Below are 144,179 nucleotides of genomic sequence, written 5' to 3' on the forward strand. Positions count from 1 at the left end.
CAATATTTGATGCAGAAAAACAATAAAAATCACAATAGAGGTCAGGGTAATGTTTGCCGCAATCCTATTAATTATGCTCAGGTTCGTAATATAAGTGTACAGAATGGAAATAGTTCTCACACACAAGGAAATGGCAATCGTCGTTTTAATGAACGAGCGTGTAATCTAAATAATATCGGTAACTCAACTCAACCTAATGGAAGAAATAATAATAGGAATTTCAGAAATAGTCACCGAAATTATAATCGAAGTAACAACAATTATCGTAATTATGCACAAAATCGATTCATAGGTGGTAGCAATTATAATAACAGAAATCCAAATTCTGTGTATACATACAATCGATCCCATTCTACTCAAGAATGCGGAATACAATGTTCCTTAATTGCGCCCTTTGAACGAATAACTTTAACCATTAAAAAGGCGTCCGACAGATTTGTGTTAGATCGACTTTGCTTACGTCTTTGGTTAATGTGTTCTTTATTCAATTTATTACTAAAATGTATGTTAAAAATATATGTAATTTGTGAAATATTACGAAATGTCGATGAAATAAAATTATGGCAGCCTACCGAAAATACTAGAAAGAAATGGATGGACTTAGTCAAAAATGTAGTCCCTCCTGAGATCATAAGTAAAATTAATATAAATAATGTATAATAGAGGGAACTCAATCTCAAAACGAGATAAACACAGTATTTTATAGTTGTATAATTTAGTTAGTGTATTTCTCCTCATGTTATTTTATTTTCAACTATTTTTCTAGTGTAACAATTATTTTCTTCAATGTTAATGTATGCTATATTGTTTTATTGTGTTCACGTAGAATGTTTATTCCGTGTTTACATTTGGATCAATTCTATTAAAGAACAAATTTATATCTAATTCAGTGCAATTATGCTTAATTTCATGAATTAAATTATATACATTATATTAAATATATCCCAATGAATGTACAAATAATTGTGGACCGTATTATTATAGTTATTTTTCTGTTGATGCACCTTGTTATTTATATTATAATGTGAGGCCAAATAATATGCTTAATTATACGATTAATGTATGATACTGATATAAAATGTAATCCTATGTATATACAAGGGCTGATCAAAATGTGTATTCTTGTACGGTCCAGGATTCTTTTCATTTATTGTTAGTAAATAAATGAAATTCATGTTCGTGGCGCCAGATACAACGGTATGTTGTATAGTGTTGTACTGTTGTACTATTATTTACCTGTACCGGTATTAGAAAGACGATCAGAGGTGCGACAACGGAGCATATTTTGTAAAGAAGAAGAGAAAGGAAATTGTAAAGATTATCATTGCTCCTTAGTTACTGTAATTGAAATATAAATAAGAGAGGTTGTTAAGTGAAAGATTAGGAAGTTCTCAGAAGAATTGAGATACAAGAAATTAACGGTTTGTAAACGAAGGTATAAATAAATGATATTTACGATTCAATGTTCTGTTATAGGTATTGTGGCTCAAAAGATATTTATTAAGAACCAGTGTCCGTTACACATGTTACATGAAACCCTACACATACAACAATCTTAAATTATATTTAACCAGAGGCAAAAATGCACCAGCAATACAAGTTATACATACAGTTGATATCGTAAAATAATAATAATAATAATAATAATAATAATAATAATAATAATAATAATAATAATAATAATAATAAAATGAACACATATTTTTATAAAAGATTACATATGACATGTAAATAAAGACTTGTAGTTAAGATAAAAAAGAATGAGTGCAATATCTGAAGAAAAAAAGCTTAAACCTAGGAGAAAAGATAAGATGATAGAAAAATAAAAGATAGATTACCAAATTACGAACTAAAAACACTTCAGGAAAATGGCGCCTCGCTAAATTAAATAAGTTAACATTATAGGTCCATTAGAAACTTAATAGGTTTTGAACAAACTTTGACAATGTTAGTGTGTCACACCTCTAATACAGAGTAATATTTGTTTGCAGTAACTTGAGTTTTATAAATAGATTTTAGAGTAGAAACATTCAAAATAAAGGAACAAAATTTCTAATGTTATAGTAAGGAGTTCTCATGGAAAAAAGTCATTAATAAAGAAACTTCCATGAAATAAATTATGACAAAGTTTCAGATGGAAAATATAACTCTATCGGTTCAAGATAATAGGTGGAGTTGTTTAGATATACAAGGCAAGCTCATATCATTGAAAGTTTGAACTTCCATCATAACCAGGTTCGGAAGTTATTCTGAATGGACTCTATGCTATTTACCAAGTACTTGGCTTCATTGTTTCAAATTACCATGCCATACTCCAAATGAGAAAACACGTTACACATGTAGAGAAGTTTACAAGTATTATTATTTGAAAAATTACGCCAAAGCCATTTTAGCATTGCTAAGTTTTTTCTGGTTTTACATGTGATCACCTTTAAATGTTTTTGGAATAATAATTTGTTGTCTACTATTATCCCAAAATCTTTAACGTGAATTCCAAATTCAATTCCCTGATTACCAATTGTATGTTTATAAAACAAAGATTGGTTTTCCCTTAAAAAGTTATACCTTGTATCTTGGCAATATTCAAAGGCAGAAAACTATTCTCTGACCGTTTAACTAATGTTTCAATATTTTCTTGTAACGTAACTTGATAATGAACAGTGTTGATTTCATTAAAGATTTTTATGTCATCAGAGTACATCAAATATTTATAGATTAACTTTTCAGGTAGGTCATTTATATACAGTAAAAACGGCAAGGAACTAAGATTAGAATCCTGGGGTACCCCAGATGTTATGTTATAAATGGAAGAAGCACAGGCATTATACCTAACTCTGAATTTCCCTTTTGCATAAATATGAATCTAGCCATTTTATTATATGATTTGACAATTTGTACTTGTGCAGCCTACTTATTAAAGAAATGATGAGGCAATTTGTCAAACGTTTCTGCAAAATCAAAGTAAATAACATCAGTATGACCTCCAGATCGAATAACAGAAAATAGGATATGAACAAAGCTTGCCAAACTTGTAATTGTTTATCATTTTTAAATTCATGTTGATTTGCGTCTAACTAATCACAGACAGTGCTATACAAGTAGTTGTACATTATTTTTTTTTAAAATTTTAGGAATGACATTCTTTATAGAAGTTGGTCTATAATCATTGATTTTGTCACCTTTAGTGTTGGGTATAGGTGTTATGGCTACAACTTCCCAACTTTAGGATAAATATTTTCATTTAAACTCCAATTAATGCTAACACTGGTGCTAACACTGGACGCTAACACAAGTGAAATTACATCAACCACTTCTTTCATAATGCAGATGCAGATTTGGTCTTTAAGGATTTAATAACATCTCTTACATTTTAGTTCTAATAAGAAGCGGTTTCCTCTCACAGAAGGTTTCAGGCAATGTCAAATAAGTACTTGTATTGCTAGTAGTTAGAAATGTCTGATAAAGTGATGTAAAGTATTCTAAAAATACATTTGCCAACTACCCTCAGTCAGTAATCAAATAAATATTTATAACAATTCCAGATACAACTTCGCTGTTACCCTTAGATATATGTCTCCAAAATTTCTCATGGTTGCTATTTCATCGATTTTCCATTTTAATGTAGTAAATACTTATGTCTTCTTTTAGTATAGTTTTAAAGGCTTTACGGTAATGGACAAATAATAAATAGTCCTCATAATTTGATGTAATTTTATACCTACTATGTCTTAAATTCTTAGCTTTTAATAATGAGACAGATTTTTCTGGAATACCAAAAAAGGACATTTAGAAATTCAAGAAGTAGATTTTTGAACTTTTCTTCATAGCTGATACAATTGTTTTTTCAAGACACAAAACTCCTTCACTTAAATCTGGTTTTAGTAAAATACTATATCAATCATTATTGATATAATGCACAATAATCACCTTTAGCAAATAGAAAACGTTCAGAGGACCTATTCACTTTACAATCTTTAGACAAACGCAAAGGTTTCAATTGCCTGATGAAAAAATCAGGATGCATCATGGACTGATTAGTTTTTTTTGACATTGAGGTAGCTTTGGTAATAACAAAATGAAGAGCGGAGGCAGAAGGTTAAATACACAGGTTACTGTTTACCAAAAAAGCAGATAATAACTGAAACTTCAATTTAGAGTAGTAATGTATTCCTGGAAGGTGTTACTACTACTACTACTACTACTACTACTACTACAACTAATAATAATAATAATAATATAGTCATCTGATACCACACAATATAATGTATTTTTAAGTATAAGACCAACTTTCTTTCTTACCATTTTCACAAAGCCGAACGACTGTGGTGTGTGTTTAGTAAGTCTGGAATAGCATGGATACTTTCTAGAGCTTCTGCTTCCACAATGACTCTAAGGAGCGCATCTGGGTAAGATGTTAATCTTTGACAACAGGTTTCAATTCCCAATTATTTCTTAATTTGGCAAACCAGCTGCAGATGGTGAACGTAAATATTCTGCTATTTTTTTCTTGCGAATTGATGTACAGAATTTTCCGTTCTCAACTAATGAAAGAAATCACTCAGAGTTGCATGTTCTCCACGGATCAATTCCATGAGACCCTGTTCAATAACGCGCTGTCTCCCGACTGTCTGGGTACCTCAGACTCTTTTTTCTTTTTTCTTTGTGTGTATTCAGTTTGTAGTGTTATACTTGTGGTCTTAATCCGTCACTGTGCTGTGTTAGTGACGCGAGTTTAAAACCTGGTATCAAAGTGGAAATTTTAACGCACCAACCTAATAGCTCTGAGGAAATACTATTTCAAAAACGAATTCTTTTACACTGAAAGTTTGATAATTTCATTTGTCACTCATTCCACGGTGAAGTCTCACATATAGAAACTAACATTTTGAAATTCATAAGCAGCAAATGTGCTCTTAAAGCAAGCATTAGCTCCAATATTTCGCAAATTAGAGACTAATCTGTAAATTGCCTGTGTTTACTAGCTTGAAGATGTTTTTTTTTAAAAAAAAACATCTGGTAATAACAAAACGAATTCCTAAAGCACTATTAAAATCAGCTGACTTTTTATTAACGTGAATGTAAAATAATCCTTAAAAATAGTTTGACATAATAAATCTCTCAAATTTATAATAAAATTCTTTATTTTATGCTCCATTATAAAATATAAAAGAGGTAATTTAAGTTTAATTCAGGTACAGACCAGTTACATTTATTATCCACCTTCTGAAATAGTCAATGTTTGAGTAGACACTGGTTTGTAAAGGATGAATTCCACAGCCAGGAAGAGAATATGAAGCCACACCTGCTAAACGTTGATCACCATCTCTTCCTGGGCAGACTAAAGGACCTCCTGGATCTCCCTATAAATGCGCCATTAAATTATGAGGTTAGTTGTTTAGGAGGCAAAAATTATTTTTTGAGAAGTCTTGTATAGAAAAATACTATACATATTATAATTACTGTTTCTATATTTCTAATAGTTGACATGAATCATACTTTCTTAATTTTATGTCATCCCTTATTTAGCGACTCATAAATCTTGAGACAATTGTAATGGTAACATGGTCTTGAGACAAATTCTGATAGATATATATTTTACTTTTATTCTTCAAAATATTCCATTTTAGTCGATGCGTTTGTTTGCATTTTTAAAAAAACTTTCTTCATGGCATGTAGAAAAGTAGTTTAAGGGATGTAATGAAGCTTCTTTGACACGAGGACCCAAAAGCATTGGGACGACTGGTTTTAAAATGTCACTATGCCTGACATCTAGCAGCCGATATAAGAGCTACCCACCATATCTCTTCTTGTATTACTGACTATGATTCAATTGTGTTTATTTATTAGCCTATGAATACGGACGACGTTTGCAAATGAAATATTTTTGCCTTGTCATCAAGGTCACGAATGAACATTGAATAGCAATCAAATTTTGGTTAAAGTAGGGAAAAGTGCAGTGAAACCCACCCTACTCACCAGATCATGTTCCTATCGATTACTTTCTCTTCCGAAATCTGTCTAAAAAAAGGGTGCCATTTTTAACCAGTAGAAGATGACATTCAGAACACCGTGACAGAGAAGCTTCGAACCATTCCAAAGCCGTTTATTCACAGACCATAAAGAGGTTAGGAAACGTACGAGGAAGTGTATCAAGAAGGAATTATTTTGAATAATAAAAAGAAATTATATTCATTCAGAAATTTTGTGTATGTTATTGTAGTTGTCTCAAGAATTCTCGGTCACTCTTTGTTCATTAACGGTAAAGAAAATATAATTTACCTATTATATATACTTTGTTTCATTTTCTTCTATTTACTTTTTAAGCTGATATTATTAACTTATGCTATTTTCCGTTTAGACATTTTCCCAAACGAGATTCCAAAATGCACAAAAATGAAAGAATAAAAAACGGTTAAAATATAACTTCGGAAATATTTCGAAATGCTGGCAAATGAAATTCAAAGTATCATCCAAGTAGGAAGAATATTAAAACACTTTTTATTAACAGCGAATTAACCACTTTTAAGTTTTAACCGAACACATTAAAACAAAATAACTCAGAAATAAAAGTTATTAAATCATAAAGTGAGATATTGATGAAATTTAATGTTGTAATAATATTAAACATACAACGTTAATCGTAATGTTGTAATAGTCCGTATGTAATGCTTAGATACAAAGGATTATGTTACAGTTCATCCCTTCAACGAATCTAGTTGAGACAGACAATAGATAAAATTTTCGAACATGTCCATTCTCTAAAATCCATATACACAATAGTATATTTGCATCACGTATTATGCATTAACATCTAAGTGACTTGGAAAGTGGTGCTAGGAAGATGTGGTAGCTGTACACTGCTATTCCAAAAATAAAAAAATGTATTTTCAACCACAACCATAATTTATGTTTTCTCTTCGATAACAATTATAGTTATCTGCACTTAATATTATCTCTTTACCACTATTATCAAACTGTATTGAATATTCTCAATAGGAACTAGTAATCAACGTATTTTACGATTGCATAAAAATCGCTACATCAAGTACTAATACAATTGTAGATATAATACTCAGTTGATTTATATAACATAACATTAGCACAATGAAAAATGTGGTTATCGAAATAATCCGTAAAAAATAATTTTCTGTGTTAATACAAGACAAAGGCTTTATATTACCCTAATTTTGTTACATTTTAGTAAAAGCTAAGATTGAAGTGTTTTAATCAACTACGTGACATGATCAGTTGTAGTATTAATTTGCTTTTGGTTTTGTTTGGATTGACTTAGTTTAACGTCCCACGACTATACCTGCTAGACTAAAGGAGACATGGACCTACTGATTGTACTGACACTTGGTCGTTCAACTGTACCCTCACCAGGAATCGAACCCGGGACCACGCGAACCGAAGTCAAGCGTGCTAGCCATTAGACTAAGTGGGGTTCTAGTATGGATTCGTTTCATGAATGAAAAAAAAGAATCGTGTAATCAAACAAATGTTCTTAGCTTACCCTCCTTTTGATGAGTTCTTATGAGTTAAAATGTACCGACAGCAAGTCTACGAAAATCTTAAACAGATGGCAGTGTATGTGTCAATATAAATTTTATCAGAAAATATTCTTACGCACACAAAACTGTTTTCGTAAAAGATTACAAAAAATGTAATATGTTGGTCTCTATTTGTTCTGAATGTCAAATATACCTCATAAAGTTTTGATCATAGCAATAACAATAAACCTTAATCATTTTTTTTTAAATAGTTATTTATATATCTAGGACCTATAATATTCCTGGAAAGAAATGTGCACTTAACCTTAATCACAAATCGATCGTAAATTTCACAAAACAGCATGGCCAACATTAGCGTATCTACCGAAATATCTATGCGCGGGCTCCCCTGTTCCCGGTACCTTCCTAACTCTTTTTGCAGAGAGCAGTTCTGGTTTGAGAGTCTGTCTGTCAATTCTGTTACACTTGTGCTGAACATCTATTCGTAATTTTTACGAAGTGTTGTAACTACGTTATTTTTTCAGTGACTCTTTAGGACTTTCCTTTAGCTATTTTTTATAATTTATAACCTCAGTTAGCGGTTTTAGATTGGTTGGTAGACTATCATATTGCAAATAATAGTTTTATAATACTATAATACTATAATCATTTGATTGCCCCTATTGTTGGAGAAAATATGGGTAATAGAAAGGTAGAATGTCAAAATGAACAAATAAGACGATTATTGGATAACGTAACTTCTGATTATGACGATAGTGATGCTGACGATAAAACATTATTTGAAGTAAGGAAATGACAAGGCAGATGATTTACTAGAAGAATATTATGTAGAAGATATGGACGATAAGGGTGCGGACACAGATTATGAAATAGAAAGATCAAGTAGTGAAACACAAATAGATGGATGACACTTTTCAATGATCCACCTAATGCCTTCGTTTTAAGTTTATATGTACACTATTAGGACTGTTAGTTGCTATGTTGTTACTCTTTTTACTTATATAGTTGTAATATCAATACAACAATTTGCCCACATATGTATTTTTCCTTATAATGTAATATTTGCAATTCAGGTATACTGTTAGGAAATTATACAAGTAGATTTCTGTCTGTATTTTTAAGTAAAGTATTGCAAAGACATATAATCTTATTGTCTATAAAATTCTATAAACAAACTTATTTTCAGATAAAAAATAATAATAAAGGGTCTAATACCAAAAGAAATAAACTTGAGTAGTAAAATTTACAAATGTTTAGCAACCACGTTGAAACAAAAAAGGGTTTAGCAATCCACACTTAAGATACAGTATAGCCTAAAAATACAAAGTGTTTAATTTTATACATAGGATTTTGTAGTGACTCTGATACCTTTGATAAGTTATTTTTTTATTAACAGATGAAAGATTTAGCTGCCCACTGACGAACAATGCAGTTAGCAACATTAATACCTCAATAGCTTCTGTGAAGTATGCCACCTAGAGTGTTACTAATGACATAAGATACACATTAAAGAACACAGTGCTTTCGTTCATTCACCTAACTTTTTAACACTGTCGTCACGTTATTTTCACACCACGTCTGTGTCAAACCACTCCATCAGAGCTGTGTTAGGGGCAGCACTAGGCACTTGGTTTTGAAATAGCAGGTTAAAGTGGTTGAAATGTTGGTACCAGTAGTCTGTGTTAAAATTGAGTTTAATTAACATATTTTTGTGTTGTGTAGTACTTATATATAAGCAACCACTAAGTTGATATTATTCAAATACTAACTAACTAACTGACTATGGAAACCGAAGGTTCAATTCCCCATTCACAAAAACTCTCCATGGACTTCTGTCCTTAGCCAACTGGATCCAGTTTCTACTTTGTATTCCTATTTTAGCGAGATCGATCTTAACATTGTTCTCCCATTTTCCTTTTGATCTTAATGGACGTTTTTTGATTTGGATTGGATCCAAATACTATGTAACAATATTATTCACATATATACCAATAACATGGTTTACACCAGGCGTCTTCGTCGGTGATTACTTAATTAATATTAATGAGCTTGATTTCATTTTTTTTAAGTACGAAATATCTTAAACAAATTCTGATGTTGAATTCCACTGTCTTGCTTCAGGATTATTATTATTATTATTATTATTATTATTATTATTATTATTATTATTATTATTATTATTATTATTATGTCTCGATACATCAAGATTTCTTTTTTCTTACATTTTGAATAGAGTTTAATGAATAATCTATTGCACGTTTGTGTTGTGCATAATAAGACTAATTCATTTTCGGAATTTTATGCATCAAAATACCGCCTAGTAGTCATACTTTCATTAACACTGACAATACGTATTAACAAGAAAATAATTAAAACAGTATGTAAGGGAATTATGTTTTAAAATTTAGAATTCCTCTTACAAAGGCATTCAGGGCTTATCCCAGAAGTTCCTGGAATGATGTTTTGTAGTTGACAACGCTGGCTGATGACGCGGAGTTTCGGACGGAGGAGTTGGTGGGGAACCTAGGCTTGGAAACGAGACCGCTACCAGTCGCCTGCAAGCAGTTGTTGGGGCAGGGTTACGCTACGAGGTATCTACTGCACCCTCGTCGAGCAAAAAATGACCAGTCTTTGGAGCAGCTTTATGCAATAAAATTTTGTGTGAAACTGGGTAAGAACGGGGTGGAGACGCTCGAAATGCTTCGGAAAACTTACAGTGACGGGGCGATGACAAAAAGTCAAATTTTCATTGGCACAAGCAGTTTCGGTAAGGTCGGGAGTCTATCAACGACGACGACCGCTCGGGACACCCGTCGACATCACAAACCGACAACTCGGTGCAAAAAGCGCGTCACGTTGACGTCGTCGTTGACGGATTCCTGACCTTCCCGACACAGCTTGTACTACATGAAAGTTTCGCTTTTTTATCGCCCTGTCCCCGTAGGCCTTCCGAAGCATTTCGAGCGTCTCCGCTCCGTTTTTACCCAGTTTTTCACACAACTTGATCGCATAACGCTGCTCCAAAAACTGGTCAATTTTTTGCTTGGCGAGAATGAAGTAGATACCTCTGCGCGTAGCGTGACCCTGCCTCAACAACTGCGGTAGGCGACTGATACCCAAGGTATATAAAATAACAGGTAGCCCCAGTTCGCGATTAGCGTTCAGATTGGCTCCTTGTCCGTGACGTCATGTGGAGGTATCGGTGAAGGTTTTTTTTCGCTTGCCTGCTTGTTACACTTCGCGCTTTATTCGTAAAACTGGATTCAAAACATAATTATGATATTCCTTGTCTCTCCAAATACAAATAATGAGTTATTTCTACTCACAGATGAGACAATATAATGTAATAAATATATAAATACCGTCAATAATGATTAATTATCTATACAAATAAAAATGAATATAATGTTTACTCGCTAATTGATTCTAGAGCTTTGGATCAATTTTTATAATTTTTAGTACCGTACATGACTTGACCTGGCCCTTATTACTTTGATTAAAGGGCGAATTCTAAGGGGTAGAAGGGGTTCAAAATTTGTACCTAAAATACAGTATCTCACGAACCTATTAAGTTAGAAAGATGAAACTCGGTATATAAACTCCTCATTAAGCTTAAATAAAAACATGTCCCATTGTTTTTGAAAATTCCCGTTTTAAAGGGAAGAGGGGGCATTTTCTATTCATTGTAACAATATTCGATTGCTAACTTCTCCTCGACCAACTTTAACGATTTTTGATACTTTAATGCAGCCAGGCCTAGGATCTTATCATTTTTTCGCTCGGGATAAGAGGAGATAGGAAGGAGGTGACAAATAATCAAAAACAGCCGAAATTTGTGTCCAGTCCATAATTTGCAAAGTCACTGAAATTAATAGTGACCTACCCGATACCGTTTAAAACCAAAATCATCCTCTTTGGGCGTGGGGAAGGGGTGCCATTATGGATTTTTGTCGTTGCACTTTCATTGAAACGTGAATTCTAAGGATGGAAGGAGTTCAAATACTTTCCATAAACCAATCCTCTCAATAAGAACCTTTCAGGTAGTAAAATACAGGGTTTTCATAAAGTCTGGACGGATTTAATTTGCTTATAATTTTCATAAAAATGCTCATAATGAAATCAAATAAAGTGCAAACTGTAGCGGAAGGATTAAATTTTTAGTTGGCAACACAACCCAAAGGAATTTGAGACACATGAGAGAGATAGCCCTAAAGTGAACGTTTGGTGCGCTGTGTCCTATGATCATCTGATTGGACCGTTCTTTTTTGAAGATGAGACCGTGAATGGAGATTCGTACATGGATATGTTGCAGAAATACTTCATTGCGGAACTGGAGGCACGTGGAATCCAGAACGACATCGTGTTCCAACAGGACGGGGCACCCCTCACTATGCAATCAAGGTGAGACAGTTCCTTGACGAGAAATTCCCTAACCGATGGATTGGCCGCGGTGGCCCGACCGCTTGGCCGCCAAGATCACCCGACCTTACCCCCTGCGACTTCTGGCTTTGGGGTCATGTGAAAATGAAAGTTTATGCAAAGAAGCCAAGTGGTTTGGAGAACTTAAAGGACAAAATCAGGGCGTCTGTGGCTGGCATTTCGGATCAAACACAGCGGAACGCTGTGAGTGTATTCCAGCGCCGCCTACGCGAATGTGTGGACGTAAATGGCGCCCAGTTGGAGGTGTGGCGGTGAATGAACTGAGCTGGTGCAGATTACAGGTAAAAATTTAATCCTTCCGCTACCGTTTGCACTTTATTTGATTTCAATATGAGCATTTTTATGTAAATTATAAGCGAATTAAATCCGTCCAGACTTTATGAAAACCCTGTACATAAAGCAAACATTATTCATAATTTCAGAGATTCCGGGTATGTAATAAAAAAATTGGGTTAGGTTGTGTTAGGATAGGTTATGTTATGTTAGAAATCTAATCTACCCTAACCTAATAGAACCGAATTTAACCTAACCTAATTTCGATTTATCGGAATTTAGTTTTTGTGGCTTTGTCCCCTCTTTCGGCCAGCCCTTCAATTATAAGAATATGGTAAGAGTGCACTTTGATCAGAACCGATGATTTTGTCACACGATGTGGCATTCGAGAAGGAATAAAGTCAATGTGATTTGTAAGTAACAGGTACGGTTCGGTTAAACAAGATTAGATTAGATAAAGTCAGGTTAGGTTCGGTTCGTAATAGGTTCCTATGAATGTTCTGCTCAAAGTGCACTTTGAACGTTGTGCTAGAATAGTGTTTCAGATACTTAACAAAACGTAACGAAAATCATTTTAACTAAAGAATATATGAGAGTATACATTTATATTTTCGTCGGTACCCCCTCCCACTTCGCTTTACGTACATTAACTCCTTCCGCTTCAGGCCCTCAGAAACAAATGTCAAGAAAGTAAAATTAATTATTGTTGTTACACACCTGTTTCTCAACTTGACTAGTATTTTCCCCATGCTAGTTTGGTATCAATAATGAAGAAACAGCGTCAGATCTTAAACACTACTTTTGCAGGAAACTTAGAAGCTCGTATTTTCAAACTCTTTGATAATCCTTTGATGAAAAGTGAGCAGAACATATTCGTGCCTTTTCCACATTAAAAGTGTTCTTTCGCTTACTGCGGGAAATCAATCTTCTTCGAAGTTCATCATTTTTAGGGAATCGATGGAACATTATTTCATTTGTATTGCTACCTACGTTATTAGAATGAGCTACTGCACAAATAAGATAACTTTTCCCCATTTTGAAACAGTAGTGTTATTGTTTATGCAGAGTTTCACTTGCTTGAAAAATACCGCGATACCTCCACGTGACGTCACTGACCGCAAAGTATCCTGGGAAAAATGAGAGCAGAAAAGCTATTCCGAGAGTCCCCTGACTGATACCGGTCTCGTTTCCAAGCTTAGATCCCCCACAAACTTCTACGCTCGAAGCTCCGCCCATCAGCCAGCGTTGCCAACTACAAAACATCATTCCGGGAACTTCTGAGGAAAACCCTGTATTTCATTTATCGAGTGTGAGGTTGAAAACATTTGTTACAATTTACCATATATTACAATGGTTATGGCTTTGTGTGGTAGGATTTATATGAGTCAAATACAAACCTGCTTTATACACGATAATTGACTGAGTGTAACGTAGTTTCTCAACACAGAGGTTATATAAGATTATATATTGTCTTTAAACTTAGACTGCACACGTTAAATGTGTTTGTGCGAGAAGGAATGAGATATTGTGTAATCCTAACACTAGAATTTTGTGCATCTTGCCTGTGTGAAATTGGCCCCCCAAAAGTTTGGGCTACACGAGATATTAATTGGGCCAGGAAGTACTTCATTTGGGCTGTTTGGGCTAGCAACTTTTAGCGTTTGGGCTACACTGGAAACAATGTTACAGCCTCCCAAAGTTTGAGGGGCCAACTTCACGTTAGCCCCCCAAGTGTTTGGGCCAGACGAGATTTTTATTGGGCTGGGTACTACTTCGTTTGGGCTGATTGGGTCAGCAACTTTTAGCGTTTGGGCTATTATAGTTTCCGAAATATGGGCTATTAAACTTTTTGAAAAGTGATTTTCCTGCTTCTTTTGTCGGGGCCAACTTCACTAATATGACATTTCTGACAAACATGTTTATTGGAATTTACAATACTTTGTGTCGACTAGCAATTTAGGAAGTTTCAAGATTTGGGCTGTTTTCGAAACAGAATTAGAGTTTCACAAAGTTTGGGGGGCCAACTTCACGTTAGCCCCCAAGTGTTTGCGCCAGACGAGATTTTTATTGGGCTTGGTAGTACTTCGTTTGGGCTGATTGGGTCAGCAACTTTTAGCGTTTGGGCAATTATAGTTTCCGAAATATGGGCTATTAAACTTTTTGAAAAGTGATTTTTCTGCTTCTTTACTCGGGGCCAACTTCACTAATATGATATTTCTGACAAACATGTTTATTGGAATTTACAGTACTTTGTGTCGACTAGCAGTTTAGGAAGTTTCAAGATTTGGGCTGTTTTCGAAACAGAATTAGAGCTTCAAAAAGTTTGGGGGGCCAACTTCACATTAGCCCCCAAGTGATCGGGCCAGACGAGATTTTTATTGGGCTGGATAGTACTTCGTTTGGGCTGATTGGGTCAGCAACTTTTTGCGTTTGGACTATTATAGTTTCCGAAATATGGACTATTAAACTTTTTGAAAAGTGATTTACCTGCTTTTTTTTTGTCGGGGCCAACTTCACTAATATGATATTTCTGACAAATATATTTGTTGGAATTTACAGTACTTTGTGTCGACTAGCAATTTAGGTAGTTTCAAGATTTGGGCTATTTCGAAACAGAATTAGAGCTTCACAAAGTTTCGGGGCCAACTTCACATTAGCCCCCAAGTGATTGGGCCGGACGTCATTTTTATTGGGCTGATTGGGTCATGAAATTTTAGCGTTTGGGTCTTTATAGTTCCGAGATATGAGCTGTTATATTTATTAGAAATTTATTATATATTTCTGCTTCTTTTGTCTGGGGTAACATCACGAATATGAAGGGTCTAAGAATCTCGTGTTTTGGAATTAGTGTCACTTTGCGTCCACTAGGAATTCGGCAAGTTTTTAGATGGGATTTGAAACAGAGTTAGATCTTTACGAAGTTTGACCACCAACTTCATTGTAGTCACTAGTGGACTAGATAATACTCTGCATGGCAGTGTTTCTCAACCTTTGTGAAACTGCGTCCCACCAACGTCTCCAAAATAAGTCCTGCGGCCCATCACAAAAAATTTCAATTATTAGTTTTATTAATTTGCCATATTTAGAACTAAGGTAAAATATAATGCTGCATACGTGAATACTCATTGGAAGTAATTGCTAATCTCAGTTTGCTGCACATTTAACATGATAAAACGATTATGCAACATGTACTTTTGTTTTGATCCCTGAAAAGGTTCATTCATCTGCACTGTAATGAATGCTAGATTTAATACAATGAAAATGTATTCTAATAAACTAGTAAAAGTAAGAATAAAATTACTTTTGATTCATCATCTCCACTGTTTGAATGATGCTGGAGCAAAGACGTCCAAACGCATCTTCTCATCACCATTCAACACACACGCACAATCCACACACAGTACACTTTTAAGCATTGTTGCACAAGCCAATGTTAAGTATCGCCTGTCCAATTTTGAATTTAAAATTAATGATTTTTAAATTCTTAGTTTCAGTCACTAAACATAAATAATATTCATGCGTGATAGCCTAAGTGTTAACTAAAATAATAAATCCTTTATGTATACAACTGGAACTAAAGATGAGGAAGTTAATGAATTCGCAATGAAGTTAAGTTAAGGGAACATCTGCTGTTGCTTCCTTTTGCCCAGCTGATTGACTCTTGGATGAAGTGAAGTAACAGCCAAACATAAACAGTGAGAAAGTTGCAGCCGATTCCTTTGCTTTGTTTTGAGAACAGTAATTGCCGAAAATGCTGTTTCATACAGATATGTCGAGGAAACGCAAAGAAGAAATGGTATTGCTGTTTCATGTATTTCTGTGTATTCTGTCCTCAATTTTATTTAGAATTTGTAAATACTCGTAGATTTGTAAAGACATTGAAGCTCTCTGTCCGATGAAAATTCGGCTAACTGTACTCTTTCTTTGTATGAAAGGGATGAATGCGTATGTTCAACAAAAGGATTTATAATCCACAAATTGCTCTCCCGAGGATCTTTATCTTTAGGATAATAGGCCTACTTTTCAAATCATGAAGATGACTAGTTATTATTTCCATCATGTCAACAACATCGACTTCAGAAATAAAACTGAAGAACGATTCAAAATTTTCAAAATTTTCTTCAGAAACCATATTGAGTCAAAATTCAATTTTCTTTTTGAACGCTTCTGTATTGTTGCAGGCACTGAATGTTGTTGTTTGTGAACCTTGAAGACTTAAATTCAGTTCATTGTGGAAAAATCTTTGTCCTCAAGATATTGACTATAAGTGCTTTTCTTATTCCAAAGAAATAACTTCATTTCTCAATTCGTACAACCTTCTGAGAACCCTCCCCCTTGATAACCATCGAACTTCTGTATGGAAAAGATGCTGATGATTAGATACCAGTTCCTCGTTCAATAGTTTCAACAATCGTGTGCTAAAAGGGCTGTTTTTAATAAAATTAATTATTTTCACAGCTTGCGAAAGAACTGGTGTCAGTTCAGGTGTCATTTTCTTCGAAGCTAAATGTTCTCTATGTATGAAACAATTAGTTAGTATGATATCATGATTTGCTACTTCCTTTATTCTTGATGTCACCCCCTGACTGTTTATCAGTCACAGAAGCGGCATCATCGGTACACACCCCAACACAATTTTCCCAATCCAACCCTTTCATACGAACATGAAGCCATATCTAGCATATTGGTGCTAGATCTAGCATAATTCACATGCATTTAGCATCTAGCATCTTGACTTTAGCATCTTGTCCAAATCTAGCGTAATTTGTTGGAATAATGAGACTAGTCAGTATTTCCGCGGTTGTAATTTATTGTTGAATTCAGAGAAATGTTCAAAAATAGTAAAACGTGACTCTACAAAACGTATTTACTTAACCATAGTTTTATTACTGTCAACTGAAAACTGAATGTTTGGTTATCTGGGATGTTTCTGAGCGTCAGGGGACAGCTATATATATATATATATATATATATATATATATATATATATATATATATATATATATATATATATATATATATATATATATATTAAAAGTAATACACTAAAATATTTTTTTATAGTAATACACTAAAAGAAATGCTTCAGGCCTGTGTCGGAAGCGGCATGTTGTGTAGATATTTCTTAAAATGTTATCCATTCATAAAATATAAATTCGACCTTCCTCCCCTATAATGTGCCATTTACCAATTTATTTCATTATCATTCCTGACCGAGTCATATTAGGTTTGTACATAAATACAGTTTAAACACTTCATTAAAATAATGAACGTAAGTAGGGGCGGGTCTTTAAAATTAGTAAGGAAAGATAATTTGAAAATCTGGCATAATTTACAAAAATCTAGCATAATTCAGACCCGTGTTTGGCATCATCGCGAGTCTCGAGTGTGGCAACCCTGGAACAAACGCATCCAACACATTGAAAATTTCCGAGTCTGACCTGGTAACTCACATACATTGAGTAAGTCCTCCTTTATGTTATCAACGGTAATCAATATATCGTACAGAAGAAAGTAATATACTGTTGTTGTGCACGTCTGTTGATTCGTCAAGTTGTATGTCAAAAAAAAAAAAAAAAAAAGAATTTTTAATATTTCCAATTAGTTAGGCTTCTGTATCATCTCCCATATCGGAAATTCGTCTTGAATCGTATCATTTGATAGAGAGCTACTTCCTTAATTTTGTTAGTTGCAGAATGTCCTAAAACCTCATTACATACTGCTATTAAAGAAGGTTTAACGATTTCTCCAATAGAATAGGGTTTCTTGCACTTAGAAATCTGCAGAGCAACTAAATAACATGTTTTTAAAAGTACCGTATCTGTAGTTGAAGCTTAATAGATCGCCATGTTTTCCAGTTTTCAGAGCATCTTTCTTACGCATGGAAACCTAAACCACTTTGTCTTTAAAGTCCGAATGTTTTGTGTTTAAGTGTCTTAAAGACGAGAAGGCTTCATAGCTTCGTTACCCAGAGCAACAGCACAGATAACACACTGAGGCTTCGGCAAATTGTTTGAGCCTGGAAACTGAATAAAACCATGCTTCGAATAGCTTTCTTTGTACTTACAAGGGACATGCTTTTTCTTCTCTGTGTTGGATGCACTTCTGTTCTCCTGTACGTTATGTTCAGTTTTACTGTGACTGTCGACTACATTTCTCGAAGAATTTTGATCACATGCAGTTACACTATCAATAGTCGACTTAGTTACTAAATATGGCAAATTAATAAAACTAATAATTGTAATTTTTTGTGATGGGCCGCAGGACTTATTTTGGAGACGTTGGTGGGACGCAGTTTCACAAAAGTTGAGAAACACTGCCATACAGAGTATTATCTAGTCCACTAGTGACTACAATGAAGTTGGTGGTCAAACTTCGTGAAGGTCTAACTCTGTTTCAAATCCCATCTAAAAACTTGCCGAATTCCTAGTGGACGCAACGTGACACTAATTCCAAAACACGAGATTCTTAGACCCTTCATATTCGTGATGTTACCCCAGACAAAAGAAGCAGAAATATAAATTTCTAATAAATATAACAGCTCATATCTCGGAACTATAAAGACCGAAACGCTAAAATTTCATGACCCAATCAGCCCAAACAAAGTACTACCCAGCCCAATAAAAATGACGTCCGGCCCAATCACTTGGGGGCTAATGTGAAGTCGGCCACCAAACTTTGTGAAGCTCTAATTCTGTTTCGAAAACAGCCCAAATCTTGAAACTTCCTAAATTGCTAGTCGACACAAAGTACTGCCAATTCTAGTAAACGCATTTATCAGAAATGTGATATTAGTGAAGTTGGCCCCGAAAAAAGAAGCACGAAAACCACTTTTCAAAAAGTTTAATAGCCCATATTTCGGAAACTATAATAGCCCATTCGATAAAGGTCGCTGATCCAATCAGCCCAAACGAAGTGCTATCCAGCCCAATAAAAATCTCGTCTGGCACGATCACTTGGGGGCTAATGTGAAGTTGGCCCCCCAAACTTTGTGAAACTCTAATTCTGTTTCGAAAACAGCCCAAATCTTGAAACTTCCTCAACTGCTAGTCGACTATAACGAGATACTTTGTATCGGCTCATAATTACATATATCTTGGGCAGAAAGTGCTTTTACATAAGCACTATACCTGTTATAATGTTAATTAAAAATAATAAAAGAAGAGTGTTTTAATATATAAGAAATATACATTATTGTCTAGTTGGTTGCTATGTCGTTGTTTATAGATACTCAGTTAACATGTTTGATTGCAAGTCGGTTTGTGTGAATATACATTAAAAGGGAATCAAAGAATAAATTATTTAATATTCATTATGGACTTGTAATTTCAGTAGAAAAGGTGAGCATACTAGTGAATATAACTTCAGAAGATATTTTAAGGTGAAAACGATTATTGCCACTAAAGATATAACTGAACCAGGGTTAACGACTACCTTTGGTGAGTCGTTGTAAAATTTTTGGTTTACCTCACCCGGGATTCTTGTAAATTCATATCCCGAAGTCTAAAGTAAGGGTGAATTTACCTTAGTAAGAAGGTTCATGAATACGAACTCAACTATTCTTAGAAGTGGCAGAGTAATCACAAGAAAAATCATGATTGGTGAGACAGTAGAGAATGAAACTGTTGACAGTGCTAACAACGAGCAGAATATAGCTCCTATTGCACCCGGAATGTTGACATTAGAAGACAGAATTCTACTAGCATTGCAGCGACAGGAACAAAGCCGAAAGGATGATTTAGAAATTATGAAACAAAATTTAGCCCAGATGTCCGAAGAAGTAAAGCAAACAGTACAGCAAAAATCTGAAGAATTGAGTAGACGGTATGAAGAAGTGAATGGACGATTAGAAAGACAGTATGAAGAATTGAATGGACGATTAGAGAGACAGCATGAAGAATTGGGTAGGCAGTTAGAACAAATAGATCAAAAGTCCGAAGAAGCGAAACAATCTGTAATACAAGCTGTGACAGACATCACGTTACAATTCGACGAGAAGTTAAAAAGATTATCTGAAGATTGCAAGGATAATTACAATCATGTAATCCAAGAAGCTAATATTGTAAAAAAAAGATTTTGAAGTAATCGAATCTTCTGTTCGTCAGCAAAAGATTCAGGTGACAGATAATTCTAACCAAATACGTGCAAATACACAATTGATATCTACCTTACAGGAGGAAATTAGGACATTACAGATTAAAGACAACGTATACAACAACAACATGGTTAATGATCGTTTGGAGTTCCCTCATTCACAAGAGATGACCTCGCATTCACCCGCAGTAGATCGACGTGGACCTTGCGTTATCTCTTCTTCAAGTAACCCATCCGATGAGGATATTATTTTGGAAAGAATTCAACCAAGGAATACAAATGGGCGGAAAAGAGATGGTGGAACCACACATAACGCAGTAGGTAGAAATTTTCACTCAACACGAACACGAAATGGTGAAAGAAATGTAAAGTTAAGTGTAAAAATGAGCGAAATACGTGCTATGAGTAAGTTTAGTGGTAGATGTAATGAAAATGCTACTTCTTTCCTAGAAAAATTTCAGGACGAATGCAGTATAATGTGTATAGATAAATCTCAATATATGAAACTAATCCCTCATTTATTACTTCCACCGTGTTCTTTATGGTTTAAAGCGGTACGGGAACACGTCAACACATATGAGGAATTCAAGGCAGCGCTGATTGCAAATTATGAGAATGACTTTCTACTTGCAAACAGAGACGCTACGATTAGAAATCAACCTTTTAATCCTCGCTTGCACAAATCTGTTGTTGATTTTGTTGTGAATACGTATAATGAATTAAAAATCGTAAATCCACTACAATCTGAATCTAGAGTGATCACATCTATTCGAAATCTACTACCGTTTAAATTACAACAAATCCTGTTTTCTACGCAATGCATGAGTTTTAATCATCTATTGATGCTTGTTCAATGTTATGAAACTCAATACCAGGCACAGAATCATCAAGCGGGAATAGGCAAAATTAAAAACAATTCAGATAACTTTAGATCAGTACCAGTCCGGAATCTAAATATCCGTAATGTAGACGATACGGAACATAACCTAAATCGAGTAAATTTAAACAATCAGAACAATCAGAATAGGCAAAGATATGATGGGAACACACCTAACCTAACTAATCGTGACAATAATTATGTCAGACCATTTAACCAAAGTAGATTCAAAAACAGACGAAATACATGGCGAAATTCTAGAAATACTGTAAACTACATTGATAGACGTAACCATAGTTCAAGAGATGGCACTTCGTATCAAAATCAAAATAATGACACAACTCCTGTACAGAATAATAATGCGGGACATAATCATGATTGTGCGGTACAATGTACTTTATTAGAACCATATACGAGTATGAATTTAAACTGACTGCAGCTGATGTGGTAGGGGTTAAACCCATATCAGCTATAGATTCTTACGAATATTCATCTTCAAATTTATGTATTGATTCTTATGAACATTTCTCTTCAAATTTATGTGGTAATGTTAATAATGAAAACAACCCTTTACATGATGTATTTGTAAATAATGATTCGGAAATAGCAGTCAATAGATGTCAGTATCAATTTATGCCTGCAGTAAATCGTTGTTGGTTTAAAGATGATAATGTCAATGATGGTTTTGGTGTTGAAGAAAACTTTGTATTTTTAAAATCATATAGTACTGCTAGAATACCTGTCAAAATAAATGGGTTAAGTACAGAAGCTTTATTGGATACAGGCGCAAATGCATCTTTACTATCATATTCGTCATGGAAAGCAATTACCAGTGATTATTCAAATTCTAAGTTACAAAAGGCAGAGAATCTCATTATAGTGGATTTTGCCGGTAAACATAAAAAGAGAGTAGCTGGAATTACTCGTGTTACAATAGCTATCCAAAATTTCGAAATATCTATTCCTATTTTAGTGATAAAAGAATTGAATGAAAAACTCATCATTGGTTTAGATTTATTGTCTCAATTACGTGTCATGCTTGATTTCAGAAATCAAACTTTAACTATACCCGGCATACCTCAAGAAATAGTTCAGAAACTTCTTCCCAAATCTGATGATATTGCTTGTCAATATAATAATGTTCCTAATGTATTGAATAATGTTTCTGTAAGTTCAGAAAGTGATCAATTAAATGATTCATTAACACAAGTCACGCAAAATTTAATGGATTCAAAAGATGATGTATTGTTTTCTGAGTGTGTTAAATCACTTGAAAGTAGCCTCGATTTTATGGATGATACAGTAAAAACTCATTTTAAGGATATCTTATACAAACATAAAAATGTCTTTTCACAACGTCCTGGATGTTGTAAGGATTTTTTCTATTCTTTTAAGGTTAAGACAGACAAACCTATTGTGACTAAACCATATATAATTCCTTACCGATACAGGGAAAATGTACGTCAACAAATTGCAGACATGTTAAGAGATGGGATCATTAGGCCTTCACGAAGCATTCACCTTAATCCGTTACATGTAGTTCCTAAGAAAAATGGTTCTCTACGTGTAGTTTTGGATTTGAGACGTACGAATTGTCATATTGACTTGGAACAAGTGAGGTATCCTCCAGTAGAAGAAATATTAGCCTCTTTACAGGGGAATATAGTATTCGGAAATTTAGATTTAGTACTGGCTTGTAATCAGGTCGAATTACATGAAGATTCGAAACCTTACACGGCATTCAGTTTTGAAGGTCATTTGTATGAGTACAACCGTGTAGTGTTTGGGCTTATCAATGGTAGTGCGGCGTTAGCTTCCTGCTTAAATAAAGTCTTAGGTCAAGACTTGCGCAGCAACGTGATTACCTACGCTGACGACATTTTGATAATGGGAAAAATCCGCATGAATACTTAAAATACTTAGATATAGTTTTAGATAGATTGGAAAGTTCGGGTCTTACTATCAACATACAGAAATCCAAATTTTTACAAAATTCTATAGAATTCCTTGGCTACCAAATTGATGCATCTGGTTTACAGTTCAGTCAATCTAAAGTACAAGCAATAGAGGATTTGCCTGCACCGTTGAATGTGAAACAGACACGGCAAATATTAGGACTCTTCAATTGGTTTCGCAAAGCCATCCCACGATTTGCTGAGATAGCCCAACCTTTATTTATGATTATAAAGAAGGGAGTACCATGGCAATGGGGTCCGATTCAAGAACATAGTTTTAATAAGTTGAAGGAGAGCGTAAAGCGAAACATCCATTTGAATCATCCTCGATATGATGTTCCTTTCTATGTCCAGTGTGACGGTTCTCAACTTGGAATCTCTGCGGTACTCTGGCAACCTAATCCAACCATCAAGGAACCGGCCGTTATTCATTGTGCTAGCCGCACTTTAAAGAAAGCTGAGAAAGGATACACCACTACAGAAATCGAATTATTGGCCGTACGTTTTGCAGTACAAAAATTTGCTCCATATCTCAGTGGATGCCATTTCATAGTACTTACCGACCATAATTCATTACGATACCTTAACCATATACAGGGATATAATAACAGACTACTTCGTTGGTCGTTGGAGCTTCAGTCTTATGACTTTGAAGTACAACACATTAAAGGAGTAGATAATGGACCCGTAGATACTTTATCACGTCTGTTTCCTGGAGAAGAACAACATATCTTGTCCATCAACGAATTTAAGGTCTTACAGGATAAAATAGCCACCATTTCAATGGAAGATCTAAGAGAACATCAACTGAATCATCATGAATACAACCAAATCATGAAACATTTGTCTTCATGCAGTGCGGAGTGTAATTGCCCCAAACAATGGAATTCCAGATTTAAATTATCAAACGGAATCCTACTTATTAAAGATTTTAAATTCAAGTCTAGAAACAAAATTTGCATTCCACCTACGTTGACAACCCGCATATTAAAAGCCTATCATGGCGATTTCGGTCATTTTGGTTATGTGAAAGTATGTGCCTTGATTAATAAATCTTTTTATTGGAGAGGAATGAGAGTCCAAATCAAAAATCATATCAAGGACTGTATTGAATGTATGCGAATAAAACAGAACTACCAGGCTGTACAAAAACCTATGCTATCAATAACTCCAGAGAGACCACATTCGTTCTTATCTATCGATCTGTATGGACCGTTACCACGAGCAGCTACAGGAGAAACTTATTTACTTACCACTATGGATATTTTTTCACGCTATGTAGTAGCTTACCCTCTGCGTAGAGCAACTTCCGCCGCCATCATAAATAAAATTTTGAACGTATATATTCCACATTGTGGTCCTGTCGAACACATATTATGTGATAATGGTTCACAGTTCAAAAGTGATGTGTTCATTAGAGCAATGAACAAGGCTAACATTAAAATTCATTTCGTAACTCCGTACCATCCTAGCAGCTCTATTGTAGAAAATGTGCATCGTAATTTTGGTATGTTGTTTCGACACTTTTGTAAAGATAAACATGCCAAATGGATTAAGCATGTTAATCAAATCACGTACCTTTTGAATCATTCGATATCAGACACATTGGGCGTGTCTCCTGCTAATGTACATAACGGTTCTGATTTGATTTTCCCTGTGGAACAACATTTTAATGTCAAGTTAGAAGATTCGGCAATCGTAGATTCTTCAAGTTTAGTGAATATGGTAAAAATTCGAAGACACAACAAATTTTTGAAGCGTAATTCTCAATTAGAGTCTTTACAAGAAGGAAAATATCGAATCAAGAGCAATGACTTAGTTTTTGTTAAACAACACCCACAAAGTAATGCGTTGTTAAAGAAGATTTATAAATTTTGTGACATTTTCTCAGGTCCTTATTTATGTTTCAAGGAAATAAACCCTAAAGTTTTTGAATTGTTGAAGGCCAAAACGGGTACGTCAATTGGACTTCGTAATATAGATGAGTTGAAGGTTTGGAGACCTACCCAGTATACAAGAGAAAAATGGATGCGTCTAGTAAAAAAGTTAGTTGCACCTGACATTCTTGCTCAAATAAATAAGAATGAAGGAGACTAAAGAAAAAAAAGGGACTTCTGTTTGTGTAAAAACAAATTTATTTTCTTCTTTTTGCTCGTCCGAGCATAGGTTACATTTAATTTTTGATTTTTACTTAATTTAATTTTCTTTAATTCTCATTAACAAATGATAATTTCCAAATGATTTTAATTCTGTATTGTTAATGTGAAGAATTATAAGTCGATTCATAATTGATTAAACACAAAGGTTATTTATATTATATTGATTTGTGTTGAAACTTGGTTGTCAAAGATAAATGATAATGGAATGAATGTTTTAGTATAAATGTATTTATATAAAGTAATTGAACAAAGTGATATATGAGGGGCGATCAAAATGTAAAGAATAGCACTATCCTTATGTCATTAATTATAAACGGATCAGTGGTTCTTAAATATAAAAGTCAAGCTCCCTTATAACTTATATATTTAGTCCCTTTATCGGGCGACATTTTATATAACGAGATACTTTGTATCGGCTCATAATTACATATATCTTGGGCAGAAAGTGCTTTTACATAAGCACTATACCTGTTATAATGTTAATTAAAAATAATAAAAGAAGAATGTTTTAATATATAAGAAATATACATTATTGTCTAGTTGGTTGCTATGTCGTTGTTTATAGATACTCAGTTAACATGTTTGATTGCAAGTCGGTTTGTGTAAATATACATTAAAAGGGAATCAAAGAATAAATTATTTAATATTCATTATGGACTTGTAATTTCAGTAGAAAAGGTGAGCATACTAGTGAATATAACTTCAGAAGATATTTTAAGGTGAAAACGATTATTGCCACTAAAGATATAACTGAACCAGGGTTAACGACTACCTTTGGTGAGTCGTTGTACGACACAAAGTACTGTAAATTCCAATAAACATGTTTGTCAGAAATGTCATATTAGTGAAGTTGGCCCCGACAAAAGAAGCAGGAAAATCACTTTTCAAAAAGTTTAATAGCCCATATTTCGGAAACTATAATAGCCCAAACGCTAAAAGTTGCTGACCCAATCAGCCCAAACGAAGTAGTACCCACCCCAATAAAAATCTCGTCTGGCCCAAACACTTGGGGGGCTAACGTGAAGTTGGCCCCTCAAACTTTGGGAGGCTGTAACTTTGTTTCCAGTGTAGCCCAAACGCTAAAAGTTGCTAGCCCAAACAGCCCGACTGAAGTACTTCCTGGCCCAATAAATTTCTCGTGTAGCCCAAACTTTTGGGGGGCCAACCTCACACAGGCGTGCATCTTGCTAGCTTAGAATTGTTAACACAGGGAGTCCATCCATAAACTGTATCAAAAGAACAATAGAAAGTATTGTTGATGTATTTGTTAGATAAACTTTGCGGTCTGTATTATGCACTCTCCTACTGTATAGGGACGTCCCAAAATTAATTGTTCCTTAAACACATTCATTCGTTATGTATCCGTTACAGTGAACAAAAGGAGGTTAAATGACTATACTTGCTAGACAAGGCAAAATGTACAAAATACATTTCCAGAAAGAACACGCATGAGACTAGAAAATAATTCATCTACGTAAGAAATCGATTACAAAGTGATGTGAGAACTACCCTATATTAATCTTGTGTCACGTTTTATTGATATTGGGGCATTTTGAACTATTAGTGTCAAAACTGATAGGAAGAGAAAGACGAGATAGAAAAATTAATAGGTTTCAGATTTCGCTTGTTGCTAAAATCTCATTAATGAAACATCTTCAATGATAATGATAATATAGAAATATGCATTTATGGATGACAAATTAATCTTCTATCAAACTATTAGCGAAGTGGAACTAGAAGTAGAAGTTAAGGGTTATCTTAATTGTAATTAATCGAAAAATAAAAAAATAAACTCACTTACACTGCACAGTCCAGTTTTAATCAATCCGGGCTTAGATACGCATATATGCATATCATTAATTTCAAAATCCATCCACGAGAAGATTTGCCGACATTTCCTGGTGCCAATAGTTGGTATTTTTAAAAAATGTATAGCATTCGAAACACCGTTGCTCTTAAGAATAGAAGACTCTCCAAATCCATAAATGGTGCAAATAGTTCCTTAGAAAATGGATGGAAAGATGTAATTTTACAATAGACGTTTTTATTATTGTTGCTTATAATTTAGGCACTTCTAATTGTTATTATTATTATTAATCATGTTTAATCATATTAGATTAACCAAACTACTTTTAAGTTGAAAAATAGAATTAAAAGATAGAGAAATATCAAATTCGAAATTAAAATTTTACTATAATGAGTAAACATGTAAGTGTCCTGTTTATGAAAATAAAATACAATACCTTGAGTACACAAGGACATTCGAGTTTGTAATATTAGTTTCAACTGGTTCTTACCAACTTTCTCTCTATTTAATAGTATTTGAACAGTTTCCTTACATAAAATTAAAGTAGGTATTTCGGAAACAAACAATTTATGTTAACAAATACACAGTTCACATGTGAAAATGCAAATACACAGTATCCTGCCACTACTGATTAAATTGAGTCCTGAGGATTAAATTGGACTTCATATTTATTTGTTTTACTATACTGAATTCTGTCTAGGTACTATGGAACAAGTATGTACTGTAAGTTTGTACAGAAAAATAATTAAATTATCTAACTTAGACATTACACTTGTTGACGTTTAATTTTTTCAAGCAACCACAAGAAATTGTCATTTATACTCTCGTGCGAAGGAATGGCAGTTTCTTCACTCGAAAGATCAGAATTTCATAATGTCCCTTTTCTTTGAGTATAAATTGGACAGACATCTTATTTGACTTCCTATGTTCATTTAACTTATTTTTTTAAAAGGATCACATTTTAAGTTTTTCCTTTTAAGTGTGGTTGTAAACCTTACAATGCGCATCCCATTTCTAACAAAACTCAGTTTCTTTACTGATCGTTTTCAGAACATAACCTAAAATATTGCTGAGTTACTTTGACAAACGTTACGTTGCGAAAAATTAGATTTGTGCCATTGACACTTGGAATAGTACAATAGACTGCAAAGAAAACCTTTTATATAAAATTTGATACATACGGTGATATCAATACCAGGCATGTAGATAGTTTAAATGTTAATGGAAAAACTTTTTTTAAAAAAAAATTTGAACGGTAAATAACAAGATTTAGACTGTCACCTTCCTTTTATAGTAGTTTTGTTGTTTAGAGGCAGATTTTTATCTTGTCAAATAAAAGCACGTGCTATTTTCTTTTATGTCGTCACAAAAGAAGGTGCAAATTTCGTAAGTTCACAATATCGAAAACTCTATAGGTTTGCTTAATAGTTGATTGAGTTAAACTGTTGTACGGCTATAATTGCAAAACATATGTGTTCAGACCCTGCAGTTTATGATTACAACAGTTACATTTCCTCGCCTTTATTTCTCTAAATATTAATATTAACACGGATTCAAGATGTTGAAGAGGGATAAAAGACTTATCTTTTAAGTTTGCATATTTGATCATTTCTTTTAAAGAGACAATAACCAGAAATAATCCAGTTACTACAACTGTCTAATCTCATGTTTTAAAAGAATATAGCTTTTATACACAAAAGATGAAGGAAGAAAGAAAGAAAGTTCCTAACCCTGGGATACAACTTCAAAGTGAAAGAAGAAAATGTGGATATCAAAGAAGTAGTGTTTACAGAAGAAGAAGCTATTATGGAAGCGAAAGACAAAACAGAGAGAGAGAGAATAAGGAGAAGAACGGTGGCAATAGTGAAACAGAATGTTTACGTTAGAAAGGGGAACCTTAGAAGAGAAAGGGAGGGCTTAAAAAGATTGAGGAAGACGAAAGATGTGGTTATTGAACAAGGGATCAAAGGAGGTGCAGTGGTAGTGATGTAGAAAGAATGTTATGAAAGAAAATTGGATGATCTTGCTGATGAAACATACGAAGTCATAGGAGAAAAAAGATGAAAGATGAGATAATCAGGGAAAAGGTTGGAAACGGAAGAAGAAAAGGATTTAAAAAGTGTGTGAAAGAAGAATGCAGGATTCCAAAGATGAAAGGATTCCCGAAGATTCACAAGGAAAATATTAAGCTAAGGCTAGTATTGGACTGTAGGGGAAACTGTCAAGAACCACTAGAAGAAGAATTAAGAAAAGTAGCAGAGGAGATAGGGATAGATCAAGAGAGTCACCGGGTGAAGAATACGGAGAAAGTGAAAAGAATATTAGAGCGAATAAGAAATAAGAAGGATAAAACAATTATGTTTAGTATGGACGTTAAGGCGATGTTTCCAAGTATAAAGAGGGATTACGTAGTGAAAGTCTTTGAAGAAGAGGTGAAAGGAAAAGAAATATGAGATTGAAAGAAAGAGAAAATAGTGAAAGCCTTGAGAGTAATATGGGAGAATAGTTTTTTTTTACAATAGCGAACAAACTATTCAACATTAAGGAAGGACTGAGTATAGGTTCAAGTTTAAGTCCGGTGTTGTCAGAATTCGTGATGAACAGATGGGAGCAGAAAGTGATAGAAGGTGGAAACAACCTAATATTGTTTTTCAGATACGTGGATGACTGTTTGGCGGTATGGAGGGGAACAAAGAGAAAACTGGAAAATTTCGTAAAGAAGATTGAAGATGAAGAGAAAGGAATAAGACTGGAAATGGAATTGGAGAAGAAGAATATAAACTTCCTGGACATTACTATAGAGAGAAAAGATGGACGATTGACAACAAGATTGTATAGGAAAGAGTGTGCGGCAGGTGTTTACTGTCACGAAAGGAATGATGTGGATTGCAGCACCAAAAGGAACTTCATAAGAAATATGGAGAGAAGAATAGAAGAAATAGATTCTGAAGAAGAGGAAAAGAAGGAGGGCATGGAAAGGTTCCACAACCTACTAGAGCAGAACGGTTACAACAAACAGAAGTTTAGGAAGAACATAATAGAAGAGGAAGGAGAAGGGAGAGAAAATAAGAGGAGTAGAAGAAATGGCACAGGATAGAGAGCATTGCGGAGAAGACAGAAGTACTAAAGAACCTACCAAGAAGAGGTGATGTAAAAATGTACAGAAAAGGAGGACATATAATTTTGGAAGTGGTTAAGAAAGTGAAAAATAGGAAATATGTGAGAAAGATGAAAGTGCAGTGTATAAAGTAAAGCGTAAGGATTGTGATATGATATACATAGGGGAAACAGGGAAAAACCTTAAGAAGAGAAGAAAACAACATAGGGATGATGTGAGACTTAAGAAAGAAAATAATGCCATATATGAACATATAAAAGAAACGGAGCATGACATAGATTGGGAAGGTGAACAGGGGCTAGAAAGAGAGAATAGACCAATAATAAGGAAATGGAAGGAAGCACAAAGAATAAAGAAAGAAAAAAGTGACAAACAAATCAACTGGACAAGTGGACTGTTAATACATGCGGTATGGGATAAACTATTAGAACAAGTTGAAGAAAAAGAGCAAGACTAGACAGGTTTACATGTAATTTATATCCATATATTTAATATTTTATATATAGTTTAATATTGTATATAATTATATTTATATATATTTATATGTATTGTTATGTTTATAATCAGTTGTATTCAGTATAGTCTGTTACTTTTAAATTATATCTAATAGATATCGAAAGAACATTAAGAGAAAGTTTTATGGCAATTGGTCAGGTATAAACATATGTGTTACAGATGTTTGGAAAAGAGAAACACAGGTGCGGTGGTAATTAAGTCAGGGCAGGTGGCCGACAAATGACTCCCGGGTAAGTACGAATCAGTGGCTTTTGATGCATACAATGAAATTTAGTACTTTCACTTTTAGTATAAATGTCTATGCTCTGAAGATATCTCTTTCAGTAAATGTCTGATGAAGATAACGTTAAGTTGTCGAAACCTTTACACTGTAATTTAGTTTTTAATAAGTAACACTAGCTTGCGATGGTACTGTTTTTCAACATTAGATGATGGATTCCTATGTATCTTGGTGCGCTTAATCCAAAAATGACCTTAGTTTGTTTCTATCGCATCAGATTTTTTTGCAAATGGCAATGTACCAAATATTGTATATGTCGAAAAAATCACAAATATGCGACTTAATGACATAATCGGTTTGCTATGTAAAACACGTGAAATTGAGGAAGAGAAGGAAGAAAATAGTATATAATATAATAGAAAATACTCGCGAGTTTAGTCATTTTGTCCACGTCTCTTTAGACCAATCATGCTGTGTATCTGGCTCTTTTGCGCGTGTTTCTTTCAGGGTTCATCTCGGTGCAACATCCAGTAACAGTCCGTCATCATTGTAGTATTCCATCATCTTTGGAAACGCTTTTCCATTTGATGGATGTCCTGATGGAATCTCTCACGCATCTCTCCAATAACAGCACCCTTTTCTGGGAAAAGGTCCAAATGGCAATATAGGAAATGAATCCTCAAATTAACAGAACAACCTAACTCTTCGTACTTCTACAGCATAGTATGTATCAACAATAGACTTGAAATTCGGATTCTTCTTGTTGCCCAGAAACATGGTTATTACGTCTTTAAAGGCGACCTGGGCTTCTTTTTCAGCAATCTCCATGTGTTGCTCGAAATGTTTATCTTGGCAGAGTTATCTAATGTTTGGACCCGTAAAGACACCCTCTTTTGGTTTTGCGGTTGATAAGGCTGGAAATTTGGTAGACATGTACTGGGAACATGTATCATTCTTTGGTAAGGTTTTCACATATTGATTCATTAAGCACAATTTTATATTTAGAGGTGGCAGGAGAACTTTTGTTGCCTCGAATAGAAGCATAATTGGGTACATTTTTTACTCCAGGTTCCAATTACGCTCGTTATGACTAATCTTCCCGCTTCCAATGATTGTTCCTGTCTCTGCTATCCCATTTACAAAAAAAAAAAAAAAAAAAAAAACGGAAACTTTGTGTATTCGACTTTTGATCACGGAGGATATGTACGAACGGTTGCACCAGCAATAACAGTTGCAGTGTATACTTTGTTTAACGACGCAAGTGCTGCTATCTGCCGGTTTATGTTAACAACGAATCGTTTTCGTCAGAAACAAGCAGGTGGCAGAATTTACTATGTCCTTACATCTGTCCGTACGTGTCATATTTGTGATGGATTTAGACATACAGCACATTTTAACACATTGCGATTTGCAAACAATTCTGACGTGATGGGATCAAATCAAGGATCATTTTTGGATTAAGCGCACCAAGTTACATAAGAATCCATCATCCAATGCTGAAAAACATGACACAACCGAAATAATGCAGGCCTGTGTAAGTGTATAACTCTGGTCAGAAGTGTTTATTATTATTATTTATTTATTTTACAAAGAATGAATATAGATACAAGAATATATTAGCAAATATATATGTTATGTTACTCCCATTCATAGTGTCAAGAAGAGACAATCTTTTATTCGCCAAACTGTAATGTATATTATAATATTCGGATAGATGAAGAAAGGAAGTTCGAAATTCTGCATAGCATTTACTGCACAAAACTAGTAAATATTGTTTACAATCTGCTGTTGTAAAAGGTTAATTTCCATTCCGTGTATTGCACTAAACGAAGTTAATATACGAAGTTAATATACAATTTGGCGTTAAACTTTTTTCTCATAAACTGATTTTAAATAGTACTAAGAAACGCTTCAACTTTTGTGTCATTGAAACTGGTATTCTTGCAGGTACTAACACCAATTATGCTATCTTATGGATAGAGGTCTGCGCGGATTGGGTATTTGCGGATATATATTTCTTTTCTGATCGGATAGCGCATATAGTTGTGGATATGGTTTCCTATGTCTTTTTCCTACCTAAAAAGAACGCTATGAAATTTGTGATGATCATGGAAAGAGCACTAAGAAACTTTTGTTTTGAATTAAAAGTTTTAAAACCGGTTGAAAAAATAACTAAAATCAAAAAAGGGTGTTTGAAGCTTGTGTCTCAATGACAGCAAACGGACGAGAAATAACACGAAAGAATTGTCCTTTTATTGCTGTTTTCAATATTTTTAGCAGCCCTTTTGTAGGTGAATAACATCTCTGACCTAAACAGAACGAAACGACAGGTCCCTTTGCTACTCCTCAAGTACCGCTATTTACTGAAATAAAAACATTGCCGCCAAAGCCCCCTCTGATAAAGCTGAAAATTTTCAAACCATTGGCCTTGAAGATGAAGAAATATTTTCACATAAAGTTTTTTCTAGCGTGAAAGTTCAGGAACCAAAACCCTAATTTAACCACATCCCCTTCCATAAACTGAAAACTGGTCAGAGGAATTATCTGTGCTTTTTGTGACAATTTGGAAAAGCGCGAAGGTCATCGAAATAGTAAACAAATCACATCATTTTTCAGCAGCTAAAATCTAGAAAGGTATCCTCATCTTTCTCTCTCTCTCTCTCTTCTCTTAAAAAGTCTTCTTTACTGTTTCCTTTGAAGTATAGAAGATATTGAATGCAGATTTGCGACCCCCAAGATTTCTCTCCGCGGAGTGGTGCAACGGACCTTAGTGAACATTCCGATGGGTTGGAGTTTTATAACAGCAATTATTTATCGCTTTCTCTCTCTCTTCTTGTGTGGGGGCGCGGTGGCTCAGTGGAGCCGGTGGGTGTAGCCGAGCGGTCTGAGGCGTCAGGCTGATGATCGCGAGGTGAAGCCTATTGGAGGTTCAAGTCCCTCTGTAGTAGCAAGGGTGGAATTTTAACTGTCCTCGATGTTTCTGTGTTCGTGTCCTTGTCGTGTCTAGTAGTCCTGAAAAGTGGTTGCAGTAGAAAATAAGTCAGGAAGTTTAAAAAAATAACAAAAGTGGTAGAGCGTTTACCTCCGGTGCTTGGGGTCCCTGGTTCGATCCCAGCTCGCGCCGTGTGGACTTTGTGGTGCACAAACACCGTGCTCATGGGTTTTCTAAGTTCTCCCGTTTCCTCCCACTTTCTTCATTCCACCATTTCACTCATCTCTCATCATCACCGTCTCCTTTAGCCTAACCGGCATAACCGTGGGACGTAAATCTTAAAGATTTCATTTCATTTTTCTCTTCTTTTGTGTATATGTATATGTATGTATCTTCTAGGCCTCTGGTAAAGAAAGAAAGAACAGCCAATGCGTTGTTTCTCCGACCCTAATTGTGTCCAACAATGACTGGGAACTACAATGAAAACAGTAAATTCTAAATTTCCTGTATTGCCTCTTCCCGAAATTAAAAGCATAGACCTGCTATTTCTGTTTGAAGTTATTTTCACTTCTAGTTTCAGTGAAAGCGTAGTCATGAAGCATGCAGATTGTATCACGTTGTTAGTTTCGTTACTTAAAAAAAATAGTGCAATTGCTGTTGCTAGTGTCAGTTCGGGATATGTGAATGTGTTTGCGGTGCTGTGATTAATTTTTATTTCTTAATAGCGATTATTTCTATTTCGCTTTTGTGTTTTGAACAACTGCTCCTTTTTTATGAGTAATGATGAAGTTTAAAAACTTAGTGACGTGCTCTAAAATTACTTGATATCACGTACGTCACATTATTTTGGTCCGATATGTGCATTTGAAAACATTGGTTAAGTACGTAGATTGTTCATTAATTTCTAATTTGTATCTGCACGGTTTATATCACATTTTATTTAGTGTAGTTGATATTTGATTACGAGGAAACTGATATAATGTATCGTTTCGTTTGATTCAGAGAACTACAAGAGATAATTTAAAATGTTTTTAAAACTATTTTCGAAATCATGACTATTATAGAATATTCATGTTGTATATATTTGCTACCTCATTATCTGCGGATGCGGGTGCGGATAGAGATGTTTCGGATGCGGGTGCGAATGCGGATGAGATATTTTGTATCCGCGCAGACCTCTACATATGGATAACTATGGGCAATGTTCTGAAAATCCTCTTAGCAGTTCACATTAATTATACCATAAATTAAGAATATTCATAAGCAATGTCTGAACTTGTATTTAGGAGAAACAATATTATTATTCTACTTATAATAAACAAACAGTACTTCAGCAATATTTCTTGTCCATTGAAAAGATATTTTCACATACATGTATAAGATTTGGCTAGAATACCATATATTTATTATTTTAGGAAAAATATGTATTACTTAACATGTGCAACAAGGATATATTTGGAAACAAAAGCAAAGAGAATAATGGTACTCACCGACTTCCACTTCTTCCATTATTAAATTAATTGGTGCTGCCGCATTATTAAGGTTTAGAGGAGGGTGTATCTGTACAAGAGCTATGTCAAAAAACCCATCAAATCTAAAACAAAATTAAAATCGTTAATATTTGGTTGGATATTAAGCTGAATATTTTATATTTATAGTGATTTTCTGGCGGCACGCAAAGGTACGCCGTACCGGCAGCTTCTTAATTAGAACTAAATATTTCCTCTTCTAAACTGACCTGAACTGAATTAAACTGAAAGCCAGTACGTAAATTCTGTTGGGGCTCCACCTCTTTACTTTCTCAGCAGAAAAGCCTTTACTCAATTCATATTTCAATGTATGCAATTAACTGTGTTTATTAATTATGACGTGAAAATGTCCTCTAAATTTGTTCGCAAAGTTTATCCATTAATTTATTAGACGTTTGTAGAATATTTTGTTGCCAGGGATACTACTCTGAAGAACATATGTGAACAATGTACTGTGTACGTGTTGTTATTGAAATTCAGTGTTTGTGAAACTCTTGATGTCTCTTGAAAACAAACAATAGCAGCTTACTTTCGCCCGTTTACAGAAAGAGAAAAAAACAAGAAACAAATCACTAAGAAATATTGATTATCATTGCGTCTATTGTGTTATAAAATTAAGATGTAAGAATGGTACATTTTTAAAGCATCTTTATATAATATATAATAATTATAATGATAATATGTTCAGTATAACATAATAAGAATAATAATGATCAGTAGCATATTACTGCAGACTTATAACTGAAAAACTCTTACGTATATATGCATCATGCATCAATGACGGAAAATTTGGGAGGTGAATCTACAGGTAAAAACAAGTAAAAAATGTCATATGAACATTGCGTGAACGCACCTGCGTTTGGACGCTAGAGGCATCTGAAATGTCACCTTCCGAGGCGGCAATTTGCAATATCGCAAGAACGGAGAGAAATACGAATGTCGGGTCAAAAGATATCAAAGGAAACTCCATCCGAAGAATCCAATTACGCATAATACTGGCGGCGCCAGAAGGGGCACAAAGAAAGTGAATAAAAAGTGGAGAAAAGTGACCGAGTCAAAAATGTCCCGCGACAAAACGGCCCGAGTTAAAAATGCCCAACGTCGCAAGGGCCCGTGTCAAAAGGGCCCCCACAAAAGGAGCCCTTGTCAATAAAGCCTGAGATATAACCTGAAATGTATGAGAAATATAAAAATGCTTCTTAGATTAAAAGTATTCTGTGAACAAAACTTGATTTGTGTTGAAAGAACCTACATGTGGATCTGTACACAATGTTAGTCAAAGTTATAACGATGCACGTGAAGAGAGGAAAAGTGTTGCAGGTAGGCATTGGTCAGTGCTGTGCCGTGGGGCGGGCGAGCAGGGCGACGGCCCTAAATGCCAAAGTAGAGTGGCGCAAAATTCGGCAGTAAGAAAGAAAAGAAAAGAAGGAAAGAAGAAGAAAGAGGAAAAATTACTTGGAATATTTTAGATCAACAGCAGATAATGTTACTCATGTTAGAAAAATACATGTGCCCATATATAAAATTCAAGAAAAAAAGTAATAAAAAGGGCTCAATATCAAGGGAAAGCAGGGTTTATTTTTGACAATTTTATTACGCTTCGTGCGAACCATGGTGGCGCTTGACGGATGGTCTGTCGTCTCATTCTTCTGTACGGGGGGGGGGGCGTCGTATACTCTTGCCCCACGTACTGATTTTCCACGGCTGGACACTGGTATTGATGCAAAAGCTGCATTTAATGCGTTGTGGGTGTCATGACAGATACCTTCAATTCGAAGATATTGGATATTACACAACATTTTTTTTAAAAAAGAAAGGAGTATGTTTGACACATCAATGTAGGCTAGAATCTTCCCACAAATGAGAATATGAATTCATAATTTTTTATCTATCTTCATTCGTTTACGGAATAGGGTATGGTACGTTTGACAATTGTATCTAGTAGAAAAAAGTATCAGATAAATAATTCATAATGAAATGCTTGAATGAAGAAGAAGAAAAGGTTTGCAAGTGCTGGTGGAGGAAAAGCAAATGTTGCAAGTAGGTGTTTGTGCTTGAACGGAGGTGTGAACATCGTGGCAGCCAAGTTGGATTTTGTCACATTCGATATCACACAACATTCTTTAAATAGAAAATATATGTGTGGCACATCACTATTGGCTAAGGTTCCTTTTTTAATATTAGAAACTGGACTAACTTTTGACCTACCGGTATCGCGAATTCTTTACGATATAGTGTGCTTTGCTTGACATTAAGAAATTGAAATTTCTGAAAGAAGGCTTATTATATTCATGTCAGTAAATGTACACTTTCATATTACATAGAGCATGAATAAGAATGTGTGACTGTTACTTACATTCTATCGATTGTCTGACAGTAGGCCATCCGGTCGTAAAAATTAGAAAGTTTATGCTGTAGTATATCACGAGGAAGTCTTATTGCTTCTTTAACAATGAGATGCCGCAAATCATTTGGGTTGTGTGATTTGCTGTGATAATCTTGTCCTGAATGTGCCCCTATAGCAGTCAACTCAGGAGTAATAGATCGAGAAATCTTGTAGGTCATTTGATCACACCTCTTTTTCCAATGCATCGTTGTGAAAAGGTTTTACGTAAGTATTGTAAAAATTTCAGTTCATAATGTGGTCTTGTTGAAAGCAAGCGTGATCAAAATTATATGTGAAGGTTTAATGACAAACAGTGTCACTAGAAGGGCTCAGACAAAAAGGAAAGGACAAAAAGGCTCGAGTGAATACGTCCCCTTATCAAAAGACCCCGGGTCAAAACGGGCTGGCGACAAAATGGCCTGAGTCAAAAGGAATTGGATCAAAAGGGGACTGCGTAAAAAGGGCCTCAGTAAAAAAGTCCCATATCAATAGGGTACGACTAAAAAAGAGTTCCATGTCAGAATCACCTGATATGTACCCTGAAAATCCTGAAAAGTAAAATAATGCTTATTGGATGAAAAGTATTCTGTGAACAGTACCTGATTTACTTGTGTTGTGGGGGACACGATGACTCAGCTTTAGAGTGCTTATCTCTTCTGCGTGAGGTCACTGGTTTGATCCCAGCTAAGCAAGCTTGTGGTGGACAGCATAGTATCCGTAAGTTTTCTAAGGATACTCCTATCTTATCTCACATTTCACCAATTCTTCCATCATCATTCACTTGCCTTATCATTCATCTTCCACACCCTAAAGAACATACTCCTGAAACCTTGAACTGAAAGATTTCATTTCGTTTCAATTGTGTTGAAACAAAATACATGTGAATTTCACCTTCAAAGTATTAACTTCTTTTTTCTAACACCTTAGAACTCACCCTTTTTTGTTCACACATAATTCAGTCTATATATTTGAAACGATTATTCTATGAGAAAACGTAAAAATTTCTCTATACAACTTGATAAACTACCAATTTCCACACAACTTTCTTCCAAAGAATTATAATTTTCGATATAACTGCAAAAGAAAGTCACTCTTACCCCTGAAAACCAAAACCCAGCTTGTTCGGAAATTTTCCCTAATTCCCCCCTCCTTTATTAGGACTAATTTTGATTGGCTCTTGTTTCAATGTTCTCACATAAAGTTTAATGAAATTTCATTCCTATCTTCTCTAAAGGAAGATTTTAATTGTTACAATTTACATTTCCAGAGTATGATTAGTTTATTTTTACAATATGCAGTAGTGCAATAATAAAAGGCATAAGTCTTGAAACAGATAATACCTAGGTAGTATGAATATTCATACTAAAAATTAAACTAATTGAATAATTGTTTTGACCGCTGGAATATCTTGTGCCCTCTATTGCAATACCATACAAAATGATTATATCGATTACAAGAAATAAAACTACATTTTACTTTTGAGCGACCAAAGGAGAGGAAAAATATAGTAATCATGAAAAAATTGAATTCAAGATTTCACAAATTGACGATTTCATGACACATAGACATTAAAAAAGTGATTTTTCTACATCTGTTCGTCCGTTCGTCCTGACTGATCACCTAGAGGCCATTAAGTTTTCTGAACGAAATTTTAAACAACCCATTTGAGCCAACTGTTCCCAAATGGGAACAATTTATTTTTATCCCGTTTTATTCCGATTTATTTCGTCTTTAAAATAAGGACCTAGTACAGTCTATCTCCTATCACTAAAATCCTCAAAATATATTAAATGAGGTCAGAGGGGTGGGTTGTTTTCGGACAATTTTCTTCAAACATTACATTTTATACATATTTCATGACTAAATATTTAATTGATAACTAAATAACATTGTTTAAATTATTTGTTACTAAAAATATCACAAGAGGTAGTTTACGCTAGGGAATGATTATCAGATTACTTTTTCAAGGATAACAAGGGCAATTCTGGTCATATTTGATAAATAAATATTTCATTATTTTTTCCAATGTTGCATAAGAAGTAGTTTACTCTGAAGTGAGTGTTTTTCTTTTTTACGTTTCTTAAAATATCACTCATGTGATTTTGTTATTATTTTATAAACAAAGATTTCATTAATAGCCCTAACATTTAACAAAGGTTATGCCTTATCGAAAAATCTACATGGGATAATTTACTTTCTGAATGAGTTCTCTTGTGAATATTTTTTTCCGAGAACGTATTTCAATCTTGCACATTATTTCACAAGAAAATTTTTCATTAATTACTGCAGCACTACATGATTTAGTTTAAGGTACTGGAACGAGAAAGTTTAGTGCGGTGGCCGTACCCTTTTAAACTTTTTTAAATTTTTTTCACACTAGATTCATAAAAGTAAATGAATTAGGAGAAAAACGTTATGCAGAGTAAAAGAAAGCTCACTGTCATTGTTCAAATACATATTTTTATAAGTATTTACTTTTAAAATAAATTAAATGTGAATTTAAAAATTTTCATCCACGTGAGTCCCTAAGAACGTTTCTTTCCTAGGCACGTAACTAGTGGCTCTAAATCTGAATCCAGTCATAGATAAGACTATAAGCATAAACGTATCATGAGCGTTGAGTCTGAGGATGTGATGTATGTCGGAAGCAGAGGAAAGTTGTACAAGTAGAAAGGATATGATTTGATCTCACTTCTTCGAGTCATGTTCAATTAAAGTGTGAATCTAGACTTTGAAACACTCTGTATATATCCACAGTTTAAAAATATCTGAATTAACTTCTCGCAGGGCTATTTATTCCCTTTAATGTTTATTTCATAAGTTTAGCTGTATTTACAATGCTTTTACGGGTAAATTTTTCATGTCACATGTCAGTAAATTTTTCACAGTATCAAGCCAGTACTACTACTCTTTGATTTTGTTTTGTTGTTGCTGTTGTTATATCTATAGAGAATAGAAAAATAATAGAAAGGGGGCGTCTCGGTACCTTGATACTGCTCTGAAACCAAATGAAAAATTCACCAATGAGCTTCCGGTTTCCGCAGTGATTGTTGTTTAAGCGGTCTGTTATTAACAAAGAGAGAAAAATGTCTGTTCCAAGAAAGAAAGAAATTTGCCCAGTTGTGTGTTACATTTCTAATCGTGCAGTTACGTGTCAATTCTGAGGTCATAATGCCACTTGAATTTCCTTGCACTCAGAATGGGTCGAAGCAACTTTTCATAATGGTTATATTTATAGACACGATAAAAGTTTGAGTGGAGGTAATGAAGCCAGGAAATGCATTGAATATAGAGTTTCAAAATGCTCAGAACGGACACACACAACGCGCCAATACGAAAACAGTAACATAATTTTCGCTTCAATGATGGAAGGGAGATACGCTTACAATCACCTACCACAACCAGTCGAAGCAGAAAAGCGAAGAATTCACAATCAGCTAAAATGAACAGCTAACGATACAAATGACACTCCTGCAAATATCGTTTCAGTTTGCACATCTAATGTAAATTGCATGTCAGTAAGTGCTGTTCTTCCGAGTATTCCTGTTATGAAGAGGAAGGTTCTAAGAGTCAGGCAAAAAGCTCAAATGGTGCCGGTAAATCCCAGAAATGTAGAGGAGTTTGTGGTTTCACTTCCGTACCAGGTTACCTTAACTAATGAACAGTTTCTTCTGATGATATTGGTTACAACCAGAATCGCGTGTTTTATGCAACTCAGCGTAATTTAGATCTTCTCGTAGATTCAACTAATTTGACATCAGATGCAACACTTAAAGTTGTGCCAGTTCTTTTCAAACAACTTTGGACCATTAACGTAATTAGGAATTAGGTAGTAGTTCCAGTAGTGTATGTTTTGATGCAAAGTTAGCAGCAAGCTACATACCAAAGACTGATAGATCAGTTCAAGTTCCATAAACTTCAATCCAACTAGTGTTATAACTGACTTTAAAGTTGCAGTTGCAAATGCATTCCTTGAAGTGTTTTCTGCCGTGAATATTCGTGTCTGTTTTATCCACTTTACGCAGTGAATATGGCGGAAAATTCAACAGAATGAAGAGATTCTTGGGAGATATTTAGAGAATCCAGTTTTTGCCCTCCATCTTAGATAGCTCGCAAGTCATGCCTTCGTTCCGGAGAATGAAGTTCAAGCAGCATTTCACACTTTGACACGCAAACAAATTTCTTCAAGTGGGCCGCGGTGGCTCAGTGGTAGAGCGTTCACCTCTGGTGCTTGGGGTCCCGGGTTCGATCCCAGCCCCCGCCAAGTGAACTTTGTGGTGGACAAACACCGTGTGCTTGGGTTTTCTCGGAGTTCTCCCGTTTCCTCCCACTTTCTTCATCCTACCATTTCATTCATTATTCATCATCACCGTCTCCTTTAGCCTAACCGACATACCGTGGGACGTAAAACTCAAAGATTTCATTTCATTTCATTTCAAATTTCTTCAATGAAAATGCACAAATTCTGCAACCGTTAATTGACTATTTCGGAGATACATGGATAGGGCGTCCACAGCTTTGAGGTGTTAGACGTCCTCCAATTATCGCCATAAAATGGAATCAATACGAAGCTGCTCTCGGAGACCTGCCGAGGACAAACAACAGCATCGACGGATGGCACCGTAAATTTTGCTCTTTCATTGGTGCTCATCACACTAACATGTTTAAATTTATTGAAGCACTGAAGAAGGAACAACAAATAAATGGAGTGCAAGTGAACAAGAAGTTGCTGGACAAGTATTGTCCACTAACAGAAAAAAAATACGGAGTAACTGCAAGTCGAGTACGTACTATTGTACAGGTATGTGCTGAAAGAACTTTAGAGAACTATCTTCGTGGCTTGGCTCAGAATTTTGATTTGCAATCCAGGTAAGCACTTTGGGACAAATGTCAATCGTATTTGGCTATTGGAAAGTTAAGCAAAAATGATAATAATCTTATGTCCAATATAAATTTGAAGAATTTGGAAACAGATGTAAGTAGCCAGAATTTTACAATGTAAGTTCAGTACAGTATATATGCCAATGTCTTATTTTGTTTGTAATGTTTTGTGTGATTCATAAAAGTCAACTTGGGACTAAAGGGGCTTCTGTCAACACGAAATAGTTTGGAATATATACTATTCATATTAACATTTGCTTTTCTTGCACAAGAAAATATCCATTTAAAGGCGTTAAATTGGAGGAAAATCTCATTTTTGCTAAAAAGTGACATTGGTCCGTTTAGACCCAAATCACACACACACACACACACACATATATATATATATATATATATATATATATATATATATATATATATATATATATATATATATATATATATATATATATATATATCCTCATTATAAGTATTTTCATCAATATATTAATTGGCCTTGTACTTTCTTTCATTCAGAGATTTGTCTTTCTTCATAATTATTTCTGCAATGTTACTGTTTCCAACAGTAATATGCCTCTACCTAATACCCGGTCATTTTGTATACTCAATTTAAATCCTATATCAAACACCTAATCAGTGCTTACTGAAGCAATTTGTAGCACAATTTGATGTCGATTTTCATCTGTTTTAAGAAGCGGCATTCTCTTCATTTCTTACCGGCATATAATGTTATTATTAATCAAGGTGAACACCAATGAGGAACTGATATGTTGTACATGAAAGTTATACAAGTGGACGATATAATATGTTTACCTTCCTCTAGGTGAATTCGTTGCAGCTCCGAGAGGCTCACGATTATCAACATTTATTCACCATTCGGTAAGCACAATCGCCTTCACAGGGAACAGTTTTATAATGAAGATACAGTGCCATTGTTACCCACATTCCCGGACAAACTTATAATGGCAGGAGATTGAAATGCGGAGGAATCACTATTAGACACGTCAGGACAATATGTAATATGTAAGGCTATGCAAAATCTTACCTCACAGCTTCACCTACGCGATATTTGGTTATTATGGCACGCAGACAGCCAAATGACGTACCGTTCCACTCGAGTACAACCACATTTACATAGAATTTATATCTCAAAAGTTTCCCTGCGTAATACTACAGAAGCGCTCATGTGTATCCCATCATCTTATCATGTATCCATCCAAGTTACTTGCAAGTTTTCACAAGCAATGAATCGTTCTGTTGGTCGCTCATATTGGAAATTGCCATCTCGATTTTTACACCGAACTGATATTAAAAACTTGTTCCTTCATAAATGGCAGTATTTGTGTAAACAACAACAGCCTTAATCAGTGGTGGTCAGCTTACGCTAAAAATAAAATTAGTTCATTTTTTCAATGGCAAGCTCGTGAAACAAAGACTGATTTTCTCCATACCCAGGAATATTATTACAAATTTTGAATAATATACTGTCCCAGCCGAGTACGGCGGAAAAATTTACTCTCATACATCACATCAAAGCAAAACTACGTCAAGTTCAACATCATTTTTTTCTCAGTTGTACAACCGTTCACATCTTCGTGAAAAACTGGAAAAAGAAAATACCTTCTTTTATCATTATATGAGTAATATGTATCCTAATACCTAGAAATACATAGATTGTCTTGATATCGGTGACCAACAAACTTTCCATGATTTTGATGATGTTCAAATTGAATTTGTTCGCTATTAACAGCAAATGTATGAGACACCCCAGGAGACATTGGCTGGCATACAAGACTTTATAGATTTTCCTTTATCGCATGTCCCTCCCGACGCCTTGGATTCCCTCATGCACACCTGTTGGTTGAGAAATTGACGAGTGCTTTGAAGAAATCACATGTCTAGCCCTGGGCCTGATGGTCTGCTTTACCTATTCTATAAGCAATATTGGTATATTGTTGGACAAACTTTACTCCAGATAATGAATGAATTGTTACATACTTCTAGTATTCCACAGAAAGATTGGATCTTGACCATACTTCTAAAAAATCCGGACGTTTTTCTCTTGAGAACTTTCGTTCTACTACGCTCTGAATACCGACCTTAAAGTATTTACCAAAACGCTTGCTAGCCGCTTAAAACCATCTATAGTAAGCTCATGAGCCCATATCAAGCTACGTTCAATCTTACGTATAATACGCAAGCAGCAGCACTATTCAAACTGTTTGATATAATTTCATATTACCAGTTTAAACGCCTCCCAGTCTGTGTAGTCTCACTTGACTTTTGGAAAGCATTTGACAGTATGGCCCATCAATATATATATCTGTCGTACTTTCCTCCATCTGTATGGCATATGCGCTTGTTCCATCCTTCATCAGCCTCATTACCAGATTATACAGAAGTGCATAATCGAAAATTCATTTAAATTGTCATCTGTCACCTGCTATAAACCTTAAGCAAGGCTGCGCACTTTCGATGTTCTTGTTCAGTCACAAACTTGACCCCTTATTACAAAAAAAAAAAAAAAAAATACGAGGGACCAAGATCCAATTTACATGATTTTTGCAAGGTTAATATCCAATAATATGCAGATGATGTTTCACTGTTTTGTACTAAATTTTCTCGTCTTCAGAAAGCAATGAAACATGTTGAGCGGTATTCCTTGCTGAGTGGACTAAGGCTCAATGCACATAAATCTCAGGAATTATTGTTTCATAACTAGCAACGTCCAGATTACCCGCTGAGCACTTGGAATGGGCAGTTTGTCTTCATTCTTAATATTCTTGGTAAGAATATTACAGAAATGTATACCAAGAATATAGACTCCTTAATTGAGTGATTTCTGTAGAATGGATCTGTACCTGCTATATCTTCACGGATATCTCAATTTGGTTAATATTCGCCAGAAAGCTTAAGCACTACTTTTAAAAATATACATATACAGTCTTTCTATAAGGAAAATCAAAGATAACAATCGGGGCCTAGAGTTTAACGGTGCTCACGAGATTATGGCATATTCTGATTTTGTAAATTTAATATGGAATGATAGGAGAACAATGGAAAGAAATGCAGAGGTCTTATTAAACGCTTGCAGGAACATGAGTTTAGAGTTAAATGCAAACAAAACTAAATACATGGAATCGCGTTGTGACCGTAAGACCGTAATGCGGCAAATTATGAATGTGTTAAAATACTAAACAATACTTTTGATAAAGGAGATAATTTCAAATATCTGGGATGAATATTAACAGACAAAAATCATATTCACAAAGAAATTAAATGTCGACTAAAATCAAGGAATTCGTGTTATTATTCAGTTCAAAATATCTTGTCGTCGCGAATTCTGTCGAGAAATTTGAAGCTTAAAATATATAAAATGATAATCATACCTGTTGTTCTGTATGGTTGCGAACATGGTCGCTTACTCTGAGGGAAGAACATAAACTAAAAGTATTAGAGAACAAGATCCTGAGAAGAATATTCGGACCCAAGAGGAACGGTAGTGGAGAACGGCGGAAATTTCATAACGAGGAACTACATAATTTATACGGTTTACCAAATATTGTTAGGGTCATCAAGTCTAAGGGGCTCAGGTGGGCAGGTTATGTACCCAAGGTGGAAGGAAGTAGGAATGGTTTCAAGTCTTAACTGGAAGACCAATCGAAAAACGACCATTAGGAAAACCTAGGCGCAGATGGCAGGACAATATTAAGATGGATCTCGCAGAAATAGGAATACGAAGTACAAACTGGATCCAGTTGGCTAAGGATAGAAGTCAGTGGAGAGCTTTTGTAACTCGACATTGAACCTCTGGGTTTCATAAGCCACAGGGGTAGTTAGTTATCTAGTTACATGTACAGTCTTTAAATGAAAGTACACATACTGCACAGTGGTTAACTTGCTGGACAGAAAGACTTAATGGCAATAACCCCCAAACTTACGCAATGAAAATCTTTGTCCGTCCTATCTTCATGACCTCATATTAACCTGGGCATATTTTGCCCCTTGTCTCCAGAACAAGCAGGCCATACGCGCATTTTATACAACATACTCCGACAACAGCGCGACAATTCAGCAACTGCCTCTTTTATCATGCACCATTCGCAACACAACTGGCCCGCGTTTTCGCGGAATACGGATCATCCTATCCTCACAAATGAAGTGAAAAGTATGTGATACCAAGCAATTCATGATCTGATTCCCACCAATCAACGCTTATACGCCATTCGTAGGTCTATTACTGACCTATGTAGGGGCACTTCATATCACCGCCTTCCTGAATGTTTAGATGCTGGGCCAATTTGGAAGCAACTTATTGCTTCGCTGGCACTCATCTGACGCATACCTAAACAGTATTTTACGACGAACATTTTTCTTTTCACTGAATATCAATAATTCTAGCCAACTCGGAACACAGCCGTCACATGGCTTAGTACAACTTTCGACTACTTGCTTCACACTGGACCTCATTGCACAGAAATCGAATAATTTGATTATGTGCAACGTTCTCGGTGGACCACTTAGGAGTCGGCTGGAGGAAAATAAACATTTTACGAACTTTCTACATGTCATATTTAAATAATAGAGATTTTTCCTTGTTTGTACAGTGTGTTTTGTATTGTTTTCTCTAGCTTGGTTGTGTAATCTTACAACTACGATGTTTTGACTTTATTGTCTTTCTTAGGATTTAGGATTTAGATTTCTAGCCTTTCGGCATCTAGGGCCATGTCAGTCCGTCACATTTGAGAGATGACATCCCTCGGCGAGCACACTATCCGAGAAAAGGGAAGGACGAAAGGATTGCAGAAGGAAACCCTGAAACCTATATGTTAGGTGCCACCCAGACATGGTGTGAATGAGGAAAACCCAGGAAAAACTAATTCAGGATGGCTTGCCTGAATGACCTTGTTGCACTTTTTCGACCGAGCGCCACAACCGGGAGTTCAACCCGGGGAGGCGCTCATCAAAGACGAGAGCGTTAACGACTACGCTACGCGGAGCCAGTTTTATTGTCTTTCTGTATAATTATGTCATGTGCAGATTACAGATTCATATTTATTATACAGCTTTAACAACCATGATTCTTATGTAGTATTGTAACCTGGACTTTGTATTTTCAAAAAGTCATGAATAATAAGTAAGTGCATGGGGTCCTTGGTTCGATCATAGCTCACACCAGGTAACCTTTGTGGTGGACAAACACCGTGCGCGTGGGTTTTCACGGGGTTCTCCCGTTTCCTCCCACTTTCTTTATTCTACCAATTCATTCATTTCTCATAATCACCGTCTCCTTATCCTAGCCTGCATAACTGTGGAAAGCAATTTTTTAAAATTTTTGTGGAAATATTTTTCCTCCTTCACTTACTTTTCATCTACCTAGTCCTTAAAGTTTTCTCTTTCAGAAACGTAAACAAGAATTCCAATTCTCTGTTTCATTACAATATTTATAAAGTAATTCAAAACAACCATCGTAAGTTCCGTATGCAGCTCACGTCTTTGGAATACATTGGGTTCAAGTGAACAAGTATGGTGAAAATACATACATGATGCTTCATCTGTCAATTAGGTGAACCTGACGCTCGTAAATGTAGTTACCTAGCATGCATTTTAGCTTCTGTATTTCTCAGTGGTCAACACCTACGATACTTTAAAAGCTACTTGATATTTTTTTTAATATTTCATACTTCCTTCTTTAGTTGGGAAAAATGGTAATCTTATCAAGAATGATGATCAAAAATGTTGTTTCTTATTCGATTCATTCATTTAGTTTTTATTATTATTGAAGTGAATTTTATTTTCCATTTTGGATACAATACACACCATATCCTATTAAATAGTTTCACTACATTTATAATATTCATATAGTTGCTCCATTTGTTTCTAAATGCATTAATTTATTGTTTCTGAACTAGTATTCATAGTTTTATGACTATGGAGCTGTGAAGACAATGAAATGCTTAGTAGTCGACTAGATTAACCCGTTTATCGCAGATTTATTCTACAGGTAGAATAATATTTGGGAACTCCCAATCGAAGGAACCTTAGCGAAATTGTTTTACTGGTTACCGTGCCATCTATCCCAAATCGAAAAAAAAGTGTTTGGAATAAATTTTACTTATTTTTTCTCAATGAATGTGATTCTAAAGTGAAAGATGGTTGTCCTCATTTCAAGTTTCAGTGTTGTCTTCCACCCCGCTTTCTAGGGATCGAGAGGGATAATTATACCGCAGGTGGATTTCCCCTTCAGAACATTTGTTTCGTTCAATGCTTATTTCTACAGATATTTCAACAGTATCAATTTGAAAACTCATCCTGTACATTGATATATTCAGTAACATACCTGTCTTGTACTTATAATATAAAAGAACAAGTAAAATACCGTAGCAAGCTTCAAGAACAAGCAAGTATAATACCTTCAAATGAAGGAACATTTTTTTCTTCATGTTCCTTTCCGTGTTACTTACGTTTCACTTAATGATTCTACATTTACTATCTGCCGTATTTGCTCTTGCCCTGTCTTCACACTCAAATCAAATTGTCCAGCAACCACCTGAAAACAGTAATAATCGTAGCAATAATTATCTTGTAACCTAGTCTTTAATAAAATATCCTTTTCACAGATATAAATATACTATTCAGATTAAGTGACAGATCGTTCCGTTTAACAATTTTAGTTTATCAATTTCCTTCGAAAATCAATTATTCCTTTAATTAACGATTTTAGCTAAATTTTGCATATTATATATATTTCTGAATTCAAGACAACACCCATATTTTAAACAAAGGACTACAAAATATACATTTACAACACATACTGAGCATATGTTCAGTACTTAATATAATACTGTATTAAAGATAAAATCATATGCAGAGATTCCTTAGCCTTCCTCCCTGAAAGAGTGGAATAAATATACGAATGTTCTATGTTAAAGTGGAATAAGGTAACATTAGCGCTTAATGGATACTCATTATTATGTTCAGTAAGGAAAAATTTACATCATATGTCGCGAAAGCAAGATGAAACCCATATTTCTGGGTACAAAATATGGAAATCACGTCTGGGATTCAGAAATATAGAGTAAACCTTTCAATTTAACGTCCCACGTTAATACCCGTTAGTTTAACAGAGACTGATGATTAAGACATGTGAATGATGGTGGAAGAATTGGTGGAATTAGAATGTAAGGGAAAACAGAAGTATCTCGAGAAAACTCACGGACACGATGTTGTCCACCAACTTGCTTGGCCGAGGATTGAATCAGGGACTCCACACACCAGAGATAAGTGTTCTACCACTGAGCCACCGTGCCCCATGGAAATGTAGAGTATTTACAATTTTTCAGTCGCTCAAAATGTACTTACAAAGTTTCATGGATTTGAATTTAAGAAAAGTCGATGAATGTTATAGCTTATTAACAAATTATTTTCTAATCATGAGAATATCGAGATGTTCTTTTTTGTATGTTTTTACCTATTTCAAAACATTGCTTTGCTCATTGTGCGTTTTAAATTCAGAATGTACTACATGCAACTCAATTCTATTAAGGTTCAATAAGTTATTATTATTATTAAAGATTAAAAACTGTTGGTGAAAATTATAATTCTGGTAGCAGTTACACTGGAGCAAATTTCGTATAACATTTTGTCGTGTGAATTCTCAGTAATTCATATTAATTAAATAAGATGAGGAGTTTTCTTCACATCTCGATAAATGCAAAAAATTCAAAAGTGAGTTATGTTTTGTAACAGCTTTTACCATTTACTTTATCCTGTGAATTGTGTTTTACCAAAGTGCGTAGAAATAGCCGATACCACACGGTTTTAGGAGAAGTCGGCATATGCTCTTGAAGAGTTACAGCAAAAGTCGATAAATGCAATACGTGCTTTTTAAATTCCAGGTGTGGTTATACAATCTCAACGTGGTTATAGAATCATGGCTCATTGTAATCAGCGGAGCAAGGAAAACGTAGTTTTCTATACCTGGCTGGGAACAGAGTCTTCAAGAGGATGCAACCGATGAAACATTATGTGATGCTCCTACTACATTGGGTCTAGGTCATAACTCCCACAGCCGAAAGCCCCACACTCAAGAAATGTCAAAACACCCACAGAATCGGTCATAACTCCTACACAAATGGACAAAACGCCCACACATAGCAACGGTCACAATCTCCACATAAATGGACAAAACTCCCACAGAAATGAACAAATCTCCCACACGCAGAAATTGTCACAACCACCATACAAATGGTCAATTCTCCTGCACTTTAAACTGATCCTGGTTGTACGTATTGTAAGTTTCACATTCTGAAAATAATAAAAAGAAGTACAAGGAAGTTTTGACCGTTCGTGCATTTGGGAGATTTGTCCATATGTGTGGGAATTAAGACCAATTTTGTGGGCGTTTTGACATTTCGTGAGTGTGGGAGTTTTGTCCATTTATGTAGCGGTTGTGACAATTTCTGCGTGTGGGAGTTGTGTCCATCTCTGTGGCAGATTTGTCCATTTATGTGTGGATTGTGACCGTTGCTGTGTGTGGAGTTATGACCGTTGGAGGTTATGATCGCTTACCTGTGTGGGAGTTATGATCGTTCGTGCATTTGGAAGATTTGTCCATTTGTGTCGGAGTTACGACCGATTCTGTGGGCGTTTTGACATTTTCTGAGTGTGGGAGTTATGACCTACTCCCACTACATTGCATCTCTTCTCAGATTCATGTAGCAGCCAGAATGAAAACAGTGTCATGATGACAACTCTCATTGCATTCTTCGAAAGAAGTTAAAAATTCCGTAATATCCTTTACTTCTTCCCAGTTCATTGACATACCTACATGCCTCCAGACCGTGTATTTTGGCGAATTGAGAAACCATACAGAAGAAAGGAAGACATCTTATCCCCTCAAGAATACTATCTAATTTTAGAAGAGCATACTTAAAGTTCTTACCAAGAACTGAAGAACAGTGCGAGAAAAGTGTTGAAAGCCAGGCTTCCATTCAAACTGAACAGCCATATACATAAAGGCAATGAATTGTGTTCATGTGTCAGTTGAGAGTACATATTTTGGGCAGTTGAAGTTTTGCGAAAAACAAAACAGTGTCATCGAATCGTGTTGTCTTCTATTGTCTCGTCAAAGCAAAATATTTTTACCAAAGAGAAGAAGAAAGATATTTCTGCTCTCTTATAGTATTTGGTTGTTCCGGATGATGCAAAGGGCTATTACAAAGATGTTCTATATTCCAGCGTTGATATTTTTTGTTTACATTCTGGCTTTCACAAATAGTGTAAAGTAAGTATAAATGAACATACTTTTAATATTATAATCTTGCTATACAGTATGTATTATTACCATGATTACTTCGAATAAAGTTAGCAACATTAAGTTCATACACAAAATTGCTATCTCATAAAGTGCTTCAACGAAATTCCAACTGACTACGAACAGTTGAAATCAAAATCATTATTCAAAAAACGAATAAGAGAGCTATTACGGCAAAAACTATGAATATGAAGTGTAACTGTATAAGGAACAGCATTTAAAAACAAAAAAGTAGCAAGTAAGTGGAAGGATAAACTCAATAGATATTGTCTCATTTTTATTTTTGTATATGTATATCTATTATGTATAAGCAATTTAATTTTGTATTTCAATATGTATAAACTTTATTCCCCCTTAAAGTGAGTCCTAGACTCTTTGGGGCCTGGAGTCTGATATAAATAAATAAATAAATAAATAAAAACAAAAAAATAAAATCTTTATAAAAGTGAAAAAGCAAACACATATACACAACAAAATAAAATATAACTGTATCGGTCTGTGTATTATATTTGTATACACTTGCATTTATCGACCTTTGGAAAAACTTAAGTACTTCCTCTTTCTTTTTTCTAGTAAAACAAACATTGCCCTTTAATACATTTTATTACGTCATCTTACTCGCAATAGTACTAAGTAATATCAGAGCAAAAATTAAACTTAAAGCATTTTGCCTACCTACTATAAAATAAAAACAAATGCGTTTTTTTGTAAAATTGAATTTTCAGCATATATCGAGTTTTCAAAACACGCTCCTCATTTATGCAAATAGACAATTTTTCTTAAGAATGAGGACGAAAATAAATGTGTCTATAAATATAAATTAATTTATTTAATTGTCCGAGTTTGATCCAGTGTAAACGCAGACTGAATCAAGGGCTGACAATTGACTAATATGGCATTTTGTTCTGTGGTATATATATATGGTTACAGTCTAATTGATTTACGGTCAAATTGACTCACGACGGAGTAGTCATAACCGAAGTTTATCGTGAGTGAACGCCTATTTGTACTATCATATGTTACAAGATTTATGGAAACAAATATTTTTAAAGTTCTATCACTTACTCTGATAGCTTTTATTATCATACGAAAACCATTCTTACCTCATCCAATACTCCCGCATCAAAGCAATGTGCAGCAGTTAGAATCCATATATCTGATAATATAGCTCCAGAGCAAACATGATATTCTCCCGTCTTTCGAATTTGAACGATGAATGGGAAGAAACCTGCATTGAGAAACTTTATCAATAAAGTTCCAGTTGTTTCATATATTCAGATACCTTATCCGATGTGATAGTGCTTAATAACTGTTACTTGAAGTCCATTTATGTTTCCTTATTACTTATCTCCGAAGATAGCTTAGTTTGTTAGAATTGCTGAAAATTGGATAGTAAATAAAATACTCTTAAAATTACCTTAGACACAAGTTTACTTTTGAAATTTATGCTGTTTATCTTACTTTTTAAAAAGAAGTAGCTTAAATTTAAAATTGAATTCACTTATTTCATCGTTGTTATATAGTAAATCAATTCTTCAACGTGACCGCTCTTGTTGTTAAGATCTTATCATAATCTAAGGATTTTTGCGTCAATTTCGCCTTAGAACTTTGACGTTATTTCTTTATATCAGTGATACTATGTAAGAGGAGGAAGACGTTAATCACTGTAACAAATGAAAACCTTCTTATACATTAGAGAGTCAACAGGTAATACAGTGTCATTATTTGTAACATGTGCCTCCAGAAACTCCAAAAAAAATTAAACATAATAAGAGGAGTATGTGATAAAGTGATACTGGACAAAGATTATTCCTCTAAATGAGTTAGGATACCTGAGAAAAGTTGGAACGAAGAAGAATACGGAGGATTACCGAATGTATAGGGATCTGACAGGAAACAGAATGTAGTTTATATACTGCTCTCCCCAGTTACCCCATGACTTACTCGCACAAGTATGAAAGGTAATTACTTCCTTATTAATAATCATATACCATAATTTCTGTACCATTTTATTTGTTCACATAAGAATATAACCTATTATAAGATTATCATTTTCGTTTCACCGTAACTTCTTCCAGTAACGAGTTTTCCTACTTTCTCTCACCATTATGGCACAAAATTCTCAGATATTCCTTTCCAACAGTCAAATCAAGTCAAATCAACGTAGTTTCACCGTTTTCACTATTCATGCACTTATCTGGTATAACCAAGCTTATATGAACTTATTGCACTGTTCGCCGTTTAGTCACAAAATCGTAATCTTCTAAAGAAAAATATGTTCAACTTTGATTATTTTCGAGATGAATCAAATCATTTAACCTGCTTATAAGCTAACGTCGAATTCTGATGCTGGATGTCTTCACTTGAACAGTCCCTCTATTCGTGCAATGGTATTTTTTTTAAATTTTTGATTCTACACACATCCTGACTTCTGGTGGAGATTGGCTCTGTCTTAAGACCTCCACTAAAGCAAATGCCGCAGATGAATTTGGCTAATAATGTTATTTCTATATTTTTGGATGAATGCATTGTATTGAGAAAACCGGCCAGATGAAAATTCGACAACACTTTGTTCGATTTTTATCATTGATTAACACCTTATCCGAAATGTTACTAACCGTAACAATTATATGACTACGAACAGTAGTAATATTTCAAACATACGTGAAATTGCTTTACAGTGCGTTCTAGTATGTAGTACTCCTTTGACACTAACGGCAGTGCAGCAGACCAGATCAGGAGATACTAGTACACTGAACAGTAGAACGTGCCATACTGGTTTGTTTCTGCAGACTGCTAGGATATTCCAAGCAATCTATAGCAGTCAATCAATGTGTGTGCTCAAGAGCAAAGGAGAAACTAACAAATTCTCTCTCATACATCCACCGAATGCGCATAGGAATAAGCAAAATCAAATATCAGAGCAATTAACAACAGGTACTTCATCCAACTATTTTCGAGGCTGGTTAGTGTGGGGGGAATGTCATATGCTAGGTTTCTTGGCGTACTGGTCTCTACACTCAACATCTCTTGATTGTAGTTCATAACTCACGTATAAAGCTGTAGGTCCGGTGCTTAGAACTTTCAGGTTGACTAGTATGTAAATATCAAATCAAATCTAAATCCACACAGGTATGTCAACATTTTGTATGTTGCATGGAAAATATTTACACGTTGTAGCACTAAGGGAGACACATGTATAAGCTCATAAATACGGAAAGAGAAAAGTTTTAAAAAATAGGAGAACAGTAGCGGATTCAAATCATCAAATTATGCAAGACTGGCAGCAGTAGCAAGGCTTATCGTGCATGACTAAGAATACACTACACAGAACACAATTGGAACTAATGTCTACGGCAGCGTTTCCCAACCAAAATTATTAATTCTATAGCAATCAAATTGCAAGACATACAGAAAAAGGTATATTTGTATTTCAAATTACTACTATGAATCTAAAATTTAAAGTTTCATACTGTGTTACTTTTCTGTAGAACATTTTTCTGTGCATTTCTAATTTTGAAAAAAAGTATTTGTTATCATTGTTATGACCATTATTGCTTCTTTATGGTTGCAGACTATTTCGTAACTTGAAATTTTAAAATATTATTCAATCCTTCCGGCAAAGTAAACATGCATACGAATTACCTATATTTGTGTTTTAAAAGTAAAAGAGATTCGTTTGTTCGTTCGTTATTTAGTGATCCTCCTTCTTAATGAAAGGTTGGATACAGTTTTCGAAAACAAAGTGTATTTTTAACAACTTGAGCCCTATATCTGATTGTAATTGTTTTCTATTTTTAAATTAAAATGAAAAATAAGCATAATGATTTACCACGGGGAAAAAACAGTGGTCTAGCTTTCTTCTCTGTGAGAAGGATGTCAGTAATCAGAAAAAAATACTACAGTATTTTATATTTTCAAATAATAATAATAATAATAATAATAATAATAATAATAATAATAATAATAATAATAATAATAATAATAATAATATAATAATAATAATAATAATAATAATAATAATAATAATAATAATAATAATACGTGAGCCGCGAGAATTCAAGTTACCCTGAAGTGTGCCGCAAGTTGAAAAAGGTTGGGAAACGCTGGTCTACGGTATAAGGTAGAGCCCATTACAGGATTATCCTTAGCTCTGGATACATTGAAAGAATACTTATTAGCACCCTGGAATGATAGTGTTCACAGTTTACATTCCCCCACCATTTCTCTTAACCAATCAGCTAGAAAATAAGTTACAAAATATTAATTTTAACCAAACGTTAATAGGAATGCTAAATAATCCATATTACTATTCAGTTCACTCGATCGCATCTCCAATAGTTTCTGTTAGTTATCAAACACAGAGGAAAACAAGATTGAATTGAACCCATTTTGAACTATCCTTTCAAAGTTTATTTCCGACCTTAAATCTCAGACCCTCGCGCCGGACAGATGAAATGTATTCTGTTTGTCAATCAATATCCTTTGTTACTCTTTCGGACCTTCATCTTGAAGCGAAAGAAATAATTGAATTTACTGTACCTACCTTGCTAATGAAGTTTTCCGTAACGACAATGTTGCTACTTACCACAAATCATTGTTGTGAGCCATCTCCGCTGCTATCTTTTAAAATCTCAATAATTTCAGAAGGAATGACGTTTTGAAAAGATAAACTACATCCGTTATCACTAATTATACCTGTAGTTTTAAGTTCTCTAAAAATAACATAAATTTTTGACGGCCATTTTGAAAACGGTGTCCTATATCGCAGATATTTTTCTTAGCCTGTTATTTAAATTTCCAAGATCTATCGAACGAGGTATCAATTTACCACGTTCCCATTTCAAATTTTCAAATTGGCCCTTGTTGCTGTATAACGGGGGCTCTGACGGCACTTCCTGTTCACATAATTTTATTAGTCCCTGACGTTGTAACGTTCGTGCCGAACTGGATTTGTCACATTTTTGTCATTTCGAATATATTTCAAGTCTAATATATATATATATATATATATATATATATATATATAATTCTCTTTACAGCTGATGTCAAAATTAGTTAGGATTCTCGAATACAAAAAGAACCCATATACACTTTGAGAAACACATAGCTTCCTGCAGGTACTAATGTACACAAGTTCCACAATGACAAACCACTTACGCATATTTTAATTTTCACGCAGTAAGTTAGTTCGCTATAATCCATGCATGTTTCGAACTTTCTATACAACAATATTTCAGTATTCTAATAGATGATGCAAGCTACTTCATTAATATACAGCTGATTTTCTGGATTTCAACCCACATATATGTGGGTTTTACACGTTGATGAAGCGAGAGACAATGGAATATGAAGAGCGCAGGATTTACTTCCTGAACCTGTCAATATTTACTGGCTAGTCATAATATTTTCCATCTAGCCGGTTCTGCAAATTACTGTTGTATCTGCGACGATTTTGAAAGAGCGGTATGTCAATATACTGTGCTTTGATTGAATTATTTCCATGCAGAATGCAGTGGCTCGGATTCGCCAGCAAATGATACCTATGTCTTCCGTATGAATTCAACTTAAGTAGATTGTGCTGAATTGCTGAGTTATTATATCAATTATTGATAAGAGAATCATTGAACAAAATTAAACTTACCTCTATTGTTATTGTTATTATTAGTAGTTGTATTTAATGCAATTACAAAGCTGTTGTTATGTTTCGTACAAACAGGAAGGGCCGCAAAATATGTGATGAAATTTAGAGGTTTATATGCTACCATATAGATTATGATTTTGTGTTGCTCTTAGATGCGCCATTTTCCCCATATTCTTCTTAACAAAAGTCTATACTGAAACAGTAATGTTTTTGTACATGTTGTTTGGTTTCTTATATATTTTTTTCCTTGTCTGTCAGTTTGAATTAAGGTAATCTGTACTACATGTCTGACAAAATGTATAATTTCATAAGGTCGTTAAGCAACAATCTTTAACCTACTGATGTACTAATTTGCATAATTAACCATTCTTGAACACTAATGAAACATTAGTTCCAAAACCAATAAAAACAGCAAACTCTGGACTGGATGTAGTATTTTTAATAATGAGTGTTTTAAATATTTTTTAAAAAATTCTAGAATCAACAACAGAAAAATGAAAATGATAGTTGATTAAGAAAATCATTGAAAATAAAAAAGTAAACATTAAAATTTTACCTCCAAAACCCGCCGTTATATGAAAAACAGACTTACACCCAAAAAAGCCGTCTTTTTCACCTCTATTATAAAGAAGTTGCTCCAAACTTTGATTGAAGCTTAAATTTATGATACCTTTTATATATATAATTTATCCTTACTATATACGTGGGTATGAGACAATTGACAGATATGATTACTGACCACTTGTAACTTGTGTTTCACCATATCTAGGAGTTTTTTGGAGTAATGGCAATTGATCTGAAAATATATACAAAAGTATTTTAAAGTAGTATGTGCATTGGAGCAGCAAAAATAATATTCAAATTAGTTTCAGCATACGAATTAATAATACATAAGGATACATAATAATGAACCAAATTATTTGTAAAAGAGATTACAATTGTTATTTAAAAATATATTTTATAAAAAAAGACATATTACATAATAACAATTAAAAACATGGTTATTATTATTATTTAATTTGTTACATACGTCTTGTGTTAATCTCGTATTATGGGAAAAGGTATTGCTAATCCTACAAGTAATAGAAGTCTTTACCCAATCTATTATTTGCAAATACATTAGGAGAAATATCAGAATGAAAGGTCATATAATATGCTTTTGGACATGCGTTTGCTCTTTTGCTGCAATTTATTCATATCGTGTCAATGAATACAAATGTAAAATTCAGTTTAGGATCTTTTATATATACGACAAAGCGGTGGGCAGTAAGAACATACCATCTTTCGTATTCAATGTAAACCATTCTACACGTTAATAGTGTTTATTATACTGAGTTTGCCCAGATACTTTTATCTTAGTGTTTCCCATAAAGATTTTTGACCTACGTTTCCTTTCACCAGTATGTTACTCTACCCTGAACCGTGATTTGTTTTAGAAGTAATGTTATTTCTTGTTGTACCTAGTATCAGTATCAGTTTACTTTAATACATCAATTTCCTAATTCCTTTTTGCCTACTTTGATAGCAAACAATCTTCTCCTCAATTCCCACATCTCCATCATCTCTAAGTTTCTGCTTTGTATTTTCAAATCTATACTGCCCTGATCCATATACATGAACGTGTATGAAATACAAGTGCTTTTTGGGGGCAATCTTAAATTGTTTTTGGATCTACGATTTGAAAATGTCGAATTGGTTTGTACAAAAACTGCATCCTGCTGTTTTCCTTCCCATCACATTTTCATTTTAGATTACATTTAAGTGCTTCATTATTACATGCCCACTAATTTCGCATTACAGATTTTTCTAACAATAGTTTGTAAGTTTTATATGTTGTTGTCAAACTATTCCACATGAATAAGCTGATAGTGAATATAAAGGAATTCAATGCATATTACAATGCTCTGATTCTGATTACCAGAAAGTAACTACATAAATATTTAGATGATTTATTAATAGCCAGAAAAAACGTATCTGTTTCTTCTTCTGAATGAATTTCTATATAGTGAATTATAGTTCTGACCATTTCATGATGAGTCTGGTCAGAACGTCTTACCTGTCGAGATCAGACTCGAAAAAGAGATGGTAAATATAAATATTCTTTGCAATCGCCTTTCTTCTTAATCACAGAAAGATTAGTAAACGTATATTGATGTTCGAGAGGATTTATGCATTGTTCTTTACATGTTACATTAAAGACGTTTAGCGAACTACATATACTTTGGTGTAGCATCATCCGTTTTTTATCATCTTTGTAACTTTGTAAAAAGAAATTTAGTACTTTGTCATGTTATTTTAACATTCTACTATGTTCTGTTGACTGCAAATTGCCAATTCCAACGGAAGCTCAAATAGTAATTTGTTGAGCATTGACGTGATGAAGTTTGCTACAATATATAGATTGCACTTTTAAAATTACTAAATCTTTTGTAAGTAGCATTGCTTTAGACTTACTACGTGATTAGAATCAAGCTAGTAGGACTATATAGGAATGTAGTAATTTATTGTATTATGCGAATTTTAATGAAATCTAATTTATACGATCTAGTGATCAATTGTGGTGCTGCGATAACTACCAGAAATAGCAGAGAAGTACGAGTAGTGAAACAACCATACAGCTTACACAACTAAGCGCCTTTTCCTTACTGAAGTGAATCAACTTTTATTCTCCATTAAAGAAGAAATTAAGAATTTTAAGAAATCAAATAAACAAAAAGAAAATGATTTAAGCAGATTGTTGAAACTTGCTCTCGAGAATCTTGATAAAAATTATAAACTATTTAAAAATAAGGGGATTGCCTGAAAATGCACCAACTTATTGATGATTTAAAATGCGAGAATATTATGCTTCTGATGGAAATTGATAATTTTAATATGGGAAGGAATGACGTAGATACGAATGGTGAAGAAAGACATCAGAATTGAATGGTATTTCAGACTTCTCTAATGAAATTATTTCAGTTATCAAAAGTGTAGGCAATGATGGCGTGATTGACCTGTCATAGATTAATGTTATCTAGTAATCAGATAAGTCATGGTATAATTGACAAATTTGTGAAAATCTTGATTAGTAAAGATAGATCAGAAAAGAAAGTAAAAACAAATCTTAACAGTATTGACTAAGGTTGTAGTATTAGGGATCCTATTTACATAAATCAGAGCCCTTCTGCAAACAGAATAATTATTTTCAACGAAGCTAACAAATTAAGAGCCAAAAACGTTGCTCTCTCGCTGGTAGACTGGTCATGAAATATTAGGATTATTGATATGATAATGATACATTGTATATTCACCAAGAACACTGAAGACTTTAGGAAATTAAAGTAGGAGACACGAGTAGTAAGTATAAATGTATGTCACATTGTACCAAAATACCAGAGGATTAAATACTAAATAAATAATTTGTACACAACTGTTCCAGCTCCCACTATGACATTGTATTGATAATAGATTTGGTTAAAGCTAGGAATTTGTAATACAGAAAGTTTAAATAATAAATATAATTATTTAGACAGAATTATACAAATAAGAGAGGGAACGGTGTTTTAATAGCAGTAAAAAATCTGTTTATTGCAAGTAGGGTCAATGATAAAGAGATAATATTGAAACTTTTTATGTTAAAACACAAATGGAAAACTGTTTGTATCTTATAGTCATTTTTTATTACTCGCCGAATTATAGAGCTGAAACTTTATATGTTATAATTAAGACTTAAGGAAATTATTAAATCTCAGAATTATAACATTAACTTTAATTTACTCTTAGCGACAGGTACAAAATAAAAACTATTGTGTTCACTAGAGTTTATGGTTACTACTACTTAACATACTATAGCCATGGCTATATTATTAACATTTATAACGCGATATTTACAATCCGATTACTTATAAGATGTATTTCTTTAGTGATGTAATTAGTACAATAATTTTTTACTTATTACAGATCTTTATTATCTCTTCATCTTGTGGCTTTGTGATTGGCAAAAACTTGTTTGGCTCTTACTTTTACTTGATTGTCAATCCGTAGATTTGGAAAAGCGAGTCACACATGAAAATTATCTCCTTTCTTTTAATGTATCTTGTCCTTTAAATAATATTGCATATTATTTCAAATCATTTCTGTCATGTTTTATTTGTTCAACTACTTAGCACATAAAAACTAGATTATACTGGGTTATTCTGTGCTGTATCAAATTGAATGAACATTTAATAAAATTGATTATTTACACTATTTTGATTTCTTTAAACTGTAATAGCCGAAAAATGTTATTTTGTTCAATGGTATTTTAAAATAATAGTAACCACAATTTTCTAAGAAAAGGAATTAATGTTACTAAAGCGAATTCATATTTTCTATAGTCTTAAATTTCTTAGTACTGAGGACTTGTCAACCAGTCACCACTTTAATATTTGATTTAAAAAAAAAAAACAGATGTCGACTCCAACCAAATCAAACTTGTAGTGAAAAATATGCATTCTTTATACTTGCTCCGGCATTATCCGTGTACACTTATTTGCATTTCTTTTCATCTTGTTGAGAATTAACAACAGAAATAAGGAATTTAACACTTCATCATTTTTGACTCGACTTCAAAAATCAACATTAGGAATTAATAGATTAAATTGTAATAATGTAATAATTGGTACAGGATGACCCATAAGTCAGTTGAACAAAATTTTATTTTCAATGTAGAGGTAAAATACAAATCAAAAGTGATACAGATAAGATATTTCAATTCCAGAAGTAAAAAACAATAAAGATAGGTCTCATTTATACAATATGTGACTCCAAAGATGCTCAAAGAAACCAATTCTGTTGGATACAAATTTGATATCTTCTCAAGCTTTAAGCACAAATTTCGTTCAAAATTGGTAGTGCGTGTACTATTTCAAATACATATGATAAACGAGGAAATCCCCCTACCTACCAAATATTTTACTCATTTGAATGAGTTTGCAAGATGGCGGTGTAGTATTTGGGAAACGACCCAGAAACAATTCAAAACCACCAATGTAAAGAAGGATATATTTCCACCACATTTGTAGTTCAAAAACACGATGTTCTATATACATTTTCTATTCATTACTTCTGAAGTAACTAACATTAATAACACCAGGTCTCCCAGAAACAAGAACTTAGCTTCACGCGAGAATATCATTATTGGTAGGATTATCTAAATAGGGGGACAATCGCTCTAGTGAAGTAGCTACACTGCTCATCAAACTAGAGTCTATGAAGTATTAGTGTAAATTGACTTCTAGGTCGCTTAACATTTCCTTTAAAATTACTTAGATAACAGAGGAAGCACTTACTGGGACCACTAGCAGCTTCGCTGATGTTTAGTTGCTCTACTTGGTTGCCTTCTACTTTCATTGTAATATTTTCTACTTTAGTACCTAGTTAAATAGTACAAATAAAATACAATTATAAAATATTTTCAATATTTCTTTTAGTGTATAACGAAAACATGTCTAAAGATGAAACACATACCAATTCATGAAACTCATTGACCTAAACAAATCTATATAGCTGATTATAAATTTGCATGAGAAAATAGATAAAGAGTTAGTAAAAACTGATAATGTACGATAACTAATAATAATACTAAGTATTAATTATTCCAATGAAATCGGTAATGGATCATATTCTTATCAAGCTTTTATAATCTTAGCAAGATGCTAGTATATAATATGTCCAAGAGATATAGCTCTACAGTATACCTAAGTGTTAAACTGAAATTATTATTCACTGAGGATGCTGTACAAAGATAAGACTTACATCAATAGATAAAGGGAATTAAATTGAGCAAAAATTATTTGCTTAAGAGTAAATTATTGAGCACAATTTATGAGAAGATCATCAATTTTTTGTGCGCTCAACAAAGTATGTCATTTGAAAGAACCAAAGCAAAAAATGGTACGTTTTATGATGTCGAAACAGATTTTTTTATTTATTTGTGGTACATGTAAAGAAAATACACTGACAATTAGATGTACTACTATGAGCAAAATAAATGACGCGTTTCTTTATTTTGAAGTTTTCTGAAAATATCTCCGTTTTCTTTATATGTTCGAAAATTCGTAAGGTGTCCCCAGCAGGAAACGTTAATAACAAACCCATTTTTAATATTTATGTTTGATATTAGCTTAAAATAAATTAGAAGCAAAAAACCTTAAATCGACCAAAATTACGAGAATTACCAACTCTGCTAAAGTGGGAAATTTTCAAGAACGGGAGGGAATTCTGCAGTTCAACACGAAGCAGCGACATCTATGTCATTGAGAGAAATGTAGATTAAATCTACAAACGACACTGTAACGAAACATTTCTAATATGTCTTATTACGTGCATTATCTGCAAACTGCAAATATATGAATCTATGCCAAGTATTAACGTATAGATAGAGCAAATAGTGTAAATTACCTATGGAAAACGACGAACTGATAGCACGATTTTACCACATAAGGTAAGTAGCCCGAAGAAGGAGAACTGAAGTAGTTGATATTCTACGTAAAAGCTACCTATTGTAGAAGATTGATGCTTGTTACTTTCAACACATAATCTTTACGTTAGAGAGTCAGATAGAGGAAAATCCTGTTCTTTCCTCCCCTATGACCACCTATCTTAAACCTCTACATACCATGTTTCGTCTTACAAAATGTCGGTGCTCCAAAGACATTCGTATAATAATAATAATAATAATAATAATAATAATAATAATAATAATAATAATAATAATAATAATAATAATAATAATAATAATAATAATAATAATAATCCTCAATATGTCAACTTTACATAATGTAGTAACCTTACACATCTTAGTTTAAAATGCTTTCTTTAGTAATAATTTGAGCAAACATGTAGGAGGCGGCACAACGTTTTATTTTGCCCCTCTCATTTCAGTACCCTCCCAACAGAAAGTAATTTCTGATAAGCAGGACAGATAAAATGAATAAGAAATATATTTATAGCATCCTCTCCCACTTTATGATTGGAATATCACGCAGCATTTTTTATTCTCCCGAAGATGGCCCTGTGCGGTTAGGGGTAGGTAACTAAAGAAATACCTAATATATAGCGCCCCTTGATTGTAATATTACGGTTCTTTATTTGTTCGAGGGAGCCCCTACACAACCAAGGGTGAGAAAAAGAATATGAAAAGTGCCTATTAATTCTAGTAGCGGATCAGACACGGACTCCTGACGGGGGGGCGGTGAAGTGAAAGATTCTTTTGATGATGTGAAGCTTTCACAAATTACCACTTAACTAAACTAAACATAATAGTGGGGTGAACCGGACACCAGTCAGATCAAATTGATGTAAAAGTTTAATTTTTGATTTCATATTAAAATTTTGATTCCAAATGAGAATTTCAATCCTAGTGGTCAATGGTCAAATCTCAGAACTCTGCAATGTAGGAAAAATAATGATCTCTATATAGTGTTCCTGTTGGTGACATCACGAGTCATGACTAAATTATAGGACAAAGTAAACGCCAGATGCTGTTGGCTCTCGTAGCCGAGTGAGGTAGCCCCTTTGTACTATACAGATCCATAGCAAAAGTAGTAGTAATAGTAGTAAAAGTAGTAGTAGTAGGAGGTGGAGGAGGAGGAGGAGGAACGGGTTAGAATGCAATTGAACATTCATTTGTTTCCGTGCGATGTTGCCAAACGTAACTCGCCTACAATGCCTTTTGGCTAAGGCTGAGTGTATTTTGAAAATAAGCTTGCTGTTCGGAGTGATGTTCCAAGATTCAGCATTGACTAGGAGTTTTCGCTATTAATATCCCTTCTAACAATATTGTAGTGGACAAAAGTTAGAGCGTGTTGAAGCTTTTTGGTCCTAATTTAGTTATTTTACTTTATTATTTAACAAATATATTGAAAATATACTTGACAGCAGGCACGTATGCAGGAATTTATTTCGGGAGCGGTCCAAAGCTGTTTGGGGGGTCTGACTTCAATATTAGGATAAATTTTAATAACATTTTAAAAAATAACCCCCAAAATTAGGTTAAATTTATAGAAAAGTTGGGATTTCAGAGGGGGTCCGGACTACCTGAACCCACCCCTAAATGCGTTCTTGTTTGTCTTTAACGTTTTCTCATTTTGAAACCCTCAGAAACTTCGAATATATAAAGGAAAACGAGTTATTTTCGATAAAGTATCACTTCAAGGAGGCGAAATTTTTATTGCACATGGTGGTACCCCACATTAACAATGGCCAGAATTCCTTTCCTTTGGTTCTCTGCCATTGCGCTTTATCGAAAGGTTAGGTTTGTAAAATATTACTCCTATAAAAGAAATGGCAAATAGCCAATCACTGAACAGAACTCCACAGAAATGCAAGCTGAACTTTCGTTTATAGCTACCCTTTGGTGATTTGCCCTCAAGGTCAATTGAGGGATAACTCAGTTCAGTCCCTGTTCGTAAGCCGTGTTCGTATTACTTCGAACAGTTTTGACATTTTTCCCAACCTCCATATGAACAGACAATCAGGGCCAATCATAGCAAACATTTAAGTAGGTATATTTGTCGTGAAATTATTACACACATTACCCAAAGACTCTTAATATATGAATCTATACATTTATTTATATACATAAAGCAAACAGTGGAAACTGCCTATGAAAAGAATAAATTAACAGCACGATCATAATGAAAAAATGCCTCGTAATATAACAGACTTTAATATAACAGACTTCTTTCGCGTAAGAAATCGACACTCAGTTGGTCAGAACAACTAGAGGAAAAATCAAATTGTGACATCGCGATATCAAATGTATTTGCTTAGGTAACGTTGTCTTAGCTAAACTTTAAATATCAGTAACTGTCGAAATTATTTCACTAACCGATCAGTTACTGAACATTTCAAACACGTCAAACCAGTGGCATAACATGAATGTTAATCTCTCCTCCGCAGCCATTAGTTATGCGTCCATACTTTCAGGGGTGGACCAAGGGCCGGGCAACACTGGCGACTGGCCGGGGCGCCAGAGTCAGAGGGACGCTAAAACGAGCCTCAAAAAGTAAATTTTATAATGTGTTTTGTACTGACTTCTTTGGTTTACATTCTTGTAAAGTAGTGGCAATTACATAATCTTTTTCCATTTCACCATGGAAGAAGAGAGTTTTATAGTACTAAGCAGACTGCATCGGCAAATGGAGAGATGGCATGTAGAATAAAGAGTGGAGGGGGAGTGAGTATTGTTTGTTTGTTTGCTTGAGTTTAGCGCTTCACGGTTATGCCTTAATGGCGAAAGGAGATGTGGATACTGATTATAGTGGAATCCGAACTTTTATCGTTCAACAATAACCCACCTGGAATTGGACCCGAAACCACAGAAGGCAGGCATGCTAGCCACTAGAACAAGCGGGGGAGGGGGTGGAGTTGGTATTGTTGATAGCAGGCCATATCCTTTGTGAAGTTTTCCTAGGTAATGAATGTCTTTTTGAAAAATGATTTTAAAATATTAAAAATACTATGACAAAACGTAAAATATAGACTACTACTAGGGGGAAGGGCGCCAAAAAGTCACTTTGCCCGGGCGAAAATTTGGCCTAGTCAGCCCCTGCCTTCTTTCTATATATTTTTTGGCCTTGCAGCTTGTGCGGCCCCACGTCACATGGTTGCTGGGGAGCTATTTACCTCTATGCTTCGAATGTAATTCAATAACTGTTTCAAAAATTTTACCATCAGCGTGGAAACAAGGATATATATTTTTTCTATTAGTCCCATAGAACTTTCACTCAGAACGCCAAATGCAATTTTTCAGAATGGGCTGTGGCTAAGTATAAGGAGGATCTGATGTTTCCTAAGTAAATTCCGTTCAGAAAGTTTGCTATTTCTTTAACATACTCGTAAATAAACATACTCGTCGTTATTAGCCCGACACCGAACCATCCTGGAAAAAATTCCTCTAGAGCAACGATCTACAAAAGTTGTAATCTGGGTGATGACACCCTCTCGCAGCTTAGCCCATTTCGCATGCATTTAATTATATAATTCTTTCCCCTTCCTTTTCAAGTCAACGTTGCCGATCCCGATGTAAATTTTTACAGTCTGGTATTAAAGATTAATATTTGTATTATTTTTTAAAATAGTGTAATTTTACGCCTTAAATTAAAACAACATTACTAATTTTCTAAGATTCGTTAGAACAACAGGTAGAAAATGTGTAGTTTGATTCTTTATTTTGTTTAGTAGTAAATTTGTGGAAGAATTGCACTGTTTATACAACTCACCTAACATTGTTAGGGTCATTACAGCTATGAGACTCAGGTGGGCAGGCCATGTAGCCAAATGGAAAAAATAGGAACGATTTCAAAATTTTAACTGGAACCCAATTGGAAAAAAGGCCATTAGGAAGACCTAGGCGTAGATGGGAAGACAACATTAAGATGGATCTTGCAGAAATAGGAATACAGGGTAGAAACTGGATCCGGTTGGATAAGGATAAAAGTCAGTGGAGATATTTTGTGAACGCGGCATTGAAACTTCGGGTTCCATAGGCCATAGAGCTAGTTAGTTAGTTAATCGTGGAGAATTACATTACGTTAATGTTTCTTTCCTGTTTTCTTACATTTTAGTTAGCTTAATCCTGTAGACTTAACCGCATAATGGTTATCGTATTGTAATGATGATATTGGCAAATTTACAAAGTTAACCATGTTTTCTTATCAGCATTAGAATTATCCAATGAACAGTACTATCTATGTCCATTCTCAACGTCAAACGGTCAATGAGTGACATGTTGCTGTCGTACAAATGATGTAATTACGTTATAGTAATACTAAGTGTAAAAGATGGAAAGAAAAACGGAAATTGGAATGTCCTTCTCTCTCCCGTAGATATTAACCTTTTGAGATAATTCACCTTAGAGTTACTAAAAAATCTAAACTTTAGATATTTTTTAAAATACATAATTGCTTTCGTCTAATAATGAGAAAACGTCTAAAAGGCCATGAAATCTCAAATGCTCCCAATTGCTCTTTTTTGTTCCAGTGTATCCTTTTTAAATGCGAACGCACCCTGTAATACTTTACTGCTCACTTTGAAAAGTACTGTTTTAGATGACTAAGAATAAAGTTGAAATAATAATGACTATGTCAAAGGGAAAAGCAATTTTAACTGCTAATAATGTAACTACAAGCCGAAACCACCCCAGTAGCACATGTCGGTGGGCCGTTGATGGGTAAATGGAAAACTACAACATCGATCTTGATCCTCCTAGAACGGTTTACAGGTCGTCCCATTACAGATGGCGCGATGCCAAACTACTAAGAATGATACAGGCTAGGTAAAACGACATTGGAAGACATTGCCCCATATCGACTGCTACATTGGCTTAAATCGTCTTATAGTTACGTTAACACTCAAATTCCGAAAGAAAGTAGTAATTTACGTTCCAATTAGGCAGAATCTGCACAAATCAATAAATATGAGTTATATTGTTTATCGACATGGGTCTGTAAGGGGACCCATTTGGGCTCTGCTGGGCAAACTTAAGTTCTACATGATCGATATGGAAATTACAAGGACCCCATGAGTGACCCGGGAATTTTTGCTAGTGATGCATTTTACACTCAAATAGTTAGTTACTTCATGCCGTAAACGTCACCAACACTTAGTGGCCCACTTGCCCGTAAAAGAAGATCGTCGATATAGCGACGCGTCGAAGGATTGCCGCTAGTTAGGGTCAGGGATTCGTCCAGTCGAAGCAGATATCTAGAGTAGGGAGTATTGAAGTTACCACCGCGTAACAGCGAGGACTTAATTTAGCTCCGCGCTCCTTCGATTTGTCGCGGAGAATCGCGAAGGGACCAACACGAACTATCGCCAGTCATGTGCATGCGATTATTATTATATATTATTTTACCTAACGAATTGTTATTATAAGAACAATAGTTGAGCTCCGGGGGTCAAGATCAACTCGTACCTTTACATCATGAAGTGAAAAATCTTGAGATGGGTGCGTATAATTGTATGAATTTAGATGGCAACTGTCGCCGATCACTAGCACGTTAATATGACAAAACTATGAAAAAAGTAAATAGCCGCTTGCCATTTTCTTATAAAATTACATGGCAATTGCATTTGATCTGATTCCAAACAGTTATCGTCAAATATACACGATTAAAGGAGCACTCTCATTATAAATATTAAAAAGACCAACGATTTATCACTCTACAAGGTGTGTTGGTTTCATCGCCACAGTGACGAATTCGAAACAACACGCAATTAGTAATCCTAAAGTTCGTGGTTTGCGCCCAGCTTGAGGCACTATTTCTTTTAATTTTTCAAAAATGTTTTTAGACTCACTTTAATGCAAACAAATTACTAATATAGGCGATTTAACGTATTTTCGGGGAATAATTTTGTGGTTCGTTGGTGTTCCGTAGCTTCTTTGCTGCTGGTGGTATAATTTTTTAAACGGAAGTGGGGCCACCGCCGATCGTCGCTACGGAGCCGCCAATTTTTGGCGACATGTCGCTAATTGCCTATCGGTGATCCACCGACGCTCACGGCATGGGGTTTTCTCATACGACATCTTTTCCTTTCATAGAAATCGACAAAAGGGTAAAGGAAGCTATATTCTGTTGAATCGTTTTCTGTTAAAAGGACGTATGTGCAATAAACAAAAGTTTCGTTAACCCCTTCAGTGTGGGTGGCGAGTTAACTCGTGTCTTCAAAACGCACCTGCTGTGCGGATGGCGTATATATACGCTTTCATTTTGCTTTGGCTGTTTTGTCTTACGTATGGCGAATATACTTGCCCATAGTATGAGTACTGTTATCCCGCGATATATAGAGTAGCGAGACAATATTTAGCGAGTTTGCGCTCAGCTGGTTTCAATTGTTGCTTAATTAAAAGAAGAGGAAAAAGAAAGAAATTAAAATAGAGTTTGTGCCTCCTCAAATAAAGTTTTCATTCTATGTTTTGTTTGAGAGCAGGTAGCACAGGAATGGCGTCAAAACGATTTTTCAGCGATGCTGACATCGAGGAAGAGTTATTAATTAGGGATTCTGATGTAAGAGATTTTGAAATAGATTTAGAGTCAACAGAATTGGAGTCGGAGGAAAGTGATGATGGCGCTTTTAGTGATAATGACAAAAAACTTAACACTTTTTCCAGCGGTTCGAATCTGAAAATTACGCACTGAAGGGGTTAAATGACAAAAAACTGATTTCTCACGATTTGGTTTGGCTTATGATAAAAAGAAAAGTATATGTAAAGGGTGCATATTGGCATTGAAAATTTATTAGCTTGTTAGAATGTATTGAACTATAAGTTATTGTTAACCTACAAGAAAAATATCGAATTTTGGACACATACGCCCTTTTCACAGAAAACGATTATATATAAAACATATCATTATGAGAAGTTAAGCATAATCATTCCAAAATTAGTTGCTTTTAGGTAGAATACGTTTCACTAAAGGTTTGCTCTGTGGCGATGAACAATCCCCATTCTTCTTTTTTTTTAAAAAAAAGGCAGTTGAAATGTATTTGGATAGAGAAAGGAAATAAAAATAGAAAAGAAAGAAACACTAACTAAAACACGAAAGCATCTATGGATGCACTACACGTTTACTCGACGAGATAACGGAAACTACAGTAAATTATACATTATAAAACGCTTTGCCTAGACAAAGAAAAAGGAAGATTATTTTCGATACTTCACGGTTTATGCGAACTGTTGGTAGACCAACAAAATAGCGCAAGCATTTAAGGCATTATGCTTGTAATCTAAAGGACGTAGATTCAAGTCCCCGTTTTCTTTTCCTCTATAATGCTGCAATTGGCTACGACTTGTGAAATAGTATATTCATAGATACACATAAATCAGTAAAAGTATCGAAAGTGATAGAATGCGTAGGTTAAAACGAAATACATCGTTGGAAGCGACGTCTTGAGCATAAGTCCATGAAAACAGTCTTTGGTGTAAACAACAGCCAATGAATGGAACTGTTTCTAAGGTGTGAACATAAATAATACATTTGACTCAGACAAGCCAGCGGCGCAAATCTGTCTTCAACATTGGAGGGAACAAGTAAGAAAGTTTCTTTTTTTTCTTTTCTTTTTCTTTCTTTTCTTTCTTTTCTTTTTGTTAAACGATGGCCAAAATATTTGTGAAGTTGAAAAACAATCCAGTGGAGGATCAGGGAGCAGAGTTGTCTCTAACATTGGGAGGCGGGCAGAGGTGAGGCTTATTCTGAGAGGACATCAATTTCATCTCACTTTCCTTTGTGGCCATCGGACACAAATCATCACTTTAAGAAACACACATTTGAAATCGAATTATTGGGGGGACAGTCCCCCCAGAATGACAAAACAGAGATAAATATCTATTTAATAGGGAAATCTGTTACCCAACTGTCTAAACAAATAGATTGAGGACAATTTAATGGTTAGCGCTGTGAAAACTATTATAAAATTTTCTAAATTAGAATTACAATTTACTGGAAAGCATTTGTTATTTACTAGTGAACAAATAAAAATGAACATCTCACTTTTACAGGACTCGAACCCACTTCCCACTACCTCCTGCTTACAGACTCGCTGCTCTCACTAACCTTTTCAAAGCTCTTTATTTGGAAATCAATTATACAGAGATAGAGTAACTCAAGATAGGACGTGCATGAGAAAAAAACAAACAGTAAAGAATCAAATATACATTTGCGATAGTCGGACAAACATTATACACTTAAGGAAATATACTAGGTAGTTAAAAAGTTTGCAAAATAGTTTCATTTATTTATATGAGGAATGTCGTGAGCAGAATAAATGAGGTAACCAAAGTAAACATCAGAGTAATATGGACCTGGTGTAGTTAACACATACGTCGTTATTTCGTTTAAAGTTTCGAGAAACTGGGGAAGCTGGTAGAGGAAACGTGTGAAAACAGAAGAGCAAGACCATCAGCCCTTTGATGTTGCACAGCAACAACCTTACACGACCTCTCGACAGCTGATGTGAATAGCAAATTTCCCAGCTTCTAGGTTCACTGCTAGAAGACGGCTTAGGGAAGCTGGCCTTTTCGCTTGTCGTGCGGTTCAAAAGGAAGTCCTCTCGGAAGATACGACTCACCAAAGGTAGTCGTCAACCTGGTTCGGCTAATGATATAAGTAAATCTTGAGTGGTAATAATTGTTTACACATAAAAATATCTTCAATAATTATATACACTATTATTCTCACCTTTTCTATCGAAATTACAAGTCGATGATCGGTATTAAATGGTATATTAGTTGATACTCTTTTAACGTATTTTAACTCAAACTGTCTTGCAAACATACATGTTGATTCAGTATCTATAAACAACTACATAGCCACGGATTATACAATAATGCATATTTCTTCACATATATTAAAAATATTCTTCTTCTGTTATTTTAAATTAACATTATATCAAGTATATTGCTTGAGTATGAGCACTTTCTGCCCAAGGTACAAATAATTATTAAACGATACAAAGTATCTCGTTGTATAAAAATGTCGCCCGACGATGGGACTGAATATAAAAGTTACAAGCGAGCTTGGCTTTTATATTTAAGAACCACTGGTCCGTTTACAATAATGATGTTACATTACTTATGTCCTTTACATTTTGATCGCCCCTCGTATATATATATATCTTCATCAAGCTTCATATATATAAATACATTTATAATAAATCTTTTATTCCATTATCATTTATCTTATATTACAAAAACGTCGTCGCTTAATAATATAATTACTGAAGGGTGCGAAGTCAAAATCGTAAGAGGCAAATTACATTTTAAAAACATAAATCACAATGATTAGCATTTTCAATCATTATTAAAACGGTGATGTTAAGAAAAATAATATTTGATCTTTCCAGGGCGCATTATATGATAACTACGTTAGATGATGTTTTAAAATATACATTGTATCCATAAGGCATCAGAATATAGAAGAATCTTATTTGGGTAATATATAAAGTAGCGCATAAAGACAGTCGTCGAATAAATAGCTTAATAGAATGAACCTTATTCTTAACATAATCTTTGACAACAAATTCTCAACACAAATCCATATAATATAAATAACCTTTGCCTTTAATCAATTATAAATCGAATTATAATTCTTCACATTAACAAGAGAAAATTAAAATCATTTGAAAATTATCATTGGTTAATGAGAATTAAAGAAAATTAAATTGAGTAAAAATCAAAAATTAAACGTAACCTATGTTCGGACGAACAAAAGGAAGAAAATAAATCTATTTTTACACAAACATATTCATAAGAATCAGTAGCTGATATGGGTTTAACTCTTACTTCATCAACTGCAGTCAGTTTACATTCGTACTTGCATATGATTCTAATAAAGTACATTGTACTGCACAATCGTGATTAGTTTCCGCATTATTTTGTACATGAATTGCGTCATGATTTTGATTTTGATACGAAGTGCCATCTCTTGAACAACGATTATGTCTATACATAGAATTTGTAGCATTTCTAGAATTTCGCCATGTATTTCGATTGTTTTTATGTCTACTTCGGTTGAGTGATCCGACATAATTATTGTCACGATTGGTTAGATTAGGTTGATTCCCAACATAGCTTTGCCTATTTTGATCGTTCTGATTGCTTGAATTTACTCGGTTTAGATTGTGTTCCGTATCGTTCACACTACGGATATTTAGATTCCGAACAGGTACAAAATGATCTGAATTATTTTTACTTTTGCCTATTCCTGCTTGTTGATTCAGAGCATGGTATTGAGTTTCATAACATTGAACAAGCATTAATAAATGGTTAAAACTCATACACTGGGTAGAAAACAGGATCTGTTGTAACTTAAACGGTAGCAAATTTCGAATTGAGGCTATGATTCTAGATTCCGATTGCAATGGATTTACAACTTTTAATTCGTTGTATGTATTTACAACAAACTCGACAACAGATTTGTGCAAACGAGGATTGAAATGTTGGTTTCTAATCGTGGCATCTCTATTTGCAAGCAAAAAGTCATTTTCGTAATTTGCAATCAGCGCAGCTTTAAATTCATCATATGTATTGACGTGATCTCGTACTGCTTTAAACCATAAAGAACATGGTGGGAGTAATAAATGAGGGATTAGTTTCATATATTGCGATTTATCTATACACATTATATTGCACTCATCCTGAAATTTTTCTAGGAAAGAGGTAGCATTTTCGTTACATTTACCACTGAACTTACTCATAGCACGTATTTCACTCATCTTTACACTTAACTTTACCTTTCTTTCACCTTTCCGTGTTCGTGTTGAGTGACAATTCCTACCTACTGCATGATGTGTAGTTCCACCATCTCTTTTACGCCCATCTGTATTCCTTGGATGAATTTCTTCCAAAATAATGTCCTCATCGGATGGGTTACTTGAAGATGAGATAATGTGAGGTCCACGTTGATCTGCTACGGGTGAACGCGAGGTCATCTCCTGTGAACAAGGGAACTCCAAATGATCATTAACCATGTTGTTGTGGTATGCGTTGTCCTTAATCTGTAGCATCCTGATTTCCTCTTGTAATGCAGATATCAACTGAGTATTCGCACGTATTTTGGTAGAATTATCCGTGACCTGAATATTTTGTTGCCGTATAGAAGATTCTATTACTTCCAAATCCCTTTTTACACCACTGACTTCTTGGATTAGATGGTTTTGATTATCCTGGCAATCCTCAGATATTGTTTTTAACTTTTCATCAAACTGCGAGGTGATGTCATTCATTGCCTGAATAATAAATTGTTTCGTCTCTTCTGACTTCTGCTCCAATCGTCTGTTGGATTCCTCGGACTTCTGCTCCATCGTCTGTTTTAATTCTTCATATTGTCTGTTGGATTAATCGGACTTCTGCTCTATCGTCTGTTTTAATTCCTGCTTCATGGCTTCCATATCGTCTTTTCGGCTTTGTTCTTGCCGCTGTAAGACTAATAAAATTCGGTCTTCTAATGTCATTCCTGGTGCTGCACTTCGTTCACCGTTATCACTATCATTGGTTCCTTTCTCCATTGTCTCACCGTTCATTTTTCTCGTGATTATTCTACCACTTCTAAGTCTTGTCAAGTTTGTAGTCATTAACCTTATTACAGAAGTAAATTCACCCTTACTTTAGTTCGGGATATGAATTTACAAGAGTCCCGGGTGAGGTAAACCAAAATTTTTACAACGACTCACCAAAGGTAGTCGTCAACCTGGTTCGGCTAACGATATAAGTAAATCTTGAGTGGTAATAATTGTTTACACATAAAAATATCTTCAATAATTATATACACTATTATTCTCACCTTTTCTATCGAAATTACAAGTCGATGATCGGTATTAAATGGTATATTAGTTGATACTCTTTTAACGTATTTTCACTCAAACTGTCTTGCAAACATACATGTTGATTCAGTATCTATAAACAACTACATAGCCACGGATTATACAATAATGCATATTTCTTCACATATATTAAAAATATTCTTCTTCTGTTATTTTAAATTAACATTATATCAAGTATATTGCTTGAGTATGAGCACTTTCTGCCCAAGGTACAAATAATTATTAAACGATACAAAGTATCTCGTTGTAAAGATCATATTCGACTGCGACTTGAATTTCCAGAAACGAACAGGCATCGCAACTGGAAAGATGTTGTTTTCACCGACGAGTGCTTGTTCGTCTCTGAAAATTCAGGACCAGGCGTTGTGTATCGTCCGCGTGGAACCAGGTATAAACAACGATGCATCCATCACAGACGACAGTGTGGTCGTCTGTCGTTGTCGGCCTGGGGATTCTTAACACCAAATGGCCTAGGAGTACTCCATCGAATAGAGGGACGTTTAACGGGTGCGCAGTATTTGCACAATCTTCAGAATGTCATGGTGCCATCTGTTAGAGAACTTTATCCGGATGGGGTAGTCAACTTTCAGCACGACAGATCTCCCGTCCACACATGTCGGCTAGTTGAGAATTGGCTAGCAGAACAGGCTGATCTAGATGTTCTTGATTGGCCTCCACGTGGGGCTGACATGAACCCGATCGAAAATGTGTGGCCTGGGGTGAAAAGAGTGATTAAGGAACGCTTTCCTAATCCGCCACCCTCGACACAAGCTGCTCTCTGGAACTTAGTAGAAGACGCATGGGAGGAGGTTGCGCAAAGCCTCCGTCGTCTCATTGATGGGATGCCGCGAAGAATACAAGCGATTATTGATGCAGATGGCCATTGGACGTCTTATTAATTTAGAGACGAGTTCACATAAAACAGCCCTTTTGGGCGCTACATTAATAAATTCCAAAACAATAGAAATAGAAATTGCAACTTCTAACAAGAAGCGCCACATGTAAAAATATTAAATTTAACAAAAAATTGATCATAACACTCACCCAGTGGGAATCAAACCTGCGACCTTTCGTTCAAAAGTCCCACGCGCTAGCAACTAGACCAAGGGAGTACGCTATGAAGTAATACCTTCACACTGTCATACAGACTGAGAAACCTTTCGTAATTTAGTGACATGTTATACAAGTATATTCTAAAACTAAGTCTAGGGAAGTGAACTCATAATAAATATTAAGGAAGACAACATATAGGAACTACAGTTACGAGTGAAGTGAAATCTTAATTGCAAAGTCGATATAATTCCTCACTTACACTCTCGTCGTTGTTTCATTGTAATTTAGTAAGGAGAGTTTTGTTTATTTTTATTTACTAAAGAGTTGCTGATAAAACATGTATATCCGAATTGCATTCTAATATTTGGCAATGAGTGAACAGTAGTGGTATCAATAACAATGGAAAAGGGATACCGGGTTCAATTCCTGCCGGAAGCTCATGTGATTCCGATTACACATTAAGCTATAGGTGCACGTCTCATATAGTCTCGCTGCTGAACGGAACGCTACACTGAAATCAAACCAAATAACAATGGAAAAGGAAGAGGAAGCAAAAAACGCTCAGAATCTATATTAATAGTGCTTGTCCAGCATTTTCCTACTGGAAAAAAGGAAAAGATTCGAAAACTCTTACTTGTTAGTTAAGACTGTTGGCCACCGAACGTAAACGTGGCTTGTGAAACCAAAATGTCCCTATGCTCGTTAGCATTTCTCCGTAATGTGTGCAATTTAAAACAAAAAGGTCTAAATTGCCTCTTGTAACTAATATCGTCATCGCTTTTCAATAGGTAGATTAAAACCACCACATAAACGCTTCTTAAGGACAGAAATTTAGATATAACAGTCACTGCCAACAGGATGTTATAAAGAGGGATCATTATAGGATATAGGTTGAGAATCACTGATATAAATTAATAACGAGGACCTAATGAAAAGTAAATAATAAAGGGCAATATCATAAAATTGAAGAATATTTAAAACAAACATAATTGTTTTGTTTTATGTGATCAAAAATGTTAATATATCAGAAATTAGCAATTTGTCCACCGAAATGGGTGTGCTTGATTGGATTAGACAGCATAACACAGTGCACCGCGGTCTCCCTGTTAGGATTTACGTCCTAGTAGTAGACCATGGTCGAGGTGTTGGCCATTCCTCATGAAAGTAAAAAACATTGACAATGTCATATCAAGCATCCTGCACCATTTATTTCATTCTTCAGCATTTTTAAAATAATTTTTATCACATCTAAGTATGCAAAATTATTCCCCTAACTTTCATGACATTTCCATTTCTTACTTTACTAAAAGGTTTACGAAATTAAAAACAGTTATTCAAGCAAGCATTTTGATCTCAGACCATAGATCTATATTAACATCATGCACACATTATCTTTTCTACATTTATTTACATAATAAAAAAGATGAAAAGGCACACGTTTCAGTTTTCATTAATTTAAAATATATAAAATATATTTTGTTCGCACTTTTAGGTCTAATACATTCCTTCCAAATAAAAGCAATTAAATATGTTATTCATAAACTAATATATATTTTCAGTTAAAAATAATCTTAATTACTCAGGCTAGAGATTCTACAGCACTCTATTCTCTTGTTCCTTTAGGTAACAATACCCAAATGCTGTACGACATGTCCGGTTGAAATTTGACAGGTGACGGTACTAGAGATCAAATAAGTAAACCTGTGCTTTTCTGTATCTGTCTCTTTTAAACCAGAAGTTCATAAAGCCTTGTGATACACTTGTGAATAGGCAACAAGGAGAGATCTGAAATTTTCCTTGTTAACATGAAATACAGAACCAAGACAGTGATATTTTCCAGTTTAATAATTGGCGTTATTGTTTACTATATCACTTGAATTCATCCTTGTACTACTGAAGATAGTTTCGACATAATTATAAAACAAAGGATATTTTGTTTTATTTAAAATGTTTACTTCTAATTTAGTACAGAATGTAATCATTACATTCTCAGGCTTTAATATAGCAGTATTAAATACCTCAACACATTGTCCCCATACGTATCATTGTTACATTCAGATACTAAAAGTTTCTCTATACACTTTCAACATTTTTTTTACCACTAATATTATTTAGAAATTTATATTGAGAGGAAAACTGATTATAGGTTATTATTATTATTATTATTATTATTATTATTATTATTATTATTATTATTATTATTATTATTATTGATGTGATAAGTATTCTTATTGATGTGATAATGCAATACATTAAAATTAATTTAATTGAAGCGACTGTAAAGTAGTTTATATTAAAGTGTTATCATTATGATAATAATGTTTGAATTGGAAAAACAGCATCGTTTTAGTAGTCATTCCTTTTATAAACAGGTTGCTTCTCATACTTGAAACACTGGAAATATGTTGAAAATGCCCAAGTCAACTCCTGCAGACCCTGTTAACTTTCGTTACTATTATTTACGATCCGCTAGATTTAATTTTAGTGGCGTTACAAGACGGGAGTTAAGGGGGCTCTGCGTCCTTCCTTAAATTCTGGTATAAGATATCGGGGACTCCGAAGGAGCGTAAAGTTTACTCTGCCTAATTTTATAAGCGACTCAAGGATGAAACACTTCTTAACGAAAGCAATGCTGTGTATACACAGCCTTGCCTCTGACAAAAAATGAAATGTTTTGTAATCTCTAGAAACTTTTCTTATTCTTTTTGTCTCCTTGGTAGTGTAGGGGGCCCTCGAACAAATAAAAAAAGAGGTAATATTACAGTCAAGGAGTGCTATAAATATTATAGGTATTTCTTTTGTTACTTAACCATAACCGCCTAGGGTCATCTTCGGTAGAATAAAAAATGTTACGTGATATTCCATTCACGAAGGATGAAAGGATGCTCTAAATATATTTCTTATTAATTTTGTCTGCCCTGCTTATCAGAAATTATATAGTTTCTATTGGGAGGGTGCTGAAAAGAGAGGGGCAAATTAAACGTCGTGCCCCCTCCTACATTTTAAATTTTGTTACGTGGTTGCTCAAATTATTACTAAAGAAAGCACTTTAAACTAAGATGTCTAAGGTTACTACATTATGTAAGCGTGGCATATTCAGGAATAATAATATTAATAATAATAATAATAATAATAATAATATAAATATTATTAAATATGAATGTCTTTGGATAGCCAAAATTATGTGACAGGAATCATTACATGTAGAGGTTTAAGATGAGTGGTCATAGGGGAGGAAAAAACAGGATTTTTCTGTCTGACTCTCTAACGTAAAGACTATGTGCTCAAGGTAAGAAGCATCATCATTTTACAATAGGTTGCTTTTACGTAGAATATCAGTTACTTGAGTTCTCCTCATTCGGACTACTTACCTCATGCGGTAAATTCAAAACAAGTTCAATTCAAAAGGAATACATTGTAAAACTTTCCCTTAATTAAACATCTAGCGAAAATTAAACATTTAATAGGAAAATCTGTTATCAAAATGTCCAAAAAAGTAGATAGAAGATTATCTAGTGGTAAACATTGTGAAACTTTATAAAAATTCACCAAATTAGAATTAGTATTTACTGGAAAACATTCGTTATGTACCAGTGAGTATGTAGTGAGCAGTGAGCACAGGGGAAATAATTACAAACTGTTCGCAAACAAAATTAGGGACACTAATGCAAGTGCGACAACGACAATTTTTTTTGTATCGTTATGAGTTTTACACATATGTTACAATTTGATCCTTTTCCAAATAAAAAAGTAAAATAACCATAGTAACAAAAATGAAAATTGTACTTCTATGGGGCTCTAACCAACTACCTCCAGCATATAGACTCTGCTTTAACTAATTGAGCTATTCACTTTCTTACGTGAAATGAACCAGCTCTACGGTAAACACAATTTTCATTATGATCGTGCTACCAATTCGTCCTTTTCGATAGGTAATTTCAACTGTTATCTCTATCTGTTCGTTAATTCTTACATAGATTCCTATATTTTGAGTTCGCAGATAATGCACATAATAAGACATAGTAATATAATGTTTCGTTAAAATTTTTGTTTGAAGATTTAATAGACATTTCTCTCAATGACATAGACGTCGCTGCTTTGTGTTGAACTGCAGAATTCCCTCGCGTCCTTGAAAATTTCCCACTTAGCAGAGTTGGTAATAATTTGCTTCTAATTTATTTAAAGTTAAAATCTAACACAAATATTAAAAACGGGTTTGTTATTTACCTTTCCTGCTGGGCAAACCTTCCGAAATTTCGAACATATATAGAAATTAGAGATATTTTGAAAAAAAACTTCAGAATAAAGAGACGCGTCATTTATTTTGCTCATAGTAGTACCTATTGGTATATGTCTTTCTCAAAGTCTAATGAATATATCCTTACAGTGATACACCGTACTTATTGAGCTGACGCAATATTACATATAAAAGCTAAAACTTTTCCTTTTAAATATAAAATTCATAGTGTATCAAAATTTATTTTACAAAACTCAAACACAACTGTACGTCCTCTTGATTAGCACATATGTTTCCAGCTCTTTTCTCGGTCTTTGTTAAAATGAGAATGTTTTAAAAAATGTATCTATAACTCGAAACGTTAACCATCGTATGACTAATACAAACAACGATGATCACGAACATAATCACTAGTTAGCGTTCCTCGCTTTGAATTAGAGCGTTTAGAACAGAAGAAAACCAAGTTCTGCTACTAAAGTTGCAAGAAAACGATGCATAAAGTCCGTACAGTGGGTTTAAGTGCAAGGAAAAGTTTATTTTTTTATACTGTAAGAGTAATTTACAATATCTAGCTGTGAAAGGAGCATCAAATATTGATTCTAAAGATTAAATATGTTCAATACGAGCAAAAAGTTGGATTGATTGCTTTGTGCACTAAGCATGCTATTAACATACCTGTACAACTTTATAGAATTATTATATAAGTATTCTCCATATCTTCGTATAAATTGGCGGGTGGGTGTATAGAAGGCGTTAAGTCAAAAGTTGGTGTTTTAGAGAAACCGCATTTGAAAATTCAGAAATAATTCCAAAATCCGGTTTTGGGTTTCAGATATAAATTCGAAAAGGCACTCTTATTAACATGAAGAGCTACAACAGCTAATCATTTTCCCAAACCGGGTTTTGGATTTACATCTAAACTTTCAAATGCAGTTTCTCTGGAACACTAATTTTTGACTTAGCACACTTTACACACACACCCGCCATTTGTTACCGTAATTAGAATTTAATGATATTTTGTAGTAACAATTATTATTTCTAGCGATACGAAATCAACGCTGTTCTTTTATGGTGATGCTTATTCAAAATGCTTTATAAAGATAAAAACAAATAAGTATATTACCTTAAGGCTTGAAAGATTGCAATAGTATCTAAGCTGTCACGTGCAGTGTAAAAATTACAATCAACTTTCTAAACATTTGCATGTCTGTGAATCTAATTTTTTAATTTCGTGAACTAATGGCATAAGATCTTATATTTCAGGATGTGACCAAAGGCTCTTTAGAATACTACTGGTGAATAGGTTTGCAACAATGCAATTTGAGATTGAATTCTAATGTGAGTGATTCGCGACCAAATGTTGTATTGATGCATGTGAGTAACTTGTAGCCCTTATCCCAGTAATGAACTTAAGTGTATTAAGTAATAAACGAATATTATAAAATATAAAGCCTATGAACGGAGAGAACAAGAAAGCAACCAATGTCTATTAAACGATTCAATCTCATAAGTGTACGAAATTGTTAAAATTATTAGTGCAACATACGTATTTCTACATATAAGTATTTCAGACCGATGGCGTTTAATTTTGACTAAGCGCCGAGGCAGCTCTTATTGTATTCGCCCATGGTTTCAACACTCTAGTGCCACCTTGTATTATTTTTTTCAAAAGTACTGAAATGATCTAAATGACTTAAGAGAGCTAAATTCTCAATTTACTTTACTTTTACTTCGTAATCTATTATTCGATGACCCAAAGGGATGGACGATATTAGTTTGAGGATGGGCAACGTTATTACTCTCCAAGGCCTGAGGAACAATTAATTTGGGTATTAGAACAGACAATATATACAGATGAAATTAAGAGAGGCAAACACTGAAATGAAACTAGCATTTTTGGAGCTATTGAGGTAGCTACGACCACTTTACGAACTTATACCTGATTGTAATATAGTACTTACTGAACTCAGTCCAACTCTTCATCGTAGTAGTTTGTTTTTCTTCTTTCTTTGGTATAGTGGGGTTAGTTGTACTTTTCTTTGTAGTGGTTTCTTTTACATCTTTCTTTGGGGTACTGGGGTTAGTTGAGCTTTTCTTTGTAGTAGTTTCTTTTGCTTCTTTCTTTGGAGTGCTGGAGATAGGTAAGTTTTTCTTTGTAGTGGTTTTCTTTTCTTCTTTCTTTGGGGAAACTGCCTACAATAAGCAACATATATTTTCTCTTTTAATAATAACTTCGAAAATCAGATTCAATATAACGATCATCATTTTTAAAAGTTATGCAATTTATTGAAACCAAGTTATGAGTATCTGTTACAATTTGCCCTTCACTTAGTAACAAAACAATTTATTTCTTTACTAATATTGTCAACTACTGATTTCTTTTACTTTATAGTGATACCTTCAACTCTGATATTGAAGAATACTGATACTTTCAATATCATAGCTTTAAAAAGAACTTTATTCTTCTATATAAAACTAATGCTGCAATCTTTTACTTCGTATTAGGAGACCACACAAATCATAGATAAGCATATTAGGCAAAACCTTTGTTAAATTATAGCCCAACAATAGCCACGGACGGCTTTTATTTAGGTGATTTGACATCAGTATAAAGTTACTATTGCTGACTCTTTACACCGTGCAGCATTTCTCATATTGAAAGTAGGGTAACACATTAACTGTACAATACAATAAACACGCTGAAGGAATTCCGTTTCTCGAATTCAGAAAACACACCACTTTTTGAATATCACATATGTAGATGTCCTATCTGATAGTCGATACGTTATCATTTTCCAGGTACATTTCCCATGACGCAATGTTCAGTGTGATGTGTAACGTTCGAAATCTGATAATTTCAGTTTTAAGGGCATGAGCTAAAACTTGAGAACCCTTCATTTGGTCATGTTGTATCTAAGCAACATCATTCTAATACGTTATATCACTGCTATGTTGGCATTATTAAGCAATGTTGGCATTATTAAGCAATGTTGGCATTATTGCTGTCATATTATATTCGTAGAAGTAATTTGAGGATCACTTCTTTAGATAGTTGTAATCTTTGACAACAATGGACAGGTCAAACTCAGTATTCCACAAGCTTTATTTCTCGATTTCTGCAAAACTTGTTTTATTTATGGTTCTTTTTTAGTCTGTAGGAAAATATTTCAATGAAATTGCTCCTAAATGATTAGTCTTGTAAGAAATATTCCTAATCATAAATAACTGTATTAAAGACAACGTTACTCACTAGCAGTACATGATTAACTGTGTTAGGGCAATGTTGCTTGCACATAAACATCCTATATGTTGTATCTAAAAATAAAAAATACTTAAAAACTACGAAATCATGGTTAGGAAGACGTGTCTCAAACATAGAAACAAACGAAAATATTTTAATGGAAATCCCCAAAATACTTGTTAATGAACGTGTTACCTCCTAAAATTTAAAAGTATGTTACATTAACATCCATTGAATTGAAGGTCCACTAAATGTCATTTCCAAGAATGTTTTCTTATGGTCGATATTATCGTGTGATCGGACACTTTTAAGCTAGTATGGGCTATATCACACATGGGTCCGACTCACTGTACTAACGCACACTGACATAGAATCCAGTCTCATTTTACTAACGGATCTACTGACACATTAATTATCTCAAACATACAATTTGACATAGACGACTATCACAAATACTAGAAAACTTTTGATGTACGGATGCGATCGATTGTCCTAACGTGAACTGTTGCACACAAAATATACTCAACTACACATTGAGATTAATATTATCTTGTTCACTGAATCCAAGGCTACATGAAAACCAATTACCGCTTTCAGCTAAGCCTTTCGCAGCTTACAGAACCAGTTTGGCCAATTCAAAATGACTAAGTTAAATGTCGCACTCTGTATATTTTAGTTTAGTTTTCTTCATTCTGGTTTCCTTCTTTCTCCAGTTAATTGCCACCGAATGCTTGTCAATATCAAAGAATTTTCTCTCCTTTGGCAGTCGAACTTTGAATATGTTGGGATCCATGGGAGGCACTATAAAAATATTATCCTATATTATATTCATTTGCATTTTAAAACGTTGAATTTAATAATTTAAAATACAAATTCCAACTACATTATTTTCGTTAGTATCAATATTTTACATAGATTAAAATTGTTATAAAAAAATAAAGCAGTATAAATTATTACCTGCAATAAGAAAAATATAAACATAGTGAGTAAAATCTTCATTTTAATTCCTAGTGGTGAAGTATTGTACTGTTACATACACTTAGGGGAGAAAACCTGAACAATTTATAATCAATTTATATACAACAAAATGAAACCAGCAGTAGTTTTCTATTGATTTGATTCGATGACTTCAAACACAATTCAATTCAGATTCAAGGAATTATTAGTATAAACATCCAAAGTAAACTTGAAAGATTCTATGCAAATGTTCCAATATGATTGTTTGCAGCACATATAAATACAAGAATCCATCGTGGAAAACCGTACTTGTTGATGTATCTTGGCAACACATCTGAATAAATACAGAGAAGAAAAGTTTATTTCTGTTCTTATTCCTTTATATTGAAAACACATGCTTATATATATCTCAAACAAAAGATAAATATTTTGTGGTTTCATAAAAACAAAAGTCTTTGTTAATACAAGAAAACATTTTCTTCTGTATACATTCATGTATGAGTACATATTTATTATCGAAATCATATTTCTCGTATTTAGTTATTGTTTTTACCGACAAAAAAGTATATTAGAAAAAAGTAATGTTTATAACTTCTTTCTCTTGGGAATATTTTAAACACGAAAGTTCAACGTTTCACACAATCGTTTTGCCAATACTCAAATTGATGATGTACAAGCCCGCATATTAAACAGGTTGTAAATTAAAATGTCAAAGCTGAACCAACTGTAAAAATGAAATAAACTCTACTTTTTCTGAAGTAATGACCCAGCACACTCGTTCACAGTTACTACTGCACTAAGTCAATAAAGTAAATTTTACTAGACGGATTTGATACAAGATCCAAATTTTATTTTGTTAATTTGTATTTTAATATGATCAGATTAATGTTTTTTATAATATTTGTGTGATTTTACCTAGATAGTATGTACGTTTCTTTACAGAATATCTCTTGATCGAAACTGATTTTTGGAATTATTTAGTTTCTTTGCAATATACAGCTAAAGGGCTATCTTAACAAGTTCTTAATGAAGTCAAGCCATTAACACCTTCACAGAGAATTGTGACGATATGTGTGGTTATCCATATGCCATACATGGAAACATGTACTGAGATTAGATGGTTTTAATTTAAATTAAAAGTCTTTTGGAGAACATACCATTTCCTGATCAGGTTTAATTAGGATTTTGATTAAACGAAAAAATATTAGTGAGGTTAAAACCTCACATGCTTGTGTTATGAGGATGTATATGAAAGCTAAGGTTTTATTATTGTTCATTGAGTTCTTTGTAACGATTATTAGTAACAACTTAAAATACAAGCATAGATTAATGCATTAATGTAAGTTCTCAGTGTATTTCTTTACTGTCTTTACAAGCATTTATTTACTACTTTTGTTGTTTTACCATAATGGTTGTAATTTTTTTATCGAGTTCCAGCACTGATCTGCATATTTAAAGAATGAACCATCATTGCTACGCTACCAACAAGCACTTGAATATCATATATGCTGTGACATCACTTTCTTTTCTTCTTCAGAAAACCCCAAATCTTGAATTTTACAACTACAAATTGTCTTCCATGCAATAAGCATTATAACAAATACAAGAATATGCGAAATGTCATTGTATTACCACTAATTACGGATTATTTAGGAATTGCAATGTGTCGAAAAAGAAAAGTAAAGGTTATATCAACTTCCACTACGTTTTGCATAGCGCAAAGAGGGGAATATATACCCTTGTAAGGAAATGAGTTATATGAAAACAACATAAGTATGTAGGATCTTTTTCGTTGACATATGTACTTTAGTGATACAAGTTTGTCTGTTTGTATACACTTCAAGCAAGAATGATATTTTCATTGATAGATTTTATTTCCCTTCTCCTATGCCCCAATAACGGTTTCAAATAAAACTGTAGGAAGTCAAATAGTTTTATTTTAACTATTGCTGATAAATACACGCATATTTTATAACTTAACAATCAATAACAAAATTAAAAACTAGAAATTAAAAATTACTATTTAAAAACAAACAAATAATAACCTAAGAAGCATAGGGCAACCAAACAAACAGTTAGCTCCTAATCAGGAGGTAGAGAGTAAGGCTTCCATTTATTATTATTATTATTATTATTATTATTATTATTATTATTATTTAATTTTGTTTCAATAACAAACAGAATTTCAACTCAGAGAACTGGTTTCGCGTTTTTTATATTATTCAACACGTTTTCATTACGACTTTCTTAGTTAGGATAGTGTTTGATTTTTCTAGAGTTGTTGAAATATATTGAACTAAGCATACAGCAAATTGACGAGTTTGTATATAAATGTAATTGGTTGTTTGAGATAAAACTAAGGGCAGAAGGGACCACGTGTAATACACGTACTAATGTGTGATGCCTGCGCACTTTAAAGTATTGTAATGTGTATTAAGATGGTGCTTTGTTTGATAGTGAGTTTGCTAAGCTGAATCAAAAATTTAGCTGCAATTAGTTTACATTCCTAATTATTTACCTGTGCTTAAACTATACGTACGTAACCTAATGAACTTTTTTCTTATGCCCGTGTAGAATACCTCTTCTCCCTCAGCCCTTGACAATTTCAACAAATTCGTCTCAAACGTTTCTGAACAAAACCATTATAAGATATTCAAAAATCAAATTGAGAGTGCTGTCTAAACGACAGCCCCCCTACACCTGTTGATTATAATGAAAATGCTATCAATCATTAGTGCATCGTTTGCGAGTGCAAAATTTTCGTTTGTGCACAAAATAAAGTTTGAGCAACTAATGTATCTCTTTGAGGTACCAGCACACACACCCATCGCCAGTTGGAATGAAAATAGTATTGGGTCTCATTTATGCACTTTTGTGCGTTCAACGCTTGCTTGTGCACAAGAGAAAATTTGAGATATTCATGTGCCTAAGTTCGTTGCTAATCCCTCAGCAACATTAATTGTCGCGAGAATGGTTTCACTCGTTAGTGCATGGTTTGCACACGCATATTTCCCGTTTGTGCACAAAAGGAAGTTTAAGAGACAACATTCATTACTGTCCTCTGTGGCATCCTTATTTGATTGGCTTGTCTCCTGTTTCTTCACATTTTTTTACGAAACATTCTGGCCCAACTCTAGAAAGTTATTTTGAAACCTCATACTTCAATATATACAGTCATCACACGTCTAAACATTTCAGCGAGTTAACAGCCTTTCGCACTGAAAAATTGATGATTGCAGATTGATTTTGTTTGAATTCGGTCGGATAATGAATGGTATCTTTTACTCTTTATTTCTCAAGAGATTTAAAACTTAGATAGTTGGATAGTACTGTACAGAGGTATGAACCGTTGCTAGCACATTGTATAAAAAGGACATATCAATGTGTCCATATGCAGTAGAGTTCTGCTCACTAAGCTGTCTCATTTGAGGGATCTTCATAGAATAAGACAGTATTAAAAGCTGACCTATCTCCCCAAGCTCGTGCGCGTTGATGCTTAAAAAATGCATGTGTATTTATTTATGAGTAAATATTCAGTTCAGGACAAATGATGTGTAGAGATTGTATCTGTAGCAGTCTGATCCTATATATATATATATATATATATATATATATATATATATATATATAGGCTCTTTCAAAACAACACCGACAACGTTTAAGAGGCGATTCTTGACACCAAGATAAGACAAAAAGTGTAGACCAACCTGGGTGCACAAATGCTTCCTTTTTGAGTTATAGGCCGGAAACATGAAAAAAAAATTGAATTTAAAGGTTCATAGCTCCAAAACTATGGGAGCTACCGCAGTCAGGTCAAGATCTCACTTAGAAACTAGTATGTACCCTATGAAAATATAAAAGTTTCAGAATAATGCGGTACTTCCGGAACAATTTTTATAGAGGTACCTGCTGAGTATTTCAGGTTATATACCCGTAGCCAAATTCACTGTATAAAAATTGTTGCTTGAGTATCTTAGGATTCTGAAACATGTATTTTTGGATAGCGCACATATTAGTTCATAAATGAACTGTTGACCCGACTATGATAGGTCCCATAGTTTTTGAGCTATGTACCTTTAAATTTCATTTTTTCATGTTTTCGGTAACCTGTAACTCCGAAGGAAGGATTTGTGGACCCAGGTTGGTCTATACTTTTTGTCTTATCTTGGTGTCAGGAATCGCCTCCCAAACGTTGTCGGTAGTGTTTTGAAACAACTTATATATAGATATTACAGAAACAGAAACTAACAGAAAAACCATAAATAACGATGCCTCTCAGGAACGACAGCGCCCTGACACAGAGTAAGGCATCAAACATCTGTCTACATGCCTCTCCTCACATGCAGTTAGTAAACTATATCATCTGACAGGTGGGAGTGTATGTCGCTGCTTCTATCTTAAACGGAAAACATATACAAGCGAATCTGTCATTTAAGTAGATTGAAAGAAATAAGGGTAAAATAGAAGATAGGAAACCGCGAGAGAAGAGTTATTTGATTTGAGAGAGAGACAGGAAACTTAGAATCCAGGAAAAAACCCTTGATCGGTCATGCTGCATGCCATAGGCTACTTACATGGCAACACCACACTTGAAGAGGTGGAAAAAGTCCATGTAAAAACGCCTGTATTAATTTAATAAATTATCTGTTGATTTTAACACCTATCTGAATATATTAAATGTTGATGCAAATCTGGGTTGTCTGTTGGGGGAGTATATTGTTAGTGGGGTTTCTGTTATTCTTTAAGCATGCAAATCGGTTGTCTTGTCCCGTGGCCTCGCCTGGTCGTCATCGGTGCACAGTGGTCACAGCTTCATTTCTTTCTTCCCTGGTTGTTTTCCCCGCTGCTCCCTCTGCGTCGATTTTTGGTTTCTTGTATTGTTCCTCTGCTTTAGTGTGTCTGGGAATGTTTTAGTGATATAGACCTGCCCTGCCGTGGTGGTTATGATGTTTATTGTGTTTTAGAAAATCTTCTTAGATGCAGTTTGAGTGGCCAAATATAGGTTTCTCTGCTGCTGCTGGCTCGCTCTTGAAGTAAGTGTATAAGTTATGAGGTTATGATTTTGTTTGTGGCTTCCTCTATTTTTTCTTCTATCCATTTTTGAATTTCCTTATTTGGTGTTTCTGTACTACTATTTTAGTCAGTTGGCTGATGGTCCTGAAAAGATCTGGTGCTTGAGTTTCTTTTTAGGTCTATTGCAGTTATTAGTGGTGATGGTCTTCTCGTATTTTGGGCTACTGATCTCCTTGGGCAGGCACTGTTACTAGTATGATGGGTATCACTAATGCAGTGGAGCAGAAGTTCTTCTTTCTAGGTGTCTTGCATTCTTAGTTGTGTGGTTTCCCACAGCGGTTACAAACTCTGTCTGCTTTGCACCAATACTTAAGGTGACCGTACTGGTAGCAGTTGTGGCATGATCTTGGTCTGGGTAGCGATCTAGGAGGTTCAGCGAGGTAGTGCTCCTTTTTGATGTGTATTCCATGTGTTAACAGTTGATTTATTTGTTCAGGATCAGTTGAAAAATTCTGAGTAGTGGTGCTGATCCATTATCGAGTCTTATTCGGATGACATTCTCTATCTTCAGTTTCTGGTCTCTGATTACTGTTTTTATTTCATTGACGTCTATATCGGTGGGGACGCCTTTCACTGCACAAGTGTATGTGGTTTTGTGTGTTGTCTTCGTTTCTTGCATAGGTGATTTGGGTGTATGTCCTGGAAAGCGCCGGAGTGCTCTTGTTGTCTTCTCTCCTCTACGTATTGTTTCGTTTGCTGATTTCTCGACTTCAGCTTCCGCTGTTTCACCATGGTGAAGCCATCTGTTTCAGTTTCTGTGTGTGCAAACTATATTGTTTTTTTTTCACCTGTATGGATTTTTCACTTGAGGTTTTCACCTATGCGTAAATAAGATTTCTCTCCTGTGTGTCAGGGGTTGTCGATATTCTACTCTGATTGAAAAATCTTCATCTTCTCTGCATGTGGAAATATCTTCACCCGGCGATTAATGACTTATTATGTCATCCATATATCACTGCCTGGGAGCAAATATCTGTATCGTGGAAGATGTTAAGAAACATATCTCTGTTGCCTTATGAAATGAAGTAAACACGATATCTAAAACTTTCACTTGGCATGACCATTACATCTTCAGGTTTCATCTTACGATACACAATGGCTTCAATATCTTCTACCGAGTTCAAATGGTCCCACTACCTTATTCGCGGTTCCTTCTCCTATTACGCTGTTAAAGTCTCCCATTACTATGTCGTTGATTTTACCTCTTTCCTCCTGGTGCAATATGTCGCTAAACTCATCATACAACACTTCTACTTCATTGTCGTCATTGTCGCTTGTTGGCAGATATACTTGTATTACCACAATATCCACTGGTCTTGCACTTAGTTTTACAAACATCAAGCGCTCAGTGCAGTGTTCCACTTTGCTTACACTTCTTGCTACTTCGTTCTTCATTGCTATTGCGATACCATTCTCGGCCTTCACGCCACCCGAATAGAATATTGTGTAATTTCCCGATACTGTCTCACCTTTTCCTCGCCATATCACTTTCTTAAGCCCATTATGTTCACTTCACCTTTGTCCATTTGCACTTTTAAATTTTCAAGTTTATCCACACGTCCTAACGTCTCTACGTTGCAGGTTGCAGGTATGCTGAAATGAAAGTTATTCTTATTCTTCTTATTCTTCTTCTTCTTCTTTTTATTAATATTATTATTATTATTATTATTATTATTATTATTATTATTATTATTATTTCCTCCTCATGATTGTTCTCGGAATAGTCCCCACCCGGAGATCTGAACTGGGGACTATTTTACCTCCGGAATTTTTTTACCTCAGGAAGAACCATCATACTAATTTATTTTCCTCCTTCGTCCATCCTGGGAAAAAATAATGTAGTAGTATTCCCATTTCCTTTCCAAATCTCCATGTCGTTGACCACCTTGTGGGTCATCCGCCTTTTAGGACAGTTTCCCCTGCTAAGGGCAAGAAGGTGCACTGACTTCCACCCGCTCATCCACCCTCCGAAAAGACCGTTGGCACTTGACAGAGACTGACTCCTTATCCCGGGAGTCGGTCGGTCCCACCTACGTTAGAGGCCTAAGACGTTACCAGCTTTCTTCCGCGAGGAGTTGCAGGTTGGGATTTTCCCTTCGTTTAGGATGAGACCCGAAGGCTTTCCTCAAACCTCTCCAGTACTTTTAGAAAGCATAACAATTAATAATTATAATTATATTTCTAGTCAATCTGGTTATATAACATTTTCATTAGGCTTGCATTAAAGACATTTTAGAAGTATTTAAAAGATAGATGAATTGTTATTGAGAGTTGTGCACTAAAATTGTGCATTATTAAATTTGTTCCGAGGCTGCCTGCCAACAAGAAGTTACTTAAAACAGAAACATATTTACCTGAAAAAAGATGTTAGGCATGGAGCAGGTGTTCACAACTTACACTGTCAATCGCACTGGACTCTAACGTCTGACGGATTCTGTTATTTTATCATGTCCGTCCACGTCATTGCTGATGTATGTGGTGGTGTGATATTCTGGAATTTTTTCAGAATTCAGTATGGGTCTCTTCTTCACGTGTCAATGTGAGGAAGGAAGAAAGATAGTACAAGAGTCATACGCAATTGCTAATCCGGAACGTGTTTAGTTCAACAATCAAAATAAGTGATTGTCTAAGGAGGGAGAGGAAGAACTCGGGTATTCGGGAGATGATATCTCTCTTGTTCGAAACCACCACATCACTTAAAGCTGAATATTTATGATATCATCATACTGAAATTCCCTGAATTGTGTCATCAGTTGGTTCATATCGAGTCAATATCCTGTTTGTTGCAAATTGGTCACGTATGCACTGGTCGTGCAACATAAACTTAGGTTGTTTTTTTCTTCTCTTCACTAGTCAGCGATGTTTTTGCGTCAGAAAGAAAATAAAGTGTTTACATAATTTCCAGGATGAAACTAGAATGCATTGCTCATCCAACTGTTATCTCTCTGTTTCCTCTCTTCTTGAATTATTCACTCCTTGAGGTAAATTGGAAAACGTAACGGAAATGACAACCAAATATTAAGATCGTTGTTCTTATAAGCAGTCCGTTTGTAGAGCAAAGAAATTAGTGATAAAATTTGTTTTCAATAAAGTTGAGGAGAACTGAACCGAGAACCTAGGAGTAGGTAGAATGGCTACGAAATTATAGCTCGTGACATCGATTATTCAGTAGCAACACCTGCCCGACTAAATGACATAAACCAATAGCAAGCTTTATCACAGTTACAGGGAATGCGGTATACTCCTTGTATTCCGAGTCCAAAGTTATATTTCACTGGACGTAAAAGCACTGAGTTTTACTGGAATTTAGGGATTGTTTTATTTCGTGTTTGGATAGAATCCTTCTCAGTTTCCCTGAAATTTTATCGGTATACGGAAGACAGGAGCGTCCTCTTGTTTCTTCTTTTGGTCTAAGTATTTTATGGCTTAGATTGATGCAGTTCTTTTCAAGATCCTTAATATGACTGTCAAGAAATAACTATGTAGTAAAGTGGTTTGTATATGTTGAAATTCAGCATCCAGGCGGTTTGGTCGGAGATGGCAAAGCCTCTATGTATTAGAGTGTTGATTACTTCTAGTAATTAAGATTTGCGGCGAAAACGGAAAGCATTCAGGCAAAGATCGATGCGATCATATACAGGGTTTTCATAAAGTCTGGACGGATTTAATTTGCTTATAATTTTCATAAAAATGCTCATAATGAAATCAAATAAAGTGCGAACGGTAGCGGAAGGATTAAATTTTTAGTTGGCAACACTGTTAGATAAGCGGCAACTCTGAACACGTTGAGAGAGGGAGAGGGAGGGCAAGGGTCAGTTTCTTACCAAATTCCATCCATTGTTGTTTTCATTGTTGTTTCAATGTTGACTGTTAAAAGTAAGTTGTAAGCTGTATTGGTGTGTGTGTCTTTTAAAGGAATAAATAAATGAAAAACTCCTCTGAGAAGACTATTTTTTTTTACCATATCAAAGATGGCATCGGTGAAAGACAAAGCGCAATGTGTTCTGTTCTGTGGTACGCAGAGCTAAAATCACCAATTCTGGTGTGTCGAAAGTTCACCAAAGAGTTCAAAAAGCCGGCACCGACTGAGATTACAGGTAAAAATTTAATCCTTCCGCTACCGTTTGCACTTTATTTGATTTCAATATGAGCGTTTTTATGTAAATTATAAGCGAATTAAATCCGTCCAGACTTTATGAAAACCCTATATACAGTGTGTCGTAGGCTTCCGTCGGCTATAATGGCAATCAACTGTTTTTCTCTACTTCTTTCGTAAACTTTATGCATGGATGGCGGCTATTTAGAAACTCCAAGGAGTCTGTGTTGAATGCTGTCAGTGTGGTCATAGAGCAAACATATCATCAACATATATATAAAAATGGGCTGGCTTTAACTGTGCTGACTGCAAAACTTGATGTTCAAATTATTCCATGAAAAGATTTGTAACGGCAGGCGTAAGTGGTAATTCCATGGTGACCCCATCTGCTTTTTCGTAAAATAACAGGATCGTAATATTGTCCTGCGTACAGAAAATAAGTGAGTATAAATGTATGACGAAACAACCTACAATGCTTGGTGGAATTTGCTTCTCAAAAATGAGTAGAATGTCTTGAGTTTGTCAATTTTTGTGAAAATATAGAAAATCTAAGCTACATAGGTACTATTTCTAACTTAATTTTCTAAACAAGAAAGCATTTGAGTGGAAAAACAATGTACTAATAATGATATCTTTCTCACGATAATTTGCCTTTAAAGGTCGGCTGACGCCTAAACTAGATACACCAATATCTCAACCTTTCTTTTGTGTATAAACGAAACTTTTGCATGCACAGACGATGCACCAGGATTGTCTTGTTTAAAACAAAATGTTTAAAACAAATTATTAAAATTGTTTTAAACAATTGTCTTTGTTTAAAACAAATTTTGTATACGTTTTAAACATTTTGTTTTAAACATGTGTATTTTAAGATTTATTTTAAACATTTGTTTATTTTTATTTAATTTTATTTTTGTAAAAAAAAATCTGCCAGAGAAAGAAAATTGTCAAAATTGGTTTCCCATTCAGAAGACTATTTTCTTCCCATGTAAATGTTTTGATTTCTCGTGGCTATAACAGGTCAATGTGGTGATCTTTTTTACCCTTATTTTTAACATTTATTGTATTGTTGAAATGCTTATCAGCTAACTTGCGAGAAAATGTCGTAGTCCAAAGTTGGACTACTTGAAGAACTGTTATTAAAAATAAATAAAATAATTATAATGCAAACAAATGTTTGTGTTGTATTCAGAAATAAAAAAGCAGTTTGCTAAATTGCGGTTCTGCAATTAAAATACCCCAACATTAATTTGATACAGTACATGTTGGTTCTGAGTCTCCGTACAACTTGGAATCGTTTAACATGAGTTTTACTGGAAGAAAAAAGGACACCATCTGGAGCAAATTAATTGAAGTAGCTCAAACTCCATCAAATAAGAAAACGACCATACGAGCTCGTTGCATAGCTTGTGCGAAGAAACCAAGCGAGAAACTGCAAGGTATGAGAGTCGCCCGCGTAACTAACTATTAAAAGAGTGATAATTATTGTAACATCAATGCCGAACTCAGTGTCTGGGACAATTTGATCTCAATTTGTTCGTCTGTCTCTATGTATGCACCACGCTACAGAGGGCAATTTTCGGTCTTTTAACATTACATTTTAAGGGTAGAGGCACGAGATGTCAGAATTTGCTGTATTGATTTTGACTGCGATCTGACGTAAAATTTCAAAATTAATGATTCGGATTCCACTTTGAACAAAAAGCCCTGTCTCATATAGCCTTGCTAATGATGCAAGCCTGCGATCAATCAAACTAAACAAACGAATTTTATGCGTTTCGAATAAAGTTGGGTTGCAGGATAAATTTGGCACCAACTCAGTTTTTATAAGATATTTTTAGATATGGGGCATTCACAGCACAAGGCATCCAAGTCCATTTTCAGAAAGGTTCATTTTTGCTCAGTAAACGTAGTATCTTCGTAGCCAAGGGTACGAAGTAAATGAAATGAAAACCACGTGAAAGGGTGTGGTCTAGAGTTTCATAGGACAACCGCTAAAGAAGGGCGTAGATGGAATGAGGGAGGAGGGCTAATTTCCCCCTCCTTGCTCATATATTTAAAATATTAACATTATATTGTGTACGCTGCAGCGTGGGAAAGATTAACAAGTCAAACTCCGAATGCCATAGTCAATGATGCATAATTAAGTTAAATAAATGCAGGATGTGTCCAAATGAATACACTAACGTAAAAAGTCATGTTTTCACAACCAAGAATCCGACATGAAAGAAACAAAAATTACATGACAAGATGTAATCTAGAATTTTATATAATTGCCGCTAGAGAGGGGCGTTCGTTTAGAGGTCATCCACCCCTTACCCTGAATTTCAGATTTTGGGGGCAGTAATGCCGATTTAAAAACCTTTTGCTGAGCAAAATTCAGCATTAAAAAATTGGTCTTTAAACTAAATAAATACGGATTTTATCAGTTACAATCCATTTCCATTGGCCGTAAAGAGCTATAGGCCTATATTACTCTCTTGTATATTTTCTGGCCCAAGGATTCCAGGATTCCAAAGTGGCTCTACTTTTGAGTTTCAGACTTGCTTAAAATTTTGGAAATCGGCCCTAACCAACTTTCCAGTTTTAAACATCTGTAGATTCTCAATATTTATTCGGTATAAGGACCTCAATCTTGCTCTGTTGGATTTTGCTTATTAAAATATTTCTAAAACTGCCTTACTGCCCATCTGAATGGGGATGAGGGTGACTGCCCCCGTGTCTAACAGACACCCCTGTCTAGCGGCTGTCATATGAAACTATCCCACGCTCTTTCGCATGGTTTTAGTTACATTTGTTTTGGACTCTTGACTGCGAAGATATTACGTTTTGAAAAAGAACTCATTTACTGAACAAAACTAAACTTTATTTAAAGTGGATTTGGATCCATTGTGCTCTGAACGCCCAAAATATTACCTTTCTTCAATAAATTATGTACTCAAAAACAACCAACTACATTGGCTTCCAGAAGATATTCTAAAGTTTGCACAACATGAAGTGTGCTTCAAACATTATTTTTCGAAAATTTAGCATCAGTGTTCTGAAATAGTAATCAAATTTTGCAACAAAAATCACACCCGTAGCCACGAAACGCAAGCCTAACGCCTAAATGCATAACTAGAAAAGTTTCAGAAGCAGTAACTCCGAAATGTCTTGCTTTACGGCTAAAATAACCACCCAAGCGTATTTCTGGTTAACTTCTAGCCTTAAAACGTGCAACAACACCCCCTTTCATTTGAAATTTTGAATACCAATCAAAGATGTCCGCTATGACGCTTGATAGCACTATCTGATGTGCAGCCCACTTCGAAGTTTCATCGTTCTCCCTCAACCCGTTCTCAATACACAATGATGGCGAGGACTTTTGTTTTACCATGTATATTGATAGATTGTGAAATCTCTATAGTACGTAGATTTTAGAATCTACCTAAAAAGCTTATTGCAACCAAAAAAGTACTTACAAGAGTCACTGGCAATAGGGTGTAATAAAAGGGAATCGTGATATGAAATAAGTTGAATATTACAAATCTATACTGAAATGTTCTGTACCCAACACAGTGTAGTCTTAACGAGAATAAAATAAATGAAAAGATCGGTTGGAAAGGCAAAAAACATCTTAATAAATACATTATTACACGAAGTAAGTTTAAAATCATGTTTTAAACTGTTCACAGTGTTTAAAATATGTTTTTATGTGTGTTTTAAATCACGTTTAAAATGTTTTGATAGCCTTTTTTATGTTTAAACACATGTTTTGTTCTTTTTTTTCTTAAAAAAACTGTTTCTTGTATTTTTCCAACTCTGCGATGCACTAAGAACTAAAACTATTTTCACGCCAATCAGATGGGTTGGGGTAACCATGTGCATATGTCCCGTGTACACGTGCACACAAACAAATTTGCTGGTATGCCGTTCAGGTATACAATACAATTATGAAATGCTTCGTGTCAATAATATGTATAGGAGAAACCTAACTCGTGCTAGCGTAAGTTCAAATTGTGAAGGTGGATTGTAAACTACAACTTCCTGCGTTGAAGAAACCAAACTGTTGTTTTCTTCTTTCCTTTCTTAGGATAGAAGATGAGTAATTACATTCTAATGACTCTATCAACTTCAGAATATATGCTACCTCCCACATCGCCAACACCCTTTCTGAAGATCTGCGTATCTGTTTCGAGTTGATCTTGAGTTTAGTGTCCCTTTTAACAGCGAGGCTATATGAGACGAAACCTAATTATTAACGTGGAATTCGAACCACAAGAGCTCCCGCCGGAATTCGAACCTCAATCTCCCACGCTAAAGGTGATCAGATTAATCGCTTAGCCATGAAGGAACCTCGTGTCTGTTTCGAATCGGCATGTGATTTTCCCAGCAACTTCGAAATATGACGAATAATCCGCTGGAAACAGCTTGAGCATGAAATTGAAGATGGAATTGTGTGGGTTACTTGGGTGGCCTTCGAAAGCGGTTTGGTTTAATCTTAAGTCGCCAAAGTTTAATAGACCTCATAGAATCCAGGTTCGTCAATGAGGATGTACGGCCGACTAGGAACGCTAGTGTATCACATTGCACGGTCTATTTCTGCCCGAGTCTAACAAAGATTATACTCGATTACTGTAAATGATACACATAGCAACTACTCAGAATTTATCATACATCACGATTCAATAACTTATCACATAGATACATATGTATATACGAATGAGATCTATCCTTCTCGTATTATGAAGTAAACAATACATAACATGTAAAACCTGTATTGTATTGTAATATGCCGTTACCAATGGAACTGAGAAGCTGGATTATTACATCCAGATTATGGTTTCCAAAACTAAAAAGAAACAAAACGGTGTAGGAAAAAATACTTATATCTATATCTATCTATCTATCTATATATCTATCTATCTATCTATCTATCTATATATATATATATATATATATATATATATATATATATTCATCCTCACGGCATTGTCAAGGCTCTATATTTGTATTTTACATTTATTATTGCAACCGGGTGTTTCTGACTTCCGAATACGGTAGCCCGATCATCACCCTTGTTCTTCGCGCGCACAGTCATTCGAAGAACTGAAAACGTACTCTGTACACAAACAGTTTATGGTTGTGAACTCGGAAAGCCTGGTACTTCTGCTTGTCAAGGTCAAAAAGTGGGAGAAAAAAGGATGTGTAGAATGTAAAGAGGGTGCAACAGTGACTGATGCTTGTAAGGGAACATATTCATTTGTAGTTCGTGCACATTCCGCCTGTAGCGCTACTGTGGCACAACGTATATTGTAACTGTATAACTCTTGTACACCGCTAGTAGGTCTATTCGCGTTAGTGACGACCGAAACTATGTTGTCAGCTCTGACTGCGATAAGGCACTGCCGTGCTGCTTTTCCTTCTCTTTTTTCCCCCTTTTCCATTTGTGAGACTCCAAACATGTTGTTTTTGCTTGTTGCACGCGCTGAACGTGTTTCGGCGAGCGAAGTATTTAAGAAGTTGACTACATATTCTTGTTTGCGATAGTTTTAAATTGGTTAACTGTTGAAAAATATACGAAAATAAAGCTGTACATGTTAAGGTATATTAGTCGAGGACATAGCTACTGACAGTGTTGATTACAGATTTTCTCGAGGAAGAATTTAATTACAGTAGAGGTGAAAAGGAGACGTCCATTTAGACAGCCCCCCCCCTTATCAGACTCAATCAGAAATGGTCTCAATCGTTTGTACACAAATGTGCAGGCGAAATTTTCGTTTGTACACAATTAAGGGTGCCGTCAAAACGAAAACAAAGTGGGGGCTGTCTAAATAGTAGCCCCCATCAACATGTCCTATTCAAGCACAAATTGTCGCAATCATTTGTACATCGTTTCTACAGAAATGTGAAGGCGAAATTTTCGTTTGTACACAATTAGGGGCGCCGTCAGAACGAAAACAAAGTGGGGGCTGTCTAAATGGTAGCCCCCCACCAATATGTCCTATTCAAGCACAAATTGTCGCAATCATTTGTACATCGTTTCTACAGAAATGTGAAGGCGAAATTTTCGTTTGTACACAATTAGGGGCGCCGTCAGAACGAAAACAAAGTGGGGGCTGTCTAAATGGTAGCCCCCCACCAACATGTCCTATTCAAGCACAAATTGTCGCAATCATTTGTACATCGTTTCTACAGAAATGTGAAGGCGAAAATTTTCTTTTACACAATTACGGGCGCCGCCAGAACGAAAACAAAATGGGGCTGTCTAAGTGATACCCCCACCATGTCCAATTCAATGACAAATTGTCGCAATCGTTCCTACATCGTTTCTACAGAAATGTGAAGGCTAAATTTTCGTTTGTACACAATTAGGGGCGCCGCCAGAACGGAAACAAAGTCGGGGATGCCTAAGTGGTAGCCCCTCCCACCATGTCCAGTTGAATCACAAATTGTCGCAATTGTTTGTACTTCGTTTGTACAGAAATGTGCAGGCGAAATGTATGTTCGCACGCAATTAGGGGCGCCGCCAGAACGAAAAAAATTGGGGGCTGTCTAAGTGGTAGCCCCCGACCATGTCCTATTCAATCACAAATTGTCGCAATCGTTTGTACTTCGTTTGTACAGAAATGTGCACCCGAAATTTTCGTTTGTACATAATTAAGGGCGCCGCCAGAACAGAAAAAATGGGGGCTGTCTAAGTGGTAGCCCCCCACCATGTCCAATTCAATCACAAGTTGTCGCATTCGTTTGTGCATCGTTTGTACAGAAATGTGCAGGCGAAATGTTTGTTTGAACAAACTTAGGGGCGCCGCCAGAATGAAAACAAAGGGGGGAGCTGTCTGAGTGGTAGCTCCCCCCACGATGTCCAATTGAATCACAAAGTATCGCAATCGTTTGTACATTTTTTGTACAGAAATGTGCAGGTCAAATTTTCGTTTGTACACTATTAAGGGCGCCGCCAGAACGAAAACAATGTGAGGGCTGTCTCAATGGTAGCCCCCCCCCCATTTCCAATTCAATCACAAATTGTCACAATCGTTTCTATATCGTTTGTACAGAAATGTGCAGGCTAAATTATTGTTTGTACATAACTAATGGCGCCGCCAGAACGAAAACAAAGTGGGGGGCTGTTTAAGTGATAGCCCCCCACCATGTCCAATTCAATCACAAATTGTCGCAATCGTTTCTACATCGTTTGTACAGAAATGTGCTTGCAAAATTTTCGTTTGTACATAATTAGGGGCGCCGCCAAGGCGAAAACAAACTGGGGGGCTTTCTAAGTGATAGCCCAATCACCATGTTCAATTCAATCACAAATTGTCGCAATCGTTTGTACTTCGTTTGTACAGAAATGTGCACCCGAAATTTTCGTTTGTACACAATTAGGGGCGACCTCAGAACGAAAACAGTGGGGGGCTGTCTAAATGGTAGCCCTCCCACCATGTGCAATTGAATCACAAATTGTCGCAATCGTTTGAATATAGTTATAAAGAAATGTGCAGGCGAGATTTTCGTTTGTACACAATTAGGGTCGCCGACAGAACGAAAACAAAGTGGGGGGCTGTCTAAATTTTAGCCGTCCCACCATGTTCAATTCAACCACAAACTGTCGCACTTGTTTGTACGCCTTTGTACATAAATGTGCAGCTGAAATTTTCGTTTGCACATAAATGTTCCCCCCCCCCAAAACGATAACAAACTATGGGCTCTCTAATTGATAGGCCTCCCACCATGTCGAATTCAACCACAAACTGTCGCACTTGTTTGTTACGGTTTTGTACAGAAATTTGCAGGCGAAATTTTCGTTTGTACACAATTGCGGGCGCGCTAAAACGATAACAAAGTATAGGCTACCTAATTGGTAGCACCTCCCTACGTCCGATTCAAAAGAAAATTATCTCAATTGTTTGCACATCGTTTGAGCAGTAATGCGCAGGCGAAATTTTTTTTCTAAGCTATCAGATGCGTGGACAGAACGAGAAAAAAGGGGAGTTGTCTAAGTGCTAGCCCCACCATGTTCGATTAAACCACAAATTGTCGCGATCGTTTATACATAGTTTGTGCAGAAATGTGCAGGTAAAATTTTCGTTTGTATTAAATAATATACGGATGTGAGTATTTTTAATATCTGCGATCAACATTAACCGGTTTGAATAACGGTTGATGAGTTTGAAAATGGTTCCTATTGCACTAGTTGAAAAAAATTATTTTTCTCTGGCACACGGAAGAAAATGCCTGATTCTAATAGAACTTTTCACGTAGAATTCGAATCTGCAATCAATTTTTCTCCATCACCCTCAGTTTTCCCGTGACAGAGGTGTTTTCGGAAAATTTTCCCTCAAATTTCTTTTCTTTTTCTTTTTTTTCTTTTTTTAAAACCATTTTCATACTTGTAGCTTGGGTACCTTAGGTATATAAACGCACAAATTATATTGTATGTTAGCCTGATTTATACTTAGTAAGCCCTCTAAGTTTCATAAGAATAGCATTATTCTATCTAGAGAAATAAACATATTTATATAAAAAATATGCTATGTGTACTGTTCATTTTACAATATTCATTAGTGCAGATAAAATCACATATAACTTCCACGAAAATTACAATATAAGCATGGTTTATATCTTATTGGATTTAAAATAAAACATATTTTCAATGATGTATACACCGTGTCACCATTTTATATCTACTTAATAAATAATACAAAAGAAGTGAGTGGTATCTTCTTAATAAATGGACACTTACTTACCTCAACTAATGTGTTTTAGTTGTCGACTTTCTTCTGTGTTTGGTTTCTGGAACATCTCTTTTAAGTGTCCAACAGTAATCAGCTAGCATTTTTGAACTACACTGTCACTGGTACCTCTTCTCCATGGAGGAAATGTCCTGATGAAAATGTTCCCCATACTCATCACTAACAGCACCAAGCTTTTCAGGAAAGAAATGCAGGTGGGAGTCTAGAAAGTGAACTTTAAGGGACATGTTGCAACCCATTTCATTGAATGATTGCCGGAAATCACTCACAATTTCACGGTAATTTGGGGCTTTCTTGTTTCCTAAAAAATTCTCTGTTAAACATTTAAATGGACACCAAGCTGCTTTCTCAACCAGAGTTAAGAGATCCTCAAATTTTTGGTCACGAATCAAACATCTTATTTGGGGGTCTACAAAAATCCCTAGCGTCACTAACCGGAGGAATTTTTTCCTTGAGGTAACAAGATCCTGCATTACTTTTGTCCATTGCCCTAACAAAGTTTTTGAAGAGCCCCAACTTTATGTGAAGAGGAGGTAGAATTATCTAATCAGGGCTCACCAGTGAGGAATAAACAGCATTCTTCTGTCCAGGAGTTAATACATGCGTTGGCCATTCCTTCTTGATGTAATGTTCCGCTTTGTTCCTGCTGTCCCATTCGCAGAGGAAACAACAATATTTCGTATAACCAAGCTGCAAACCCATTAACAAAGAAATGACTTGTAAATCACAGCAAACGGTCCACTTGTATTTCTCATACTGAATTTTTTCTAACACTATTTCGATGTTTTCATAGGTTTCCTTCATATTAGTTGCATAAGCCAAAGGCACTGAAGGAAATTTGTTGCTATTGTGCAAAAGGACAGCCTTAAAACTAGTTTTGGATGAGTCAATAAGCAATCTCCACTCTGTACTTATATGTGCATGTCCAAGCCTATCCATCACAGCACAGACATTATTACAATACACTAAATCATTTTCTTGAGAATAGTAGTTTTGAAACTCTGTATGAAGGTTTCGAAAAATACACACTTTAGTGTCACGATGGAGCAGATTCCAGCCTTAAGTTTAGAATCAAGAAGTTCTGTCTGTGTATTGGAGAGTTTTAAATCCCGTATGAGGTTATTTAGTTTACCCGGAGTTATCAGATGGGAATCCAATGTAGATGTGCTTCCTACATAAGTAGGATCATCATCTTCATTTGGAACTTCAATAGTTGCCTCAAGTACGTAATCCTCATTTTCCGTAAGATGAGGAGGAGGTACCGGTACAGGTAATTCTGCACTGTGTGGAACTGGCCTAATTGCTGATGCAAATTAGGGTACTGTACTGTGTGGTTAGATTTACTGCTTATTTCTTTTATCTGTGTCATACAAAAGTAGCAGTCTGAAGAATGATCTTTTGGTTCCCTCCAGATCATCGGTACTGCGAAGTTCATGTTTCGTCCACCATTTGCCCACCCAGTCAGACGTTTCACGCAAGTACAACAAATGTAGTGAGGAACCCAGTTCTTATCCTGGTCTCCTACACAGCAACCAAAATATAACTGATAACACTTCCTCACAAGTGGAGTAAAACATCGACGTTGTGATTTAAATATCAGCTCCCCACATACATAACAGTAATTGTCCGGTTTATTTACACACTTCCTCGACATCTTGTATCCTGTACGGTATCACACACATACATACACACACACACACACAGACACACACACACACACACACGCACACACACACACACACACACACAGGAATCTACACTCTATCAAATTCCCACAAAATCCCTCTAGACATTCCCTCATACAAAAATGGTGACATGGTGTACACATCATTGAAAATGTTTTATTGGAAGTCCAATGAGGTATAAACCGTGGTATATTGTAATTTTCGTGGAAATTATATGTGTTGAAGACCGACCCGACCCCACCCGTGACCCAAATTGACTGATCCGACCCGACAACCCGACCCAAGCTGACCCGATTGGCCCGACCCAAAGTGACCCGAGTGAACCAACCCGAGGTGACTTAACCCGACAACCGACCCGAGTGACTTGACCTTACAATCTAACCAGTTTGAGAGAGCTAGAACTTTACAAAACTGCCACCAGAAAAAAAATGCTGACCAATTCTTATGCATAAACCATTGTTTCGGCTTTTTTTACTTGTAGTATAATTATCCTCCTCCTCCTCCTCAGTGTTCTCCCATTAATAAACAGGCCAGTTTCCGTGAACTAGGTAAGAAGCTTCCATTTTTGCGATTTCCCGCTAATATCTGCCTCGCAACCCAACATAAAGTACCACCCTCATTACAATCTATCAATTCCAACCTTCTTACACACTCTCGCTCTCCTGATATCACCCCCTTTACTACATCCCTCAGAATGCAATCCCTTAGCAAGATCAAAACTTGTGATCCGTCCATTTTTCGCTTCCTTATATCGTCTAATATTGCTCTCGTCTCTTGCATTTTTTCAGCATTTCCTAATTCGTTTTCCTCTCTACCCTGCTAACCTTCTTTATTTTACTCCACATCCAAATTTCCAAGGTTAAAATTTAGGCAATCAAGTTCGAAAGTCAAAATAAAATTTGACTGAGTTCTGAAGACAAGTTCTGAAGGCTAAAAGAATAAAAGTTCTGAAGACAACATTATTTTCTAGTAAGGAATGTATATAGAACTTCTTTTAATATTTTTTGCTGTGTAACAAACAACAATTTCATCACGTTAACATTCCGATTTTTCTATTTAAAAACAACGTTGCTGTCTGATAGAATCATAAGGAACTAATTGCACTGAAATATTCTGTAGGGAATTACCTTTTATTTTTTCTTGATTAATTTATCTAGAAGATATTTGCAACGTTATATAAAATTAGCAATTATTGCGGAGAAAGTCAAATCACTACCCCAGCAATAATAATAATAATAATAATAATAATAATAATAATAATAATAATAATAATAATAATAATAATAATAATAATAATAATAATAATATTTGAAGGTGACCAAGAAAGTTCTGTCTCTTTGTGGAGGTCTGTGTTCAATTTACCTTCACACCGTGAGTTGAATGCGAATGGATATAAGGTGAAGGTCAGTTGTTGGACGAGACGAGACGAGACAGAATTTTCATGAAAGGGTACGAGATGAGACAGAGCTCTTTCAATAGAAACATATGCACTTTTCCAGACGAGACTACCTTCACGACACATTTTCGAAACGAGAATGCCCCAAACCAGGTCTCGTGAGCAACACTAGTAAGTATATCCAACATACTACTTGGTTGTGGCTGTTCAGATACACCGTGAACGTGCGTAAGGACTGAGTGAACATGGGGCCTTCACAGAGCGTCATAAGGGCTTGTTTGCTGTACGAGTTCAAATTGCTGCTCCGCGGGCGGAAGATATGACAGACCTTTGGTGAGGGTGTCGTGACTACGCGAAGAGTGCAGTGGTATGACGGTTTAAGGACGGTGACGAAACACTCGAAGACGCACCACGTGCCGGAAGACAAACAGATGTTCAAAATAAAGATCTTCAGGCAGCAATTGAGGCGAAGACAGACATGTGAGGAACTGGTACTACATTTCAGTGTAAGTGGAGAAACCATTCGGCACCACCACCATCAACTTGGGAAGCACTGCAAGTTGGGTTTATAGGTCCTACATGATTTGACTTGGAGCCAGAAAGCAACGCGAGCAGACACCTGTGTTTCTTTGGTGTCTCGTCTGAGGAAGGAGCAATTTCTGGACAGGGTGTTGACATGTGATGGGAAGTGGGTCCTGTACGAAGCTCCACGGCGCCGTCATTGTTGGTTAGCATCCCATGAACCGGTTCAAAAACAGCCCAAGCCAGCACTACGCCAGAATAAGGTTCTCCTGTGCATTTTGTGGACTGCTCGAGGCATCGTCCATCGGGAACTGCTACCAGCTGGTCAGATCATCAATGCAACTGTGTACTGTCACTGTGTACTGTCTGGATCCAGCAGTTCTGAATCGCAAAGGGGTCCTCTTGTTACAAGGCAACGCTAAGCCCCACGTGGCTAAAATGACCCAGTACATCATTCTACGCCTTGGATGGAAAACACTATTGGATCCGCCATACTCCACGGACATTGTACAGTCCGATTATCACCTGTTCCATTCCTTGGGCAATCACATTAGAGAACGCCAATTCAAATCGCTAGTAGAGGTTCAATATGCACTTGATACCTTCTTCACTTCACTTCCCACCAAGTTCGACTGCGATGGAATCCATGGCCTTCCAGAACGTTTTCAGAAGGTCGTCGAGGCTGATGGAGACGATTTTTGATATTCCAGGTACGTCTTAGGTTACATACCAATGTTCGAAGGTGTTGGTGAAAAGGCGGCGGAACTTTCTTGGGCACTCTTAAAGTTATAATAATAATAATAATAATAATAATAATAATAATAATAATAATAATAATAATAATAATAATAATAATGTGTCCTGCCCAAAGGCAAATGTTTGACCCGAAGGTCCATGGGTATTGATTCCAGCTCGTACCAAGTAAGTTTTCTGGTGAACAAACCCCATGTGCATGGGTTTTCTCGGTGTTCTCCCATTTCCTCCCACTTTCTTCATTCAACCACTTCAATTATTTCTCATCATCACTGTCTCTCTTAGCGTTGGTGCATAACGTGGGACGTTAACTAGATATTTCCTTTCAATTTCACTTAATGTGACATTTAACTTGACATAGAAACGCAGAAAGGAAAAAAGTCAGTAGTAATATTAATTACAATACCAATTAGTTAATATAGGGTAAAATTAAAATTTTATTACTATTTCACCTTCAATTAGTCACATTTATCATTCATACACCAACTTCGAATTGAATTCTACAACAAAGCTCTTTATAGTATTCCGTATAGAAAATAAGTGAAGAATGTGACGACCCGACCCGAGTGACCCGACACGAGCTAACCCGACTGACCCGACCCGTTTGAGAGCACTATCAGAGGGGTACTATTTACAGTACAATTTATTTTGTATGGTTTAGCATACTTTAAGGCTACCATACTTTTTGAAAACAGAAAAAACGGGACGTCTTACAAATTAGTAGTAAATATTGCATTTTGTATTAATTTTATCTTTCGAATTTTACTACAGTATCGCACTAGTTATACAACTTAAAATAATGTATTAATATAGTCCATACTCAGTGGCGTATTTAGGGGGAGGGCTTCCGGGCTCAAGCCCCCCACCGAAATCTTACTTACTATAGTAAAGTATATGAAATATCTTGCAGAATTTTCATATTTTCAGGCAAAGCACCCCCGGAAGTTAGCAAAGCCCCTCCCGAAACAAAATCGTAAATACGCCACTGTCCATACTTAATCAACAGTGCTAAACATTATTATAGAAGCTAGAAGCTGTTATACAATATAAACGCAATCAGTGAACATACAATATTTAGGCAAAAATTATATTTTCAATATTATTACGCATACCACCTTTATATGCTCTACATGTCTATAAAGAAATATATCCAGATTTATGAAGTTGTTTCAAAATTTCAATAGGCTGATTTATTTTTGTTAACCTAAAATGCGAACTAAAAGAAAGCAATTTGCATAATTGTTTTTCTGAAGCAGAAAAAAAAATGTGTTTTCGGGGCTGGTCTGCAACGTCACAAGAATTTGTTGCCACCTCGGGGTATACATTCTTACTTTTAGTGATAAGAGTGCTACTTAGGAGGATTTAAACATTGCATGTTATATCCGGGGAAGCAGCGATTGCAATAATAATAAAGATTAGAATGAAATTGTTCCTATAGTATTGTCGGAATTAAAAGCAAAAGGAATAAGTCGATTTTATTATATTTTCAGAAATTTTGATATGTAATTAATAATAATAATAATAAAGAAAAAAACAGGACAAGAAGGAAAATTTCTGCACACCGGGACAAATTTTAAGAAACCGGGGCGTATGGTAGCCTTACATACTTATTTGCATGCGGAGTGTCAGTACGGAGCCACTACGTAGCAGAGTTGAAACAAAACCTCGTAAATAGGTTGCCAACTCAGGAAAACAAAATTACCGGCACACCCTCAAAATTCTCTGTACAAATGAGAAACTGAAGACTGTATTGATCGTTATTGTATTTACCAGCAATTGCCACTTGTTTAAAATTATCGAAACAGATGAATAATACTGGATATTAATCTTTATGTAACAATAGTTGATTCATAAAATGAAATTTACTCTTCACTTCAAACAAAGGAAATTGCTTTAAAAAGTCATTTTCTACTCTCAATAAATGAATAAAATTCTTTTACAATAAAATATAAGTGTTGTCAAATTTGTTATATTAAATAAATAAAAAAACTGCCATACATTAAAAAAATATCGATAATGTATAATACAACGAAAATTTGTGTTTGTAAAGGCACTGTTGAAAAATTTCGATGTTCAATGTTATATTCTGGATTGCAGATTCCAAAATACCGGTCAGAAGGGGTCTAATAAGAAGTTTGTACCGGTCACGGCCTTAATCAAAATCACAGCAAATACCGGCCAGTTAGCAACTCTACTCGTAAATCAGAATGCTGAATGCACCAAAATACTTCACCATGCATTCTATAGTTTCTGCAAAATGAATTTAATGAAGATGATCAAATAAAACAAAACACTGTGTTATAATTTTCCCTTTAACAGTCTACTTTGTGAATTTGTTATATCTTCCACTTATCAATTTCCTGTACGAGATGAGAATAACGGTTTCTGCGCAAGATAGAAAGAAAAAAAATAATTTTTTCTCATAAGGATTCAGTTCACGTAAGAAATAATGAATAAGTTTAATAATAAGAGCCGAGAAGTGATAAACTAACTCAGCAATAATGATTGTAAGTATAAATATAAATATAAAAAAAAACAAAAAAACATTTAATTCCATCATCGTTAGGATGGATGCCATTAATTGTGTACAAACAAAAATTACGCATGCATATTTCTGTACAAACGACGTACAAACGATTACGAAAATTTGTGATTCAATTGGACATGTTGGTGGGAAGCTACCACTTAGAGAGCCCCCAGTTTGTTTTCGTTCTGGCGGCGCCCCTAATTGTGTACAAACGAAAATTTTGCCTGAACATTTCTGTAAAAACGACGTACAAACGATTGCGACAATTTGTGATTGAATTGGACATGGTCGGGGGCTACCACTTAGACAGCCCCACTTTGTTTTCGTTCTGGCGGCGCCCCTAATTGTGAACAAACAAACATTTCGCCTGCCCGTTTCTGTACAAACGAAGTACAAACGATTGCGATAATTTGTGATTGAATTGGACATGGTGGGGGGGCTACCACTTAGACAGCCCCCTTTCTTCTGTTCTGGCGGCACCCCTAATTGTGTACAAACGAAACTTTTGCCTGCACATTTCTGTACACACGAAGTAGAAACGATTGCGATAATTTGTGATTGAATAAAACATGTTGGTGGGGGGCTACCAGTTAGAGAGTCCCCCACTTTGTTTTCGTTCTAGCGGCGCCCCTAATTGTGTACGAACATACATTTTGCCTGCACATTTCTGTACAAATGAAGTACAAACGATTGTGACAATTTGTGATTCAATTGGACATGATGGAGTGGGCTACCACTTAGACAGCCCCTCACTTTGTTTTCGCCCTAGCGGCGCCCCTAAGTTTGTTCAAACAAACATTTCGCCTTCACATTTCTGTACAAACGATGCACAAACGAATGCGACAACTTGTGATTGAATTGGACATGGTGGGGGGCTACCACTTAGACAGCCCCCATTTTTTTCTGTTCTGGCGGCGCCCTTAATTATGTACAAACGAAAATTTCGGGTGCACATTTCTGTACAAACGAAGTACAAACGATTGCGACAATTTGTGATTGAATAGGAGATGGTCGGGGACTACCACTTAGACAGCCCCCAATTTTTTTGTTCTGGCGGCGCCCCTAATTGCGTGCGAACATACATTTCGCCTGCACATTTCTGAACAAATGAAGTACAAACAATTGCGACAATTTGTGATTCAATTGGACATGGTGGGAGGGGGGGCTACCACTTAGACAGCTCCCAATTTTTTCTGTTCTGGCGGCGCCCCTAATTATGTACAAACAAAAATTTCGCTTCACGTTTCTGTACAAACGAAGTACAAACGATTGCTATAATTTGTGATTGAATAGAACATATTGGTGGGGGGCTACCATTGAGACAGCCCCACTTTGTTTTCGTTCTGGCGCCGCCCCTAATAGTGTACAAACGAAAATTTGGCCTGCACATTTCTGTACAAACAATGTACAAACGATTGCGATACTTTGTGATTCAATTGGACATCGTGGGGGGAGCTACCACTCAGACAGTTCCCCATTTTGTTTTCGTTCTGGCGGCGCCCCTAAGTTTGTTCAAACAAACATTTCGCCTGCACATTTCTGTACAAACGATGCACAAACGAATGCGACAACTTGTGATTGAATTGGACATGGTGGGGGGCTACCACTTAGACAGCCCCCATTTTTTCTGTTCTGGCGGCGCCCTTAATTATGTACAAACGAAAATTTCAGGTGCACATTTCTGTACAAACGAAGTACAAACGATTGCGACAATTTGTGATTGAATAGGACATGGTGGGGGGGCTACCACTTAGACAGCCCCCTTTCTTCTGTTCTGGCGGCACCCCTAATTGTGTACAAACGAAAATTTCGCCTGCACATTTCTGCACAAACGAAGTACAAACGATTGCGATAATTAGTGATTGAATAGAACATGTTGGTGGGGGGGCTACCAGTTAAACAGCCCCAATTTGTTTTCGTTCTGGCGGCGCCCGTAATAGTGTACAAACGAAAGTTTGGCCTGTACATTTCTGTACAAACAATGTACAAACGATTGCGGCAATTTGTGATTGAATTGGACATGATAGGGGCTACCATTTAGGGGAACTCCCTCGAGAGGAATCACTCTACTTATTTATTGCAAAAAGCAGAATTTAAAAATTCGCATTCGTCCAAAGTTATCGTGTGAAGTAACAGCCGTTTGTATGTACGTACTAATATTGATAAGTTCCACTACGCGATCCCAATTAATAGTTCATATACCCGCGCCACACACACACACTAGCATTTGTACACACGAAAGTATACCTGGTAGTATCCACACGCTTACGCCGGAACTAGAAACAAACAAACACACACACACACACACACACACACACACACACACACACACACACACACACACACAGGGAGAGAGAAGAGAGAGAGAGAATATCTTGTTGTACCTTTATACTGAATGCACCATTACTCACAAAATCAGTTAAAAAAGAAAAAAGAAAAAAAGTTGTAAATGAAACTTTCAAAGATTGGTACCACTGCTGCGTGTCACACATGAGATTGTTCCATAATGATTGATTCGTAATATGATGTATATGGGTTTCTTAATGGTAGTATAACAAAATGCCTTCAAATTGACCACTAAATAAAAAGTGAAATTTATTTCTCAAATTTTGTAAAATCGAAGTCGGTGGGCATTATGGGAACAGTCTACAATAACAATATATGCAAATAAATATTAATATACTTCACGTTTTCCAGTGGGTGCAAGAAAGCTTCGAATAGTATTTGTTGCCACAAGCATTAGCTGATGTAAATATATATATATATATATATATATATATATAATATTACTAAGTTTAATGTAATGTATTTGTATGAATTTCTTTTTCTGTAAAAAGAAGAGAAGAAATTCTTGTAGAGATTGAGCGAATAAAAAAATTCCTTTTGCATTAAAATTAGAGGTGAAGATCGTAGAGTGCAGAACTTGGCTACTCTGCTTATGTCTTCGTGCGTTCTCCTCTTGGTTTGGGCTACGAAGTGTTCACTAGCTATGGTGGGGTATAGATCGGTTGTCTATTCGCTTTGATGTTGAGCTCGTAGGATGAATGCAGACACGTTGGGCTTTGTTGTTTCAGTTCATTCTTTCGAAAGAATTATTTTGTTGGAGTATTAAGTGATGATTTTGACTGTGAAATGAATAAGGTGAAGTGAAGATATATATTGCTTTCTGAAATGAGAAGTATCGAAGTTGAAGAATGTCTGCTAATATTGCAATTTACAACTCCCATTAGGAGTCACGTTTTTGTGTCAAAGAAGGAAAGTTAAAGAAAACATACTTGGATAATATTAAAAATGTGGAATATCTATTGGGAAATTTCTTGCGGCTTTTGTTTATACTAAATGTTTGAGGAAGAAATTCGGTTTGTTGGTTTCTGTTTAGCGTCCCATTTGGGGAGTCTCATTAAAGAGTGCTTTCCTGAGTGGGAATAAAGCTGTATATCTTACTACACCTGAACTGTACTTCTAAATTCTTGACAGTCAAAGTACACGACCAGTGGGCAGAGATTGAAGGTAAAATTGACCAACTAAACAAGAGGTGAGTGAGTGAATTATAATTAATTATAGAACGTCCTTGTCAATGTTTCTCTGTCTCTGTGGGTTGTATTATTGCATCCATTAGATTCAGAGATGAGGCGGTTTAAATCATTAAGAAGATATTTCAATTAATTTATAATCCAGTTCATGTGGTAAGAGAGTCTCGGATCTGAACCTCATTAATGTAAACCTTAACCTGTTAATTCTTCTTTTATTTTATACATGTTTTATGCGCTGATTCCTGTTGTCGAATGCGTATACTCTATGATTGTTAAGCTTCGCCAAGTGAACTTTGTGGTGGACAAACACCGCGTGCGTGGGTTTCCTTGTGGTTCTCCCGTTTCTCCCACTTTCATCAATCCCCCATTTCATTCATTACTCATCATCACCGTCTCCTTTAGCCTAACCGGCATAATCGTGGGACGTAAGATTCAAAGATTCCATTTCATTTCTATGAATGTTAATTAATGATTAAATTTCCATTTACTGTAAATTATTTAGGGACACGATCCTTAGTTTGTGAACCTGCAATTAAATCAGAATTGCGATTAGTCCTACGTTTAATATTGCTATTTGAAGAGTAGGTGTTTGATTTTGGATTGAATAAAGTATTTCGTTAAGTTAGCATTATCCTTCCTCCCTGTTTAATTGCAATAAATTCTGTTATTTGGAATTTGTTGTTATTCAATATATATTCTTATTACTGTTGATATATTTTGTATAATAACTGGATTATCAATAGTAGCATTCACTCAACAAGTTCCATCCGGCTGGTCTACGCCTCCGTAGTTCCTTCTGCGTCCTAACTGTATGGGCTGCGTTTCTTAGTTCGTGCAGAGCGGTGGTGGGCAGGAACGTTACAATGTCTAATTCTACTGTAGAACTTTCACACAAATCATAATAGAGTTAAATGACATGAATGAATTCCACAAGAAAAGTCTGTACTTTAAATTGTACCTAGTAAACCTAGTAAAATTTACCCAGAAATACTAAGTAAGTAGCATATACTACAGATTTTTTATGTAAAATTTTAAATTTAAAATTCCCATAATTTTATACTCGATAGTAAAAAATGAGGGGAGAGAATAATTGCTCGTACAGATTTTAGTTAATTAATATAACATACTCGGAATCATTCATACCTCAGAAAGCCTGCCTTTAAATAAATCGTTACTATCTGAGATTCTACAATATTTCTATAGCAGAATATTTTCTTGCTTTATAGTAATGAAGGAATTATTATCATGAAACAAATGTTTCTATCTAAACAATGTTGTCTTATACGTATATTTCGAAGAATGTTAGGACAGATTTTATATCGACACGCTTTTCTTTTCTTTATTTTTTATTGGTATGGTGCAAAAACATACCCTTGTTATATATATACTGTGATGTTTAGCAATTTTGTCATGACACAGATTATATTCAAATCGAGAAGATAAAGTTAGAGATTCACAGATTCATTATCAGAAAATAATATTGGACATTCCGAGATGCAAACATATATGAAGTAAGTTAAATGGAACTCTGAAATTCCAATATCACAATAAATATATAAATAATGGAATGCAAACGGCGGAGCGTTTCAAATAATTATCAGAGGATACAGTACACCTTAACCATTGATTGTACTGATCTAAAAATACCTGCTTACAGTAATTGACAGTAAGTGTTGACAATTTACGCGTAGCATGTAATTTAATGTCCACAATATCATTCTATCTCAGTTCTTTCATGGCCATCATAACCTTGGGAAAACGAAAATGTCAGCAGGCCATAAGCCTGAAAATATGTAGGGTTATTGACTACTGTCATTGAATGCTTAGCAAGGTATTGTTGTACAGAAAATACAATATTAAGACAAGCACTATCGTGTAGCGAAAACCATTGGCCAGAAATACGGAAGTCCTTTCTAACTCGTTTTGTCATCTTTCTGAATCGACTTAACACTTCCTTCCAATAACGCTGATCGATAATTTGATTTTCAGGGACATCTTTATAGTCGATTGGTTCTTGAAATCAAAAATGTGATCAACAAGAACTTTGTCTTCAGTTTCAGCATTCTTGATCTTATCTTTATCTGATCTTCGTTCATCCTCGACACTTTCAAGTCCATCTTTGGAACGATTGTACCACTCATATATCTCAGATCTTGATCATGCTGCATCATCACACATTGCACGTATTATCAGTAACGTTTCGGTAAACAATTTACCCTATTTGTAACAAAATATTATGTTGTAACGTTTCTCCATCTTGATGCGCGTATCTTGTACACAACCTGCACATAACCTGAGTCTGAAGGATGCTTGCCTCTAACATGTGGAAATATTTACTGGCGGGAATGTTGCCATAATACCATATATTTTTACTTCTTTCCTTTCTTTGACAGTTCATTTTATTTATTGGCAGACTTTGTAGCAGTTCGGATGTTGTACCTCAAATGGGCTCAAAACTAGTACAGTACTTCTAGGAGGAATCAAAGTTACGATAACCATTCATTTAATTTGCATATTTATTTTCATCATGACAAGTGATATTTAGTGATAATAAAACAAAAATTAACTTAATTTCTCCAAAATGCACTCTTTGCGATTTCTCAACGGGACCTACTGCTCGAATTTGGCAGCAATCAGAGGAAAGTCAGTATATTACCTTCATTAAGGGAAACTATATCAATATAAGAAGTTTTCTAGTAATTATAAAATTATTATTAAGCATTACACATACTTTTCTAAGGCTATTAAAATTGACCAACTGTCTGGAAGTGAATTGAAGAATAAAGTGTGAGTTCATTTTAAAAATCTAAAGAAAAGGTTTTATGTTTGTTTTAATATATTTTTATGAAACACAGCGTGCTTATTCTGAAAGTTTGAGGACTACTTCTATGCGTTCGTATAGAAAACAATTAAAGATAATTTAAGACTTCTGAGAAACCTCTAAGTTTATAAGAAAATTTTCCATTGCCTCAAAAGTCAATGAACGGCAGAATGGCATGATCAGACGAAAGTTTGATTGCGAGAATAGGTTACTTTTTCATGTTTTATCTTTCAGTAATATTCAATTTACTCGTATGCCCTTACAATGTTTTAATGCTTTCCTCTTGCCATATTTTTAATATCTGTGCTCTACTAGTAAAAATATATTTCTGATGTTAGATATATAAAAATGATTTCATAAATAGCGTTTAAATGAATATAGTTATCATTCCTACTATATTATCGAAACAAAAAAATAAAAATAACAAAAATTTGTTATTACAAGACAATTATTTTATTGCGTAATATTATGTATAGTATATGAAAAACACTTGAAAATTTGTTATGCATTATAATTTTTAGATGGTTTATGAGTTTAATGTGATTTGAAATGTGTATGATTTGTGTTGTCAGTATATATAATTAATATCGGCACATGGCGAGTTGAGCAGTGGTTGACAAGTATTTAATCTGTTAGATTAATGATACTAACATTATTAAGATATGAACAACATAATTAGTAAGATATGTAATACGGACATAGATAATGTAATATCAAGTATATAAAGACTAATAAAGTTATAATTGTGTACAAAAGTCAAGATTATAATGTAAAAAAGTGATACATTAAAAAAAGATTCAAGCGACGAAAACGTGTATTTGCAACTAACATTATATATGTCACCAATTACTTTTACTGTACAATTACCTTTACTGTACTTTTACTGTACAATCGCGATTACTTTTGTTGTACAATTGTCATAGTGTTAATATTAAGCATTATATGCACCATCTCTTACCTTTTACAAGACATTCGTTAAACTCATTACACGTTATACCAGGTAACAGTTTTATAGTCTTACATAAACGAACCTACACTTTCAGGATTATGAGAACAAGCACAGAGATACTAATGTTGTGATCTGAAAATATGGATGACAGCAAAACTGGAATAAATTGACTTGTAGATAATATTAAGAAAGGAAGTTTCAATCCTAAATCAACTAATTATGTTCAAGTATATTATCTCGAACGAGAATTAATAATGCAGCAACACTGAACTTACAACAACGTGCATTACAACATTCCATGTACGAAGAAAGATGTAGTAGAGCACATAGAAATGAAATATGTCTTGCTAAAAATAAACAAATCATTGTTGCTTAATAATTGGTCACCTTGCTCGGGCCTGTTTTGCCAAAATACTTAATCCAACCTTTAAATATCCAAGCCGTATCATAGGTCATGAGGTTTGTTGTTTCCTGAATGAAACGCCAGCTCTCCTGAAACCAATCACTAACTCAAACAAGAGTACAGCTTGGTCAATGCCAAGAAAATATTACAATCACTTATTCTTAATAGAAGGAAGTAAATATCTCGCACAGCCTAATAGAATGAATGAATGTAGTAATGTAGTAAATTTAGGTCTCAAGCTTCGTTGAGAAAGGGCAGGAAGACTGGAGAAGAAGGGAAGATCTTGGATGTTAAGGTGTCGAAAAGAAAGAAGAAATGCAATGAAATGTAACTGAATGTATGCTGGCTGAAATAAGTTACATTAGAAAAGTATGAGAGGAAGTTAAAATCGAGATTGTCAGCTGAAGATAATAATGCCAATTTAAGGACACTTATAAGGCGAAAACGTTTCAGCTGGTTAGCATTGCTAATAGCATATATGTTCACGATTGACAAGAAAAGAAAGAGAAGGATGATAGAAGACAACATACATCTGAGGGAAGTAGAAGGAGAGAGAAAAAGGAAAAATTTGTATTTTAAGAGTATTGGCCATTTGAAGAATGTAAAGGAGGGAGAGTTTTAGCGGCATATGCGACAAATATCGGCACATGCCAAGTGGAGCATTCGTTGCAACGTAATAAGTCTGTTTGATTAATGATAATAACATTATTAAGGTATAAACAAGTTAATTAGAAAGATATGTCGTATGTACATTGATAATGTAATATCAAGTTTAAACATTAATGAACATATAAATGCATACGAAAGTCAAGATTATAATGTAACAAAAAGTAACACATTAAAATAAGCTTTAAGAGATAAAACCTGTATTTACAATTGATATTATATAGCTCGCCAAGGTAGAAATTATTTTAGGATACAATTGTCATAATGTTAGTATCAAGCATAATATACAACGTTTCTTACCTCTTACAAAACATTCGTTAAATCCGTTTGACATTTTACCACCCAACAATTTGTAAAATACTTATAACAAATTCACAAAAATTTTGATCACTTCAAGTTAACGTTATTCAGTATTGTGTTTAACAAAAACAAAATAAAACATTTGAAATCTACATGAACGGAAAGTAATACAAATACCGCGGTAGGTGATTGTACGTGACTAGTACATGAAAAAAGGTCGTATGAACATATATTACGAAACGCTCAGTTTTCGAATAAATTGGGGAAAGGAGTAACAACGAAAACCACCACGAATATATTCACCGATTTATTACTAGTAGCACCATTAATGAAAGTACATGTTTCAGCGAATGACCATTGGTATGTTCTCAAACACAGGTTGTGGGTGTCTCCAGAAACTGGAGGAAAGTCTGTCCATTCAGGATATTGTCTAGGACGATTGGCCCCACAACATGTACCAAGTGCATAGAACGTCGGCCTGAGGACAGGTCTCATATGGCAGTGTCGAGAACATTACCGAAGGAAGGCTTGCATCCATTTCCAGCGTGAACACAGCCTTCATAATGGTGACGAACAAAAATGTGTGGCCTTTTGTACATGGGTAACGCAACATGAACACTTAACCCCGTTCATTATGTTCACCGAGGAGGCTACTTTTACGCAAGATGGCATCAATAATAATCATTATTGATGTGATGCCAATCCGCATGGCAAAATGTCCATTAATTTCCAGCACAGATTCTCTCTCGGTTATTGTGTAGTGTGCCGTGATGAGTGGCATACTGTTTGGCCCAAACGTCCGAGACAATAACCTGAATGGACAGATTTTCCTTCAGTTTCTATAGACACTACCATCTGCGTTTGAGGACATTCCACTGTACATTCACCAAAATAAGTACTTTCATTAATGGCGTTACTAGTAGTAAATCGGTGAATACGTACGTAGTGTTTTTCGTTGTCACTCGTTTTTCCTACTTTACTCGAAAACTAGGCGTTTGACGATATATGTTTATATGATATTTTTCATGTACTAGTCATGTACAATCACCTACCGCAGTATTTGCGTTACCTCCCGTTACACATTGTATATAGATATAGATATAAATACAGAGATAGATAGATAGATAAATGATACAAAAGAGATCCATATAAACATCTGCGAGTATTTATCATTAACAGATAAATTTTCTTAATATTTTACGTGTAATCTTGGCAGAGCACTTGAGTAAAAATTATATCTGGAAACAGTTTAAATGCCCGTAACACTAAGTATACAATCTCGAAAATAAGTAAGATTTGTGAAAACACTGCTGCCTAGATATGTTCCACAACTTGGAGGTGAAAATGAACCTACACCTAATAAAACATTTTTACCAGATTTTCCTGGACATATTAGAGGACCGCCTGAATCTCCCTGTAAAAAGATATAGAAAGAATAATTTACAATAAAATTTCTACAAGTTTATCTCTTGAACCTAAATGTACATTTACCCAAACTGCAAAATAACATGATTTGCTGTAAATAGAATTCGACATCACATTTATATAAATTACATAATATTTTTATTATTTCTCTCGATTTAGAAATGAGTGATATGTTAAAGTCTTTCTGAAATATGTTTTACATTAGTGTCATAAAATAACTAATAATAATTGAAAACTTTTAGAAATATTTGGAGCAGAAAGAAAAAATGTATATGTAAATACGTAGAAAAATGATAACTAAGAAATATGAATTTATACAGCTACACTAACGCTCAAAATGTTATAGAATTAATTGAAATCTCCTAGAAAAAGCTTTGAAATATTGTCTACGTAATTTTAATGACAAGTAACATTTATAGGGTAGTAAATGCAGGTGCACAACTACAGTAGCAATAATCTTTGATTAACATGCAAAAGAAAAAATATTGATTTTTGTTCTCAACAGAAACGTGTCTAACATTTGTTATCTTTATTCTAAGAATCTAAACACTAAACCTATGGAAACATCTTTCGTATGTTATGTTAAGTAATTAATGTAGTTTCTTAGGTTGATTTGAAACGCATTTTAATTTGATTTGTATACTATTTTATGTTACACAAGTTTCGTCAACTTTACGATTGTGTACAGGTTTGTTCTGCAAAATTCCCTGTGTGGATAGAAGTAACACGAATTGTTGTATATTTCGATTGTATTTTATTATAATCTGAAAACTTGAACTTAGCTGAAAAAATACTTTTAACATTCCTGCAGTTTGGTATGTTTGGTGTGTTTGTATTCCTGCAGTTTATTGTCAAGGTTAAATGACATGTCGGACGTTAGAATTATTTATTCTTCATTCTTATTTGGATAACTATTTGAAGCTGAGACTGATGATCCAATCTTCGAACTGAATAACAGCGGCTTGCACAAAAATATATTTAATTCAGAAATAAAATCTAAGTAATCATATATATGGAGGTTAGGTATGTGAGATAAATCGCTCTTACGTGGCATATTTGGCATATCCCTTTTTGGTTTACAAGTTGGTCCAGACACACATGCATCATAGTAATTTCTTCAAGCTTCGACTTCTTACACATCACGTAATCTATAATCATAAGGTGACCTTTTTGGAGAACAGAAGATGATACTTGGTTCTTCTCTGTTTCTGTATTAATGTATCCCCATCCTGCAGTAGTGCAAATGGTCCCTAAACAATGCCACAAAATTATTTAAAAATATATTAACTTTTTAAAAATAGAACTGACTTAATCTAAAATGTTCTCACTACCCTTTGTTAGGTTTCGTTTCTCGTTTACAACATTCTAGAAGGCTGAAGTAAACTTTCCTACTCTTAAAAGACTTTCCCTGAAATATAACTTCTCGATTAATTAAACAGTAGTTTAATATTATTTACCGCCTAGAATCATCGTCTTCTGTACTTCAATAAACCATTAAATACACAAACCAATAACATATTATAAACACATTAACTGCATAAAAATGCCAGTTCCACATGAATTAGAAATGACAACGAACACCAAAAAATGTGATGAAAACAGAAAAATATTAATCAATATCACTAAATGTTAATGAATAAGGCCGCAGTGGCTCAGTGGTAGAGCATTTGGCTCCGGTGCTTGGGGTCCCTGGTTCGATTCCAGCTCGCGCAGTGTGGAATTTGTGGTGGACAAACACCGTGCTCATGGACTTTCTCGGGATTATCCAGTTTCCTCCCACTTTCTACATTCCACCATTTCAGTCATTTCTCATTATCACCGTCTTCTTTACCCTAACCGTCATAACCGTGGAACGCTAAACTTAAAGATTTCCTTTCTTTTCATTTCCATTGCAAATGCAATGAAGCAGAGAATTTTCCCAATGAAATACAAACAAACAGAATTATTCAGAAACTTCTTCAGACCATATTAGGAGTACTACAATTGCAGCATTTTTCTTACTTTTGTGTCACTCGGTCTGTGGCCCAGAATCAATGATCCATAGTCAAGGGTCTATGATCCAGGAACACATATTACCAACCCTTCTAAATTTCGGCAATGAGTACCTTTGCTCAACTCTTCAAAATTTTGATTATGGTGCATAACACCACTCTTGAATTTTGAAAATTTCCAAATATGAAAATTTAGTAAGATAGTATAGGACCATATTGTGTACGTCTATAAGTTGGTTTATTCATCTCCTTCCTTTCTATGAGTAAAAAAATATATTGATGATCTGTTACTTTTCGGATGATACAGATAGACACATAGGATCTCTTCTTAAAGTGTAATGTTCGCAACCATGTAAAATGACAATATACAAGATTTATAATGATACTAGTAAATATTTCAGAGACCGTAAACGAGAAGCAACACTTTGTGCCCAGAAACTATATGAAGAGGGATAACGTCCTAGGTATTTTGTAACGTCACCGGATGGACAATGTTGTCAACGCAATATAAAATTATATTTTTTTTAAAAAAAAATAACACTATGTCAGGTTATTACATATTTCAAATCAACATGATAAACGAAAACTTAAAATGCCACGTTTATTATTCAATGTTGCAAACTAAGGATGTTATATTATCACAAACATCCAAAATTTGGAAGCCTCTAACACATATACAGCACAACGCAGATGGACAGCATAATATACATGGAAAGTATATTGGCGTTTAATACATGGCCATTGTATGACTTGTTTCGAATGAATGGGAAGCAAGTTAACAGGGCTTGAAAATTTGATTTTTTCGAAATGCTGTATTTCGAAAAAATACTTACATAAGTATCATATCTAGTCACTTGTGTGGTTTGCAATCAGCGTACAAATCATTACCATTAACTGCACTTCGATATCTCAAACGCTTCCACAGATGTGAAAAATATGGATAAAGTTCGCAACACTGCTGAAACGGCGTACTTGTGGAAAAAATTTAAAATAATTGTTGTTTCCCTTCTCTTTTATAGCATTAAATCAATAGCTTTTAGTAGCTGTTATTACAACAAGTTGTCACTATTACATGCTTTAAGCAGTATTGCAAACTTCAGGAATGTTTATCATATCTCTCAAACAGTTTCAGATATCGAATTACTGTAAATAGCAAAATAATTTACACACTAATTACAAAACATAAAGGTAACTAAATATAATACTTATCAAAGCATTTTTTCGAAATAATGCATTTCAAAAAATTAAATTTTTGAAGCGCTGATAACTTGGTTCCTAATCATTACTTATAAATATATATATATTGCAAAACTCTGTCCCATATAGGTTGTCTTTGACCGTGAAGTCGCAGACAGGATCTCCACAAAGCCCCCAAGCAGGTTAGGCAGAGTGGCGTTAAGGGATCAAAGCTCCGATGCAAGCAGTGGGCTCGTTTTGTGGTTACAGAGCCCCGAAGCAGGCTATGCGACTGAGGTTGGGATTCCCGTCAAAGCCCCGAAGCAGGCTAGGCCAGAAGAAAGGAAAAGCCAGGGGTCCCGAAGCAGACTAGAGGCTTGGAGTTAGGTTACTCTTAATGTTCCGAAGCAAACAATAGGAGAGGCACAAGTGAACTGGTACAGATCCGCTGTCGGAAATCAAATTTATAGAGTCCCAAGAGGGCGGTGGCGCTGCTGCTCCGTTGTCGTCATCTGCTTCGTGGGAGGAGCCAGAGGTCCTCGTCTGCAGGTTGTAGTAAATCCTCGTGTGTGTAGTATCCTCTCGTAACACCATATGGTGTTGTTTATAAACATAAGCGCGTAGAGTTGTTTGTATACAATACCACGTGTGACATTACACCCCCTGGCTTTTTTAAAAAAATGAGACGAAGGGTTATGTTTCTTCTTGTGGGGGTGGTAACACTAAGAGACCACAGAGAAAACAATCACTAAAAGCACTAATAACACTATACACTTTAAAAAATGCACTTTTCGAAGCACTATTAAAGCAGAGGATGAAAGCATTAAACAGTCATCTCCTAAACACAGCCAGGATCGGTGCATATTACATGTCACTTCATTTCCCTCGAGAAAGGGCTAATTTAAAGGGCTCGAGAAAGGGCTTTGGCATTGGATTGTTTAATATATGTATATTAGGTCAGTAATGGTGAGAGGTGTTGAAGGCGGTGAAATCGTTTGTCCTTTACGAGTATGAATGCTATTAAATGTGTCCATTGGAATTGATGGAGATATATCTACACGGGGTCGTTTGGATGTTTTTGGTTCCGAGCAAAGACTACGATATAGTAGGAATAAGATAAAATGAGTTGCCAATATTTAAAAAAATATTTAAAAAGTTTCGATTATCACAGGAATATAAAGATGATTTATATTGGAAAGTTGGTGATGCGAACGGTGTGATTTCTTGGTCACTCTGCATAAGGTGTAAAGTTTCTAAAATATTTGTGTTAAACGTATGTATTTAAATAAAAGAAGCCAGTTTTTTTAAAAAATACCAATGTTGATGATAATGATGAATCTGAATTCCTGGACATTCTGTATAATGTAACTATATTCATGATTTTTGGAACATCCTGTATAATATTTATGTTGCATAATGTCGGTGACAATATGTAGTCCACAGTGAAAAAAAAAAGAAAGAAAAAGTAATCGAGAAAATTAATAATAATAGAGTACTCGTCCTTCTATAGATCATTTGCCTTTTAAATGAGAAAGTGCAATTTCAGCAATCTTTCATTCAGTGAAGAATAATGAATCAGCTCTCTGTAAAAACAGAGAATAGGAAGGGTCTGTATCACAAAGCATCAATAAATAACTTGAATTTTCTATTCAGTAGGAAATATCCAAATTTTCTAAAGACGTATATTAAGGCATATAATTTTTTCTGCCGTGTTGAAGCCCTACGTTCGCCCTTGGTGAAACGCCTACTGCAATAGGAAACAACACGTTCCTGGCTAGTTTTAGGGTTATAACATGCCAAAATTCCACCTGCCGAGATTAATGGTGCAAGGAGTACACACCGATTTCCAAAGAAGGGTCGAAATGAAATAAGGACTGGGCCTGAATGATATCCATTTTAATTTTCTCAAATAACTCGTCATGTTGAGTTGTCTATTTGAATTTTGAATTCGTTTCCAAAAGAACTTGAAATGGCTCCACTTTCTCCGTAAAACGTTGGATGTGTGCTCTTAAATAAGAGCAGAGACTTAGAAAATCCTTTAACACCCACTTAGAAGTTGGTTTCTTAAAATCCGTATTTTATTGGCAATTTTGGAAGAAATTTTGATTTCTCTGCTAATCCTAGTACATCCAATTCTGAGTATAATAGGTGAGTCTTGTTTGGGCTAGCTCTAAAATCGTGTTTCCTTAGCCTCTTAAAAAGTAATTTCAAACACGATAATTGCTGTTTCCAATTTTTGCTCCCTATTATGAGGTCATCCGCAAATCGGTAATACGAGGTGCTAAACCCTCCAAAAGCATGCGCATTGCTGTAGTCAAGCTTCCTGCTGAAGTGGTATAACCCATAACGCAGCGTTGAAATTGATAGGATTTCGTGCTATGATTTACCTCGAAGATCATGTATTTTTGGTTGAACTTCCGGCTTCCATAGAGCATAGAATCAGTTAGTTGTATTTAAATTCCTGATATCAAAGTAACAATTATCGTAGTATTTATTAAGATTATGCTACAAAATGAATTAAAACATGGATGCCCCTGCACTAAACTACCTCTTTTTTTATTAAATTAAACCATAGAGTATCCATTCTGTACAATTGTTTTCCATTTATTTATCTATCCAAACTTTAAAACTTAGCCCAACACCAGCAAACCATTTCTTCTTGTTTTCTCAGATATAAATGATATTTGCAGTATTATAAATTTGTTATTTTAATTTTCACATTGACTTTCTCAAGTAATATTACTTACTTCATACTGTAGGGCTGTTAATTAAATACTTATAATTAAAGAAGCAATTAAATCAGTTGAGCTGGTGTTTAGAAAACATAGTATATTATATTATACTAGCTATTCTGCTTTTTTTGTTTCCAAGATAAATAATTTGTATTGCATTTTAAAATTGATAATGAAATACGTTTTCATGAGTGAACAAAATTTTGTATCCCGTTTTTAAGAATTTCGTCTGAACAAAAATCACTTCAAACAATAAGTAATTCTATTAAAGAAATGACTTTAAAAGTCTGTAGTCTAGGAATGTTAATGTAATATCTTATCTATGACGTATGAACAAAATTGTCTTATGCAAAGTAAGTCAACCTTACAAACAAACAACCCATTCTTTGTATTCTTATTGAAAACCCGGTGTATGAAACAAACTAAAATTCCAACCTATTATAACAGACCAACCTATAGATTGATATTTAAAAATTAATTTTCCGTATATAGAGCCCATTATATTTCAACTTATTTTTCTAATATCGAATTTAAAATTCCGAAATCTTCAGACTGTCTTCTCTTAGATTAAATTTTGAAACTAAAAATCCATAATGAGAGAAAATCAACATAGCATTTAAAGATTTTAGCGGTCATTATCTATATAAAACAATACTGCAAAATACTTATATCAAGTATGTACTACAAAATACTTTCAATCTTTAATTCCCTTTTCTATCCCATTTTTACTTTCTATTACTTACTATATTCATTATCCTTATCCTATACAACTTTTGCATTGTTTCAAGAAATATTTCAAAAACATTAATATATAAGCAATAGTAGTATACTTACCTGGTTCGATTGCTTCTTTCGACAGTTGTATGGGTGATACATATTTATTAAATTGGAAGCCGGGAGAAACTTTCAATAACATTATATCATTTAACTTTTTCCTTCTGCAATAAAGAAAATAAGTATTAGCGTTTCCATGTGCAAATGTGTATCAACTATCTCCATACATAACCATACCTAAGATAATTCTTTGTACACAGATCTTTCCTGTGTGTACTCCACAGTTGAATTAACTCCTAATGATATATTCAGACCAGGTATATACCATAGAAGGAAAATGGTATTGAAAGAACCTGCACTAACTCTAATATATTAAAACTGTTTCCGAATCTTAAGAAAATTGTGGGATAACAATTCAATTCAGGATACCTACGCTAAGCTTGCGGTGATGAAATATCAAGGTGCTACGTAGTCTGAGACTCACAAAACGCTAACAATCCCTTTGTAGCAAATCAAATGATAACAGAGTACTTTTAAACTTTTCAGTACCACAACATTTGTAAACAAGGATAACAGTTTTTTTTACTGCTATTTAGGCAAAACCTAATATATAGGTTCCAAAGATTGGCATTGTACGTTGTTGGTTTCAAAGAATAATTACTTAAGATCTGTGACAAATAGGTTCTCATGACAAGTAAAGTATTTTTTATCTGAGATCCAGACCATATGAGCTTCTGCCAGAAGTCGAATCCGGATCTCCCACACCAAAGACGAGTACGCTACGTATTTAGCCACGAAAGAGCTCCAGAGGTTATGGGAAATAGATTATGATCGACTTGGTGAATTATTACAATAGGTGTAATGCTATTCACCAGACAAATTTCGGTGCGGAAATTTTCTGTAGTGAAGTTTTTTCTTATACGAACAGAAGAGCTAATCTTACAAAAAGAAAAAGCATTACTGGACGAACTCAAAGCATCAATTAGTTGCAACTACTGAGAAGTATACAGTAATTTGTCTAAATTTGGATTAACTGAAGTTCTTAAACACCTAGAAACTTTACGTCCTGTATATTAAGTTCTCTGTGTGTTATGTCTGTTATAAAAACACTTCAGTATTAAAACTTTTAAAACAACTTTCAAAATTAATACAAATGCTTATAATCTGCATCATTACTTCAATAAATATCACTGCTTCAGACTATAGAAGTTAAACTGAATATTTCATTTTCATTCAATGTCGAAATGTCAAAAAAGTATTCTGTTCTTTTTGTACATTACTAAGACCGCATTTTATTTTTCACAATTACAAAACTGAAGACTACTATTTGTTATTTGTTATTATTTATTTTTCTCTTTTAGAAAGAATCGAGAGCATTTCATTTATTGCCTAGTGTTTCTTTGAAATTTACGCTGCCTTCTTTCTGGTCTAAAACTTTCTCTTCCAAGTATTTCAATCTATCAAAAAATATGTGTAACATTATCGATAACTTAACCATTCCCTACAATTGACTAAAGTATTAATCCCTTGCGTATCTGTGACATCCATTTGGATGTCATAAAATACGCCGTTGCAAAATACCAGTGACATCCATGGGGATGTCATAAAATACGTTGAGCTCCTCCGTGGCTAAGCGGTTAGCGTACGCGCCTTTGGCGTGGGAGACCCGGGTTCGATTCCCGGCGGAAGCTCATGTGGTTCGGATTCCACGTTAATCAGTAGGTCCACGTCTCATATAGCCTCACTGCTGAACGGGGCACTGAAAACTCAAAATCAATCAATCTATCATAAAATACGTCGTTGCAAAATACCAGTGACATCCATGGGGATGTCATAAAATACTTCGTTGCGAAATACCAGTGACATCCATGGGATGTCATAAAATACTTTGTTGCAAAATACCAACGACATCCATGGGGATGTCATAAAATACTTCGTTGCAAAATACCAGTGACATCCATGAGGATGTCATGAAATACTTCGTTTCAAAATACCAATGACATCCATGGGGATGTCATAAAATACTTCGTTGCAAAATACCAGTGACATCCATGGGGATGTCATAAAATACTTCGTTGCAAAATACCAATGACATCCATGGGGATGTCATAAAATACTTTGTTGCAAAATATCAGTAACATCCATGGGAATGTCATGAAACCATATCCTTTATTAATGGTCGTATTAATCCTGGAGATGATGATTTTTTTTAGTTGGTGCAAGGCAAGAGTTAGTTCTACTATTTCTCGTTAGGTGGCAGCATCTTACAGAAAAGAAAAAATAGTTTGTCTCAGTAGATGGTTGATCTAAGGGAGCATCCAATTACAACATACATATATTTGGTTTGACGATAAACAATTAGCAACTTCGAGATTGCATTTCAAGATCGGAAAAAAGAAAAAAGAAAACACTTTGTCTTGATCTTCCCATCAGTGTTGCCAACCAAACACCAAAGCAGTATAAAATCCCTTCAGAACATCATGATTTCCCATTTTCAGTCCAAATGTTCCACAATGCCAATAATTGTTTTTAATAGAAATATGAATGCTTTCCTCACGTGTGCACATTAACTATGCCCTATATAACGGTCTAGACAGACCTTTAACAGTAAATGAAAACCTAGTTCTACAGCACATACATTGGAAAAAGACACCTACAGCGCAAGGGGTTAAGCAAATTCTAGAATTACTAATGTTTAATGGGAAGAATTTCCAAAGATCAGACATGTATAAATCTGTAACTCTCACTGATTTGAACGAAATGATATGCATCAGTGTAAAACTATTATGTAATTTTAGAGAAAATTAAGAAAAAACAAATTTTTTATACGCGATAATAGATACTAAACGAAAACCACGTCACCTATTAGCGTAAGACAAATATTGAAATATATCCTCGTAAATCTTTTAATTTTGATACTAACATGATGACAATATTAGTGTCGTTAATGAGACATAGTACAAAATTATATTTAACTTGAACTTTAATTTCTACTACACTAAACTCTTCCGTAACAATAAAACATATATCGGTTGATAGATCATATCGAGTTAAAAGAATGATATGCTTCAGTGTAAATTATGATGCATGATTTCTGAGAAAATCGACGAAAACAGAGCTTTAATAACGCTAACTAGTTGTTCATTATTAATAATAATTTATGGTTCTGATGGATCAGATTTTTGTAAAGCTATTTATGTTTTGTATATGTAAAAATAAATGCGCTGTGAAATATCACATGGCCTCTTCTCCTTACAGTAACAAAGACAAAATTAGAAGTTCACACATATTATTACGAGTTATTAACAGTTACAAACGTAATATGTATCTTGTCATATTTAGTAATATTAATTCGATTTTCAGCAATAATAGTGTACCTTTCCCAAAATTTTTAAAATTATGAAATGAAGTTTTCCAGTTTAACGTCACACGCTACGCCTTTCAGGCTAAGGAAGACGGGTGATTAAGCCAAATGAATGATAATGAAAGAATCGGTGGAATGAGGAAATCACCCCGAGGAACCCCACGTACATGATGTTGTCGATCACAAATTTATTTGGTCAGGGATCCATCCAAGGACCCTACTCACCTTGAGAAAGTACTACCACTGAGCCACCATGCCCTTCTCCAAAACCTTGAAACCATAAATAAAAATTTACAGACTCGTCAGAACGTTTAAAGTACACAGTTAGAAGTTCACTTTATAAAGTATTGTGGCAAGTTCAAAAGTGGGTTTCATAGTTTAAAATGTAATGTGCACATGTTAAAAGTGCGGAAAGAAAGTGTACTCAAAGCAATAAAACGTTAGAACCATGTGCAGAACAACGCAATTGAACATAAATAAACACAAAAGTATAAGATGTAAACCTTAAAAAACATTAACAAGAAAGAATACTATACGATATGTGGTTAGTATATTCTGTAACGAAAGAAGGCTAATGTAGCGAAACGAACTCATACATAGAATATTCAGAGATCTTCTCACAACTATGAAAAAATACTAAAATTTTGTGTAGAAGTAAGGAATTAGATGCTTTACAGTCTATTTTCTGCAATTATTCTAATTACTGAGTTGTAGCATAGAAATGAACAGTCCAGCGGAAAAAGAGGAATGACTATTTTTACTAATTTTTCAAGAAATGATATTTAAAGTTCAAAACATTTAATTTCCTGGACTAAAGGTGGAAAATGCTTCAAATTTGATTTACAAGTCCTCCTTTACTCCGTTAATTACTTCTTTCGGAGTTCCATACAGAAGGTTTGAGCAACTGGGCTGCATAAGGCCTACAAAGCTTGCAGATCAGTGGAGGATTTAGAAGATAAAAACTGGGGGCAGCCAGCCAGACTATGATAGGTATATCATGAGTTTACCATAAACTTTCAAAACTATATAAATAATAGTTTAAATTATTTTTGTCACTCAGAAAATTGAGGGGTCTAGGACCCCCGGCTCCGGGCTAGATCCGCCACTGTTATAGATCCTTCCATTTTTCTTCCGATATAGGCAATTTCCCTTTCTTTAAAAAAAAAGTGAAAACGATCTAAATTACACCAATAATTATCGTATTGATCATAGTATTTTATTCAAACTGTTGTCAACCGATTACTCCTAGTACTTTATTATTCAACGAAAAATTTTGAAATGTACTTTTATCCTCAAATTAGTATCAAGTATGGGAGAGTGGGACAAGGAGAACAAGTGGGGTACAAAGGTTCATTGACTTTATTGAATTGATAAGTCAACGTCGTATAAACGTCTATCTGGCATTGGTTATGGAAGTTGTTTAAGCAAGTTAGACGATATTAGGAAGTTAAAAATCAGGTACTAAGGCAAGATTGATATATTTTAATCACATGTAGTATACAGTAATTCATTGAATATGCCTGCCACGCATGTGCGTGACAGAACAAGACGGCATGAAAATCTAAATTTTGTTCAAAAGTGGACATCCCCTCTTTTTCCACTGTAAGCGATGGCGTTATCCCCTTCTTCCATTTTACAAGGTTTTTTTTAAAAAAAATACTATACTAGGCTAACCGTAAACATTCCCCCAGCCCTTTGATATATTGAATGAAACTACTCAGTGTGCTCTACAAGATGGCATGAACACCTTAATTTTCTCATCTTCCCTTTTCGCCTGGACTCTTCAAATATGATTCTATTCTTAGATTCTTATTCATGAGAAAGTTTCTAAGAAACAAATGTACTGTATTCGGGATAATAACAAAATAGAGCTTATGAGTGTTGTTTTTTTCATTAGTATTATTTTAGAAGTAAAGGAAAACCACGTTTTCATGAAACCATTAAACACTAAGTATTTTAAAATATTCTACAACGTTATTAGCACTTAACGATAAAATATGTCCTAAGAGGAAACATATGAAACGATCAATATATCTTATTGAGTGAAGCAAACTGGTATGGCTCAGTGAGTGTAAATCCTCATGTGTATTCTTTGATAAACTCTAATTTATTTTTTATAAACGTAAAACCTGGTGTTGTAGAGTAACGACACCACGTATTAAGATGAAATTGATGCTAAAGTATACACTAGCCAAGCTTTTCACTACGCCACTGGCAACATAGCTAATACGATATTACCCAAATTTATCAGAGATGTGTATCATTTCATAGATCATATTGCAGTGAACAAATTGACATGCTTGAATATAAGGTATCTCTTTTGTTATATTTTCCCTAATAATGATATGTACTAGTTATAACATTCTACGTACTTGTTGCTTACCCATACGCCACATTGTTGTTTCTCCACTATCTGCCCTACTTGTATTTCCTCTTTACTATTGCTAAGATTATATACTCCTGCAGCTACCTTTAAGAAAATGAGTTTCATAAATACAAATATTTAATAAACATTTTTATTTTCTTGATTTTCATTTTGCAAAGTATACAATTTCAGTTATAAAGTGTTAAATATGTAACTAGTAAGGTTTGAATTGTCGTTTAGGTCTTAATAAAGGATATTTTCATTCATTAATCGATTGCTATAGTTTAATTGGGACGTCAGCAATGAGCTTGTACACAGCATTTGTCATGATAAGGCAATGGAGGATACGTGCTGTATAGTAAAAAAATCAAAGAGAAACATCTAACAATGTGCATTTCTTAAATGAGTTCTAGAAATTAGAGTAAATAAATTTAAAGAAAGCTATGAAGATTGAAAGATAATTCACGTAATGTCTAAAACAATAAACAATAAAACATAAAATGTACATGTTAATACCTAAAATATATCCAAAACAGAAATAACAAAAGTCAAAAGAAAATATCAGAGCACTTAACTACTCCAACCTCACGAATAAAAGTGAAAATGTTTTCACTTAAGACTGCATTATCTTCCAAAAGATCACTATTTTGTAGGCTGTCCTGAACGATCTTTGAAGCCTGAGTGTTCTGAACATTCTACTAGAATGTGCAGAATACTCACTGGTAAGATACAATTTTCACAATACAAACGGTCAGCGCCATGTACTATATAGGAATGCGCGAGATGAGAGTACTTGATAATCAGTCTAGCCAGTTCGCTTTATCCTGGTGATTAACACGCTATGCCTATTGCAAAAACTATGTTTCACAGAATGCGAATTATTTGTCTCCAAACTTATGATGGTAGCATCTGTATCCGGTGCTACGTGATACTACGTCGAGCAATCTCTCCATTTCACATCGCATATCGGGTGTAATGGTGTGAGGTTTCATCGGATTCTATATCTGTTTGTGCATCTTGTTCATTGACGAACATTTGACCAGCTGAGGTACACTGACGATATGTAGGGTCCCACTGAGTTGCCTTTAATAGAGGTTGTGCCCGAAACTATATTATAGCAAGATAATACACATCCTTACGTTGCACATTGTTTCCTACACTTCTCTCCTGGACACAATGATCTCATCTTATTTGTTCGGCGTGTTTATCCGATTTCTTGCAGCTTGAACGTCTGGTCGATGGCTGCACAATAGCTCTCACACCAGCGAACTATGCCTGCTACGATAGATGAGTTGTGATATCATGCCAAAAAGGTGTGACTTTCTATATCCCAAGAAGGCTTCCAAAAGTTCTTGTTCTCTGGATTACTCGCTGTGTTGCGTCATTCTGACCGCATATAGTAGACTCACAGATTACTGATGACCCAGATCTCCACGAGATCCGCTCTGCTGTCATGTATCGTCCAGAGCGGTAAGTTTAATCACTAGGTATTCATACCGTCAGGTCTCTTTCTGCCAACTTTGGTGCTATTGTCTTGTCGTCTAGTTGTTGCATTTTTAAGGCGAGCAATACAGTAATAGACGTGGCCATTACATTTTTAGTCTTTTTGCATTTCAACATGGACTTGAGAATAACTCTCAGGCAAATTAAACTCTTTCGGAAGTTTTCACAAATATTATATTCCTTATCATTCAAGCATACATTACACAGCCACAGCCACAGCCACAGCCACAGCCACACACACACACACACACACACACACACACAGAGAGAGAGAGAGAGAGAGAAGTTCTGTACACCTAAACCCCATGGTATGAACACGATGTATTTTATTACACAGAATCCAAATTTCAAAACCCTATTATGATTGACCGTGGCAGTGTTTTGTTATGCGCGAAAAACTTAAGCTATTTTGGATAGGGAGGATACATGTAACACAGCCATACAAAAACAGTTCTGTTCAGCGGACACCAGGGTATGGATCCCATATATTTTGTTATACGGAATTAAAATTTCGAAACCCCAGGACGATTGACGTGTCAATGTTTTGTTGTGAATGAAAAACTTGAGCGATTTTTGATAAGGAGGATACATGTAACATAGCCATACAAAAACAGTTCTGTTCAGCGGACCCCAGGGTATGGATCCCGCATATTTTGTTACACAGAATCAAAATTTCGAAACCCCAGGACGATTGACGTGTTAATGTTTCGTTGTGAGTGAAAAACTTGAGCGATTTTGGATAAGGAGGATACATGTAACACAGCCATACAAAAACAGTTCTGTTCAGCGGACCCCAGGGTATGGATCACACATATTTTGTTACACGTAATCAAAATTTCGAAACCCCAGGACGATTGACCATGTCAATGTTTCGTTATGAGTGGAAAACGTGAGCGATTTTGGACAGAGATGATACATGTAACACATCCATACAAAGAAGCATTCTTTGCAGCGGACCACAATGTAAGGATTCGGTGTATTTTGTAACACAGAATCCAAAATTGCAAACCCCAGGACGATTGATCGTGTCAATGCTTTTATATGGGCGAACCCCTTGAACGATTTTGGATAGGGAAGATACACGTAATACAGCTATGCAAGAAAACAGACGCTCTGTTCAGCGGACCCCATTCTACGGATTTGATGTATTTTCTTACACAAAATCCAAATTTCTAACTCCCAGAACGATTGGCCATGTCAATTTTTTCTTATGGGTGAAAAACGTGAGTGACTTTGGTTAGGGAGTACACATTTTTTCGCCTGTAAAACAAAATTGACACGATCAATCGTCCTAGAGTTTCGAAGTTTGGATTCTGTGCAACAAAATACATCGAATCCATACTTTGGGGACCGGTACACAGAACTTCTATTTTCTGTTTGGCTGTGTTATAAATATTAGCCTCTCTCCTAGCCTAGTAGCTAGTGTGCTAGCCTTTCGTCCACAAAGTTCCGCGCTCGCTTTTACGGTAAGAAAGCTATAAAAATTTGAAAAAATTACTATAATTCAGATTTTCTCATATACTGTACCGTAAGAAAACCATTACCCAAAAATGGCCGTAAGTGGAGATGTGTGATAAATCATGAATGACATGTTGTAATAGACAATACCATTCATCACAAAATGCCCAAAGTACTGTCCAAAGTAAACGTTTACGGATCTGTGTAGCCCTTTATTTTATTTGTTTTAGAATGTGCAAAACTCTTTCTAATTTTCTCATCTCCGAGGATTGTCTGGGCCTCGACGTAGGTTTAACACTTACTCGTCTTTTTCAGGGGTTGGTTATTATAACCCTATGGTATGTATGGAACTCATAAATTGCTTGGCATACAGTGACAATTCATCTGCCTCCTTTGAGGTTTAGTAATACAACTTATATTTTCATGTTGTATTTCCGAGCATTTATAGAAAAATCGAAAATACTTCAGTTATTACGAAATTCCTTCCAAATTTTATATCACGCCAGTTATAGTGAAATACTAAAATTTGGATAAATTATAGTCGACATATCCCTTCTGACCGCACTATCCACCCCTAACAGAGAACTGGTTAAATCACTTTTCATCGTAGATTTCAATATACCTGCGAAGTGTTACGGAATTGAATACATGGCTGTGAAAGTAATATGTCTGTGTCATTTGTGATTTTTAAAGCTGTTTCTGCCTTCTCGCTTCCGTTTCCTATACAAATACATTGGACAGTACTTGCTTTTCTTTGAGCCTCAGCTGTAATGTTACAGGGACTAGCACCTCGAATTAATACACGGTTCATGCGAGGTACTATATAGTCTATCTCTACCAAGTTGATAGGAACTTATATCCTCACTACCCATCTGCTACCTGTCTACTGTTCAGACGGGGGCTGTATTGCTATTACCTTTAGTAATACAAGCCCCTACTCGCTGATATGTAGATATTTTTAAAGAACTGTATGTAAACAAGGGATTGAAACTTTCATGTTATCGCGTATATAGTTATTGGTTCTTAACACATTAAACAGGGTAACCAAAACGGGTTAACACATAAGTGTCAATTCAATGTAAGTTTGTCATTAATTTATATGGCGGGGGTGCGCAAAAGCATTGGAATAGCGGGCTATGTCTGCTACACGAGAGCGCATGACAACTGATAGCAAGGTTGGATCTTGTACACAATTTATTGTGTCGGCATGATGATTTCATCAGGTTTCTTCCTTTCTTGTTAATACAGCAACATATGCTGAAAAAATAAAGGATATCTTTAGATAACGTCTCGCGCGCATGTCATATAGATTAAAGGAGACTATGATTATTGATAATGATGATAAATAAGAATTGAAGCCTTTGGGGCAAAAATAGATTAAGTCCAAAACATGAAAATGTAAAAGAGGTAGCTTCACAACGATTTCCACTCATCCGATTTTCTTCAAATGTGGCACATATATAGTAAACTGAAAATAAATCGACAAGTGTTTTTTTTTTTGTTTCTTTCGGAGAATAGGTTAAGGGGAGCAAACGCCCCCTTTTCAAAAATGGGACCTCTTGATTAAAAGGGTATCATTAAAGAAACGAAACTCTGCCGATGCAAAGATGACTTCAAAGTAGGTAATTCGGGTTTTGTCGTTTTTCCGAGAAAAGAGTTTAAGGGGACAATAGCTCCCTTCGAAATGACAAAGGACCCACACAATCTTTACGGAAATTAGATTTCGGTGGAATTGCTTGAAATCGTGATATGTTGTAGATATTGTGCACCTGAGAAAAAGTCTCAATGGGCACAACCAAAAATCACTGACCGTTTGGCCATACAGGGTCACTTTTATGAAAACAGACGAGGATAACGATATTCTGAATTTCAGTAAAAATGACCAAAACCGTGATATGTTGTAGATATTTTGATCCTGAAAAAATTCTTAACGGATCTAACCACCAATCACTGACCGTTTGGCCACTAAGGGGCTACTTTTTTGAAAGCAGTCGAAGATTACGATATTCTGGATTTTGTGAAAATGACTGAAACTGTGATATGTTGTAGATATTATAATCATGAGAAAAAGTCTCAATAGGCACAGCCACCAATCACAGACCGTTTTGCCACATTTTTGAAAACAGAGAAGGTAACGGTGTTTTGGATTTCGGTAAAAATGAATGAAACCGTGATGTGCTGTAGATATTGTGATCCTGAAGTAAAGTCTCAATTTGTACAACCATCCATTACTGACCGTTTGGCCATTGCAGAGCTTGCAATTTAGAAAAAGAAGAGCAGAAGGTAACGGTATTCTGAATTTAGGTGCAATTGCTTGAAACTGCGATATGTTGTAGATATTGTGATCCTAAGAAAACGTCTTAATGGACAAAACCACCAATTGGCCAGTACGAGGCCACTTTTTTTGAAAGCAGCAGAGGAGCAGAGCCAGCTTTTCACAAATTTCCTAAAACAAAATATCTCATTTTCTTCAAAACGTTCGTCTACTTCTTCTTCTACAAGTTAGGCATGAGGGGCACAAAAGTTAGGACGTTGGAATCTGCGTTCCATAACCTTTAAAACGAGGTATAGTTCATGCTGGATTTCGGTCAAAATAACAGAAACACTGATATGTTGTAGATATTGACATCCTGAGAAAAAGTCTTAATGGGCACAACCAGAAGTCACTAATTGTTTGGTCAGTGCAGGGTTTCTTTCTTGAAAACAGCCAAGCATAACGATGTTTTGTATTTCTGTAAGAATGAGTAAACTTGTGATATGTTGTAGATCTTCTCATCATGAGGCAAAGTCGTATTGGCCACTACAGGTCCAGATTTTTGAAAAAAGCAGGATATAACGATATTTCTGATTACGGTGAAAATGAATGAAACTGTGATACGTTGTAGATGTCATAATCCTGAGAATAATTATCTAGTGCTTTCCAGGGTTTTCCTTTGTTCCTCAAGATGAACATCGGAATGCTGTCTATGCTTAAATGATGTTACAGGCTACTCTCCCCATCCCTTTTTTGGGTTGTCGGATACGACTTTTCGTGGCTTCATACAATTCCACCAAAATTCCAGAATATCATTACCTTCTGCTGATTTAAGAAATGTGGTCCTGTAGTTGCCAAATGATCAATGATTTGTAGTTTTGTCCATTGAGACGTTTTCTCAGGATCACAATATCCACAATATATCACGGTTTCAAGCAATTCCAGCGAAATCCAGACCTACCTTCTGCTGTTGTCCTTAAGTGGTCAAACGGTCATTGATGTGTAGTTGTGCCCATTGAAACGTTTCTCAGGATCCAATATTAACAACATATTATGACTTCAAGCAATTCCACCGAAATTCAGAATACAGTTACATTCTACTGTTTCCAAAAAAGTGGCCTCGTAGTAGCCAAACGGTCAGCAACATAGAACAGTTTCAAAACACCGAAATCCAGAATACCGTTACCTTCTGCTTATTTAAACTTTACTTGTACAGGACGAACGACTCAAGAGTTGAGCCAGTAGTTTAAACCTCCATAACTTCGCTCCCAATTAACCTAAAGAGATGATTTTGGTGTCTATGTCTTTAGGAAGGATCAAACTTTCCAACGGTAAGCATTTCGTCTACATCGGGGGTCTAGCAGCGAAAGGGAAGGGGGAAGTTGGATATAAAAGATTCCCCTCCCCTCAGCATTTGGGGAGGGATAATCTCCCTCCAAAGGAGCTAAAGCATAAAGGTGGTATCAATAAAGACAAGTAAACATCCTAACTAATGATTCCCTGTGTATGGGCATTCTTGCGAACGAGAAAACAGTGTTGCCAACTTCGGGAAAATGTATTATTTATTTCAATTTTTTTAAAATTTCTTTTTCAACTTCTTTTACGGGTTGGGCACGAGGGGCACAGAAGTTACCTCGTTGAAATCTGTGTCTCACAAGCTTCTAAATGAGGTATGGCTTATATCTCTGTGCCAATTATGGACGTCAGGGTAGACCAAAATATTTCGAAAAATATTTACAGGGTGATTCTCGTAGAAAACATATTCGGATTTTTTTTCTGAGTTGGTATTAAACTTTCGCCCTTCAATTTTGAATAATTATACCCAATGACTGGCATACATTTGAAAATATTTTCCTGCGGACGACAAGTAACAGTGTTGCCAGCTTTTCACAAATTTCCTAAAACAAAATATCTCATTTTCTTCAAAACGTTCGTCTACTTCTTCTTCTACAAGTTAGGCATGAGGGGCACAAAAGTTAGGACGTTGGAATCTGCGTTCCATAACCTTTAAAACGAGGTATAGTTCATGTCCCTGTGACAATAAGAAGGGGTACTAGGGCCGCCAACGTAAAGGTCTACGATTTTCTTGAAATCCCTATCCGTCCTGTAAAGAAGTAGCCTTATAGAGGCCAAACGGTCAGACATGAATAGTTGTACAAATTGAGACGTTTTCTCAGGATCACAATATCTACAACACATCACGGTTTCATTTATTTTACCGGAATCCAGAATACCGTTACCTTCAGTGATTGCTGGCTGTGCCTATAAAGACTTTTTTCACTATCACAATATCTACAACATATCAGAGTTTGTTCCGTGTGATAACATTTATCACACTTTATTTTGGTTATAAAAAAAGAAAGAAACCATGTTATCCTAGAGGTTATGTTAAACATCCGAACACTCGGCATATGCAGCGCCTCTAGAGGAAAACTTAAGAACTACTGAGTTTCGAATGAGCTGCGGGTTACCTAAGCGGCCATTCGGAACGAAAAGTAGAACTGGGCACATCGAATTAATACTGGTTCTATATCTTATATTTAAATTCCTCGGAATACAGTTATTGCTCATATAGTTCAAGTGTTCTAATTGGTGTATTAGTTAAAAGTGTAAAAGATCTCACGAAGTTGTTATAGTGTTATATATATTATCATTTATATATATATATATATATATATATATATATATATATTGTAATGCCCCGCATTTTGCGAGGACATTACAAAAGTTAAATATTGTTTCATAATTGTTTAACTTGTTGGTGAACAGGGTCAAATTCTGCTCCATAAAATTTCAACATACAAAAAAGAGAAAGTAACTAAAACCTAACAAATTATTCTTTTGTTGAATAATAAACAAACTAAAGAAGAAGATATTTTAATATAAATATGAAGTTGAAGTATTGGCTGTTTTCAAATAATAAATTGTGGAACTGAAAACGTCTGGAGGATTTTCAAATATATGACGATTTGAAGTGAAAGTAAAACTATAAATATACCTAAAGTTTATTTGTAATCTGATCTAAGTGAGATGGAAATTGTAAAAATGAGGTGCTAATAGTTGAACCCACTCCGGGTTCTCACTAATAAAATCAGATGTCTTGTAATATGATCTAAATTCTGGTTGGTACTTTATCTAAATTTAAGTAAATGATGACCCATTATCTGTCTCAAAATTAGCAGATGGTATTGCAAGTCTCACCAACTTTTCTACGTAAGATGTTGCTGATAAGATTAATAATGGTGGTGAAGATGTGAAGTCGGCTAGAAGATACACAGGTTTCTTATGTAGTGCCATCTTGGGAATCTTGTGTTGAAGCTGTCTTATAATTGATTGAGGTGAAGCTTGAGGTATGTTTGTTTATGTGTAAAAAAAAAAAAAAAAGAATCGAGAAACATGAAAAATATTTATGTTACGAAGATTGTTAAAAAGGTAATGAATGTTGTATGATAATAATAAATAATAATTATATAGATATACAATAATGAAACAATGGGAATAATGATAAAAGTATATGAAAGCAAATATAATGTATAAGCAATAATGTTAACTAAGCGACATACTAATCAGCACTATTCCCTAATAATTACAAGATGAGCATTACAAACTGTCAACAACCAATTTTTATATATACCATTACAATCGAAACTAAACAGCTCAGTTAGAATTGTTTCAGACTAGCGACATATATCTATTTACCTATAAATTTAATACCACCACTAGTAAAATAAGAATTACTGAGAAACATCTTACTTATCGTATTACTTTTGTTGATCTGTACATTACTGGAATTTTTGTTTATGGGCAAGTCAAAGATAGTCAGAAAAGAGAAAATAAAATAAGTATTGTGTACAGATAATGTGACATGTTATTTATGTGAATATTTATGTTTTGTACATATGTATGTCCTTATTTACGAATTTTGTTTTAGGTCCAATCTATAATATTATAATATGTTGTTTTGATAATGTCATTAACATATGTTCTTTCTGAATGTAACTATGGCATATGTTCGATTCCTTGGGGTACGGGCTCCCTACATTAACAACTTGGATGCGTTAGTGTTGCTTGGAGCTATGCTCTAAGCTGGCGACTCGGGCCATTCAAAGTCGCCTAGCATAGTTTTCTTTGAATTCTGCGTTGGACGACTTTAATCCAAAAATCTATTTCCGTTGCGCATTAACATCTGAAGGAAGAGCAGGACAAATTTGGCGACATCCAGCATCAGGATCTATAAAGTTGAGTCTCTCTTGCTGCAGTATAAGAAGTTTGTCATACTAACTTGAGGAGCATGAATCTTGGCAGGCATTTACCAGAAGGCGCCAGAGGTAAATTCTTCCAAGGGGAATCATGGAAGGTCGAAAGTAATCTGTATCTTGTGTTGAGAGATTCGACTGCAGAATGTTTGGAGTCTTGGACCTGGGGAATTGGTGTGTCTAAATTTGTGAAAAGAAATTTAGTGGTCTTTTAGGATACAAGTTAGATTTGAAAATTTGTAGGCATCGGATTCTAATGTTAGTGGGAACCCAAATGGGTTATTTGATGATTTTAATAATGTCACGTATAGTGAATAAGAGAAAGGACTCTCTCAATGATAGTGATGAACAATGTGAATTGGTAAACAATCCGAATGAGAGAAATTTGAATGAGGAAGAAGGAGGAACGTCAATAACAAATAGTGTTAAATCGAATTTAAGAATAGAAGATAAATTAGATTTACTTTTGAGAGAACTGTTCCAATTAAAAGGTGACATTAAGAATTTCACAGTATCTGCACGAGATGTGAGGGAAGAACATGCTGAGACTCTGAAAGAACTTAGAGAAATTACAAACCAATCGATCGTGAGGTTAAAGGGAGAAAATCCTAAAGAATCTCCAGGAAAACGAGAAATAGATATTCTAAAATATGGTGGGATTGACATCGGGAAAGCTAATAAAGTTGAAGAAATCCAAACCGGAATAAAAGAAACGGAAGTCAAAGAAAACGAAATTGAAGGTCGTGAGAAAGAAGATAAGAAAGAAATTAAAGAAGACGAAATCGAAGAATGTGGTAAAGAAGATGAAACAGAAAATTGTCATGAATCCACATCTGTGACTGAAAATGAATTTGAAATAAACAAAACATGTCAAATACTAGGAAAGCAATGTGTAGTGCAAGAAAATATCGTGTCAAATAAAGAAGTGGAACAGAGAGATCGCTACACTGGAACTGCAGAAATGAAATGTACAGATGTCTTCCCCAAACTTCAACTAAGGAGAAATACTATGATTCGGTTGGGTTGGAAGAGAAAAAGAAAGAAATATAAGGTGAAACTGCCAAATGCAAGGCATTCCAATCGTGGAAGACGACAGAGCTCAAAAAGAAAACAACACTGTTTACACTGGAAAGAAGTGAGGAAGAAATGTATAAGAAAGATGACTGATGGAAGAAAAACCATATGGAGACGACAATCGAATAATGAAATTGTAGATATCCAGAAATGTTGGAATGAAGTAAAAGAGAAACGTATGGATGAGCATATGAATCTTCCCAAACGGATGGAAGGTCGACTCACGACAAAAGCTCTAAAGAAATATCAAGATCATCGGAAAACTAAAAGAAAGAAACAAAACTGGATGATCACGAAATCAATGAGACGCATATATCTGCAGTTTGTTAGAAGAAAGAAATGCAAAAAGAAAATGTTAAACAAGAAATAATCTTTTAGAGATACAGGATAAAGATAATTGGAAACTCTTATATTTGAACTTATATTGTAATATATTTATTGTTCGAGTTTCATCTGATTTTGGAGATTATTCATCGTTACTATTGAGACTTTTGTTAATCGAACTACCAATTGATTATTAAAGTTATTTATTGGCTATTACCATGTTAAAAATTAGTAAAATAACACGTTTTAAGTTTTGAAAATAATTATGTAAATTCAGGAAAAAATTAATTGGGCCTTATATAGTCACGAAAATAAACAGAAATTGTGCGCTGTAAAATGATAATATTTAGGTTAAGATATATTTAAAATTTTATCTTACGATAAAATTTTTAATGCTCCACCGGTAAACTGTAATGCCCCGCATTTTGCGAGGACATTACAAAAGTTAAATATTGTTTCATAATTGTTTAACTTGTTGGTGAACAGGGTCAAATTCTGCTCCATAAAATTTCAACATACAAAAAAGAGAAAGT

At 34.9% G+C, this 144,179-nt stretch overlaps 2 protein-coding genes across 2 annotated transcripts; both read right to left on the reverse strand.

Annotated features, from left to right (window-relative positions):
* Positions 1-5,130: 5,130 nt before the first annotated feature.
* On the reverse strand, positions 5,131-85,720 carry LOC145662172 (trypsin-2-like). Its single transcript, XM_081727505.1, has 9 exons — positions 85,492-85,720; positions 83,255-83,486; positions 62,971-63,054; positions 58,398-58,454; positions 53,118-53,242; positions 49,163-49,248; positions 35,393-35,496; positions 27,111-27,310; positions 5,131-5,360 (listed from the first exon to the last, which is right to left on the reverse strand). Exons 1-9 carry the CDS (start codon positions 85,531-85,533, stop codon positions 5,184-5,186), a joined length of 1,107 nt encoding a protein of 368 aa, XP_081583631.1. The 5' UTR covers positions 85,534-85,720; the 3' UTR covers positions 5,131-5,183.
* A 34,479-nt stretch (positions 85,721-120,199) lies between these two features.
* On the reverse strand, positions 120,200-127,232 carry LOC145661771 (trypsin-1-like). Its single transcript, XM_081727106.1, has 3 exons — positions 127,109-127,232; positions 121,423-121,625; positions 120,200-120,364 (listed from the first exon to the last, which is right to left on the reverse strand). Exons 1-3 carry the CDS (start codon positions 127,188-127,190, stop codon positions 120,200-120,202), a joined length of 450 nt encoding a protein of 149 aa, XP_081583232.1. The 5' UTR covers positions 127,191-127,232.
* Positions 127,233-144,179: the final 16,947 nt, after the last annotated feature.

The sequence above is a fragment of the Thermobia domestica genome, chromosome 10 (genome assembly GCF_964235325.1).
Source record: "Thermobia domestica chromosome 10, izTheDome1.hap1.1, whole genome shotgun sequence".
NCBI lineage: Eukaryota > Metazoa > Arthropoda > Insecta > Zygentoma > Lepismatidae > Thermobia > Thermobia domestica.

What these genes read in the sequence shown, in the direction of transcription:
- LOC145661771 (XM_081727106.1), bottom strand. Translation starts at nt 127,190, where the DNA reads ATGTTATTGAAAGTTTCTCCCGGCTTCCAATTTAATAAATATGTATCA. An exon ending in GAAAGAAGCAATCGAACCAG is followed by an intron (nt 121,626 to 127,108) that starts GTAAGTATACTA and finishes GGCATTGTTTAG; the next exon opens with GGACCATTTGCACTACTGCA. An exon ending in GGATATGCCAAATATGCCAC is followed by an intron (nt 120,365 to 121,422) that starts GTAAGAGCGATT and finishes ATCTTTTTACAG; the next exon opens with GGAGATTCAGGCGGTCCTCT.
- LOC145662172 (XM_081727505.1), bottom strand. Translation starts at nt 85,533, where the DNA reads ATGAAGATTTTACTCACTATGTTTATATTTTTCTTATTGCAG. An exon ending in TTATATTTTTCTTATTGCAG is followed by an intron (nt 83,487 to 85,491) that starts GTAATAATTTAT and finishes TGCTTATTGTAG; the next exon opens with GCAGTTTCCCCAAAGAAAGA. An exon ending in TGAAACACAAGTTACAAGTG is followed by an intron (nt 53,243 to 58,397) that starts GTCAGTAATCAT and finishes TTCTCAATGCAG; the next exon opens with GTTTCTTCCCATTCATCGTT.